The 144,179-nt window shown below is 44.6% G+C and overlaps 3 protein-coding genes across 3 annotated transcripts in view; 2 read left to right on the top strand and 1 right to left on the bottom strand.

The window, feature by feature from the left end:
• The first annotated feature begins 31,199 nt into the window (after positions 1-31,199).
• Positions 31,200-47,035, top strand: GSG1 (germ cell associated 1). Its single transcript, XM_029206153.1, is given in 10 exon segments — positions 31,200-31,247; positions 40,934-41,252; positions 42,407-42,475; positions 42,762-42,932; positions 43,625-43,777; positions 44,652-44,763; positions 46,691-46,799; positions 46,801-46,855; positions 46,858-46,994; positions 46,997-47,035. Coding segments are annotated over 10 exon segments (1,212 nt in total).
• Positions 47,036-47,815: 780 nt separating this feature from the next.
• Positions 47,816-83,735, bottom strand: FAM234B (family with sequence similarity 234 member B). Its single transcript, XM_029204886.1, has 13 exons — positions 83,495-83,735; positions 73,082-73,480; positions 69,513-69,611; positions 65,774-65,962; positions 64,166-64,296; positions 59,343-59,490; positions 58,858-58,999; positions 57,708-57,851; positions 57,454-57,535; positions 54,873-55,028; positions 52,617-52,734; positions 50,891-51,111; positions 47,816-50,309 (listed from the first exon to the last, which is right to left on the bottom strand). The coding sequence occupies exons 1-13, from the start codon at positions 83,529-83,531 to the stop codon at positions 50,304-50,306; spliced, it is 1,872 nt and encodes a 623-aa protein (XP_029060719.1). The 5' UTR covers positions 83,532-83,735; the 3' UTR covers positions 47,816-50,303.
• A 39,781-nt stretch (positions 83,736-123,516) lies between these two features.
• Positions 123,517-144,179, top strand: part of HEBP1 (heme binding protein 1) — a 25,478-nt gene continuing 4,815 nt past the window's right edge. Inside the window, exons 1-3 of the mRNA XM_029206575.1 lie at positions 123,517-123,663; positions 132,647-132,785; positions 134,551-134,731. Of these exons, the coding sequence (XP_029062408.1) occupies positions 123,586-123,663; positions 132,647-132,785; positions 134,551-134,731 (398 nt within the window). The 5' untranslated portion in view covers positions 123,517-123,585. The remainder of the gene's footprint in view (positions 123,664-132,646; positions 132,786-134,550; positions 134,732-144,179) is intronic.

Raw genomic sequence — 144,179 nt, 5'->3', positions numbered from 1 at the left:
GTTCTTCCCTTTCATCACTTTAAGTATATCATGTGACTCCCTTCTGGCTTGTAGAGTTTCTGCTGAGAAATCAGCTGTTAACCTTATGGGAGTTCCCTTGTATGTTATTTGTCATTTTTCCCTTGCTGCTTTCAATAATTTTTATTTGTCTTTAATTTTTGCCAATTTGATTACTATGTGTCTCAGAGTGTTTCCCCTTGGGTTTATCCTGTATGGGACTCTCTGCAGTTCCTGGACTTGGGTGGCTATTTCATTTCCCATTTTAGGGAAGTTTTTGACTATAATCTCTTCAAATATTTTCTCTGATCCTTTCTCTCTCTCTTCTCCTTCTGGGACCCCTATAATGCGAATGTTGTTGCGTTTAATGTTGTCCCAGAGGTCTCTTAGGCTGTCTTCATTTCTTTTCATTCTTTTTTCTTTATTCTGTTCCGCAGCTGTGAATTCCACCATTCTGTCTTCCAGGTCACTTATCCGTTCTTCTGCCTCAGTTATTCTACTATTGATTCCTTCTAGTGTAGTTTTCATTTCAGTTATTGTATTGTTCATCTCTGTTTGTTTGTTCTTTAATTCTTCTAGGTCTTTGTTAAACATTTCTTGCATCTTCTCAATCTTTGCCTCCATTGTTTTTCCGAGGTCCTGGATCATCTTCACTATCATTATTCTGAATTCTTTTTCTGGAAGGTTGCCTATCTCCATTTCATTTAGTTGTTTTTCTGGGGTTTTATCTTGTTCCTTCATCTGGTACATAGCCCTCTGCCTTTTCATCTTGTCTATCTTTCTGTGAATGTGGTTTTTGTTCCACAGCTGCAGGACTGTAGTTCTTCCTGCTTCTGCTGTCTGCCCTCTGTTGTATAAGGCTATCTAAGAGGCTTGTGCAAGTTTTCTGATGGGAGGGACTGGTGGTGGGTATAGCTGACTGTTGCTCTGGTGGGCAGAGCTCAGTAAAACTTTAATCCGCTTGACTGTTGATGGGTGGGGCTGGGTTCCCTCCCTGTTGGTTGTTTGGCCTGAGGCAACCCAACACTGGAGCCTACCTGGGCTCTTTGGTGGGGCTAATGGCAGACTCTGGGAGGGCTCACGCCAAGGAGTACTTCCCAGAACTTCTGCTGCCAGTGTCCTTGTCCCCATGGTGAGCCACAGCCACCCCCCCACCTCTGTAGGAGACACTCCAACACTAGCAAGTAGGCCTGGTTCAGTCTCCCCTGGGGTCACTGCTCCTTCCCCTGGGTCCCGATGCACACACTACTTTGTGTGTGCCCTCCACAAGTGGAGTCTCTGTTTCCCCCAGTCCTGTCAAAGTCCTGCAATCAAATCCCACTATCCTTCAAAGTCTGATTCTTTAGGAATTCCTCCTCCTGTTGCCAAACCCCCAGGTTGGGAAGCCTGATGTGGGGCTCAGAACCATCACTCCAGTGGGTGGAATTCTGTGGTATAAGTGTTCTCCAGTCTGTGGGTCACCCACCCAGCAGTTATGGGATTTGATTTTACTGTGATTGTGCCCCTCCTACCATCTCATTGGGGCTTCTCCTTTGTCTTTGGATGTGGGGTATCTTTTTGGTGAGCTCCAGTGTCTTCCTGTCAATGATTGTCCAGCAGCTAGTTGTGATTCTGGTGTTTTCACAAGAGGGAGTGAGAGCACGTCCTTCTATTCCGCCATCTTGGTTCAGGGTCCCTGATTCACTTTGTTATAAAGCAGAAACTAACACACGATTGTAAAGCAATTATATTCCAATAAAGATATTTTAAAAATATAAAACGGGAGCTTGGGAGAAAGGTAGGGAGAGAAGCTAAAAAGAAGAGGGTCCTCCATAAACAAATGAAAATTTGGGGTCCCTTGTACCCGGTGCTGTCTCTTTACTTTCTCCTTTCTGGAATGTGTCACTGCCTCTCATCACAGAACAAGCTTGTGCCTGGGTCTCCTCACCCCCAGGAGTAGTAGGCTGCCTTAATTGAGCTGAAATGTATAATGTCACAGGCATTGGCAATAATTAAAGGATAAAGCAGACAGCTGTGTCTTCAGAAAAGAATACATATGCATACTGCTCTTAATTTCAAACTAATAACAACGTCATGCTGATATGATTAATGCCTCATTTATTAGGTCCAGTGGGAAATGAACTGTTCTACATAATGGATTCTCCCAGATTCCTGGAGCCTAAAATTTGGGGAATCGAATCATTTAAACATTTTTCATTGGTATGGAACTCTTTCTAAATATATGGTAGCATTCTCTATTTTTCTAAACAGGACTGACCCAGCATAATTTATTTACCCTCCGTAAGGACAGAACCATTTCTGTCGTTACATACCCAGTACCTGGTGGCATACTCAAGCTCCCAATATACATTTGTAGAACAAATAAATAATTATAACCTCCAATACTGAACTTTGATGTCGAAAAGTAATGAAATTTTGTGCCTTGGAATTATAGAGAGCTATTTGCCCTTACCTCAGACTATGTTTCTTGCATTTTTATTTGTGCTTTTATAATTCTTCTTTCTGCTCCCTCATCATAAAGCTGCCAGCTTCTTGCTTCTGTTTCCAAAAGTTCCTCCCTCCCCCATTAATGCACTGATTCTAATCTGCTGTAGAGTAGAATTAAACTTATTATGTTACGCCGGAAATAAAAGGAAATAGTCTCTAAGAGAGTGGATTTTTGATGCCCATGTTGGTCACCCAAAGGCCTTTTTTGCTCCCTTCTGTTTTCTCAGCTGTGTTTCAGAAGGCTGCATCTGCTGGATGAGTGACTCCCAGGTAAGTCAAGCATTACCAGAAGAGCTATGATAGAAACTCATGGTAAATGAGTCTTACATGGGCTAGAACCTCAAACCTTGTCATCCAGGAAAAGAATGCTTCTGATCATAGGATCTGACATCTAAATTAACTGGTTCCTCCACCTTTGTGAACCAAAACCAACAGAAGTCACACCCCAGACAACGAGGGGGGCCCTGATACGCTACATAATTCCTCAAAATTCAGAAGTAAACCAAATCTTCCATTTGCTGGTGCTTTTAGTCTACTAGGCTTTCCCTCCCTGGGTCCTGGAGATTCCAAATTTATTGTGTCATCAGTCCAGCAGGATTGAGCATTTCCGAGAGTTTCCACAGAATTGAGAGAATCTCTACTTTGTGTGAAAACACAAAACGGATGAAAAGCAAATGGGTGAAAATCCTGATTTTGAGTTTACCAAGAAATCATTTAGCTTTCAATAACACATTCTTTCACTCACAAAGAGTTCAATGAAGACAGAAGAGAACTGGTCCACAATAGTGAGGGAGGAAGTGAGATTAGCATCACACTTGTTGTAGATCACAGCCTTGTTGTGCCTCAAATACCATCTTGGTTCCAAAGCAAACTGGTCAAGGCATGAGTTTTCTTCCGCCTCCATGGTCTGGTTTAGGGCCAGAGAATTTCTTGTTATTTGGAGAATGTAAGGGAAGGGCCAGGATGCAGAACTCAAGCTTCTGCCCTGTGTCAGCAGAAGCCCCACCGGGGGACCCTGAGCTGGCTGTCTTAGCGCTTTTGGAGTCCCATTCTCAGTCTATAAAGGGAGTGACGATTGTACCACTCTGCTCCCAGGATGGTGTGAGACTTCGTTAATTGGTGTTTGGAAAAGCTTATATCGTTGCATGAAAGCATTTACAAGTTTTGAGCTCTGTTCTTAGCTGAGTCTCTGTACAGTTGGATTTTCTCGACTATGGTAAATGGGACTTCTATACTTTCCCTCTGGAGAACTAATTCTATAACCCTAAGAGTGTCATGGTGAACAGATGCATTTACAGACCTCTTATGTTTCCCTCGGACTCATTTTTCATCTCATAGATGATCAACACAAACTCCTTAAACTCTAAGAAAAATTCTTCAAAAGATTTTAATTCTAAAGATATGTGGTATAAACTGGATTTTTCTAAATCAAATCGTGGATTGAATGCAGGAGTAAATTTTTGCTTGCTAAAAATTTTTAATTTTGAATCTTTTAGAAATGATTATGTTTTTCAAAGTGAATAGCTACCTTCTGATATTATCTTTTTTTAACAGCTTTATTAAGGTATAAATGACATGCAATAAAGTACACTGTTTAAACTGTACAATTTGAAAAGTTTTAACAAGAATATACGCCCATGAAACCATCACCCCAATCAAGATAGTGAACATACCCATCAACCCCCAAACTTTCCTTGTGCCCTTTTGTAATCCCTCACTGTTTCCCCTTCCCCCATAGTTTGCATTTTCTAGAATTTTATATTAATAGAATCAAAAAGCATGTGCTCTCTTTTGCCTGGATTCTTTCATTCAGTGTAACTATTTTGAAATTTATTCCATGTTGTTGGGTCTACCATAGTTCATTCCTTTTTATTGCTGAATAGTATTCCATTGTATGCATAACACATTTGCTTATCGCTTCACATATTGATGGACGTTTAGGTTGTTTCCACTTTGGGGCTATTGTGAATAAAGCTGTTATGGACATTCATGTACAAGTTGTTGTCTGGATATATCCTTTCACTTCTCTTGCCCAAATACCGAGGTGGAGAATGGCTAGGTCATATGGTACAATATTATCTTCTGAGTAGATCCTAAATAAATAGAGATTGTGTTTGGAGAAAAGCATGATATATGTGAACTCCTACATATAGTTCTCTTGATGCCTGTAAGTATTTATCATGGAACCAAAAACAAAAAAATCATACCTTCTTTTTCTTTCCTTGTATTATGATAATGATAGAAAATATTTGCTTTTGTGTTACACAAGGGAATTTACAAAATGCCTTTGCATATATTATCTTAACATATCCTCTTAACAAATAATTTCTTCTTCTGTTTCTCCAATTCACTCCAACTGATTACTCTCCCTACACAACAGTAACATCTCCAAGACTGAATAAAATATTCTAGATGTGTTCTCAAAAGAACTACATGTTCCTATGACTAAGTCACTTTGCTGTGCACCTGAAACTATCACAACATTTGCTATATTGACATTGATAATCGGCTATACCCCAATACATAATAAAAAGTTTTTTTTAAAAAAAGAGCTACGTGTTCAAATTGCTTTTGCTCCCTTGTTTCTCAAACCCTAGGTCATGCCCCCTTACCAAAGGCTACATTGTCCCCACCTCAAAAGTGAATCAGCAAGATGTAGACCAGATCCCCCATATGCCTGCTCTTGGCTGCTGTCTTCTTTCTCTCTCTCATTTCCACGCCTGTAGAGACTCATCAATCCCTAACGCTGCAGTTTTTATCTTACAAGCTTCATATCTGGACTCTAACTCATTCACAGATATCTCCACTAAGAAGATACAGAAACTGCAATCCCCAAACCCTGAATCATCTTACCATGTTGTTTAAGTTAGAAAATAGTATTATTTGGGAGATGCTCTCAAAAACTAGCCTTGCATGTTCACTCTTTTATGCCAGAAATCATTCTACTCAATTGTTGTAGAAAATTTTAGTGACACCTTTAGAATCATCACTCCAACAATCTCATCCACTCTCTCTCCATCCCCTTCTGCCCTACCTTCTGCTTTCTTGCTGCCGTTTCTCTCTTCACTCTTCCAATTTCTTCTAAGGTTTGGAGAAAACTCAAAGACTATAGGAGAGAATTCTAAAAAGAGTGTTTGGCTTTGGGACAGTTGGTTTCCCCACTGCAAAAGCTATATTATATTCCTCCCTACACAAAAATATAATTTAATGTAGATTTTAAAATTTTTAAATAGAACTACCAAAGCACTGAAAATATGGAATTCAAAAAGTAATATTAGGGGACTTCCCTGGTAGTGCAGTGGTTAAGAATCTGCCTGCCAATGCAGGGGACATGGGTTTGAGCCCTGCTCAGGGCAGATCCCACGTGCTGCAGAGCAGCTGAGCCCGTGGACCACAACTACTGAACCTGCGCTCTAGAGCCTACAAGCCACAACTACTGAGCCCACGTGCCACAACCACTGAAGCCTGCGTGCCGAGAGCCCGTGCTCCGCAACAAAAGAAGCCACCCCAATGAGAAGCCTACGCACCGCAATGAAGAGTAGCCCTCGCTCACCGCAACTAGAGAAAGCTGTGCACAGCCACAAAGACCCAACGCAGCCAAATAAATAAATAAATAAAATTTTTTTTTTTTTAAGTGAAAATATTTCTGCTTAAAAAAACAGGTAGGTCTTCCCTGGTGGCGCAGTAGTTGAGAGTCCGCCTGCTGATGCAGGGGACACGGGTTCGTGTCCCGGTCCTGGAAGATTCCACATGCCGAGGAGCGGCTGGGCCCGTGAGCCATGGCCGCTGAGCCTGCGCATCCGGAGCCTGTGCTCCACAGCGGGAGAGGCCACAGCAGTGAGAGGCCCGCGTACTGCAAAAAAAAAAAAAAAAAAAAGGTAATATTAGATTGGGAGATGTCTTCCTAAGCAAACATAACACTTAGAATGAAAAAAGAAAATTATTGATAGATTGACTACGTAAATTTTCCATTTCTGTATGTGAAAGATATCATAACAAAGTTAAAAATTAAGAGGCAGCTTGGGAGAGAATAATTGCAATATATATATAAGGGGAAAGATTGTTACTCTTTTTTTTTTTAAACAATGAAACAGGCAACACCTTTAATTTACTTTATTTTGGGCTGCGTTGGGTCTTTGTTGCTGCACGTGAGCTTTCTCTAGTTGCAGCGAGCAGGGGCTATGTTTTGTTGCGGTGCATGGGTTTCTCATTGCGGTGGCTTGTCTTGTTGCAGAGCATGGGCTCTAGGCGCTCAGGCTTCGGTAGTTGTGGCACGTGAGCTCAGTAGTTGTGGCCTGTGGGCTCTAAGGCACGTGGGTTTCAGTACCTGTGGTTCATGGGCTTAGTTGCTCTGCGGCATATGGGATCTTCCCAGACCAGGTATTGAACCCGTGTCCCCTGCATTGGCAGGCGGATTCTTAACCACTGCACCACCAGGGAAGTCCCAGATTGCTACTCTTAATATATAAAAAGCTCCCTACATTGTATTGTACCCTTAAGATTTGTGCATTTTACTGTACGTAAATTTTACTTCAAAAAATAGAAAGGACTGTAAATGAATATCAAAGTCTGTTATTGATAAACATCTGGAGTATTTAGTGTATGGATATCAACAACTTAATTTTGAAATGCACAAAAATAAGGTGGCTTGATAAATGAATAAAGGGATGGATAGATGGAAAGATAAGTGATAAAGTAAGTATAGCAAAATGTTAAGTATCAAGTCTAGATGGTGGGTGTGTGGATGTCTACTACACAATTCTTTCAACATGTCTGTATGCTTGAAATTTTTCATAATAAAATGTTGGGGGAAAGTCCTTAAAAAGGAATAAGAAAATACATGCAACTCCTAAGAAGAGTAAACAAGGAAATTTACAGAAATAATTTCTTTGAAATAAAGAAAAACAAACGGACAAATAAAAAAGGATGTTCAATCTCACTTGGAATCACCAACAACTTATAAAGCTTGATAACATGCAACAGAAATACATACACATGGGGAAAAATATATGTTTAAGGACATTTATTGATTTTTTTGTTTAATATAGAAATTGTTTTAAAAAGAAAAGAAAGGGAAAAAAAGAAAAGAAACAAGCTGAACACCCCTCCCTGGGGAAATGTTTAAATTAATGACAATGTGTCCATGGTACAGAACCTTAGGCAGCAGCACAGAAGAGGTAGCTTAGGGTGTACTGACATGAGATCTCCAAGGTCTATTGTTCATCAGAAAAATGAACATCACAGAGAGAATTGTATAAAATGACCATTTACATTAAAAAAAAACAATAGAACTATGAATGTATGAAGATGCACAGAAAAAAAAAATGTCCCCAAAGATGGTCAATCTCTGATTCATCTTAGGAAACAGTGAAATTGGAGGGAGGGGAAAAGACATTAGAAGGACATTTAAGCTTCTACCCTGTAGACTCCCATCTTACCCGGACTTTTTACAACAAGTAAGCAATACTTTGGTAACTTTTTAAATTACCTAAATTGATCCAAGATGCTAGTAATGACTATTATCTAAATATTCCTAAAACACCCTGTGGAAGTTGCAAAATTCGGACAAGAATCCACATATTTTTCCTGCCTAACATCAAAAGCCTGAAGTCTTGCAGACAAAACATCTGGTGATCTTTTAAGAGATTTTTCTTTTCTTTTCCTCTGAATGTCTTAGCATTCATGTCTATTAAGCCAAATGGTCACAAGCCTATAAACCATGTGAAAGTTCTTTCTTCTCCCAATTACTTCGCCCGAGGGTTTAACCCAACCCTGGACACAGAGCCTGATCCCAATAGAAGCTCCGTTGAGAGAAAAGGGTTCTTAAATATAGTGGAACGTATTCTGAGCTAAATGCCAAAGAGTAGATGGGTCAGGGAGGGGGAATTTTACAAAAACACTGCAAGCCAAAGGAAAGAGAGGCAAAGATGATATGTGAGAAGAAACAGAAAGAAGATGGAAGTAGAGAACAGAGAGTGAGGAAAGGGTTTTGATTTTAAAGGTTGAAACATTCTGATCCGTGAAAGAATTCAAGAGGAATTTCACCACCTAGGCTCACATGTGTATTTGCACATATGGCTCCATTCAGGAAACCAGAAGAGACTTTCTGGAGGCAGACAGAATGGTAAATCATTTAAGTGAAGTTTCTAGCTATGCAGATATGCAGACATGGGTAGAGGAGCAGAAGAGCTGAGTTGGGATACACTCTCTGAAAGATTATATGCCCATGACGAACAGGCTCCCTGCCCACGAAGACCCTCAGAGCTTTCCACAAATATTTTGTCATGAGTAGGGAGGACATTCAGCTTCTTGCCCCTCTGTGACTTCTCTGGTGCAGACTAAATGGCTTGCATCTGGAATCCAGCAAAAAAACCTGTGTCCAGGTGAAGAGGTAATGTAACTGGTACCAGAATGCCATTCCCAGAGCTTGTGTCTCATTACCTCTGCTGAAGGAAAAACTCCCCCTGTACTTTTGAGGGAGGCAGGGGTGCCCTGGTCAGTAGTATGTCCTCATGTTAAACCTCAGTTCACTCAACCCACATGTACTGGGGACTTAATTAATGCCAGACACTGCTCTTTGCTGTGGAAACGCAAAAATGAGTGGCACGACCCTCTCCCCAAAAATCTCACAGTCTGCTGAGTAAATATTTACAATACAATGGATGTTTGTAAAAGGTACAGTGCCAGTACAAAGTCAACAGAGATCAACTGCTGGGAAAGGGAAGAGACAAGCCCAGTGTCACAGAAAGTGAGCACTGAGCTGCACTTTTAAAATGAGTAGAAGCTCAAGAGAATGAGAAGATAAGCCAAAGACTGGGAGAAAATATTTGCAGAAGACATATCTGATGAAGGACTGTTATCCAAAATACACAAAGAGCTCTTAAAACTCAAGAATAAGAAAAGAACAACCCGACTAAAAAATGGGCAAAAAATCTTATCTGACACCTCCCAAAGAAGATATACAGATGGCAAATAAGCACGTGAAAAGACACCCCACATCATATGTTGTCAGGGAAATGCAAGTTAAAACAACAATGAGATACCACTACACGCCTATTAGAATGGCTCAAATCAAAAACTGACAACACCAAATGCTTGCAAAGATATGGAGCTAAAAGAACCCTCATTCATTGCTGGTGGGAATTCAAAATGGTACAGCCACCTTGTTTTTTTGTTGTTTTGTTTTGTTACTTGTACTTTGCTTCATTTATTGAGGTTTTTAGCTGTGTTCATGAAAGTCTCTGTGAAACTTGGTGCAAGTATAGCAGAACTGAGGAGAGGGCCATTCTCCTAGCCTGTCACCACTACACCACAGCCCACAGGTAGAGCCACTTTGGATGACCGTTAGGCAGATCCTTATAAACCTAAACATACTTTTACCAAATAATCCAGCAATCACAGTCCTTGGTGTTTACCCAAAGGAGGTGAAAATACATGTCCACCCAGGAACCTGCACACAGTTGTTTACAGCAGCTTTATTCATAATTGCCCAAACCAGGAAACCACCAAGATGTCCTTCAGTAGGTGAATGGAGAAACAAACTGTGGTACATCCAGAAAATGGAATATTACTCAGCACTAAAAAGAAATGAGCCATCAAGCCATGAAAAGACATTGAGGAACTTTTAAATGTATATTAGTAAATGAAAGAAGCCCATCTGAAAATCCTACATACTGTGTGATTCCAACAATATGATATACTGGAAATGGTAAAACTAGAGACGGTAAAAAGATCAGTGGTTGCCTGGGTTTGGTGGAAGAGAAGGATGAATAGGCAAAGCACAGAGGATGTTTTAGGGCTGTGAAACTACACTGTATGATTCTACAGTGGTGGATACATGTCGTTAGACATTTGCCAAAACTCATAGATTGTACAATACCAAGAATGAACCCTAATGTACACTATGGACCTTGGGTGATAATGATATATCAATGTTGGTTCATCAGTTATAATAAATGTACCATTCTGGTGTGGGGCATTGATACCGGAGGAGGCTAGGAAGGGAAAGCACGGAGTATATGGGAACTCTCTATAACTTCCACTCAATTTTGCTGTAAATCTAAAACTGCTCTAAAAACTAAAGTCTATTTAAAAGGAAAAAAATGGGATTTCCTGGTGGTCCAGTGGATAAGACTCCACACTCCCAATGCAGGGGGCCCAAGTTTGATCCCTGGTCGGGGAACTAGATCCCGCATGCTGCAACTAACACCTGGCTCAGCCTAAATGAATAAATATTTTAAAAATAAATAAATAAAAGGGGGCTTCCCTGGTGGCGCAGTGTTTGGGAGTCCGCCTGCCGATGCGGGGGACGCGGGTTCGTGCCCCGGTCCGGGAAGATCCCACATGCCGCGGAGCACCTGGGCCCGTGAGCCATGGCCGCTGAGCCTGCGCGTCCGGAGCCTGTGCTCCGCAACGGGAGAGGCCACAGCAGTGAGAGGCCCGCGTACCGCAAAAAAAAAAAAAAAAAAAAGAATAAATAGATAAATGTCCTGGGATTTCAACAACAACAAAAATGATAATTATATTTGATGAGTTGGGGAAAGGCAGATTATGAATGTAAAGCACTGAGCCTTGAGAATAGTACATTGTAAATTCCCAGTACACGTTGGCTGCTACTACCATCCTCCTCTGCTTCGCCGTCCTCCTCATTATTGACAGCATTCCAGAAAGGGGGAATGTGTTTAAGGCACAGAGACAGAAAACCACACAAAGCTGTTGGGAGTTCACAAACAGTGTCACGTCTCTGGTACACCTGAATGGGGGCAAGAGAAGGAGACCACCCAGGTCTTGCCGAGCCATGATTACCCCCAAAGAACTTGGAGTTTCATCCCGAACCTAAACAGGGATAGTCTTCAGCAAGAGCGTGCATGAGATCAGATCTGCATTTCTGGAAGACTGGCGAGGGGAGCCAGCCCCGGGGCTGCTGCCATGGTCTAAGAGAGGAGAGCAGTGGGAATGGAGGCTGAAGTGGTAGCACCGATAGACTTTTGAGACCGCTTAGACGTTAGAGGTGAGGGAGAAGAAGAGAGAGGCAGCTAGGATGGTCTTGGGTTTCTGGTTTTAGTGAACAAGAATGATGGGGTCAGTAAGGGGAGGCACGGGTTGGGACAGGGCAGTGAGATGGGGGGAAGTGAGCAAAGGGCATAAGAGTTCTCTGCTCTTGAGCACTTCCTGGATGGCCGTGGCCATCATGGCACCACCGATGATGGACAGAGGCAGAATTTAGGAAGCACTGAACATGGTCCTGCCACTCTGCGAGGCTTCTGCCTGCATCATCTCATTTAATCCTTCCACCAACTTTATGAAAGAGATATTGTCATTATCCTTTTTTTTTACAGAGGAGGAAACTGAGGCTTACAAACTTGCCTAAAGTCACACAGTAAGTGGTGGAGCAGAGATCTACACACCTGTCTCCTTGACCGTAAAACCCACATCCCCTAAAGCAAAACACTCCACGGACGCGGTGAATCAACATCACCTCTGGCCCTTTCTCCTCCGTGTGACCTAGAGACACATGGCCTTGTCTTCCTAGCAGAGCCAGTCCCCATCTGGATGCATAGCTAGGAGAGAGAGCTCCCTCCCCTTAGGTGGGGACCCCTGGGCATGGTGCAGCCTACACAGCTGAACATGGGGTCCCTGTGCCCCATTTCCTAAGCACGGTTCCCTTGCTGTCACCCTGGGGCAGGATAGGGCCCATCTGAGGACACCATAAATCCATGAAGACATTTCAGCAGCTATAAGGGTCACGTTTCACTCTGGTTAAATGACACTTCCCAGAGGAGTGCTCCTTTTCTGCACATACTGCTACTTCCCTTGCCTGGGTGGGATGCACTGTCCTGGGAACTACATAAGCCCTGGCGACAAAGTGGGGTTTTTATTAAAAAAAAAAAAAAAAAAAGTAGAACTAGGGGTAAAAATTGGACCAAGAAGAAATAAAAGATGGATGTACATTTGGCACCTTTGTAATGAAAACCTTTGGGACTGTGAAATTTGCTTTCCTCAGCAATGTGGAGCAATGAAAATTGCTACAGTTAATTAATGGCTGTGACTTTTAGCATAGCAGTTTCCAAATGCCAGTCCTTGGGCCAAGTAAGTCCACGATGAAGTGTCACGGCAAGATGAAATGGGAAAAATAAGGGCAATGCAATGTGCTTGTGTAGGTGGAGACGTATACTATGTAGATTACATAAATTTATCCATGTCTGCATAACTTTTCCAATTGCCTTTCTTGGGAAGAACTCTCCTTTCTTCTGAGACTATTATCTTCCAATTTTGAGAGTACTTTTTACACTCCAAGCAGCAACGCCAAGATTCTGGAACAACGATTGCAGTTAGCAAACCTTGTTTAATCATTTAACCAACATTCATTAAACATCTACTGTCTGCCGAGCTCTGGGGATGTCCCGGAAAACAAGATCAACCAACTGCTGCTCTCACAGAGCTCACCCAGCGGAAAAGGAGGGTGCTGGTGATGTCATAAGGAGCAGAAGGAATACTGTGAAGGAGAACACAGGGTGTTACAGGAGCACATGCCGGGCAAACTGGCCTCACTGGAGCTCTGGGAAGGCTTCGCTGAGAAAATGGCACTTAGGCTGAGCCCTGCAGGATGAGTAGGAATTAGCTGGGTGAAGTGACCCTGAGTAGCAGCAAAGGATGAGGTATTTCTGAGGAATGGGGGAAAGTGAGTGAGGCTCAAGTGCTAGGTGACTGGCTATGTCACAGGAGCACTTTACTGGTTTACATGTAGATAGGCTATGGCTAAGAAAGGAAAGTTCCCCTGCACAGGGTAAGCCAGAATCAAACCCATGCACCGTGTCTCCAGAAGATGCTCCCAGCTGCTTGCAGCAAAGTCAGGTTATAAATGTGGGACTGCACACTCTCACGCACTGTTTGATAGGTAATGTGTCCAATGGGTAAGATGCTGTAACTAGTTGGCAAGGCTGGGCAAACAGGTCATTCTTCTGACCGCTCTGTGCTTCATTTTTTCTTGTGTGTAAAATAAGAGGGTTAGACCGTACAAACTACTATATATAAAATAGATAAGCAACAAGGACATACTGTAGAGCACAGGGAATTATACCCATTATCTTGTAATAACCTAAAATGGAGTATAATCCGCAAAAATACTGAATCACTATGCTGTACAGCTGAAACTAACAAAATATTGTAAATCAACTATACTTCAATAAATAAAGTAATTAATTGAATTAAATAAGAGGGTTGGATTAAATAAGCTCTAAGGTCTGCCCTGGGCAAAACATTCCATAATGAGAAATGCAGAATAGCATTTGAAAATTGAGGTCAGGGTGGTAGGTGTTGCATGTGTGTTATCAAAAATCCTCATCACAGCCGCATGAAATAGGTGTTGTTACTACCATTTTACAGATGAGAAACTGTGAGACAGAGAGCAAAAGTTCCAAGGTCATGCTCGAGTACACAGCAGATCCAGGATTCAAACCCAGCTCTGTTTGATTCCCAAATCCATGCTCTCTCCATCAAACCGAGCACACTACCATCAAGTTTTACGATGCTCTATGACTTAGCAGTTGCTGCATCAGTATTCTTCAGCCTGGCATCCAGAGTCTCTTCTGTGCCACTCTTCCCCTTGGCTCTAATCAGACTGGCCTCCGGGCTGGCCCAGTATCGCCATCAACCGGCAGCACTCTGCTCATGCTCTTCATCTTCGATCTCCCCATCACCTTCTCCCTCTCCCACTGGAATGAAATCAAGTCAGCAACTGGACGATGACCCAGAAACAAAACACACTGGACATGGTCGTACAAGCACATGGCAGGAGATGTTACAGGAGAGGATATCTGAAGCCCAACTAGGCCTTCAGAGTAGCCTTAGTAGAAGGAATGACAGCACTAAAGCTCTTGGTAGGCAGGTCACTGTCGGGAGTTCCCGCAACTGCGACAACTGCACCAAGTACAGTGGGGTAGAAGACACACAGATCCACGCATGATGCTGACCCAGAGTGGCCCGGAAAATGGCAGGGGAATCCCTGAATTGGGTCAAGTACCAAGACAGGCACTTCAGCCATGAGAAAAACAAGGCAAGAAACACCACAAGAATGGAGGCCAAGGTTGGGACTTGGCTCCAAAGGGCATAAAAGGAGCCCAATCATTGATGAGTGATGCCTCATATGAGCCAGACAAGCAACAAAATTTCCCAAATTGGATGAGGGCTGGTCCCAGGTGTTGGAGCAAATCTGAGTCTGATATCTTGGACAGGGAACCAGTGAGACCATTTCAAGGATCTTGGCTGCTTTGGTTCTAATCCTACCCCTGAAGCTTACTAGCTGGGTAATCTTGAGACAGTAATGAGAGACAGTTCTCCTTGGGTCTCTCATAAGTTTGCATGTCTTATGAGAGAGGCACTGACTACTCTTTGTTCCAGATTTATCTTTTCAAAGACATTGGTATAATAAACAGCCTTGGAAGACAGAGTCTCCCTTCGGAACAAAAATCAAGGCTTTTGCCCCCCATTATAAAAGATTTGGGTTCCCTAAGCTCAAGATTCCTCTTCTGTGATGAAACCCACTTCGTGTGCAGGTGTCATCTGGTCCACTTAGCATATTTCTCAACAAATTCTATTCCTTCCTTCCACCACCCATCTCAGAGAGGTGGTATAGGGATCATAAAAAGAACTCACTGTAAATGGTAATGTGCTCCATTATTATAATTATTATTAATAATACAAATTCTACAATTTTTTCAAGTCCCAGCTCATGTCTGGATCTCCATGATGACCTTCCCCAGCGCTCCGGGACAGAGGCTAGTCACACAATATATACATATTGTCAAACATTTTTATACTTACTCCTTGAGTGTTATTTTTAACTCCTGGGCTTTATTATTAGTGTTTGAGGGCAGGGACAATATCTCCCACCTCGTTTAGATCAGGCATCTACACTTAGCTTTATGGTAAAGATGCCCAGTAAACACTTGTAAATTGATAAGTCTCATATGTCACCATTCTACATACCTATTACCAGAAGAAGCTTAAGAAAAGTCAATAGGAAGGAATGTTAATTTGTTTTTAATTAGTTTTACTGTCTCTGTGATACAAGTTTTGTAGCCTGGAGAGAGGGCAGGCTGTTAAAAACTGTTTGTGGGATGACAAGCCCATTGAACTTATCTGAAAGGCTGATTTAGCAGTTCATGTGTTATAGGATATTTACATCAAGGATATTATTAAGCACAGACTTAAGTATTTAAATATGCAAAGCAGAATACAATAATTCATATAAGTTCTTTCCAACAACTCATCATGTGGAACAGACCACCTGCCCGCCCACAGGAAACCGTCAGGGTCAAACTTCAGAAGCCACATCTTCACACTGTTCCTGGGATCTCTGAGCCACAAGGCGTGTCACCTATTCAAAAAAGATGTTAATGGAATTAAGTTCTGAGCTATTATGGTCGGCAAGCAATAACTCTTATGAGCAAAAGCAAAGCTAAGGCAATAAGAACCAAAATTAAGCAGATACAACAAATAGTTATCATGCTATTGACATCATTATACATGTTCAGGGTATCCAGTGAGTTTCTTTTCTCCGAGATACTTGTCCTGCAAGATGGGTAGAGGTACCTTGGTCACGGCCTGATCATCTAACAGCCATGCATCTCAGACACATGATTTATGAAGTGCTGAGAATGTTCTCTCAATGAGTTATGCTAAGATGCTAAATTGTTTCTTCAGGGTCACCAGTACAAATCCAAAATGCTATTGCCATTGGGTATGACAGTCCACAAAGTAATATGAGCCTATCATTTCACAAACCTGCAAAGGAAGATTTGCACTCCCCAAAAGTGCCCAAATGTGGAAGTCTATCAGTGTTAGAATCTGACATCATGTCAGCATTTTCATCTCCTGTGAGCAGAGAGAACTGAGAAGGTTCTACAAAGAGAATCCTCCTGTCCCCTTATCTCCTGTGTTCTGGTCTGAAGTGTAGACCATCCGCCATGTTCCCTAACATGGATTTTTCAAAAACACCAGGATTCTCAGGGAATGTTACAACCTGTGAAATCATGTATGTAACGTGTCTGATTCATTATAAGAACTCACCGAATGTTAATTCACTTCTCTCTGTCCTTCTCCCTAAAGAAACCAGAAATTAGGAATAAGAATGTGCCACCAAACCCAAGAGAGCAGTGACAGAGACTACAGATCACTTCATCAAATGCTTCCTCCATCCCACCAGTCACGTGTGGGACAGAGGGCAAGAGGAAACCCAGGCACGTCTGTTGCCACTGGAGATGGGAACACACATCTTTGAAAGTCTGTGCTGTGAAGAGATTCTCCCAGATTAATAGATCCTAATCTTCCCAAGAGGTTCAGGTTATCCCTAGGCAGATGACACACCCTATTGAGAGTGTTCATGTGACCATCAGGAAATGGAATTTTAGCATCTCTTTCTTTCACCAGAGCATGAGGGATTTGCAATGTGATTGAATGCAGCCTTTGACCATTCACGGTTGTGCGTGTGACAACCTCTAAATCACCCACCATGTATGCTGTAGGGAAGCAAAATTTGCCACCCCAAAATATGCCTTTTTGGCCTGAGGATTAATTTAGGCTGATTATTTTTAAGAAACAGAAGACTCAGGAGCTCTGACCTTCCCCATAATTTCCTAAAAGAATTTAGATAGAAGGCCTGTTCCTGGAATAGAGCTGTCACTAGAGGGATCTGCAGAGAGTAAAGGCTAAGTGTAGTGGGGAAGCTCAGCAGGGCCTGGGGATCAGAGTCCACTCTGTATCCCACTGTCTCTGGATGGCCCAGCAAACATTCATTTACCAAACATTCGCTTTACTAACTCCATGTGAATTGCTTTCCTCCCCTTCCAAATCCCAAACCCCTATCCCCAACATTTTCTTTCGTCTTTAGCTGAAGGTAGTATTGAAGGGGAGGGCTTTGGCCAACATTGTGGTGAGTTATCCCATTTTCCTGGGTCTCTTCCATGTATACTTGTTATTAAACTTTTGTTTGATTTTTCTCCTGCTAATCTGTTCCATGTCAATTTCATTCTTGGACCAGCCAGAAGAACCTAGAAGGGTGGAGGAAAACTTCCTCCCCAACAATGCAGTCACTCCCATGCAGGCGGCCAGGCCAACCATGCTGCCCAGAGCTGGGACCAGAACAGACCTCCAGCACCTCCTTGATTAAGGAACTTTGCAGAGTTAATTAAAAATCAGAAACAATGGGACTGATTTCACAAATCAATATATCGTTGTTGTTTTTGCTTATGCCTGAGAGGTGAAATTCTAACCATGGGCAAGTCAAAACACTCTCTACATAAATTAAGTACAATTATGTCTGACTGCAGATACAGAAATATCAAGTATAAATAGCTGTGAGATCTTAAGATGAAAGGTCCAATTCTCTTTGCTGTTTGTGATGTGATTTTGCAGGAATCCCATGTTACTGCCCTTTTCCTCTTTTGGCCTGTTCCTTCCTCTTCTCCCATCAGAGGAAATGGAGCTGGAAGGAGTGCTCAGAGCCTTTGTCTCTGGTTTGCCATAAGGGAAGGAAAAAAAAGAATGGAAAGGAGACTCTGGGTTGAGCTTTGAAATTTAAAGATTACTTAGAATAAGCCCTTAAAGCCCAAACTTCAGATAACGAGCAATTACTACAGATAACGAGCTGTGTCAGAATGACTTCTTGTACCTGCCATACAAATGTCCAGAGTTTTAATGATTGTTTTGGCTTCATTTACTCAAGGGCCTTGGAATTCTTTAACATGAAAGGCCCCAGGAGACAGAAAGGGATTAATGACAGGCTTTCCATGTTATTATCCTCCCACAGAGACACCTGCAATCTGGAAGGCAAACGTGAGTCTCCAGCCTGAAGCACTCAGGTGAGTTGTAGTTTTTGCTGCTTCAGAAAAGTTCTCCAGGAGTGACCAACAGCACCAAGAAAAAAGGGCAGCAGAGAGAGTAACAGCACTTATAACACTAATAGCATGGGGGAGACTTACTTGTCACCAGGGGCTCTCCTCAGCACCTTTAATTCCATCCTGACAACAGCAATATGATTTTACATTTTCCAGATGAGGAAACTGAGGTACAGAGATTAAGTAACTTGCTCGAGTTTAGACATCTTATAAGTGGTACAAGACAGGATTTGAATCTAAGTCTGAGTCTGGAAAGTAAGCCTTGACAGAAAGCCAGCCAAAACTATTTCATCCTGTGCATTTCGTAAAAGGCTTGACCAGCTCAGGTGACCTTGGGCCCCTGTTCCTCCTTCTGCACCTGTGGTCTCATCACTGATGCCTGCCAACCCTTGCCCACCATGTCCAAGAAAGTATGTGGAAAGAAGCTCAGGAAAATAAGAGGGTATCTGCTGAGCATCTGTTCCTCGGGTCTGTCTAAGAAGCTGCTGTGTCAGGCCGGGTTGAGAGATCTAATAGCTACAGGCAGAAGGAGAACTGCTTTTGGCTCCGGGCAGACACTTTCAAATACAGACAAAGTGGAGCTCTTTCAGAAGAGCAGCCCGGAGGGCAAAAGACCCAGAGACTACACCAAATAAGGAATTGCTGAAGGAACTAGAGAGATTTAGCCTGAGGAAGAAAAGACTCAGTAGACGGGAGAACTATCTTCAAACATCAATCTGTTCTTGTGGGAAGAAGGATGAGGTCCTGCCTGATGGCTCAATGGAGAGAATCTACACAAAGGAAAAGACGCTGATTTCAGCTAATGCTCAGAGCTGTCCAGAGACTGCTGCACTGCTGAAACCGAGCAGGACCCTGTGGGGCCCTCCTGGGTACAAAAGACTTTCCATGTCTCAGTTTCTTGTTTGTAGGGGAAAGACTTCAGCCTCCTACCTTCTCTGCATTCCAAAGGGCAAATTCAAGCAGTTACTAATTATGGAAGTAAGGGAGTATGGAAACAAAGGAGAAGCAGTCAAGAAACAATAGTGCAACGATGGGGCAGGATCCAGGCCCTCCTCAAGGGATATGCATAAAAATATCTTTGAGTCCTTCTGCAGGAACTAAGGATCCCGCCCAGGAGGAAGATAGTAACTTCAGGCTGAGCACAAGTGCAAGATCCCTAGAGTACCACCCTGTTACCTCACCACCAACCAATCAGAAGAAAGTCACACACCCTGCAGCCCTCACTCCAAATGTTGCCTATAAAAACTCTGCTCCAAAAACCATTGCAGAGTTCAGGTTTTTTTGAGCACCAGCTGCCCATTCTCCTTGCTTGGCCCTGCAATAAAACTTTCTCTGATCCAAACTCTGACATTTTGGTTTGCTTGGCCTCACCATGCGTCAACACACAAACTTGCATTCAACAACACTGCCTAGTCTTAGTAAAGGTACTTAAGTACAAACTAGAAGACCACTGGCATCCTCGTCAGTAATGCATCCTTCCACTCTCAAATGAGTCCTGGTTTGGGTCTAATTGCTACCAGAAGGGGGATCCCTTCCAGGGCCCAAGAGTGGGGTCTTGTCTAACACTCGGAAGTGAATTATCTGAGGAGACACATGTACTGACAAAGCAAAAGACTTTATTGGGAAGGGGCGCCCAGGGAGAGAGCAGTGGGGTAAGAGAATCCAGGAGAACTGCTCTGCCACGTGGCTCACAGTCTCAGGCTTTATGGTAGTGCGGTTAGTCTTCCTGGTTGTCTCTGGCCAATCATCTTGCCCATGCCCATATTTGGTCCAATTCAAGACCCTTCCTGGTGGTGCACACCTCTCTCAGTCAAGATGGTTTCCAGCGCAAGGGTTTCTGGAAGGTTGGCAGGACATATTATGGGCTGGCGTCTCCTCCCTCCTTTTGGCCCCTCCCGAATTCTCCTGGCTAGTTTCCCAGCAGCAGCATCATGTTCCTTATCAGGACCTCCTGTTGTGAGACAGCTCACGCAAGCAGTTATCATCGCGCCTGGCCAAGGCAGGCAGTTTCAGTCAATGGTTCCCTAACAAAATTACTGGTCACCAGAAGAAGGGAACAGAGCCCTTTGGCTCCCAGATAACTTGGGCAGGTTCCAAAACATTTCCAAGCTGTAATTTTTAAATCTGCATATACAAGATTTTTTGAGATAATAATCCTATGAATGATTTGTACCTACAGGGATTATACTTCGTACCTACTTTTCCAACATTTCCATTGTGGGAATGGAGCCTATTCCTTCACAGGCTTGCTCCACTTTCCTCTTTTTGTGAGTCCGCTGCCAGCAGAGAAAACAGTCCTGGAATGTTGTGCTGAATGGAAACGGCAGGAAAGCACTGTTTGACTTGGAATTCCGTAACATGTGGTAGACAGGGTAGAGGACAGACTGGGCTCTCTGAACAGGGTGTTCTTTAGGGTCTAGGGAACTTGGTGAAAGAACCTAAGTTCAAAACAAATGGGAGGGAAGAGCAGAAGGGATGAGCAGGGACCAGCCTGGTGTCCCGATGTGCCTGGCGGAAAACAACGTTTGGGATATAGTTGCCTTTGCCACACGGCAGCACTGCTTTGTTTTCCTTTGTGCCTTTTATTTTCTTAAGAAAATACATCACAAGCCTAGGGACTAAAATAGTAATATTTAATTATAGTGTATAGGGAGGGAGGAATTAAGAGAAAAAACAAGCAAAAAAGACAGAGTGAAAGACAGACTTATAAGAGACCTCAGTGAAAGAACATCACGTAGGAAGATGAAGTAAATAGATTTGTGTACAGTCTGGGTGCCAGGTCAGTGCTGCCTCAATCAGGGGGCTAGAGCAGAAGCTCGCTCAAGTTTCCTTCTAGTTCATGATACTTTGTTTATTGCAAAGAGGAATTTCAACTCCATGCAGTGTGAGAGAGCAGGGAGCATGTAGCTGGAGCCACCTTGTCCCTTAAATCCCCTCATCTCTTTGAGCCCCCAGGTCCACGTGTGTCCACATGAAACTCTTAGGACAGCGGTTTCCAAGGCCTCTACCGACTCTGAAGTTCAGTGATTCTGTGATTAAATTGTAAAGGAAGTTATAATTGCCCTGGAAATGTCTTTCTCCGGGTAAAGTGAGAAGTGGAGGGAGTAGCAGGAAGGGAATTTGTTCATGAGTGTCTTGGAGTATTTGTAAAAAGGAACAGAGCAGATGAGAAATGTAAGCAGGGAAGCCTCTAGACTTTTCCAGAGGATCAATTACCTCTGTCTACTCACGTCTGATGATTACCAATGCGAGGGGCAAAAGCAATCTCAGATATACCCCTCTCTTCTGGAAATTTCCTCAAAAAATGAGGTGATGGGTAGTAATGGTCACAACCGATAATGTCCCTTCTCCTGAGGGACCTGGGGAGACATAATTGACCTATGGCGCATCAGCCAACGATTTTGTCATTGGCCAGGTCAAGTGTCACACTCCAAGGATGAGGTGTACACGTGGGTCACTCAACCCCAAGAGTTAAAGCAAAGACTCTGGAAGGAGAAGTCTGGAAAAATGTGGAAATACTTATAGAAGACTCTGGAAGCACCAGGAAGCCGGAACAGTGGGGCAATGGTTACCCTCCCACAAAGAAATTCTGTTCTGGGGTCCTCGACTGCACACCAAATACAGCCAGTTGCTGTCTAAATGTCTGCTCGTGGCCGCAGGCAACTCTGGGCAGAACAGTGACTGGTCAGTGCTGACAAATGAGTGCTGGAGCTGGGGGAACAGATTCATGCACACCTCCTGCTTCTGGAGAGCCAGGTTTGGGCCCTGGTGGCTTTGGAGAAATTGACAGCACAGTCTGTGAGCTGGAGGATGAGGGCCACTAAGGGGGCACAGCCCCTGAAGCGCTCTGGACAGCAGCCTCTCCTGGAAGCCAGTGGAGTGAGTACTCAGTGCTTCAGATGTAGCTGACTGTCATCTCTGGGCAAGAAGCCACCAAAAGGTGCCCGTGGGGGGGGTGACATCATAATAGTACCTGTGTGTACCCAATCCCGTGTATCAGTGTGCATAGCTTTTACGTATGCCTTCTCATCGGTGCTTAGGACAACCCCGTGAAGCAAATAGAACTGATATTATCACCCCATTTTACCTTCTTTTATATTTTTTAAAATTAATTTTTATTGGAGTATTGTGGCTTTACAATGTTGTGTTGGTTTCTACTGTACAGCAAAGTGAATCAGCTATACGTATACATATATCCCCTCTTTTTTTGGATTTCCTTTCCATTTAGGTCACCACAGAGCACTGAGTAGAGTTCCCTGCGCTATACAGTAACTTCTCAACTCCTGTTTTAAAAATGAGAAAATTGAGGCTCAAAGTGACCTAATGACACACTCCAGCTCCCACAGCTAGGAAGTATCAGAGCCTAGACTTTGGTGTCTAAATTAATGTAAGCCACCACTTCAAAAGAGAAAGAAAGGAGCCATAACCAGCCCTCTGGGCTTTGCTTCAGAATTTACTTTCATTCATACCGCTGTGGATGTAAGCCCCAGGGAGAAAAGCATGTGCGCGCTCCTGAATAAGAGGCTCCCAATCCTGGCAAATCATTAGCATCTCCCCTGCTACATGTCCCCTACACGCAATGCCCCAGAATCACACTGGGTGGAAATGTGAACCATTCCTGCCATGCCCCAACACCGATTAGTACTTAATGTATTGAACACCCACGCCGTCCTCACCAGGGCCCACCCAGCTCAATGGCCACCGAGAAAATGCTGTCTTTATTCTCAAGGAATTTACAGTCTTAGGAAGTAGAAGATGCATATCGAGTTACACATGGAGCAAAAGGCTTCACAAAATGCCGGGATTAGTAGAAATACCTGAAGTCGAAATATAGGTGGACAATGTCTCAACTGGGGAAAAATCATTAGGGCTTGGTCGTACTTCTATGTCTAAAGCTAATTGCCCGAACAAGCATATTTGCCTTTGCTCACTGTCATTAATAAATAAAAATGCATTTGCATATTTCACAGGCATGCTTCGATTTTGCGAGCCTTGTACCAACTACTACTGCTACTGTCAGTAAGATGATGCACAGTTCCTTTTAACCTTTTAAATCCCTTGTATGCCAATTATGACTCAATATAATCAGAGCTTCTATGAATGAGATGTTTACTCTATGCCTGGCACTATTAAATACTTTGTACTTGTTATCTCGTTTAATTTCCTCTAAGACCCTGTGAAGTAGCTGCTACTATCTCCACAGTTCAGACACAGAAACTAGACTAGATTTTGAACTTTGAACTAGACTAGTTCAGAGTTCTCTAAGCGGAAAAAGTAGATTAGAACCAAGATGTGTCTAAATCCAAAGTTCTTAAGAAGTTCACATTTCCTCATTTTAGCTTTACGACATCCTCATGAAATAAGTAGGAAAGATTTTATTAACCCCATTCTAGAGATGAGGAAACAGATTTCTTCAAAGTTTCAATGACTTAACCTAAGAGTTTTGGCACTAACCCTGCAATTCCATTCTACCTACCATCCATCCCGGCATCTTTATATAGTGCCAGCAACTACTTACGTCAAGAGGGAAAGCCAGAATATTATAATTGGCTTGGAGACTGAAGTAACAGCTGCATTTTTTAACCATGCATTTTTTTAAACTGTTCTTTGCCACATGGGTAATATCACCTCCAAATGTTCAAATTCTACCCGTTACCCAGTAGAGAATGCAGATGGTTTAGAATCTTCACAGCCAAGATAGAAATGACCTACATTCAAGAAAACTCCTGTCCTGGACTCTCTCAAAGTCACACGATACCAGAGACAGTTGGAAACCTAAGCAGACTTAGTTATGTTGGAATCACTGATGACTTCACCAACTCCAAATTCCACCGGAATTCCTGTCTGCAAGCCCTGTCAATTCTGTTTGCCTCCATGGAGATTCACCTTCTCTGAACTTCTGCCATATTTGCTAATCACCCCAGTAAGTTGGGCAAAATGTGTGTCCAGGCCGTGCTTGCATAGAACTCCCCTTAGATCTGCCAATCCTACCACAACTTATCAGAAAGTCATGAATCACCATCTGTAAAGTCACATCCTCAAGGTCATCCTCATCAGTAAAATAATATTAATAAACCTACCTGGTTGCATTATGGGCATTAAATGAGACAATGAACCAAATTAATGATGAGGAGTTTAAGTGCATTAAATTTTATTAAGGGGAGTATGACTAATAAGTACATGCAATTGGATTTCTTTTTAAATTCTGAATTAGGTCCTTTCTCAGTCAAATAATGATTTAAGAAAGAAAAAGACAAGAGGTAGGATTATTCATATAGTCAATTTGGATCACCTTGTGCCTGTGATATCTGGATGGATCAGAGAGAGATGGCAAGGTTGGGAACCACCTACCTTTCCGTATTAGAGGAAGGAAAGGCTTGCATGATGAGGTTGTATTTCGCAGACCTTTACTCTCAGTATCCCTACATATTCTATTTTTCTATGTTGTAAATTAAAAGCAATAAGGCTCAGGGAGGACACACCTTCCTGAAAGAATATGTAATGGGCTGGAGGGTGAGGACAGAAGTTGAAGAAAGTTCAGTTTCTACCACTGTGTTAGTTTCCTAAGACTCCTCTAACAAATTAACACAAAGCTTGAGAGCCTAAAACAGCAGAAATTTACTTTCCCAGATTTCTGGAGGCCACGAGTCTGAAGGTTGTTTCACTAGGCCAAAATCAGGATGTCAGGGGCCCACGCTCCTTCTGGAGCCTCAGGGGAGAATCCTCCCCTGCCTCTTCCAACTCCTGGTGTGACTGCCAGCATTCCTTGGCTTGTGGGACATCACTCCAGTCTCTGCATCCATGGTCACATTGTCTCCTCTTCTCTTTGTGTCTAATCTCCCTCTACTCCCTCTTATAAGGATACATGTGATTGCATTTAGGGCCCCCCTGATGATCCAAGGTCATCTCCCTATCTCAAGGTCCTTAACTTCATCATACCTGAAAAGTCCTTTTTTAGCATATTAGGTGACATTCACAGGTTCCAGAGATTAGGATATCTAATATCCTCTTTTGCGGGGAGGAGTGCATTTTGAGGATATCACAACCACTTTATCTGCTCAACACCGCCCCCAGCACTGTTTACACCACTTTCGCCAGATCTTGGAGCTGCTGCTGACGAGGACTCTCCTTGACTTGAAGAGGTTTTTCTCCAGACCACCACACAAAAGTCTCAGATACTACGACAAGCTGGGTTCACTCAATCCATTTCAAGTCTGCAAATGATAACTGAGCAAGTGCACTGTGGGGACTTCAGAGATGAGTAAGGTTTGTTCTTTGCCCCTAGGAATGAACCAGGTGAACTAGAAGAAACTGCGGTTCCACTTTCCTTTATGAACGATAACATGATAAACGCGAGATGGATAAGAACGAAGACCAGGAGCCACACGGGGACAAAAGTCCTGGTCCCGGAAGGATTTCATGCCAGCTCTGGATGTGTTCACAACTATTCTGTAAGCATAGCTGAGAACTGTTTAGGAGTCTCTAGACACTTTTAGTATTTTTTGGAGGGGTGAGGGCAGGGGACAGAAGTAATTTAAAATTCATGGGAAAATTGCAGTACAAATAATACAAAGAACTGTTATCCTTCCCCCAATTTATCTATTGTTACAACTTTACCTCATTTGCTGTATCATTTGTGCCCTCTCCCATTCTCTCTCTCACAGATAGATAAATTTTTCTGAACCTTCTGATAATAAATTGCTCACATCAGGGCCCATTGCTCCTAAACACGTTACTGTTTATTTAGTAAGAATAGGGATATTTTCTCACACAATCGTAATGCAATTATCAACTTTAGTAAACAGTTAGCACTAATACAATACTTTTATTTAGTCAATTGGTATAAATTGACTCAATAAAATCCTTTATCTTTAGTTTTCTTCCTCCCTCAGTACAGAATCCAGCCTAGGATCAGGTATTTCATTCAGTTGTCATGTGCCTTTTTTTTTTTAACATCTTTATTAGAGTATAACTGCTTTACAATGGTGTGTTAGTTTCTGCTTTACGATAAAGTGAATCAGCTATACATATACATATACCCCCATATCTCCTCCCTCTTGCATCTCCCTCATACCCTCCGTATCCCACCCCTCCAGGTAGTCACAAAGCACCGAGCTGATCACCCTGTGCTATGCGGCTGCTTCCCACTAGCTATCTATTTTACATTTGGTAGTATATATAAGTCCGTGCCACTCTCTCACTTCGTCCCAGCTTACCCTTCCCCCTCCCAGTGTCCTCAAGTCCATTCTCTACGTCTGCGTCTTTATTCCTGTCCTGCCCCTAGGTTCTTCATAACCACTTTTTTTTTTTTAGATTCCATATATATGTGTTATCATACGGTATTTGTTTTTCTCTTTCTGACTTACTTCACTCTGTATGACAGACTCTAGGTCCATCCACCTCACTACAAATAATTCGATTTCGTTTCTTTTTATGGCTGAGTAATGTTCCACTGTATATCTGTGCCCCATCTTCTTTATCTATTCATCTGTCGATAGACACTTAGGCTGCTTCCATGTCCTGGCTATTGTAAATAGTGCTGCAATGTCATGTGTCTTTAATTCCTTTAATCTGAAATATTTCCCTAGCTTTTCTTTGATTTTTGTGACATTGACATTTTTTAGGAACACAGTCCAACTTTTTAAAATAGAATGTTATATATTTATTTATCTATCTGCCTACCTATTTATTAGTAGGGACTTATTAATTCCTACTTTTTTCAATGGTTTATTATTCAATGCTATACTTAATTATTTTGGGTCTCAAACTGTACCAGATTTAACCAGTAGAAATCCCTTCAAGGTGGTTCCTGTGTCCTTGTGAATGCCCCTCATCATTTTTTTTTCATGCATTTCTTTACTTTCTGGTCAAATGTTCCAAGCTCATCATGTACCTACCTTGTCCTAGCTCCGGAACTGGCCATTTCTTTGAGGAGCTCTTGGAATTAGAGGCCAAGATTTGAGTTGTAGGTGCTCATTGCTACTGGGGTGTCTCTGATTCTAGGCCCCTTCAGTAGACAAAGCTAGAAAAAATATGCATGTGTTTATATACATACATACAAACATAATACCATATACATATTATATATACGTACACATGCACAATACATATACATGTATACATATTTATGTGCACATGTGCATATGTATACATACATATGCATATGTGTGTATTGTATATGTATACATACATATGCATATGTGTGTATGTATGTATACATGAAATCATGAGTTCACATTGATGCCTCTAATTCCAATCCAGCCCCACAGGGTTCCTTCTTGCCTTCCCCATTCCACATTTTGATATCCATTTCCCATATGGGACTTCTCACTCCCAACAGCATTAACACATTTCTTCATTTGCCCAATGCCACAGTACATTTAAAATAGTTTCCAAATTTCTTGACACATCTTACCATGAGATGAATAAGATTATATACTAAGAAGAGTTCGGGAGTTGATTACAATTCTCCTCCACTCAACCTCAGCCAAGACAGAAGATAAATAGTCAAACAACGTGTTCCTGAGTTACTTAGATTTGTTCTTTCTTTTGTGCGGTTGAAATACAATTGGATCCATTCGTCTCAGTGTGTTTTGTTTTAGGCTTTTCTTTCCCTTCCCATCTTGTTTTAATTTTATTTTTGAATATGTGGAAGATTAACATGCTTCCAAAAGTCAAACTATACAAAAAGTATTATTCACGTAGAAGTGTCACTCCCTCCTGAATCACTTCCATCCCCTCCCTCTGGTAAGTAATCAAGTTTATTGCTTTCTGATTTATCTTTCCTGTGTTTCTTTTGGTAACAATAAGATATATGTATGTTTCATTTCCGTTCCCTTTTTACACAAAAGATGGCATACTATATATCCTCTTCTGTGCTTTCCATTTTTTCAGCTAGTATTTCCTGAAAATCATTTGATACTAGTTCAGAGAAAACTCCCTTACTTTGTTTTTTGGGTTTTCTTCATACGGCTGCACAGTACCCCACTGCATGTATATACCATATTTTATTCAACGCATCTCCTATGCCTGGAGATATAGGTAGTTTCCAATATTTTACAATGACAAAAAATGCCGCCGTGAATAACTTTGTGCATATATATTTTCATACTGTGGGAGGTGCACCTTCAGGGTAAATTCCTAGAAGTTGGATTTCTGTGGTCAAGGGATAAAGCACATGCAATTTTGTTAAATACTGTCAAATTCTCCTCCACAGGGGTGGTATCATTTTGGATTCCTGCCAGCCATGAATGAAAGGACCTGTTTCCTCACAGCCTCATCAACAGAGTATACTGTCAAGCTTTATAGTTTTGCCAATCTGACAGGTAAGAAATGATTTCTTTATAGTTTTAACTTGCATGGCTCTTAAATGAAGTTGAACATCTTTTCATATGTTTAGGACCATTTATATTTCTCTTTTTGTGAACCATCTATTTCTGAATTTTGCGCTTTTCTATAGGAATTTTGGCCCTTTTCCCCCCTTAATTTTTAAAATTACTCTCTATATTAGGGATATTAGTCTTTTATCTGTCATACGTGTTACAAATATTTTCTCCCAGTTTGTTTTGTTTGTTTGGTTTTTTAGTGTAGTCAAACTTATCAATCTTTTCTTATCTAGTATCTGGATTTTCAGATCATTAGGAAGCCTTTATTTACACCCAAGTTGTAGAGGAATTTACCCATGCTTTCTTCTGGTACTTGTATAATTTCATTTTTGCATTCAGATCTCTAGTTCATTTCGAGTTTGTTCTTATATAGGGTACAAAAATGAATCCAATTTATATTTTTCTAAATGGCTATCAGTTTGTGCCAACACCATTTGTTAAAAGATCATCTTTGCCCCAGTGATTATAGATATCACCCTTGTCAGATACTGGATGTCTACTTGTAGCTGTGTTTATTTCTGGACTTTCTCTTCTATTCCACTGGTCTGTTTGTCTAGCCATGCACCGGTAAATACCATATTGTTTTAGTTACAGAGGCTTAGCATCCTTTAATATGTTAGGGCTAATGCCCCCTCAGAGCTCCTTCTTTCCAGTGTTTTCCTAGCTAGTCTTGGGCATTTGTTTTTTCACAGGAACTTTAATATCAATCTGTCTCTTTTTAACTACTCATTGGTATTCATATTAGGGTTCCATTACATTTATAAATTAACTTAGGGAGAACTGACATCTTGATCAAATTGAGACATTCTGAGAACGAGGCATGTTATTCCTTTTGTTCAAGTTATTGGTACTTTGAGATCTGATGTTCTCTCTTGGACATTTACTTAGGTATCTTAGCTCATTAAATCAAATAATATTTATTGAGCAGCTATTACGCCCTTAACGCTATATTAAGCACAATAAAAGTAAAGAAGTAGGTCTGTCCTCCAGCAGTTTAGAATCTCATGAGAGAGACAGGCTAACACACCTGAAGCATAGCAAGCAGCTCAAAAGCTCACGGAAAGAAGCTCCCCACAGTGTGCAGCTGGACCATCCATGCTATGCAAGCTCAAAGGAGAGGGAGAGAAACGAGGGCTAGAATAACAAGGCAAGACTTTTGGCTGAATTGAGGCTGGAATCGTGTGCCCTGAAGGTCATGTAGGATTTACGTGGGGTGACAAGGAAGAAAAAGGAGTCCCAGTGAGGAGCACCCAAGTAAAAGCTCAGAGGTGGACTGAGCGTGACACTTCACAGGGCAGAAAGTCCCCAGCCAGACCCTTGGCTGGAAAACTCTCTTCAAGCCTCAGAGTTACGTCTCAGTGTTAACAGCCCCCAAATCCTCATTATGTACTTATTAAAATAATATTAGTGAACATCTACTAGTTTCCAGATACTAGTCCTTTAGAGTGCTAATTTCTGTACATCACTATCTTTTCTGGGAATGGTCTAGAGCTGAGCTGTCCAGTAGCCCTGTTAAGCCACATGCAGATACGCAGTCCTCAGAGTCCTCGGCGGAGTGCAACTGAGGCACTGGATTTCTAATTTTATTTCATTTTAATTTAAATTTTAAAAATGGAAGCAGGATTGCCCTGGCGGTCCAGTGGTTAAGACTCCGAGCTTCCAGTGCAGGGGGGATGGGTTCAATCCTTGGTCGGGGAACTAAATCTTGCATGCCGCAAGGTGCGGCCAAAAATAGTAAATAAATAAATATAAATAAATAAATAAAAATGGAAACAGTGTAAATTATTTTTCCATTGAACCCAACTTTGTCGTTTGGGGGAGGGCTGCATTTGACTTTGACGACAGCACCGCATAAGATATCATTGTTGTATTGCAGGGTGTGTGTCCATTTTACTTTTTTTAATGTGGCTACTAGAAAATTTTTAGTTATGTCATATCTCATTTCTCTTTGTCAGCACTGGTCTAGGGTCTTACAGCCCCATGTGGTCTGGTCACTTTCACGTGGGAGCCATCCCCAACCTTCAGAATCTGATCGTTTACTAAGATGCCCAGGTGATTCTTATGCATAGTAATCAAAGCACTGATCCAGGTGACAGAGAAGACACCCAGGCCTCTGATAGGTAACCCCAGAGTGGCCCCAGTCCTTCTGAGAGTGGGGGGATGAGGCAGAGGGAGCAGCAGGGACACCCCTGCTGCCACTGTGATGTCACAGAGGCAGCCTCCTCTGTGTGCTGCCAGGAGGCTGCCAGGACACATGGGTGTCCTGGCCGCAGGATATCCTCTTCATCATCTCCAGCCCACCTCACACCACCTGACCCCTCTGCTGGCAAGAGGGGCCTTGATTCATCTTCAACTCCATACTCATCCCATGCAACCGATTAAAACAGAGCAGAAGAAACACTGAAACCCCTTTGCCTCAGAACTTCAAAAGTGAATGAGCAATTCCTCTCAGCTGACTCAAAATGTTTGTCTCACCCAGAAGGTAGGTACCTCGAATTCTGAAATCTCAGGACTATCTCATGTATAGTACTCTTAATGTTGGATTGGTAATATTGGTAATTATACAAATTCATCAATTTATTTCACACGCTCAGGGTAAGGAGCTTGAGAACACGTGGTAGGATTATCCGAAATGCAGTAAAAATTTGTTACTCAAGCCCAGTTTTTATTGATAAACCTGGTGATGTCCCTACCTTGGCCTCTTGTCTTCTCATCATCTTCTATTAAAACTTCCATTTCTTCCTCCTTTGACTCTTATCATACTTTCCCTCTCTGCTCCCAGGGCAGCTTAGCGTCTTCTAGCTCTTCTTTTTTCCTCTCCATCTGTATGATTCCTGTTACAAAATCTGGTCCCCAGTAGAAGGCCCAACGACCATGGCAGCGATAAAGATGTGCATCACTCTAGTGAACAGAAAGAGACGATGAGGCACCGCATGGTCCCACTGAAAGCCAGCTCTGATTGGAAATCTGCTGGAACTAAGGAGGACAGCATGACCTCAGGTTCTTTCTGGTCTCAAAGAACCTGCAGAGATGCTTCCAGACCCAGAAAGACACTCACAGCCAGCAAAGATGTCTTGGCTTGTTTAGGGTAGAATCCACATCTGGAAGGGACTTGCCTCCCATTTTGAGAAAGTTGGGAACTACCAAATTGCAGCTCTCAGGGTTACTAAAAAAAAAAAAGGCAACGTTCATTCTCCTATATCCTGCCTTTCTCAGGAAAGAAAAATGAAGCTTACAATTAGCCAGAGAAATAAAACACACAGAGCAATGTGGTGTGCTGTTCAAGGTCTGGAATTTAGGGATCTCAGAAGAAAGGATAGGACTGGTTCTAGGAAAGAGACCCTTCTGGGGCCGCGGGGAAGAGCTCATGGTGGGCTCAGTCCGCTTGCCTGGTTCAGAAGCTCCCTAAGTGAATAGATCACAAATAAGAGAACCCTCAGAAGTGGATAGGCATAGGACAGGAAAGCCAGCCACAGTGAAAAAACATTTTGTTGGTTTATGAGGAGAGATACAGAGGAAATATGGGAGAGTCTGTTTATCGGTATAAATCCGCGAAGTTTAAAGTACGCAATCCATCGCCTCATTCTGTGTGCGTTCTCATAACTGGGCCTCAATCTGGGCGATGGTTAAGGTGACTGGGCCTCCCCTTTGCTGCAGGGCGGCCAGGCCATGGCTCAGGACGTTTCCAATATTTACGGGCGGTGTGGCCTTGAGCAAGTCAGACTCTGGGAATCTGACTCGCGTCTAGAACGGAGCAGCCGCCTCTCCTTCGGGCTGGTTGTGAAGATTAAACGTCTGTGGAGGGACTGGTAAGCCGTCCAGGACACGGACGGGGTCCTTCCTCTTCCTTTCCACGTTCACTCCACCGCTTTTGATCTTCACAGCAGAACCGTGAAGGTCAAACTCTTTCTAATTCGCCTCTGAGAAAACAGTCGCTCGGGGAGATTAGAGAACTTGGCCAAAATCTTTAGCCCCGTCCTGGGGTCGTGGGTGGAGCAGTGACTAGAACTCTGATCTGCTGAGGGCTCGTGGCCCCGAAGTTCAGCCTCTTGGACCCACGAAATGAGGCAAAGGCACGGCCTTCCTGCTTAACTGGAGCCGGGAGAGTAAGTTCAGGGGAAGGGCAGGGGGCGGGGAAAGCCTTGACTCTGGATTCCACGGCACCCGGCTCCTCCCGACCCTCGGCCCACCAGACTGCGTTCGGAATTCAGGGGATGGGCAGGGTCTCCGCACTCCCTCCGCCCGCCCCGCCTGGGAGGGACCCCGGGACGCCGCTCCCGTCCCCGCAGGAAGATGGAGAGCCCGAAGGGCCCTGGCGGGGCGCCCCACCCGCTCGGGACCTTCCGGGGCTCGGCCGCTGGGCGGAGCCTAGCCAAACAATTCAAAGCACGCGCCCGCGCGTCGCCATGGCAACGCGCGCCCGCTGCTAGGCGACCGGGAGGCGTAGTAAACCTTGGGCTGGGGTGTTACTCTGGGAGGGAGGGGGCTCCGGGGTGGCGGCGGTGACTAGCCTACGCTCGGGCCTCGCGGCTGCCAGGGGGACAAAGAGAGGGCAGGAGAGAAAGGGACGAGGGAGGCGCACGCGGGATGGAAACGGGGCAGCCCAGTGCTGTCAGCCCGGGGCCGCGCCCTAAGCACCCCTCGAGAGGCCTCTCGCGTTAGACCCCCGCCCCACCCGTCGGTCCCCGAGACCCACCCCCCCACCACCACCCTCACCCCCGCCCCAAGCAGGCCACGAGGGCTCTGTCACCCCAGCGTGAACGATTGCCCCACAGGATGTGCAGATGGGCTGCCCCCCTGATTCACTCCAGCTGCTTGCGGCATGGAAGAACGGCGGCTTCCTCTCCTGGAAATGACTGCATTAGCAAAAGCCCTCAAACAATTCCATTAAAAAGCGGAAAGGGAAAAGACACAGAGAGGAGAGGCCCCCAGATGCTTTTCTTTGGGCCTTCCCACTGCACAGAAGTAGGTGTTCCCAAAACTCCGGGACCCATGTTAGGAAGACAGGAGTCGTTTTTTATTCTGTGAGCCCCTAGGGTCATGTGGACATAAAGCATGGTTACATGAGAATTAACCTGACGCTAGGAAATCCCAGAGCTCAGTGTCCTAGAGTGGTGTTAGTATTTTGGATACTCGGCATGGGCATTTTAGTGGCATCAGTCTTCCCTTTAGGGCTGGGAGGCAGATATCAAAAATGTCCTGTGTGAACCGTCTTTATCTTCGTTAATAAATGAGTCACATGTCAGGCATTGAAGTAAAAATTGTAATTTAGAGCTTCGAAAGCTCGGACGGTTCAAGACATGTCAGCCGAAAGGGCTCCAATCAGTGGGGAATCACCGAGCTTGGGAAAGGACATAACATTTCCAATCTGTCACTGGCTTGTGAGCAATCTGATTGTACCCTGGTGTCTGTGAACTGAAGGTAATACTGGTTCATGAGGTCACTGCTGTTTTCTGGGCTTGGCTGGTCAAACAGCAGGAGTGTTTCCACAGGTGGGAGGAAATGTATTGGCAGAGGGTCTGTGTGATGAAACGCTGGGTGCATCTGTATAGAAAGGCATAGGGTGTTTCTGTGGACCTGTGGACACTGCTCTTCTGTATGTGAAGCAGGAGGATTCGTGTTTCCTCTACAATAGAAGGCTGTTTGAACACTTTTCTTCATTATCTTATCTTCACCCATAGTCTTCCTAATTGTATTCTAATTGTATTCATGAGCCTGGTTTCCATTTCACACTTCATTCATTCATTCCATCCATTTGTGGCTGTTAGGGCTAGGCTCTGAGGATCAACAATGAGCAAAGCATAGTTGCTACTGTATCTAGAAACTTAGCCAAGTGGGCAGAACAGCCAAGTAAACCATATGATGAGTTACATGAGAGAGGCACACAGTAGAACACGCGCAGGAGCAGAGAATAGGGTGGTGTAGATCAGAGCCAGTGACAACCGAGAAACATTTACTTACTCTCCATTCCAGCCTTTTGTCTACTGAGTAACAGAAAGGAGTTAGTTAACAGGAACTGGGTCAGAAATCTGGCACCTGGGAGAAGGACAGAGATACTACTATCTGTCCCAAACAAACCTCTCTTGGGACAAAATGCCAGAATGGATATATTAAAAAAAAATGGGGATCCTGTAGCCCCAGGCTTGGACCTGAGGGAAGTGGTATGCTATACAATCTTCCACTGCTCAGCATCTCAGCATTCTTACGCATTGTTTTAATCACTTGTAATCTTCAGCGTAGTCACAAAGCAAACTGAATTCCTGTTTACAAAGTAAATGTGGGTGTCCCAAGACCAGTTTCTCTTCATTCATACCTAGTAAATGTGGTTTTCCACAGTGCAGGGCGTGGTAACTTAAGAACTTAGCAAGACTAGGTTAGTCCCAGCCCTTGGCTTTGTGATGTCATAAATGTTCAGTTGCACATACATCCCTGTGAGGTCAATCCTGAGATGGTAAAAGTCCAGCACACAAAAGTTCAATATTTTTTTTTTTGTTTTGTTTTTTGTTTTTTTGCGGTACGCGGGCCTCTCACTGTTGTGGCCTCTCCCGTTGCGGAGCACAGGCTCCGGACACGCAGGCTCAGCGGCCATGGCTCACGGGCCCAGCCGCCCCGCGGCATGTGGGATCTTCCCGGACCGGGGCACGAATCCGTGTCCTCTGCATCGGCCGGCGGACTCTCAACCACTGCGCCACCAGGGAAGCCCTTCAATATTGTTTTGAGATGTGGAATCTTCTCGTCTGTCTTGAATCATGAGCTTCTGAGCCTAACCAAATTATATTTATGTGGCATTGACTAGTGATTACTTTTTCTGTTCTAAGAGAAGAAAGAGAAGAAAAAAAATATATTAACATGCCCAAATTACAATGAAAGGAAGTGAGTAGGATGCTGGGCTCTGATTTTTGTGGCCAGGCAGAGAAATTCATGTTTTGTCAAAAAGAGGAAATTAGACCTCGTGGCCCAGGGTCCTTGGGGAGGGAAGGGGGGTGGTCTCAGCACTGAGCACAGCTAGGAGGCAGCCAGCCAAGCACACACACTAAATGCACAGCCTCCTAAGGGGTAGATTCAGGCTTTGGGAAGGGCTAAAATAATTCGAGAGGCCCTCTTTAAGAAAAAGAACACAAAATGACAAGTACAAATTAGGTAACAGCATCTTGGAAGGGGCCTGAGTAAGTGGGGGACCACAAAGCTGAAGTTGCATCAGCTACACTCTCGAAATCCACCTCTAGACCTCCTCATGTGACCCACCTGAGACTCTGCCACTCCCATCCCCTTTTCCCTGGAGAAGGCACACTTCGGGCTATTAAGACACAGAGGGCACGGTTTATGAGCAGAGGCAATAAAAACCCAAAGAGCACTGTGCCAAACGGTGACTCAAGCGGGATATGAGAAGTGTCTCCAAGTATTTGAAGGGTGGAAGCAGAGCGAAGGGAAAAGAATTGCTCACTGTTCTGGGGTGGAAAGGGAATGAGGATACGATTAAGTAGAGAAAAATGTGAGCAAAACTCATCAGGAAACATTGGCTAACTGTGTTTTCTGTTACTGCGGAGCTGTATTTCCCATGGGAAGTATATGAGGACCTATTGAGTTACTGAAAACTAAAACTGGCCACCAGAAAAATGTGCCACAGCACACAGTCTTACAAGATGTCCTCAAGGGAGCAGCTGGATGGCCCCAGAGTTCGTTCTGAGCTCTGAATTCCAGAAGGCTGACGTACGGCTTCTATAGATTCGTGTGTGGGGAGGCCAAGGGAAGAACAAAGAGCAAGAGCCCCAGCCTGCCCAGCGGGCAGCCACCTCCACCCAGCTTTGCCAACTGGGTGGGGGGGAAGGTTGTGTCCGAAGAGGGAAAATATGGGGAGACAGCGCCACCCAGCGTTGAGATGAAAACTGCAGCCTACAGATCAACAGCCAATTCAGGGGTAAAAAGTGACCACAGGCATCCCTGCTCCCTTCCCCCAAAGGAGAGGGAGTTCTGTCACCGTGCAGAAAGGGCCATTTAGGTGATACAGACATCACGCCTGGACAGAAGTACATGTGTAAAACGTGCTGTTAAGAGTAGAGAACATACCCGGTGACAGACTCATTTGGCTGGAGTGTGGACCAATTCAAATGCCCCGAGGGAAGCCTGCCTTTGATTCCCTAAACCAGCTGCACAAACATAGGATGGGAAGACCATGACTTGGTTGGTGGCAAATCTGGATGAGGTGGCAGAAGGGCAGGGCAGGGTAGAGAGGCTTTCATTAAACGTCAACCCAAAGTGAATCAAAGAGGTGTGATTTTATGGTACATTAATCCCCTGGCTATATAGTTTTCAGTCTGTTCAGCTTTTTACTTGTTTTTTGGTCAGAGGGGCGGCTCCCAAGGTCCTCACATGCAGAACCGGAAACCAGGAGTCCATCCCTGGTTGGGTACCAAAATCCTTCTAAAATTACAGCTTCCTGGGCCTCACCCCAGAACCACGACGGCCGCTCAGCATGGAGCCCAGGAATCTGCATATCTTCCAAAGTTGCAAAGATGTTCTGATGCTCAGAATTGAGACCTACTGCTCTTGAACAAGCAGCAGACTTTGAAGACTTTACAATCAAGGCAAACAATCAGAATGGAATATAGAAAACGTCATGGGAGGGGTAGAGTGTGACATGGACAAAGAAAAGGGAACTGTTCTTAGGAAGCAACATTTTCAAAGAATGAGTGACTTTTATTAATCTTGATGAGAAGCAGATCACCAGGTAAAAGAGAAGACATTCCAAGAAGAAAGAGTATCTTTGTTTTTATTTTTTTAAGTTTTAGAAATCATTTTTTAAAAGCTAAAAAATTTTATCCCTTTGCCCAAAGATTGGGAGAGAAATGATAGATAGCTGTAGCATTGCTGACCCTGGGATTTATTTCTCTCCAACCCTCCTCCAACTGCATCCTCACCCCCAACCCTACCTAACACTCTGACGGTCTCAGGATGTTGTAATAATCCTTACTAATATCGCTAACTGGACAGTGGAGACCACCCACGACACCAGAAAGCCTTTTCATACCCATGGCTCCATGAGGCCCTGACACTGCAGGTCATAGAGCTTATTAAAGGGATGGAAAACCCAACACAAGGGAATGGGAGCTTTTGTAGTAATGGTGACTCTGGAATATTTTGTCTGCCATAAAATCAAGACCAGTCCATTCACACTAGTTACCTAGGGAATGGCAGTGAGATGGAAACTCAGTGATCAGGTACTCTTTAAAGAAATTTCCCTCTGCACATGCAGAGGTCCAGGTCCTTGCTTCTTATGCTGAATCCCAGATCCCCACTGGCAAGCTCTCCTGTGTAATCTCCCAGAACAGCTGGGTCATGATTGCATTGGCAATTATTAAATGCCCAAGTTCCCTGCAAGCAGCATTTAATCAGGAGGTACTCCAAAAACTATGAGATAGAGGGGAGGGGTGTGGGAGGGGGAGGGAGGAGGGTGGAAAGGGAGTTTTCCTTCTTTCAACACTAAACCAAAGGGATTTGGAGCACAGATGACACCTGCAGTCCTTCTGGACAAACCACAAGATGCTGACCATGGCCAAGGTAACCAGCTTCCCTCTCTTATTACTCAGAACATAGATTCCATAGCTGTTTTGCACCTGATTCTTTTAAGAGATGTGCCAGTCTCATCAATTTGCTCTCCGTACTAGCCTAAGTTAAATCTGAGTGTTTTCTGTTAACCTATGTCAGTGGAAGAATTACTGACATTTTCACATCTATGTACTTCCTAGTAGATCTGAGCAGGGAAGCCACACTCTGTCCCTTTTCTAGAGACTAAAGAGTCCCCTTGGCTTGGGGCTTATCAGTACATGCAAAGACAGAACTTGTCTTCTAGCTGCTACTTCTCCATGATCCCCTTAAGGAAACCGTCGCCAAATTAGATTGTTCTTCCAATTCAAAAAGTATCTGGATCCTAGTGAGAAAAGGCATATTTTGGGGGGAGGAATAAAATATGTGATGAAGGGCATGGCACTGTGGGTGTTGAAGACAATTCTTGAAAAGCCTTTTGAATGGATTCTCATTCGATGATCAAGATAATTCTTAAATGAGGCTCCTTGGTGGACGCTCCTGGAAACAACCTCTTTGGGCTTCATTCTAAGCTCTTCTTCATCCTCTGTATCTCAATTTCTTCATTTGGTTGTCAGCTTAGTGCTGCTACAGAGTGGTTGTACTGTGGCGAGGGGTTCATTATTCTTATTTCGGAACAACCTGAAGAGTAACTTACAAATATATGTGATCTGAAATGGATTGAGGGTAGAATTAACATCTGATGTGATGTGATAGTAGATAAATCTCCAAGCCGTAAGTGATTGAAAATAAAGTTGTCAAAAATGTAGACTTGCATAAACCCTTAGTTCTACCTTTATGCTGGATGATTGAGGAAGATGTCTCACCTTGAAGTCTATTTCCTAGTCAAGCAATGGATACAAAAAAAGAAAGAATAACTAACTCATAGTAACAGAACAATGACAAAAACCAATAGGATTTTCATAACTAAAAACAAGAATAAAACGTTCTTTTGCAGGAAGAAAGGGGCCTCATAATGACTCCCATATCTGGAGTCTTGGGACTTATTGATGATCTTATAAGATCATCCCCCTTCCAGATGCCATGGCTTTTGAGTCCTCAGCAGGGTCACCCAGAAAATTCTTGATGGAGTTAATTTGTTGAGTGCTTTAAAAAAATCATATTAGCAAATTGCTTTTCAGAAGCTGTTTCATCATACGTTTTGCTTACTGGCTTTTTATATACATGAGAATCTGGTATATTTCTTATTGCTATTAAAAAAAAAAGAAAACCTGCACTTTGTGGTATGCACGGTTTTAGTGCCTGGAAATTCTGAAGAACAAACTGTTATGCTTCTAAGAGAAAGTTCCCTGTTTAATGTAGAAAATGTTAAGCTGGAGACGATGAGAGGAGATGGGCCTGTTTCATTCAGCTATGGTTTTATTTACATCTCTTAAGCTAAGCAGATTTGGGTCTGATTAATCCTGATATGAGCGATCGCCTAGAAAGCTCAAGATGGTTTACTTTAAGAAGTGTCTGTCAGCAACTAAGTATGGGCTTCTTCTCCATTCAGTATGTATTAATATAACAGTACAAACTGCTTCGTAATGCAAACGTCTCAAAATCTGAGACCTGTCAGATTTCTTTCTTTTTCTAAATCAGCTTAAATCTGGCTCCAAGCCACCACTCCCCAACACTGAAATATCTAATAGTGGATTTTTTCAGCTCGCCCTTCTCTTCTCTTAGGCTAAAAATGACGAGGTCAGGGCCTCCAGCCAGAGCTACCCGGGCCACAGTCATTCTGCAGCCATGCACTGGGTTACCCCCGGGAGTCAGGCACTGCGGCTGCATCAGGCTGTGGGGCCGCCCCTGCACGTTCCTTGTCCCCACCCACCAAGGGCACCCTCCCGTGTCTCCAAGGTCACAGCACTCGGCGTCCAGCCTCCATGGGTACCACGCAGCCACCTGGCATTTGAGATTCTGTCATCTCGGGGGCAGTGGATGGAAGCTGGACCCATATCGCCACCCCTCTGAGAACCCATAGCTTCCTCTCCTCTCCAAAGGTTGCAGCATCCCCACATCCCAGTTGGTCCACTGCCCTCTTATCCTCAAGGGCCCAGTGCCTCTATCTGCTCCCCCAGGGAGGATCCACTTTAACATTCGTTGATAGGATATATGCCCCTTTACTCCTCTCAGAGGAATCTAATGCAGGGAGGAAGACATCCAAAACTTACGTTGTCACAATAACAAATACCTCCACAAGTCAGTGCTGCTACCTTTCAAGGAAGACAAAGCCGAAAATTACCGGCAGGGGCATTTGGAGAGCTCCCAATTCTTTTTCTCAACCAGATCTATACTAGCTCAGTGGCTTAGTCTCATTATTATCGGATGCTTATTCAGATTATCCCCAATAAGCGTTTTAATATAATAAGGTCCGGCTTAAATAAACATCATCACTACGGTGCCTACTCTGGGCCACTCCTGGAGCCCGAGCTTCCTCACGGCTACTTGGAGAAAACTCCCAGTGGCTCGTTGTGCCCATCTTGTTGGAGGAAAGTGGCTCGAGCTTAGGGAGCTGCAGGGGAGGGCACTGATCTCCGAGGAGGCTCTGAAATCAGGCTCCGCTCTTGTGTTTGTCTGTTACAGATGGAGCTCCCGAAGGCCTTGTCTGACCAATGGACATGCCTATCTGCCTTCCTCAACATGCTATCACGCAGCCTTTCCACCGCATCCCTGCTCAGCAACTACTGGTTTGTGGGCATACAGAAGGTGCCCAAGCCCCTGTGCGGGAAAGGTCTGCCAGCCAAGTGCTTTGATGTGCCGGTGCCCTTGGATGGGAGCAGCACAAATGTATCATCTCTGGAGGTGGTGCAGTACAGCTGGGAGACTGGGGATGACCGCTTCACCTTCCATGCCTTCGGGAGTGGCATGTGGCTCTCCTATGAGGAAATCGTGGAAGACCCAGGTGGCCCCTCACCCCACCCACCTGATATCTTTTCCCCACCAGGGATCTCACGCAGGCAAAGAATCAGTGGGATTCTTTGTACAGCCCTCACTCACCCCTGCCGGGCCCCACCTCCGCCTCGGGGTCTCCCCACTCTGCATTTTGTCCCTTCCCCATCAGACTCCCTCGTAATAAGGTCCAAAGTCCAACCATCTGGCGTTTCACCTCCAGTCTCGCTGGTTTCAAATAGCATTACCCTTAAAGGGTTTCATGCAGACTTTTTTTTTTTTAATTGGGGTAGAGTGGTTTTACAATGTTGTGTTAGTTTCTACCGTACAGCAAAGTGAAGTAGAGTTCCCTGTGCTCATGCAGACTTTTAACATTATGAGAATTTCCATCCCAGCGAGCTAGAGTTGCCTAGACAAAACGAGGAGAATATCATAGAAAGAGCCGGGGCTCTGCCCAGCTGTGACCTTATAGGAAGAACTTCATTCCTACAGGCCTTGATTTTCTCATTTGTGAGATGCAGGGATCAGTGTAGATCGCCTTTAAATAAGACCCCAAAAGGGTGTTGGTTACTGCTAAAATTGAAAAGGTAGGGGAGGCCTTCCCTGGTGGCGCAGTGGTTGAGAGTCTGCCTGCCGATGCAGGGGACACGGGTTCGTGCCCCGGTCCGGGAGGGTCCCACATGCCGCGGAGCGGCTGGGCCCGTGAGCCATGGCTGCCGAGCCTCCGCATCTGGAGCCTGTGCTCCGCAGCGGGAGAGGCCACAACAGTGAGAGGCCCGTGTACCGCAAAAAAAAAAAAAAAGAAAGAAAAGAAAAGGTAGGGGAACTGAAGCCCAGAGAAAATAACTAGATTGTGGAAGTTGGACCCAGACAGACCCTCCCATGTCTCACGCCGCTGGGTCTCACACTCGCAAAGCAGGCGCTGTGCCAGCCCGTTAGGTAAGGGTCGTCCTCGGGTGGGGAGCAGTGGGGTTGAGGACATCCCCTCCTCCCTGCTCAAAGCATGCAAAGATTCCCCTGGTCATGAAGCTTTTCTAAAGCCCAGAACTGTGTACAATTTGCAATCTGCTGCTTCTCCCGATTTAGGCTAAGGGGAAGAGGAGATGGGACAGGATTATAATTCGTGTGTATTTACATTTATACTTGAGTTATTATTGTGCCACTTAGCACTGCTCCAACTCCACTCCCGGAAACAGTTTAAAGCCCTGCAGCCCAGTGGTACAGCAGGAGCAAAAGGTGCTGGTGAACCAATGCTGGGGACATTCCCCGGGGTGACTCAGGGAAGTGTACTCTCCATTATCAGGACTTGAGAGAGAAATTAATCTTGGATGACTCTGGCCCACTTTGTTCATCCATCCATGCATCCTTCCCTGCTTCCAAAGAGACATTTATTGCCTGCCTACCACCTGCGGGGCAGGCCTGTGTAGGACCAAATGGAGCAGTACCTGGGATGGGACTGGGGAAAAGTCTGCATCCCTCATCCAAGGCAGCACCTCATCGCCTTGTACCTTGTCTGTTTCAGGAGAGAGGTGCCGAAGTTTGCTTGAACTCACACCACCAACCAAGAGAGGTGAGAAAGGATTACTGGAATTTGCCACGTTGCAAGACCCATGTCACCCCTCTCTCCGATTTGGAGGGAAGCGGTTGATGGAGAAGGCTTTCATCCCCCACCTTCCCTTGGGGCTTGGGGCAAGTATGTAGCTTTGATAACAAACTTAGTTGCCATTGAGTTGGGCCTCTGAGTATCTAAACTGTACTGTGATCTCTTGCTTTTCTCTTCTTCTGAGCCTCACAGGGTGACACAGACTCCTGCTAGGCTGACCCTCATTCATATGCAGGAATGCAAAAAAGGAACAGCAGGGACAAATAAAGTCCACAAATAGAAATCCACCAACAGCTCTAACCTACTCCAGTTGCCAAGTAACGATGTAGAAAGCTTGGGTTTTTCCCCCCCTCCCCCCCCCCGATAATTTTATCGTAACATAGAAAGAAGGGAGTCAAAGAGGGCAAGGCGGGGGTCGGGATGGGGGGAGGAAGAAGGGAAACAAAATGGATTGCTCCAACATTAAACTTTAAAACAAAGGAGAAACAAAAATGATAACTAGCAAAGTCATATCCCTGCAAGATTTGGTGAAACTTGGATGATTTCTTCTCAAACCTCCCTAAGAGTCTTTACAGGCAATCAGGTGTACTTGGCTATGTACTGGGTACTGAGCAGAGTGAGAACAAAGAGCCCCAGGCTAAGGGCTGTCCCAGCTGCTTTCAGCTCTGTCTCCTCCTCTGGTGCAACGAGGCTCTGCACTTCTCATGGGCAGCATTTGTTCACCGCCGGTTCAGTTAGTTAACTGTCAGGGTGAGGGTTCTTCTTCCTCTGGTTTCTGACAGAGATCCTACGGCTATCACTGGGAGTCCGATTCGCCTACCTCGGACTTGAACTCATCGGCTTCCTCCTCCTACTGATGGACTTGCTATTCACGGGGAACCGCGGCCGTGGCCTCAAGCTGAGCACCTTCACCGCCATCTTCTCCGTCTTGTCAGGTGAGCATCTCCAGAGCTGGAGAGGAGGGTGGATGTCCTCTGCTGCCTTTGAAGCACTAGCCGGAAGGCTGGAGTATCTGTCCCAAGGGAAGAAGGAGCCCCAAGGCGGTCTAAAGAATGGAGCCAGGAGATAACAGCACAGGCGTCTTTAATTTTAAATTGAAATAACACGCGAAATGTTACCTTTTGCTAAATGTTGTCCTTTGCTAAATGATTTCTCTCTAGGTTCTTTTTATTTGCAAGTTTTCTCATTATGTACAATACATTTTGGTTAATTTTTTTTTTTTTTTTTTGCGGTACGCGGGCCTCCCACTGTTGTGGCCTCTCCCGTTGCGGAGCACAGGCTCCGGACGCGCAGGCTCAGCGGCCATGGCTCAAGGGCCCAGCCGCTCCGCGGCATGTGGGATCTTCCCGGACCGGGGCACGAACCCGTGTCCCCTGCATCGGCAGGCGGACTCCCAACCACTGCGCCACCAGGGAAGCCCCTGGTTTACTTTTGAGTCGTGACATCCACACAGCTTTTCCACACTCTGTTGGATAAAGTGAGAGATGCGTGTAGACAAAGGACAGGGCCCATACTGGGGGTACAGGTGGGAAAGAAGTAAAGGGAGCAGCAGCCTGTGTGCAGCCTCGACTCAGAAATGTTCCCACAGCTTGAAACCAAACATCTGCGGAAGCGATTGCAAACACGCCTTCAAGGAGAAGCCCCCGCTGCAGAGTAGTCCCCCTGGAGCGTGGTGGCATCGGGGTAATGGAACGCCTCGACACAGGTTGTACCTGATGCCAGATGAGGAGGTTGCTCCCAACCTGTATTCCCTGTACATGGCAATGCCAGCCTGTCTCTAAGGGAACTGCCTTCCTGTTTCCTCTGTAGGCCTTCTGGGGATGGTGGGCCATATGATGTAGTCACAAGTCTTCCAAGCAACGGCCGACTTGGGTCCAGAACACTGGAGGCCCCATGCTTGGAATTATGGCTGGGCCTCTTAGTAGATGCTCCTTCACCTTTCTCTTATTCCCTGGTCCATCTTAAGTAGATGCTTGCTCTGCGTCCTTCTGCCTTCTCTTCATCCCTCATCCCAGATGTCCATTAGTCACTCAGAGGGCTGGACCAGCAGGCCACGCCCATTCTCCCCCCCCCCCCACCTTCTGAGGAGGTACAGAGTGGATTCCTCGGGCTTATTTTTTCTGCTGATAAAGCTGTAACAAGTGCTTCTTCACCCGATATGTATGACGCCCTTGGGAAATGAGACTAATTTTGCATGGCTTACGGAAATGATGCTCTCTGTTTTATATATTTTATGATTCAAGGTATTGGGAGACAGAGAAATGAAGAATTAGCCTTGCAATCTGGATCGGAGTCCATTCCTGTGAATGGCTCACTCTTCTCCTGGGACGAAGAGTGGCTTCTCCTGCTTCCATTCTTATTCCATCGAACTGTGTTAGAAATGAAACTTCCCCTACCAGTCTCTCTCTAACCCTTAAAGAACTAAGGGCTCAGTTAGTTTAGATTTCTCTTTAAAAGAGGGAAGCAGCAACCATGATGAAACACACACATTCAAGGGAAACACCCCCTTTGTTTGGGTTCCTCACCTTCTCCCTTGAGGAACGCTCTCCATTCACTGCACAGGTGCCGACTTGGACCTACATGAACCGTCTGGGCTGAGTGCTAAGCGCTTAACAGTGCTGGAAAGGCAGTCCGTGCTGAAGAGGCGTATGGAAGCCTGTATGTGTCCGTCACAGGATCTCCTCCCCTTTTCTCATGGTGTAATATGTGCTGTTGGATTCAGGGGCCTTTGATCTCTCCATCAGCCACCCGATCAGTTTAGCTCATTTTCCAGACTCACCGTTTCTCATCTTTTGTCCATTTTCAAGCCATTCTGGGCATTTCAACTGCAGATCTCAGACTTCGAAACTCCCACCAGAAGCGCCCTCAGCCTGAGTCTAGTCCGTCAGAGGCAGCGGAGAGAAACAGCAGTAGCAGCGCGTAGCCTCTAAGCATCACTTGGCCTCGTGAAACACCCACACACACAGCCTACACCACTCCTGGTGTCCCGCGCTTCCCATGGTCATGGAAGACTTAGGGGTTTGACTTCCGCAGTTTTTAGGAATGTGTTTGATACAGTTCCCTGGTGTCTTTTTCTCTTTGTTGGATCCATCCAGCTTCTCTTCATCTCCAGCATCTCTTCCGTCCTTTACAAACTCCCGTAAGCCAAGAACCACACCGTTTCCATAGTAGGCAAATTCCACTACAGCGGCCTAGAATAATACCTCTAGATGTGTAGTCAGTGTTTCCTGAATGCCTCTCAGAGGCTCAACTTTGTGGACCCTAAGACAGCTAGGTGCGAAACCAAGGAAGATGGAAGAGGTATCTGGCAGGAAGTATGTGTGTCAGGGAAAGGAGGGATGTAGTGCCTCGGGCTGTGTCCACTGTGTCCAGCTGAGCTACAGCTCTATGGAAGCTTGGAGATTATACAAGGGTAACTGTAGCTTGGGAAACAACTGTCCAAAAAATTGTATGGCAGGGCGGGAGTGAGTGAGTGTGTGTGTGTGTGTGTGTGTGTGTGTGTGTATGCACAAACATGAAAAATACGCCACCAGGTATAAAAGAACACAGCACCAATCAGTGCAGTGAAAATGGATCCGTTAAACTCCTAGCCTGACTTTAACACTATACGAGTCATTGTCTTTTACTAGGAAACATTCAGAACCTACCCTAAGACAGACCAAATTCAGTCCTCTTGCCCACAGCTCTTTACCTGCAACGTGGTGGAAGGCAACACCACGAGATCCTTAAATCCCTAAGGCGGCATCGGCCCAGCTGACTAGTGGGAAGGGATCCCGGTATTTTTCTTTCAAACCCGTAAGGAAGTCAGAGTCTTACAATCCAGTTTTTTTTTGTATATTTGTCCCTAGCACGGCCTGGGTTTCCTTCACCTGCTGCATGGCGTCAGCTGTCACCACCTTCAACGCATAGACCCGGCTGGTGCTGGAGTTCAAGTGCAAGCACAGTAAGAGCTTCAGAGGAGCCCCCGAGCTGCCTACTGCATCACCACCTATGTTTCCTCCAGGACCTGGCGTGCACAGCCCACCCGAGGGGCCTTTGACCAGCCACCCCCAGTACCACCATCAGACCGTCCGCTCCGTCTCCGGAGGAGTGGACTTCTCCTCAGAGCTACACACAAGGAATTTCAACACGGGACCAGCTGGGAGCCTCAGGAAGAGGCGGCCGGGTCATCTGTAGAGGAAGAACAGTGTTAGAAGTTAGTGGGTTTGGAGAGCAGGCTGAGCCCTACCTTACGTGTTGCTTTGTTATCAACATGTGCTTAACCCAAAGTCTGCTTCTTGAGCGTGATTCTCAGAGGTTAAGAACAAGGGTATTTAAAGTCCAAGTCCAGGGGGCATGTGCCCGGTGCCCTCGCTCCCTTTTCTGTCACAGCTTGGTCTCACTCCAATCTCCCACCCCCGCCCCCCGTGTCACTCATTCAGAAGTCCCTTCTCGCCTTTCTGACTGTTGGTTATATGCCAGGTTCTGGGAGATAAAAAGAGGAGTAAAATATAGTTCCTGCCCTCTAGAGGCCGACCAACTTGGCCATCTGTCCTGGATTTGGAAGAATGGAGGTGGGTAGTTGGTGGTGGCTCAGCTTTCCGTGGTGCACTTGACTTTTCCTGGAAGCCACACACTGGAAGGCTCTCCTAGGAGGTCTGACCCGTAGAACGGGCATCCTCTGCACTGCCTACCGCGGTGTCCTGCATCCCCGCGACAGGGAACATGTCACATCACGTTAATTACACATTATCCTCAGAGCCATCAGGAGACTAGGACACACGAGAAGGCTCCTGCAGCCTGCGGGGACAGGCCACCCCCAGAACGGCCCACTGAGGCCATGCGGACAGGATGGCAGCCCCCCAGCAACCAGGCTGCAGTCTACACTCCCCTCTGAGCCCCACCTTGCATCCATCCACTCGCCCTTTCTCTTTTCCGTCAGGGAAAACCCGCCATCCTTGATGGCTGAGAAGAATGAGAACAGCACACACGTATGCTCCTACACACAGTGTTTATTTGTTCTGTAACGATTCACATCTTAAACAGTGCTTCCTGACAACGTACCAGCCGGCTCTTCTCTAACACAAGCAGTAAGGGCGGCCATTCACAGTCGAGGTGGGGGTAACCACACTAGAAGGGGGAGCAGAGCCCCTCTGGGGGTGGGAGGATGTCGTCTAGGGTAGAGGGCTTGCACGGGAAGGAAAGAGGAGAGACTGGGAGAAGGAACACCCCGGCATTCACTGAAGCCAATCCTCTTTCTAAGTAGCGCTTGATTGGCTCTGCTGGCAACCCCGAAAGAGAAGAGCACTTCCTATCTTTGACGTCTGGCTGGGGGGTTGCCTGCGAGGAGAAGGAAGTTTAGGGACACATTGGACGAGACCAGCACCCACACCGATCAGGTGAAGCTTCCTCGATCTTCAGCCGCCATTTACTCCCCCTGTACCGGCTGCAGGAGGAAGAAGAAACCTAGAGCTTGTGTCCTGTGTTTAGCAAGAGAGATTCAAACTGATCAGAGACCAAACAATCTATGTGAAGTTAGTCTGCAAACACACCACAAAGAATTTAGGGCCGCTGTTTTCCCTAGCTGGTGCTTAGGTGTTTCTGGGACTCGCCCAGCATAAATATAGTCTCCTGCCCCCAACAGTCCTCCCAAACCAGATCCTCCGTAAACAACTTTGCGTTTGACTCCTGCCTAAAGTGGCTGGCAGCCCTGAAAGCCTCCACGTGGTAGAGAACGAGGTGGCCCAGCCCAGGCCGCCACTCAGGCTTCAGGTATTCGGTTGACTATGAATCAGGCCTTAGGCTTCTCTGCTAGACTGAACTAGATCCTACGCCCTTCTGCCCAGGCAGATTCAAACCCTAGAAGTGAATCTGGAAATCAATCCCAGACTCTTGGGTGTGTCCTAATTGTTCTCCCAAGTTCACAAGAAGCTGGACCCACACGTGCCTTCCAAAGTGTTGAAACCAAATTTGCTTTCAGGGACTTCAGGCGGGAAGGGGGCAGAAACCTGGCGAGGCCGGTCTACAGGCCAGGCAACATGCCTGCTTACAGCTCCGGCTACCAACCTTCGGTTACGTCACAACGCCTACCAGTGGGCAACTCAGACATACCCCTTTAAATCTGGCATCCCGATTTTCTGGAATCTCTTTAGTAACACAAGCTAAAAAGACAAGGGCTCAAGTAAAGAGAGAACCCGAGCGCACTCAGGGATGACCTATCAAAATTGTTTGAGAAGAACAGCGGTTCTCTCCCAGCTAACGTGGGATTGTCTGCTATATAAACAATGACCTAGAAGTTTAGGGGAGAACCTGATAAAGTAACATATTCATACAGAAGAAGGAAGAAATAAGCTCTGGAGATAATTCTAAAGAACTTCTCCATTTATAAAAAGCTATAGTATTTACACAGACATATTCTCAAAATACTCTGCTTCAAAGGCTCTACAAGGAAGGGAGGGTACAGGGCAGAATGGTTGCATGCTGGACTCGAGGAGCCAAAGTCCAGAAACAGCTTCACTCTCATGCAAGCAAAGCAAAAATATCCCTGAATAAAAAGCAAAATGAGAGGCAGAAAGGAGGACGCCCACTAGGAGAAGATGCTGAGAAAGCAGGGCGGAGATAAAGGGGACGAGGCTGCCAGCCTCAGGCATTCCTGACTTGAGTTTTCCTCTAAGCTGTGGACGGTGCACACCTGAGCACGTCCGAAGTGACCACGGTAAAACGCTCGTGACTGGAGGAACTACCCGAACCACGTCCATAACCTATGGACCTTGTCAGAGGTGGGGTGTTTAAACTTCTCCTGTTCCCCTTCTGATAGGAACAGGGTTATTGTTATGGTCACTGAATACAGAGCAAAGGAACATGTGAGGAGAGAGGAGACAGGAGCCACAAAACAAGGAAGAGATGAGGATTCCGGGTGGCTCGCGCCATCCCCGTGTCAGTCTTTCTCTCTACTGTAGCCGAGGTACAGGTAGGGGGAGACGAAGGGGAGAAATGCTGAGGGGCCCTCCAAGTCAGAGGTAGGCTATCTGGGAGTCTCAAGAGGCCCAAACCAACCAGATGTGTTTCGGACGGATGAGAACCTGGGTCCCTGGAGCTTAGGACATACTTATCTAGAGAAGGTTTCATCACCACACCAACAGATACACACTCAGGGCGTAACGCACAACAAAATGTTCCAGGGAAGGACTTCACTGGAATTTCCCAGCAAGGGTTCATAAATTAGACACACAAAAAATAACACAAGATTCACATTTCCAAACTATCCACACAGAACACCTAGAAGGGGTTAATTAGGGGGTTGGAAGGGCAGCACCCCAGCCAAACGGATCGTGCTGTTATCCAAGACCTCCAAGTGCCTTCCAAAGTGTTTGGCAACATTCACGCAGATGTGGCGGAGTGGGTGACAGAAGTCGTCCTCTCCAGCTGGAGAGAGACGGTACCATTCAGTTCGCTTCTTCTGAAACTGAAGACTCCAGCAGCCTAGATCTAGGGAGAAGAGTGCAAGCATCAATGACTTTAATTTTTTTCACGGGAGAGACATGGAGGGACCCTAAATGTCAGAACATCCCTCTATTTTCCTGTCCTTTTGTCTAGCCCCAGTGGTTTGTAAGCGTCCCTCCAGAAAGGCCCAGAGACTTTACCTTTTTCCATGATATGTTCTTCAACACTGAACTAGACCGTAGTATTTTCAGAGGGGTGGGAGGGAGCGCTGCATTTTGAGTAAGAGAATTCTTCATGGTATGTAACTGTCAGAAGCCCTGCACAATGCTGGCACAATGAGCCCTTACCCGGAAAAGGCCAGGGGTAACAGTAAAAGCCAGGAGCCCTCACCTCCAAATGTCTCCTAAGAGAGACGGTACCATTTCCAGCTCAAAACAGCTGAGCAGTAGTTCATGGTCATGAAGTACCCTTACAAAATAACACTGGTTGAAAATAACTGTTTCCTGATACCCGGCTACTCAAGAAGGCTCCCACTCCCCAAATCTTCTAAAGAGCAGACTCGGGGTTGGTATGATGTGTCTTCAACCCTCAGTAGTAACCAGCCATTTCTTTCACAAGCTCTTCACCTGGTAGGGAGAGTCAACGAACTTTATCCTAGAGAGGAATCTTCGCAGCTCCCCGCGGCCAATTTTGGGGGCCGTCTCCTTTAGCTGGACCACTTGGCCCTCCATCATTGCCCACCGCAGACTAAGCTTGCTGACCACCAGGGGTGCGGGATGCCCTTCAGAGCTTGGCCCTGTTGTCCTGGTAACATAAAAGGCATCTTTCCAGAGGTCGTTGATCCCAACTGAGGAAAGACAAAAACAAGAGCAGTTAACAAGGACACAAGACTTCAGCTAACAGGAGAGTGGTTTGGTTCGGCAACTGGATTCATTCACTCATTTCCTCCTTTGCTAATTCACAGAGGAAGTTTACTGAGCACCTAATCAACGCAAGGCACTGACTAGACGATGGGTGCCCAGAGGTGCAAAGCAGCAAATTCTCAGCCTCTGTACCTGTGCTTCTCCGAAGCTACTTCTAAGAAAGCCCCAGATCAGGAAGGGAGAGGAATGGCCAACTGTGGCGACAATTTGGTAGAAAAGTGAGTACAACAAACTAGAAATTCTGAGAATTCCTAGACTGTCGGTAGCTGGTGGCATAAGCTATGTACATAGCCAGTGTTTATTTTGCCTCATCTATAAACCAGGTATTGTAATAAAAATGGTCTTGATTCTTAACTACCATTACGTAACGTTCACTGAATAACAATTTATGCTACTACTGAAAAGGAGGTCATTTAGATCCAGTCACAGGATTTTGCAAACTCACACCTCCCCACCGCAGCCCTGCTGCGCACAGAGCCAGTGGGCAGGGGTACTTGCAAGTTCCAGATGAGCTGTTCTTCCCAGTGCAGCCCAGTGGGCCCAGAGTCACAGCAGCAACCTCACCTTCAAGGCAAACGAGTTTGTAAGGAGACAGCAAGTCTCTGAATGGCAAGGGAATACGGAAAAGAAGTAAAGAAAGGAACCATGGCCGGCCTGGCCGGCCCCAGCAGGACTGCAGACTCCCAGAGGCCAGTGTGGGACGGGACCCTCCGAGGAAGGGACCATCAGACGATCCCAGACCAGCTGCGGTGGCCGACTTTCCAGGGCTTTGCATTACAGGTCTCTAACATGTGATCCCAGTTTTGCTCTGTGATATTATTTAGATGCATATATAAAGTAGAACACTTCCAAATGTTAAGGGCGGTTATGAGTGGTCAGATTACAGGTGATTTTTCTTTTTCCCTTTTTCTCCTGGTGCCAGTTTCTATGCGATGGTCATGTGGACTTTAGTCCAAAGAAAGTCTCTACTGAGCCTAAACGAATGCCTTGAGGAAACGTCCTGCCTCTGCTTTATCCTTTGCAGTGAATTCCAGGTCCTAAGCTTCTACAAGGTGGAGAAACTAGTCTGATTTGTATTCCCGGCACCGGGCACGGCGCCTGGTGTATGGCTCATGCTCAGTAAACACCTGCTGAAACATTAGCTCCGTGGACCCCTGGGGACGGGCTAACACTGCCCCGCAGCTTCCAGTATGTTTGGAGGCTGCGGGCCCTCACCCCGTGAGCCGGGTGCTGGGAGGGCGCACTCGGGCGACGGCCCCGGGGAACCAGGGCCACCAGGGGAAATGCACGGGAGCAGCTCGGCGCACTCGTCCTGTCATCTGCAGGCACACACCCTCCCCTTGGTGGGACGATGGCATCACCCTCACCACGGCCAGCACATCCGCTCCCCTCCTCTGTGTACACAGACCCCACCGTCCCTGGGACTTACCCTCTGAAGCCGTCACGGTGCCGGTGGCATTGGCCAGATCCAGAAGAATGGAGGGGAAGGCTGGATGCAGGAGGTACAGGTGGTGAAGGCTGGGTGGCTCGGTTCCTAGGACGACATCCTGACAACAAGCACCAGTGAGAGCAAAGGTCAGTCCACACACCGGCGTACGATGTCACTCAGATGAAAGGGTGGTGGAGACGGTGGTGATTACTCATCCCCTGCGATCCCAACTATGAGGGTGTGTTTGAGAGAAACTCCCACATACGAGAGACATGTCATTTCCAAGAGCTGAAAACACTGATTAAACACTAACTTCTTCAAACCACTAGAGCTAGAAAACACTTTCTCGCTTATAAGAAAAAGAAAGGAAGAAAGGAAATGGGCATGCCCCAGGACAGAAACTGATGGGGGCCCTCGCAGTCTGGTGCCAACGGAGTATTAGGAAGAGGTTCTTCCCTGACAGCAGGCAGGGGGGCTTCGTGGAGGCAAAATCTGCATATTAAAAATATATATATTGAGCCAAAGACATTTGCTTCCACTGGATATTGAAGCCAATCACAAGAGTCAGGCTAAAAAAAAAAAAAAATCACAAAAATCTTATCTGTTCCTGAAATAAACAGGAATGGACCAAACAGAACTCACTAATCGTAATATAAAAATTCCAAGGCCTGAGTGTCAATCTCCTGACCCCCGACAGCAGAAAAAAAATGCACATCAGGGACTTCCCTGGTGGCGCAGTGGTTGAGAGTCCGCCTGCCCGTGCAGGGGACATGGGTTCGAGCCCTGGTCCGGGAAGATCCCACATGCCGCGGAGCAACTAAGCCCATGTGCCACAACTACTGAGCCTGCGCTCTAGAGCCCGTGAGTCACAACTACTGAGCCCACGAGCCACAGCTACTGAAGCCCGCGCACCTAGAGCCCGTGCTCCGCAACAAGAGAAGCCACCACTCGACACAACTGAAGTGAGTATCAGCCCTGCTTCCACACTGTCAGCAGGGGAGGGGACACGTGTGTGGGAAGCTCGCGGTGCCCTCCCACCACTGTCACAGAGCAGGAGAGGGCTTTCCCACACACCTCAGTATCCCAGCACCGGCTCAGCTAACATGACAAGAAAATAGCCCAACTCCCTCCTCACTGCCTATGGCATGGTGCCCAAACTCCTTAGCGCGAAAACCAAGGTCTTATGCCTTTCAACCCCAATCTGCCTTCCTTGGCCTCCTACGATTATATGCCTATACACCCCACGCTCTAAGAACATCTGTGAAACAAATACATGCTTCACTTGACTTTACCTGACCTTGGTCAATCTTATTTCCCCCTTAGACGTCTTCCTCGTGAGCCCATTTCCACACATTAAAACACTTCTTGTCTGGAGGTCCCCAACTTGATGCCACCTTGTTCAAGAAAAGCTCCCTAATCGCCCCCAACAAAATGACTACCCCCCTCCCTTTGTGCTTCCATCTAAACTTCCTATGTGCACCTCTATTACAGCATTGGTAATATGCCTTTGTATTGTGGTCATTTATAGACACTTACATTTGAGAGTCACCTGATCCGAGCCCCTCATTTTATTAAAGGAGGAAACCGGGAAGTTAAATGTTAGGTAGATTGCCCACATTCACATGTCAGGGAACTGCAGAGTTAGGACAACCATTTATGGAAATCTGATCCGAAAGCCAGGGACCATATTAGCATCTTCATTAACGGATAAAGAGCATGAGACTCAAAAAAGTTAAGTCCTAGAGCACAGGGCTAAGGAACACAGGACTCTCCCTCTGTCAGGCTACCCGATCGCCAGGGACCATCCGTCTTCTCCTGCAGAGGGCAGCACTGTTCCTAGTTTACCCCGAGGTCCCTGGCACACAGTAGGTGCTGGTCAGCTGTGTTTAACTGGACTAAATCAGGGTGAGTCTTACTCAAAATCCCCAGGCACCTTGTAGAGGTGGCCCCGTGCCTCCTCAACCCCGTTAAAGTGCTGCAGGACAGCATTTAAGACATTCTCAAACCTGCCTTCCGTGTATTGGAGCTTCTCTCCCGTGATCCCCCAGGTGAACCCTCACCTTCAGCCCAGCGTCCCCCCGCCCCTGCTTTGCCACCCTGCGGCCCCGCCCACTTCCGAAATCTCAGCTTATTCACCTCAAAGCCCAGCCTCAGCCCCCATGAAACCCTCCCTGCCCACTGCAGACCAGGCATGGCAGCCCTGAGAGCTGCTGCCATCTGACAAAGTGACAGAGGGACCCTCCCAGGCTCACTCACAGGATTGGGCGATGCAGCTGACAGCCCTTCAGCCCAGAAGAGGAAGACAGACTTCTGGTCCACAGCGGCTGCTGAGGTGGCCGGAGCTTCTTCCATGTGACACGGAATGCTGTAACTCCAAGCGACCATGCCAGAGTCCCCATCCACCACGATCACCTGCAAAAGAGAAGACGGTGAGCACAGGCCATCCTCAGAGAGACAGCGGAAAACACACGGGCACCCAAACAAAAACCCACGGACGTGCAAATACCACATACATTAACAGGCGGAGCTTACCAGATGCAAACAACGGGGTGCTCAGAGAGCGCTAAATAGGCCCAGGACCCTAGATAGAGTCTAAAGGACTGCAGCCTTCCCAGGTGAGAAGGGACATTGTAAGTCATCTCGGCCTCCTCGCGTCCTCAGATGAGGGGATGGAGGCTCGGGGACAGGAAGTGACACTGATTATTCTGCGTTCGGGACAGTCCTGGACGGAGCAGCCATCCCACCGTGGAGGGGCTGAAACCCGACCCTCATCCCTTCCCTCCAGCGATGCAGCTGCCACGATTACGATTACGGGGAACGTGATTCGGCGACAGCTCTGTCCTGTCCCCTGGGCTAAAAGCTTTACAAGTTTGACTCTGTCGTGTGCATCCTGGCAGGTGCAGCTCAGCCCAAAGGGAGTCTCAAATTTAAAAGAGCATAGTCTGAATAGGCACAAAAACATAAAATTAAGAGAAAAATTCACTCCTTAGTTGCATCTCTCAAGGGATAATTAAGGGGATTAGATTTATAATCCCCAGCAACACCTGTATCTCCTGTCACCCCAAATACCTCACACCGCACAGTTCTAGAACAAAACAGCCTCTCCTTTGCCAAAATCCCCAAGAAACTCCCCCCATCACCTCCAGCCCCAGCATCTCCACGGCCTCTCTCCTCAGTGTCTCTGCCCTGCACCTCCTGACAGTCCCTTCCCTGTGCCCCCAGTGTCCTGGGCTTGCCGTTCTCTGCCCAGGATCAGACTCTGCTTCGCCGAGAGCAAGCAGAGGGCAAGCAGGCTAGCAGTCCAAGATTCCCTTCATTAGTCTCGGGGAGAAAAGAAGTCTAGAGACACTGCACTAAAACACTTTAGCCAGTGACACATATTATTCCATTTAACCGTCACGACAACCCTATGAAGGCAAGTGGTCTTATTACTCCCGTTTCACAGATGCAGAAACTACAGCTGGGTGAGACTGTGTCATCTGCCCACGGTCACCAATTAGTAGTGGAGTCAGGGACTAAAACCCAAGCCTGAACCCTCAGCATCTCAGCTCTAAACCAACCCATATGTACCCTTCCTCCTTCATCCTGCTGGGAAAGCCAACGGACATTTCAGTCTCTACCTGAATCATCTTTGAAACACACTCAGACACTGCTTCCTTCCTGTCTAGCACTGCCTGAAGACTCTCCCCGAAGTGGTCCTTGTGTCCTCGGATCTGTCCCCTACTCATGACTAAATAACACTAGGCTCTACGTCTCATCTGAATTCCGCGGCCTGGCTTTCAGGCCCTCCAGCAGCTGAGCGCGTCCTGACCACTCTGTTAGGAAGGCCCCTCTGCCCAGCCTCCTATATCCATCCAGCAAACCTCTTCTCTGCTCTCGTGACTCCGCACATCTAACGCCCAAATGACGGGAAGCATCTCTCGACACCCTTCCCTCCATCTGCTCCCCACGTCCCTGTGGCATCGTGCGAACTTCCGTTCCAGCACTCACCACGACGTCCGAGGTACAGGCACCCCGGTGACTGAACCACACGAGGCAGTGGCTTGTTCTCATTGATGCTGTGTCTCCACAGCCATCGTCTGCGCACCTGGCACAGAACCTGGCATACATGAGAGGCAATGATTAAGTGTTTGCTGAAGTCACTCTCAGGGAACAGGGTACAATCGTATATAAATCCATATTTCATGCTGAAGATAAACCAAAACGCTCAGTCGATTATATAAAAAAAGAAATTTTAAAAACTCGAATTCTGCCTGTAATGTTAAAGGAATGAAAACTGTCTATCCAGTCATCAAATCCTCACAATGTACAACCTGACGTAAAATCAGAATGACCTATGTGTGTCCTTGGAACACACCCTACCGTCTATCTCAGGGGGCTGGAGCCCCTGCCCCTGCCTGCCTACCCACCCTCCTCCAGAAACGCAGTTCAGCTGCAAGGCTCTGCTCACCTTCCCCGCCTTTATGAAGTCCTCCGTAACAGCCTAGACACCCCGGCTTGCCCACCTTCTGTGGAATCTAGGAGTACGTGTACTGAAGTAGTACATTTATTTATACCTGCCTTTCCCCATCAAGAGACTTCAGAAGGCTCCTGTACACTGAGAATCCAGAATGAACTCCTGCACAGGAAGGAGGGCAGCTAAAAAAGCTTCTGATGCTGTAGAGTTTAGCAATGCACTGTGACTTTTCATTTCATCCATTCTGCTAGACTTGGAGCTCTTTGAAGGAAGAGACCATACTTTAGGTTCTCTTTATCTCTCACGATGCCTAGCGCAGGGCTGGACACCAAGTTTATACTGGATATATGTTTTGACTGATCTTGAGTCCCCAGGTTTTACCTTTTTCAGCCCAACTCCATTCGGTATCTGCAGAAGGAAGTCTAACGTCTCGTCATCCGTGAAATACCCAGGAGTAGGCTGGCTGCAAGTGACAACGACGTGAGTGACCAGAAGTGAAGGAGAAAAAGAGGAGAACCTCACTCCTTCCCGCCCCCTTCCCTTGCACTAGCCCCAGATATCGAGCAATCATTCTGGGTGATTTTGCAACGTGGGCAAGTGGAACAAAAAGCAGACGTGAGGAGCACACTGCCAACCTGCGCAGGCCTTGGAGGCTCAAGGTCCAGGAAGGTGTGAGGTTTTGCCCCTGGAGCAGAACAAGGCCTCGGCTGGTTGTGATCAGGAGGTTGCTGCTGTTGGAACCCGGCACCTTCACCGTCTGGAGGAGCTCCACCCCATCGCTGAGTTAAACAAGACCCCGACAGTTAGTCTCAGGCTTGGATGAGATTCCTGCCCTGCTTACTTGGGCTTTTCCTCTTGGCGTACATGTTTGTATAGACCCTTGCGTTTGTCTTCCACCAGTGTCTTGTCAGGCAGGGCGCTCTGCCATTCCAGTTGAATCTCCTTTTCTTGGTTTCTGTAGAAACCAAGGAGCCCTAGAAAATTCAGGCAGGTTCAGAAGGAACTGACAGGAGAAGTGCATCTCACACTGGATGCTCTGGGAAAGATAACAGAGCTGAGGACAGTGGCAGGGAAGGGGCCGGAGGTCGGGACAGGATGCTTGAAACTGTCATTAAGCTCGGACAGCTGCTCACGCTGTACACTGCATCCAATTACTTCTCCCTCTGTACAACCGGGACCACTCTATGTAACATCTGTCAAATGCACTGACACAATGTGATACTGCCTGAGAAAATGCTAGAAAATGATTTGAAGCTTCTGGGAGGAAAAGAACAAAGACAATTATTACCCAGGCCTGGGGTGAAATGAGTAAAATCCACGGCAGATAACAAACAACATGCTTTTAGTTAAGAAATAAACAAGAAAAAAAATAAGATTTCACGGATGCTGCCCTTGCTTCTGCCAAAGTGATTCTTCAACTAAGAGAAAAATACGGGCGAAGAGTAAGGCCGATCCTTCAGCAGTTTTACAAGCAGTTGTGCTAAACAAATCTATCTCCCTGCCTGCGGTTCCCCAGTCTCACCCTGCCCTGCTCTGACTGCCACGCCAAACAAATATCCTTCTTTGCCGCCCAGGTGCGAAGTGATCACACGCCATGGTCACCCACACGTAGACGTCAACGCTTCATGTCACCAAGAGAAGAGCCCTTGTAACTCCCCTTAACCAGGTCAGAAGGTGGTATATGAAGGCCAGCACTGTTTCCCCCGCAAACGTCTGCCCACGTGTTCACCAGCCCAACCAGACAATGACTCGGTTTCACTGTGACGGGGCCAGACAGCTGCCCACCTGTAAATGTCAATGAGCTCAGACAGGTTGATGGATCTCCGCCTCTCCCACTCGGGCTCGTCTATCTGCAGGGAAGGTGGTAAGCTGTCTCGATTTTGGGCCTGAACAAAAATGTCCCGCAGGGCGACAGCCTGGATATTTCCTAGCAGCACAGAAGAACCAATACGGAGAAGGTGAACTTTACAGCATTTTCCCAGGGTGAGGATGGGAGTGAGAGACCCAGAGCCTGGGCAGGTGGATGGGTCCAACACAGCCTGCCCGGCCCAGCAGGGAACGAGTGGGGAAGTGCTTAATTGGACGCTGGGCAGAGCTTCTCATTGGAGAAGAGTGAATGCCCCGCCGCAGGGGGCCCAGGCAGAGGAGGTGACAGAGGGCTGGTGTCAGTGACTCCAGGCTTTCTGACTCCAGGCTTTCTCTACATCACATAAGGAGGGCCTCACCATACACCCATGGGGACAGTAGCAAAAATGAGCCTTGCTTCTTACCAAAGCCAAACAGGATGTAGGCAGCCCCGTTGGTGGTGATGTAAACCTGAGGGCCGATCAGGTTCCCCACTCCGATGATGTTGTACTTCACGGGTCGGCCCACGGGATTCCCCGTCCGGCCAGACACCAGCAGGAAGCACAGATCTGGCTGACGAAGTGAAAGACGGGTGTTGAATCCATAGACGCCTTATCGTTTCCGAATCAAATCGTTTCTCTAGATAGTCATTGCTTCCTCATTAGCTAAGAGGTCAGAAACACCTCCCAAAGTTGGAAAACCCAAAGCCAAGCCCACTTCGTTCTATTTCCCTGGAAGTTAGAAAGTGGGGCAAATGCCCCGTTCCCTTGTTAGATGGTAGCTCGGGCAAGTTCTCCAAAGCAGAGCTGTTGCCTCAGGTCTCCTGAGGCAAAGAACTCTAGCCTAGAGCTAAACAGAGTACAGCCGACCCCCGGTCTCTACCCCCATACCCAGAAATCCCCAGTAACATTTGGTCCCAGGAGAATCAGCGCAGGCACTGTGCTCCCGTCATGACATACACATCTGGCCTGGCCACCATCAACCTCACTATCAAGCAGAGATCCGCAAACCTTTTCTGTGAAGTGCCAGACAGTACATATGTGACGTTTTGCCAGCCAGATGGTCTCCATAGCAGCTACTCTACTCTGTCACTCTAGCGTGAGAGCAGCCATAGATAATACATGAATGACTGCGTGACTGCGTCCCAATAAAACTTTATGAAAACAAACTGCAGGCCATAGTTGGCCAACCCCTGCGCTAGAGGATTTTCTTTTGGGAATAGAGTCACTGGTTGGGAAGTATAAGGACTACATCGGTATCTTGACTTCAGTAAAGCTGTTGACAGAGTTTATCATCATGAATTCTTATGGACAAGATAAAGAAATGTGGTTCTCAGTGTACCCCGAGAAAGGGCCAATGCCAACCCAGAGGGAGGTTTCAGTGGAATGGCACAGCACCCAGCTATTATCTCATTCCTGTTAATCATTCTTATCAAAGACCTGAATGAACAGAATTCAAGTTTATCACAAAGCTGAGAGCGATAGGTAATATGCTGTTTGACAGACTCAGAATTCCAAAAAGTCTTAGACTGGAAGATGGATCAAAATCTGGAAGAAAAGATTAGGCCATTAATTAAGACGTGGGTATTTTATGGTAATAAGACTTATCGTGGTGATCATTTTGAAAGGTACAGAAATATCAAATCAGTAAGCTGTTCACCAGGAACTAACACAGTGCTGTAGGTCAGTTATACTTCAAAAACAAATAAACTCATAGAAAAAGAGATCAGATTTGTGGTTCCTAGAGGGAAGGATGGTAGGAGGGAGGATTGGATGAAGGCTGTCAAAAGGTACAAACTTCCACTTATAAGATAAATAAGTACTAGGGATATAATGCACAACATGAGAAACATAATTAACACTGCTGTACATTATATACAAAAGTTAAGAGAGTCAATCCTAACAGTTCTCATCACAAGGAAAAATTTTTTTCTATTTCTTTAATTTTGTATCAATACGAGATGATGGATGTTCACTAAACTTACTGCGGTCACCACTTCACGATGCACGTAAGTCAGATCATTGTGCTGTACACCTTAAACTTATACAGTGCTGTATGCCAATTATAGCTCAATAAAACTGGAAGGAAAAAAATGAAAGAAGTAGGGAAAAAAGACGTGGGTATTTTAACAGGTTATAAACAAAAACTGATTCTTAGAAAGGCTATCACAGCCTTTGGCTGCATTTATAGATAAACAGAGTCTATATCAAAAGAAGCAACAATTTCCTTATGTTGATATAACTGGTTATATTACAAATAGAATACTGTTTTCATTTATGGGTACCATATTATAAAAGAGGTACGGACGAAGTGTAGTGAAAAAAGAAAGAAATCGAGAAAGAGAGGGGTCTGGATCATTTGCATGAGGCACAGTGTGAGAAATTGGGACTGTTTAGCCTTGAGAATAGCAGGCTTTAGAGGGACCAGGCTTCCAGCAAAAGGGCTTTCATGTAGAAAGAGGATTAGATTCAGAGTATTCTATGGAGCTGAAGCCGGCACCATGAATGGAAGCTATGAGAAAGCAGATTTCTCACCAATAAGAATTTTCTAGAGTGGGCCGGGAACAAAATGGACTGTCTCACAAATTAGCACTATTGTCATCAGCCTGAGGACTCAGAGGGAATGGGTGCCAATGTATTTGGAACAGTGTATCAGCGACTGTAGCACAGTGTGAGAGGGTTAACTTCATGGCCTCTAAGGTTCCTTCCCACTGACATGCTAGCCCAGATCTGTTCTCTAACCCCAACCATGTCCAGGTGTCCCAAGCCCGCCTCACTCCAGCCCCAGATCTAAGAATGCCGCCCCTCTATATCATAGACGTAATACGTCTCATTCCTCCTTCCACATTTGCAGCTCAGAGCAAACACGTTCCTCAGGTTCTTTTTTGCTGGTATAGAGGTCAGAAAAGTCAGTATGAAGATGAAGCTACTGCTCTGAACCCACCACTTCTCCAAGATTTTTCTAGTCTTGCCTATCACTTTCCAGGCAGAATGGAGACTAGTCCATACCCCTCCCTCCACCACCATATCCCCTCCCTCCACCACCAAAAAAGGCACAGAGTAGAAGCAGGTGAGAAGCCATTCCTGTAACAGAGCCCCCTTGCTAGGGAGGGTCCCTCAGTCAGACCTGAACTGTCATCCCGTCCACCACCGCTGGCTAGAAGACAGATGTGATGTCAAGGCCAAGATTTTTAAACTTGTTCAGGACACACAAACCTGTTCACTGTCTTGCTATGCTTCTGCTAACAACCATAATTCCTTTAGAAAGAAACTCCCCTATTTGTAGTGAGGTGGATGGACCTAGAGTCTGTCATACAGAGTGAAGTAAGTCAGAAAGAGAAAAACAAATACCGTATGCTAACACATATATATGGAATTTAAGAAAAAAAGGTTCTGAAGAACATAGGGGCAGGACAGGAATAAAGACACAGATGTAGAGAATGGACTTGAGGACACGGGGAGGGGGAAGGGTAAGCTGGGATGAAGTGAGAGAGTGGCATGGACATATATACACTACCAAATGTAAAACAGATAGCTAGTGGGAAGCAGCCACATAGCACAGGGAGATCAGCTCAGTGCTTTGTGACCACCTAGAGGGGTGGGATAGGGAGGGTGGGAGGGAGACGCAAGAGGGAGGAGATATGGGGATATATGTATATGTATAGCTGATTCACTTTGTATAAAGCAGAAACTAACACACCATTGTAAAGCAATTATACTCCAATAAAGATTAAAAAAAATAACCCATATGGGAAAAGAATCTGAAAAAGAATGGATATAATATATATGTATAACTGAATCACTCTGCTGTACACCTGAAACTAACACAACATTGGAAACAAACTATACTCCAATATAAAATAAAAATTAAATTAAAGAAAAAAGAAACTCCCCATACTTTCCACTTTGGGACCTTCTGAGAATCACTCCCTGATGGATGTAATCATTAAAATGTTCCCTACTCCCAGGTCTCTTTATTCACAGTGACTGGAATGAAAAAAGATTATGTGAAGAATTCCTGACATTTTGGTTCAGTCTACTTTGAGACCAGTTGAAGAAAAACAAACAGAAAGGACCCCTAAAAGCGACTAGCCTTCGGAATTGTCCCTCACCGTCTATTTTCTTTTCTCTCACCTCACAAATGTAAAGTCTCGTCTGAGGCACTAGAGCAGGGCTCCTGAAACTTGTGACTGGTGGAGCTCTCTGAGTTAGTTTATGGTGCTCTTGACAGAAAACCATACAGTACTGATAGGTTTAATTCCATTCTAAATAATTTTACTTGCAGATTCTGTAACTCCACTCCGTATATACATTACAAAAATCACAACCAGGTCTAGTAAAATTAAAATAAGCCATCAAATGAGGCACAATGATCGGTAGCCACATTTTCCCACAAATATTCCAGGCTGATTGTCGTCCACGAGCCTTTCCTGGCAGACTCACACTAGACAGTCTGAGAAAAAGTCTAAGAGAAAGTTTGACAGAAGCTCTGAGAAAAGCTTCAGGAATAAAAACTTAAAATTGAGATAATTCTGTCCATTAATACATTCTTTCCTGTGATTTACGGGGAAAAAAAAAAAACAAAACTACTATTATTTTATCTGTGCAGAGAATAACTAGTTCCAGGTCACTGGGGTTCCAGCAAAGCATAACTGAGAAGCATAATTTAGGGACCACTGGACCAGAACCACAACCTGCAACAGCTTGAACGACTCTTTCTTTGGGCGCTGCTGTTGCTACTTGTTTGACTTACAATTTTTTTCTCTATATATCTTATGAGCTTTCTATCCGTCTGTCTCATTGTTTTATAGTTGCAATAAAAGTTAAATATATATAGTCAAACCGACAATGTGTACGCTGGGTGGAAAACAGGCACCACTCTGGGCATTTCATATATGTTAGTTCTAATTTTCATAACCATCCTGCAAGTAGGATAACATCCCCGCTTTACATACGAAATAACCAGGGCTGGGATGGGCTCTGTGGTTTGCCCAAGGCCACAGGGCAGTAGAGCAGGAATTCAAACATAGACCTATCTGGCTCCCAAGCTCTGCCACACCGGTCAATGGAACCTGGAAAATGGGTTCATAATGGTAATTTACTCACTTAATCTCACAAAGAGAATTTATTTAAACCTAAGCCCTTGTAATGAGAAGGTTTCAAGCAGCGTTTCTAATAACGATACTAGGAAATGACCAAAGTTGACACTTTCCCTGTAAGAAACAAGGACCACCTAACACGGAGCGTACCTGCAATTCCCCAATGACCAGAACTGCGAGATCTCTAATGCCATCTTCATCCAGGTCTGGCAGCACCACGCCTGGGGCAGCCAGGGTACCGTTGGGTAAGTAGTGTGGGTCTAAAGTCCAAATGGCTTTCCCTGGGGAAAGATAAATACACTCATCACAATTAGGGATTTCTGCCTCTGCCAAAGGCAGGTGCAATGCTCCCAGGCCAGAAATGAGACTCAACGGGCTGAATGACAGACAGCAAGTCCTACACACTTTTTCCTTTCATTTTTATCTTACCGGGGAGAAATGGAGCAGGGAGTATGAACTGAAATCCTCAAGTATCTGGCTAACAAGCCCACGTAATAACTTCACACCTGGATTTTTTAGGTAACGTGGACATGCTGAAGACTCTCTAAGAAAGAAGAGCCCACTTGTCTGGGATGGAGGAATTGATCTGTTAGAGATGATTCCAACTCCTAAGGAACCATCCAGGGGCAGCCAAACAGAAGCCCAACTCGCTCCTTCTACCATGTGTTCATATAAGTAGAGAAATCATAAAAGGTTTTCAAGATGAATTCAGTGCTAGAGTTAACTCACACGGAAATTCTTTTCACTCAGAAGAACCCCACTCCCAAACTCCAACCTTTACAACTAGGAAGGAGGCTATTTAACTCAGCTTCACTCAGGTCGAAGGTTAATGGGCACACTGGAAGTATAAGGCTCTGTAAGGAGCCTTCATTATATGATTCTCTTCCATTCCTTTTGTCACATATGTCTGAATGTGATAAAAAGATAAAAGAGGCCAAATCAACATGCCTCCACAGACCTTAGCTTCTTCAGTGGCATATTTTTTAGTGGTTAATGCCCAAGTTCACATATGAACCCTTGTATGTCAAATATTGAAAACAAAGAGAAAAAGCTCCATGGTCTTCTATACAAAGAACAGAGAAGGGAGATTACTTACAAACTGAAAGCCTAGGGATAGGTTCTGTTTGGATAACTGAGTTTAGCCCCATCCTATCACCAAGCAGGTTGAACCATGGATCTATTACTCACTCTGCTCAAACCCTTTCTCCTTATTTCCCTTAATTTCCCTTAATTTCCTTGCAGAGCAGGAAATCAGACCTCCCACTGGGAGAGTGGAACGGTCCCTTCCCTACCAGACTGTTCTAACCTGAGATTAGGCCTCCCAGGAACAGGGATCTCTCGTGGTCAGTGATCTTTTTTTTTTTTTTTTAATTTATTTATTTAATTTATTTATTTTTGGCTGTGTTGGGTCTTTGTTGCTGCGCGCGGGCTTTTCTCTAGTTGCAGCGAGCGGGGCTACTCTTCGTTGCAATGCGCGGGCTTCTCATTGCGGTGGCTTCTCTTGTTGCGGAACACGGGCTCCAGGCGCGCAGGCTTCAGTAGTTGTGGCACGCGGACTCGGTAGCTGTGGCACACGGACTCAGTAGTTGTGGCTCGCGGGCTCTAGAGCACAGGCTCACTAGTTGTGGCGCACGGGCTTAGCTGCTCCGCGGCACGTGGGATCTTCCCGGGCCAGGCAAGAACCCGTGTCCCCTACAGTGGCAGGCGGATTCTCAACCACTGTGCCACCAGAGAAGCCCCGCAGTCAGTGATGTTTACCTGATGTCGCGTTGAATGCACTGAGCATCTTGTGTGTCCCCGTCACAAGGCAGACGGTTTCGGCCACTCTCCCTGGCATTAGATCCAGACAGGTAATATCTCGGGCCTCCTCGGGGAGGGGACTAGACCAGAGCGTACTGCCATTCATCCCCGAAAGGCACACGAGGACAGCAGGTGGCCTTGAGACACCTAAAAGCACACAAGAGACAAGAAAGGGCAGGAGGCAGAGGAGATAAGAGGGAGAGATGAGCGGGGGGCTAGAAAACCAAAAGGAAATAGAAGTAAGGCAGCAGCTCAGACCTGTGCGCTCAGCTCCCTCCTGTATTTCTGGCAACAAGGTCTGCAAACAGAGTACCTGTCACATCTGTTCAACACATCTCTCATGTAAGACGACATCCTGCAGGCAACCCGTGTGCACCTCTACTCTCCCAACACACTTGTTGACGTGTCTGTCACCTTAGCCCCCACTAAACAGGGATATCCTTAAGGCTAAAGCCCGTCACGTTCATTTCTGCACCCTCAGTACTTTGCAAAGCGCCGAGCATATCTAGCAGCCAAGTGCTTTCTGAATAAAAGGAGCAACATCAAGAATATGGAAAAGGAGGGGTTGCAAACAAACAAAAAAACAGGAAGCAAAGCTAGGCTCAGAAAATTGACACTGATCTAGAATATGTATAGAGCAGGAAGCAAAGTACCTGAATTCTAATCATCGCTAGCAAATGCTCCCTGAGAGCAGAAAACAATCTCTAAAAAATAAACCTGGGGAATAAAAAAGGTTATGAAGAACCTAAGGGCAAGACGGGAATAAAGACACAGACCTACTAGAGAATGGACTTGAGGATATGGGGAGGGGGAAGGGTAAGCTGTGACACCGTGAGAGAGTGGCATGGACATATATACACTACCAAACGTAAGGTAGATAGCTAGTGGGAAGCAGCCGCATAGCACAGGGAGATCAGCTCGGTGCTTTGTGACCACCTAGAGGGTGGGATAGGGAGGGTGGGAGGGAGACGCAAGAGGGAAGAGATATGGGAACATATGTATATGTATAACTGATTCACTTTGTTATAAAGCAGAACTAACACACCATTGTAAAGCAATTATGCTCCAATAAAGATGTTAAATAAATAAATAAATAAATAAAATAAACCTGGGGACTTCCCTGGCGGTCCAGAGGTTAAGACTCCATACTTCCAATGCAGCGGGCATGGGTTCGATCCCTAGTCAGGGAATTAAGATCCCACAAGCCGAGTGGCACAGCCAAAAAGTGAAACAAACAAACAAAAAACCCTGAAGGTTATACTTAGCAAAGATCAGGAGGTCCTCCTGGTCTAGAGTTCCAGCGAATCAGCTGATCTGGCCCCAGTCAAGAAAGAATACTTGGGCAACTATTATACCTAGCTGGCAAAGGATTCGAGCAGCTCACCTCTTTAACAAACAACCCTTTATGCCACTCAATTAACCTATCAGAATAATAACTTTCTCTCGTGCCAGTTTCACATCCACTTTCAGGATGGGGATACGGCCCACCTCACACACTTCCACTTTTCACTTCTAGCAACAGCTAATAAGGATAAGGGCATGTTAGGGCTTCATTGTACCTATTCCTCAGAACTGCTAATTAAACATACAACCTAAAAACAAGTGACAAACTGGTTTGCCCTTTCAGACCTTGTTGCCAGAAGCAGCGGTTTACATGACAAATCTCAGCGATGTATGTTACCCCCCGGACTTCCCAGGGATGCTCTGATTAACAGACTGTGCTGTCCTCCCTCCTTCATGACCCTATCGACTCCACATCAATTGCGTGACTTGTCTTTTTCCCGGTGGTGATGGGTCATCCCTTTCCCTTCACACCACGACTCCATGACGCAGAGACCACGCTCCTCTTGTTTAGCTCAAAAGAACCAGTGCAGCTCTATGTAAGGTGCACAGCAGGTTGTTGGATGAATGAACAAATGAACAAACAAATAAGAAACACAATCCTCCTCATGTTCAGTGGCACAGATCTTTGAACCCACTGGCTGGGGCTATGGGCACAGCAATTTGACATAAGGGTCAAGGGCAGGAACTCCAGAGTCTACCGGCTATACCGTTTGGATCCCAGCTCTACCACTACCAGCTGTGAGACTGATCAAGTTCCTTCACCTCACTATCCCTTAGTTTCCCCAACTGCAAAAGGGGATAATAATATTAGTCCACATTATAGGTACACTGAGGGATAAATTCGTTCATAATATGTTATGTACTTACAACAGTGCATAGCACATACAAAGTACCATGTGTTAGTTAGTGCTATTACTGCTTTTATAATCTATAACCAAATCAGGCTGGTCCATAGTGCGTCCCAACTCATGGCCTTGCCATCATGAGTCCTGATATGTAGCAAACCACGTAAAATACCAAATGACTGAAAAAAATCTCTGAAAGTGGAAGGGGGAAATTTTTACTTCAAAGGCTAATAAGTCATAGGCATAAGTAAGGTTCAATCATATAAAAGTCAATTTCTAGGCTGGAGGTTCTTCCCATAAACAAAGCTATGCCCAAATTGCTCCTGCATATTGCGCAAGCCCCGGAAAGGTATTTCTAATAACGTCAGGGAGGCATGCAGCCTAGAATCCTCTATAACATACCTAAATGTTTATTCCAAGGCCTGAATGATTAAAAAACAGTTGGTAGGCCATCCTCAGCCTCAAACCAGAGTTCCTGTATCAGTTTACAGACTTCAGTTCAAATGCACTTAAATGGAGGCTGCAGGACAAACCAAAAGCCCCCATGTACCTATAATGAAAAAGCAACTTTTTTTTTTTTTTTTTTTGTTGCAGTTGACTTGTGTCGGCTGGGGTCCCAAAAAAGCCCAGCTCACTCAATTAGGGTAAGTTGTGGAGGTTTAATAAAGAGACTGTTTACAAAGATGTGGTCGAGGTGTAGGGAAACCACAAGAGATAGTACAGCCCCTCAGAACTTTTGCCATGCCCAGGCCCAAAGAGACAGGGGGAGGAAGGATTTGCTGGAATCGAGAAAAAGGAAGTCCTGTAAGAGGACCACCTTGAGAGACGCTGTGACCTCTGATCAAGGATATAGCCAGCCTGAGGTGGCCCGGGCAGAGGGGAGCCAGGGGAATAAATACCTGCTGGTCACTCTCTTCCTCTCCTCTAGCTTCTGGCCTGTGCTCCCCAATGGCCAAACCCAGTGGAAGTCTGCAGGCCTGGGACCTGACGTAACGCGTACGGGTCAGCCTCCCATCCCGCGGGGAGCAGGATGGAGAGCAGAGATGGAAAAGCAAACAGACGGGGTCAAAGGAAAACACCCAGCCAAGAGGTATGTGTATAAAGATACGTTAGAACGTGAGCAAAAGCTTTCTGCCAGGGAGGGGAAGGTAGATAGAGTCTATGTTTATCATCATCTAAGAGGCCAGGGAGAATCGACTCAGAGAAAACTCAAGCAACCTAAGTGCTGGCGCTGTTCAGGGCAGGCGTGCGGCCAAGGAACCTCCTCCCTGGGTCTCAGGTTGGTCCCTGGACCGGGGCGCCCTCCAGCTCTCATGCTCTGTGATTCCCTGAACCAGGCGTTATGTACATGCAGGAGTCTCCCGACGAGGCCCATCACGTGTGCCGGATCCCCCAGGGCTTTCTCCTCACTGCAGCCCGCTCAGGAGGCAGCCCCAGCGCATCCTCTGAGCTCACACCCTCCGCTCAACCAGCTTCTCCCGCCGAGGCCTCCGAAGACACCCTCTTACCAGCGGTGCTCCCATTCCCTGATGTCACGAAGGAGAGAAGCACGTCACGCAGTCCGTCTCCGTTCACGTCTGCCAGGTCCAGTGGAGACAGGTCCCCACCTGATGGACACATGAGAAACACAGGGTCCGCAGCAAGTTAGACAGACCAGCTCCCTGCTCCAGGCTGGAAAGGGAATGCTCCGTAAAAACCAGGCAGACTTCTGGGTCCTAGATAAGATACACAGACCCACTTCTGCCTGTGCCTCTCGCCAAGGACAGCTAGAATCCCTGGGCATTAAACATAAAACAAACATGAGAAGACTCTGGAAGGCAGAGAGAAGGCAGACCGGCTGGGGATGGCGAGACCCAAGGAAGGACAAGCTGGTGGCTCCCCTGGGTTTTCTTTGGCCTCATATCCCAGACAGGGTGCTGCAGAAGCTGGCGACCCAGAAATGCCAACAGGGACACACAGAAGGCCCCAGAAGAGCTGGTCCCCAGCCAAAGGACAGGAAAGGCACGGCCTAGCAAGACAGAAAAATTTTCCACAAGAACTGCTCTACTTCAACCAAACGCCACAGACAAAACTGTGGTCCCAGCCAGCCCCATAGCAAAGGCCAAGAGGAAACCCTTGCCGGGCTGTAACAAGGTCCCTCTCACCCCACCAGGGTCAGGTCAGAGAAGGCCGGGTGGGGAGGCTGGGCTCCCATCCCCACCTAGCAGCACTCAGGCCTCCATACACGAGGGAAGCCTACGGTTCTATCCCCACCAAGCATTAACGGGGCAGCCGCCCAGCCCTGGTGTCAGCAGAGGCCTGATGGGAGCCTGCACCTCCATCTCCACCCGGCAGTGACAAGGTAGGTAGTGTCATGCCCCCCCACACACACCTCCAAACAGTGTGGAGTCAGAGGATGCTTTCCAAATTCGGAGAGAACTCACACATGGCTAGTGGAAGTGTAAACTGGTACAACCACTACGGAAGATAATTTAAGAGAAACTCCTAGGGCTGGACATGCACATATCCTGTAACCCAGCCATTTCACCCCCAGGTTTACGCCCTAGAGAAATCCTTACACACTCCAACAGGAAACATGCACAAGAATCTTCTTTGTGGCATTACTTATTTTTTAAAAAACAGAAGTCACCTAAATGCTCATCGACAATAAAGTGGATCGATAAATCATAGGACATTCGTACCATGGAAAATTAGTGGTGAAAATAAACTCCAGTGACAGTACATTGATACGGATAAACCTCAAACATATTATTTAAATACGCTGAACAAAAAAGCAAGTCACAGACAACTACATGATTATATCAATATTTATATGAAATTCAAAAACAGGCAAAATTAAAGAATATATCATTTAGAGATGCATATCTATGTGGTAAAACTTTAAACACAAGTAAAGGAATAACGACACAAAACTCAGGAGAGGAGAACCCTCTGGCAGGGAGAGGGGGATACGGTCAGGAGCAACACATGGGGAATTGCAAAGATCTTTACAAGGTCCTATTTCTTAAACTCGGTGGTAGATACACCAAGAATTCATTACTAGTCTTTACGCTGTATATAAATATTACAAGAGCTAACTTAGAAAAAACAAAAAAGGAAGGAAGAGAGGGAGAGACATTCTATGTGTAGGAACATATCGTAAGACATATCCACCTAGTTTTGCCTTAAGAGAAAGTAAAGATGAGAACGAAGAACTCATCAGAAGCTAATTCAGCTGGGATCAGAGAAGGGTCAGAGAGAAAATGTTTCTAGATCAAGATGATGCAGGGGTGTGGGCATACCGTAGGGAAGGGAAAAGTTTTCCTCTGCCTTCTTAAGGTTTCTAGCTGAGACTGACATAAGACAGATGAACAAGGGGAAAGCACTCATATTTTATTTAATAAAATTGTGCATGTGCATGGGAGTTCCCACAGTTAAATGAAGACCCAAAGACGTGGCTAAGCCGCAGTGTTTATATTCCGCACAGCACAAAGGGTGGCGACTGGAAAAGTAACTAAAATATATGAGGGAACTACAGGAAGATGAGGGTTATTCTAACAAGGTCTGTTTGTACAAATGTCTCTCTGCCTCAACCCCCTGTCTCTGGTGATAAGAGTGTTCTTTCCTCCTGGAATAGGGAGGGCATCTTTCACCTGGGAGTTTCATCTCCTGCTTTTGGGAAGAATCGAAGGTCAGAGTGGCCCGCTTGCACCTGCTATTGGTCAAATGCCTTTAACTCAAAATAGTCAATACACCAAAGCGCCACGGTGGGCTGGTGTGTTCTGAGCCCCTTCAGCCTGGTGCAGTTTTCGAGGGACAGGACTGTTCGGCACCAACAGTTAGATGGGATCCCCAATCTTGACCCAGGGCAAGCTGTTTTAAAGAAACCTGCTCCACAACCTACATGTCCATCAACAGACGAATGGATAAGGAAGATACGGTACACATATACAGTGGAATACTACTCAGCCATAAAAAAGAAAGAAAATTTGCCATTTGCAGCAACATGGATGGATTTGGAGGGTGTTATCCTAAGTGAACTAACTCAGACAGAGAAAGACAAATACCGTACATCACTTATATGCGGAATCTCAAAAATACAACATACTACTGAATATAACAAGAAGCAGACTCACAGATACAGAGAACAAACTAGTGGTTACCAGTGGGGAGAGGGAAGGAGGAGGGGCAATGCAGGGGTAGGGGATTACAAAAAAGGGATTTACAAGAAATCATGTGTGTGAAACTTTTGAAAATTGGAAAGTACGGTAAAATTTAAAGACTTTCATTCAGTAAAAAAAATAATAATAAAAAATAAAGAAACCTGCTCCAAAATGAGACAAAATTCCTTGGGTAGCACCATCCCAACCATTAGGAGCAAGAAAGAAAAGTTGCAGCAAGGAAGCAACTCTCTTTTCCTTGAAAAGAAATTATTTGATAAACAACAAGGTCCCACTGTCTAGCACAGGGACCTATATTCAATATTCTGTAACAAATCTTTTCCATAGTGGAAAAGAATATGAAAAAGAAGATGTGTACAAAACTGAATCACTTTGCTGTACACCAGAAACTAACACAACACTGTAAGTCAACTATACGTCGATAAAAAAGAAAAAGAAAAAGAAAATTAAGAAAAAGAAATTATTTGAAAATTCAATTTAGATCAGGCTTCTACAATCAACAAAACCCCAAGGGCCCTACAGGAGCTGTGGCCTCTGGCCTGGCCAGGATGGGAGCTTCACTTTTCTCTGTAAACCGCCCTTCCCACAGCTTTGCTCTCCCCTGATGCAGGCTCGGCTGCACAGCAGGACTCAGCAAACCAGGGTTCTCTCCTCCCTGCGTCTAATTAAGACCTTCCCCAGAGACACACAGCGCAGCGATCCTCCCAAGTTTTTGAAGCCATACAGATCCATCTTTCTGTCTCATTTCAAATCCTAACCTCCTAACCACCTCCACACACAGGGGGAGAAATGCTAGATGACACATTCTAGAAATGCTAGAAGACTTGGAGGAAATTTTCAACGTAATCAGAAGCTTGCCGGAATGACAGGCGATCATGAAGTTTTGCAGACTTAGAGCTAAACATCCCGCAGCTCACCTCCCTGGGGGCCCAAGTGGCGGCTCCACATGCTGTGCAGGTCGCGGGGGGGACAGGGGATCAGGAAGGCACACACGAGCACCAGGACCATGGAGATGACCAGCATCAGCAGGAAGACGGATGTGCGCACGTAGGACGCGATGGAGGAGGCCGCCTTCTGCTCCAGGGCCCCCAGGGGCTCCAAGGGGTACCCCTCCGTGGTGACCTCCGAGAGACGGGGCTTCCCAGCCCCAGTGACCTCAGCATCCGAGTCGGGCTCTGGTGCTTCTCCCAGCGGACTCTTCCCGTTCTTGACCCCTCCGTTCTTCTGCTGCAGGTTAAGCACGAGATCATCTTCACTCTCGTCGCTGTCGGCCTGTGTGAGGGGGTCATACTCCCCCAGGTCCGGGCTCTTCTTCCCTGAAAAGACAGAAAGCCAGACGGTCAAGGAGAACCTGGAAGGAGGGACCTTCGGCAAACACGCAGCAACAGTAAACACCTAGGAGAACACACAGAACAGAACGGAACAAATCTACGTTGACAAGCCTGAACCTTGGAGCCGTCTATAAAATAGATTCCAGCGAAAAGGGGGAAAGATTGGGGGAAAAAAAGAAAATCAGTGCTCTAGAATTATTGCTTTCATGAGCTTAAGAACATTGGAAAAGAAACAGAGAAAGTGGCAAATTTCAAATACATTTTAGCTGTTTTTTTTTTTTTAAAAAGCCCTCTCTTAATTTGTGTGACTCTGACGAAAAAGACCATAGCTCTTCTATGAAACCTTCCATACACCTGATGTGCATACTTCCTTTGATTATCTTAGATTGGTGAAGTTCCGATCTTTCCTGCGACTCCTCTAAACTATATTTTTTAACATTTTTTAAAAATTTATTTATTTTTGGCTGCATTGGGTCTTTGTTTCTGTGAGCGGGCTTTCTCTAGTTGCAGCGAGCAGGGGCTACTCTTTGTTGTGGTGCGCGGGCTTCTAATTGCGGTGGCTTCTCTTGTTGCGGACAACAGGTTCTAAGCATGCGGGCTTCAGTAGTTGTGGCACGTAGGCTCAGTAGCTGTGGCTCACGGGCTCTAGAGGGCAGATTCAGTAGTTGTGGCACATGGGCTTAGTTGCTCTGTGGCATGTGGGATCTTCCCGGACCAGAGTTCCAACCCATGCCCCCTGCATTGGCTGGCGGACTCCCGACCACTGCGCCACCAGGAAGTCCCTCTTTAAAGTCTTTATTGAATTTGTTACAAAATTGTTTCTGTTTTATGTTTCGGTTTTTTGACCCCCAGGCATGTGGGATCTTAGCTCCCTGACCAGGGATTGAATCCACACCCCCTGCATTGGAAAGCAAAGTCTTAACCACTGGGCCGCCAGGTAATTCCCTCCACTAAACCTTTAGAACAGCTGCTCTCTGCACAGTTGGCCCGCTCCTCACAGGCCAATATGTGTGACTTCCCAGCTGTTGCTATGGAAACCACGCAGAAAGTCAAATGCTGAAAGTCATCTGGAGACGTCTTACCAAAAACTTACTTTTGAGAACCTCCCTGCAAGTCTATCGCCCTTTCAGTACATGTTTCAGTAAACAGTGGTTACCTGAAAACTGCTATTCTGAGCCTGCATGCCGAGATGGGTGGGATCCAGACGGGACAAGGAGGTGAAGGACTTGTCTTGAGGCTGGTTTACACAACAAGCACCCTGGCTTGACTGAGACCATATCTTTGCAGGGGTGGCCAGAGGCAGACATTACGGGGGGCTTAAGCCCGCCTCTTCGTGAGCCACCCCTGGCCCTTGCAGCCAGCGACTGGATGAGTTTATGCCTTTATTTTAGGCTATAGCCAAATAAAAACCAAGAAAAAGTTGCTGGTTTTGGAAATTACCTGGTAAGCTATCACTAATGTAAACTCTATGGTTAAATCCTTTGTTAAGAAGACATATAAAAAAGAAAATACAACCTGGATATTTAAAAGGGGAAAAGGAAGAATTTCTCATGTTCTCTGCCTCTGGTAACTGGGATCTTGGTGATGTCACTTCATTTTGTCCAATAAATACTGAGTTTGATTTTTTAAGGTATTAAATTATAAGAAAATTAAGCAATTATTAGAAATTTCATGCAAAATAGTACTCCAGGATATGCCACAGAGTCAGTGCAGCTGACTCCCATAATTTTTATATTTTCTCTATGAACCAAATGGCTTTATTAATTAGGGCCCATCATTCCCTAACCATCCCAGATAACTTTATTTATAATAGTTTGCAAACAGAACCATAGGTTGTTGTAATATTAACTCTAATACTTTTTTAAGTTTTTTTTTTTTTTTGCTAAAAAAAAATACACCTGACAGAATGTTTTAAATGTGCTGCCTGCATATGGTGGAGTATTATTCAGCCTTCAAAAGTAAGGCAATTCTGACACTTGCTACATACAACACTGATGAGTCTTGAGGTCATTATGTTACGTGAAATACGTCAGTCACCAAAACACAAATACTGTATGATTCTACTTATATGTAGTCACATTCACAGAAACAGGAAGTAGAATGGTGGTTTCCAGCACCTGGAGGGAGAGGTCCATGGTGGGGTTGTTGTTTAGTGGGTATAGAATTTCAGCTTTGCAAGACGAAAACGTTCTGGAGCTTGGTTGTACAACAATGTGAGTATTCTTAACCAGACCGTGCACTTAAAAATGGTTAAGATGCTAAATTTTATTATGTGTATTTTACCACAATTTTTAAAATTTCAAGTTAAAAAAAAGAATACACTTGACAAAGAGGAAAACATATACAGCAGCCCCAAATCTCAGGGTTCTTAGAGACTTTGAAGGTCACATAATCCACCTCCACCCGTATTCCAAATATGTACCTCCTTCCCAACGCCCACCAGGCAGTCACTCAGCATACACCTCAGCGGAAGCCTTATCAGGGAACTCACTACCCTCCCATCTAGAAAGCAGCGCCTTACTCTGATTCAGGAATCTACGTCTGGGCATTTGCCAACTACCTGTCTTAGTTTTAATTTCTGGGACCCCTCTTCCCCATGCATAATACTTGAAGATACCAATCATAAGAAACGTAAGATACAGTATTTACAAGCTCAAGTCCTTACAATAAGCAACCTTAAGTCAAATCTTCGCTCCATCTCTCATTAACTGTGTGACCTCAATTAACTTTCTTCACTTTAGTAACCTCAGTTTCCTTATTTGTGAAATGGGATAATTATCGTTCCTACCTCATATGACTGTTATGAGAATTAAATAAGATAACACATGCATGGTTCTCAGTGCTGCCTCAGGGTCACACTCAGTAAATTTCAGCTTCTGTTATTATGGTTGGCATTCTATCTCCCCACTGCCTGACCCAATCTCCTCAGCCCCGGTTAAATACCTCTACCTCTTCAACCCATTACTTGAAGACGCATTGTTTCAGATGCTCCACAACATCCTGGTCACTCTCCTCTGAACACAAAGTGATATGTCTGTGCTCTTTAAAGGATGGTTCCCAGACGTGAATAGAGTCCCCAGGGTGCAGTGTGACCAGGGCAGAGAAGAGCAGAACGGTGTCCTCCCTAGTCAGAGAGGACACTACAGTTCAATTCCTGTAACCTAGGATCAGGCCAGCTTCCTTGGTAGCCCCATCACACAACTGATTCAACTAAAGCTCCCACGCACTTTCTACACACACTCAAGCTGTCCTGTAATTGCACAATTTTTAGTGAAAAATGTAGCATCGACCCTTACTGAATTCAGTCTTGCTAGTCACTTTCCACCCTGCAACAAACACAGCCTAAAACAGCACCTTTGCCAAAGTGAAATCATGAATGAAATACTGGCAAACAAAACGGTTTAAAGGAAATGCACTTTTATTATATGATATACTATCACAGGCAGGAAGAAAGCTCGACTGCACACGCTGCAGAAATCTGTAAATTCTTTAATAAATCTATAAAAATAAATTGCAAGCATTCTTTTTGTTTTCTTTTTTTTAACATCTTTATTGGAGTATAATTGCTTTACAATGGTGTGTTAGCTTCTGCTGTATAACAAAGTGAATCAGCTATACATATACATATGTTCCCATATCTCTTCCCTCTTGTGTCTCCCTCCCCCCCACCCTCCCTATCCCACCCCTCTAGGTGGTCACAAAGCACCGAGCTGATCTCCCTGTGCTATGCGGCTGCTTCCCACTAGCTATCTATTTTACGCTTGGTACTGTATATATGTCCATGCCTCTCTCTCACTTTGTCATTCTTTGAAAACAAGCCGCTGTTGAACTGATCCCTCTAACAAAATTATGTGCTTCTAGTTAATGATGGCAAAGGAAGGCCTTTCTGTCTGTCTCTTCCTAAAACCAGGGGGCGGGGGGATAAAAAGAAATAAAATTGGGGGGGTGGGGGGAGGGAAACAGCCACATTCCCAAACTAGAATTTACGGAAAACCGTTGCCAAAGGCAGTGAAACTTGTATCCAACTGAGGAAGTACAGTAAGAACAGGGACATACATTTCAAGTCTCCAGCAATGAGCAGAGTTCACAGAATTAATAATGGTGATGACGTGGATGTCAACTGGAAATGTACTGAGAGCTACAATGCCAGGCACTGGTCCAAGCATTTACAGGGATTAACTCATTTAATCCCCACAACAACTCTAAGAGGTAGGTATTATTATTATTTGCAGTTTCATCAAAAAGATGAAAATAGAGAGAGAGGTAAGTTGCCTAAGATCACAGAATTAACAAGAAAAGCCGGGATTCAACCTCAGGCAATTTGATGAGAGTCCACAGTCCTAACCAATCAGTTATGCTGCCTCCCTTGTTCCACGGATATAAAGCCAAACCAAATAATCTCTTGCTCAGAAAGACAAAGTCTGGGGTCCCAGAAGCACCACAGAGTCAAAGGCGAGGTTAAGACTGAAGGAGAAAAAGCACAAGCTTCTCTCCTTATAAGAAGCAGGCTGGCAGCACGGCAGGTTAGAACAAGCGCTGGAGTACCGTCAGTTCTCGAGAGGAGGATGTTTTGGACAGTGTGGGTCCAACAGGGAGACCGAAAGCAGACGGTAATTCAAAGAGGACAGTTTCATATAAAGAACTATTAGACAGTGATAGGAGAGTAAATGTAAATATGGGAAGAGAAATCCAAAAGGTATCCTAGGATGGGGAGACTGTATCCCAGGAAGGACAAACTTGGTATTTAAAGGGTCCGGATCCACTTTCACAGATCAGGCAACAAAACTGAATGTGCAGGCCAGGGGCAATAAATTGATAACTGGCACAAGAAGCGAAGAGAAGTAAACACTAGCCAGCACTCTAAGGCCCTGTGACAAACGCCAGCCGGGAGAGAAACACCTGCAAAGGAAGAGCACTGATGGGAAAGGGATCTGAGTTGACAGCCTAAATTAGGTTCCAGCCTCCAGCTGCCCCAGCTCACTCAGCTCCTGCCCACGGGTCAGCCAATAGCTGGCTTTAAAGCAGCCACCCATTTAGATATGAAGAGGAATCAGAGAGGAGCCATCATTAGTACCTGGTCCATAAGCTACTGCAAAGTTCTACAAATACCTAAGAAAGAAGTTACAACAAAACCTAGCGGACGAAACCGGCTACAGAACGAATGCTGGACAAATTATACCACGAAACGGAAGAGATAATGAACCTACACTTCCCCCAGGGATCCGAGAAATTCAAGAAATAGTCTTCTCTGAAATAAGGGCTCATAAGAAAAATATAGTATTTCTAAGAAGAAATGACAATGCAATAGAGAAGATGAAAAGTAAACAAGGAGAGCTCAGGAAAACGATGGAAGAAAATAAAGCAATTTTAGGGACTTCCCTAGTGGTCCAGTAAGTAAGACTCCATGCTCCCAATGCAGGGGGCCCGGGTTCAATCCCTGGTCGGGGAACTCTATCCCACGTGCATGGCGCAGCAAAGTCCTGTGTGCCTCAACTAAGACCTGGTAGAGCATAAATAAATAAATTAATTTTTAAAAAAACAATTTTAGAAAGGATATCCTTACTGGGATCAGCAAAAAGAACCGACATGGCTAAAAACAGCGTCAGAGACTTAAAGGATAGACTGTGAAAATCAAGCAGGATGAAATGGAAATGACAACAGTGGCTGGCAGTTTTGAGCACTTACTATGCTCTCTTCCAAACCCTTTTACTGTCTTAGCTCAGTAAATCTTCATAGCAACTCTTAAAGGTAGACACATTATTATCTCCATTTTAAAGATGAGGAAACCGAGGTTTGGAAGTTTAAGTACCTGGCCCATAGTTAAATAGCAAGTAAGTGATAGTACAAGGATTCAAACCCAGGCAGTCTGGCCTGAAGCCTGGACTAACTATCTCTGTGCTTCCCATGGGAAAGATCAAAGCTTTTAAAAGGACTAGAGAGAAAGGGATAGATATAAAGAACAAAAGTGATCCAATATATGCATAACTAAAGGAGAGAACAGAAAAGAAAATGGAACCAAAAATGACATTTAAGGGCTTCCCTGGTGGCGCAGTGGTTGAGAGTCCGCCTGCCGATGCAGGGGACACAGGTTTGTGCCCCGGTCCGGGAGATCCCACATGCCGCGGAGCGGCTGGGCCCGTGAGCCATGGCCGCTGAGCCTGCGCGTCCGGAGCCTGTGCTCCGCAACGGGAGAGGCCACACAGTGAGAGGCCCGCATACCGCAAAATAAATAAATAAATAAATAAAAGAATAATCCATATTGAAACATATCCTAGTAAAGGCACTGAACTTCAAGGACAAAGAAGGAATCCCATGAGCAGGCAGGCCAAGGGGAAAAGAATCAAGTCACTAATGATGGGACAAAAATCAGGCTGCCTTCTCCACAGTAACGTACGTTTCTAAACGGCAGTGCAGCAAAATAGAAGAATCCTCAGAGAAAGAAGAGGGGCCGCGAAGTCCAAGAACTGAGCCCCACACAACACCTCTGAAGCGCAGAGGCACGCATGCAAGACCGCAGAGGCTTTCTTTAAGGGATCGCAGCAGGTTGCCACGTGTTCGTGCCCAAATTATAGAGGAAGATACATACTGACTTTAACACTATTAATATATATGTTTCCAGAAAGTGCAAAGACAAGCCCCAGCTTAATTATTACAGACTGCAAGTTTTAATTAGAGAAGTCCTAAGTAAATATTTTTTTTCTGTCTATTCACAGAAAAAGAGGTAGACAGTACACTGACTTGCCTAAAATTATACTCAGTCTGAGGAGCAGACACCAAATCCTTGCTTCAACTTTCCCACCCTCTTGTCTGCTGATTTCAGCTACCACTCACACTTTTAGTCAATGAAAGGTTTTCAAAGAATAAAGAGGGGACACTGATTTCAGAATAAATCAACATAAATGAGCTTTCCATGGCTGTCACTTTTCCTTATAGGAAGACTGGGGTTACTAGGTAAACAGCATTCCCAAAACGGGACAGAGGAAAACATCGGTAGGAAAGACACGCAACTGTACCACCCCCAAGTGTTTTCAGGAAAACATACTATAATACATACTATTCTATGACATGCACTACACTTTACACAGACTATCCTATACACTCTACTGCAACTAAAGGTAAATCATTCGCATCATGAACTAGTTTATCCAGGGGCACATAACCTCTCCAAGTTACATATAATGAAACAAACCATTACAATAACATTATGCTCTTATATTCCCTTCAGTGTTTGACCTTTAAACTTTTTTTTTTTTTTTTTTTTTTGCGGTACGCGGGCCTCTCACTGTTGTGGCCTCTCCCGTTGCGGAGCACAGGCTCCGGACGCGCAGGCTCAGCGGCCACGGCTCACGGGCCCAGCCGCTCCGCGGCATGTGGGATCTTCCCGGACCGGGGCACGAACCCGCATCCCCTGCATCGGCAGGCGGACTCTCAACCACTGCGCCACCAGGGAAGCCCTGACCTTTAAACTTTTAAATGGACTAAAGATATATATTCTTAAGAGATAAGTTGCCCCACCCCCTGCTTTATGACAGTCACACTGCCCTTCTGTTATTAATTAACCTCATTCTATGCCTGTGGACCAAACATCTTTCCATCTTGAGCTTGGTGAAAGGGTACGAGACTGAAATACATCCCCAGCAACTGTTCTTTCTTCACCAGGTTGATGGACATCTGTCATATGCATATTACATCAGGTCTTCCTCAAGGTAACACATTTGTAAAGATCATGGTGCTAATGATGAAGATAAGAATGGTTAATTAACACTTACTGAATACTTAACACATGTCAAAGGTCAACAGACTTCTTGAGGACATCCATCTCTTTTACTACGTCAGATAACCCTCCTGTGTGGCATACAGTGTATGTTCCACAATAACATTATTATTATGTACGAAGAAACTAAAGCTTAAAGAGAATAAGTAACTAATCTGATAAAGAGTGGATTTAACCCAAGTCTGTCGCATGCTCTTCACCACCATTCTACTCTGCGTCCCTACACGTAAAAATAGTGAGGATGTCACTGTGGTGATCATTTTGCAACATCTACAAATATCAAATCATGAGGTTGTATACCTGAAACTAGTATAATGTTATAGGTCAATGATACTCAATTTAAAAAAAAAAATAGCGAGAATGTTAACTAAGGTAACATGATACAGTAGCCCAAACAGGACAGTAGCTTCACAGATCCAATTACAGGGTATCCAAAATGAGCTCTAAGAAAGCAACTTCTACCTAAAAATTGTATTTGGGGTGGAGGGGAGAAAAGGGCAGGAGGGAGAAAAGCAAAAGCACAAGCAAAAAACAAAAAACCCACGTCACATAAAAGAACATATGGCCTTTGTACCTGGGCCTAAAAGTATCAAACGCTCCTGAGCGCTGAGGGCCCTGCTGCCACCCAAACACAGGCCCAACAACCAGACTGTGCTTCCCTTCCCTGTCGGCTGACCAAGTTACTGCAACTGAATACTCCAGGAGTAATAATACCAAAGCCTCCACATGCAAAAGAGCTCAAGAGTTTCGAAAGCAAGATTCTCAGCCTTTGAGAATGACAATTACCTATGCAGAAAGGGAAGCAGGGGGGCAAGGAATCTAAAAGAAAACAAGAAATAAAGCTAAAGATGTCTGACACCCCATTACCCCTTGGGAGGATATCATCCTACACTAAGGATACATAAGGCTACTGTCTTCAAAGTCAATGCTGCAGGCAGAGGGACATGTCCCCCATTTCATTCCAATGTTACATACACATTCCAAGAGAGATATTATCAGTGTTCCTTCCGATGTTCTAATGAGCACATGCGGGAAAAAAAAAAAAAGGTGTCTGAGGTCATGAAATCTGGGAACAGAAATGAAAATTCATAGCCAACCCAGTGTCATCCGTGGCACAATGTAGCAGACTGGAAACTCCTTGAGAAACAGGACCCAGTAATCCCCCTGAAGCCTTATGCTGGATGTCCGCCAGACACCCAACTAGCACTTTCTACCCAAGCGGGCAAAACAACTGTTTTTCCCACTAACACCTTAAGTTACCAACAAACAAATGTTTATAGCTTAATATTTAAAACTTATTTAGGTTAAACCATAAATTTTTCTAAAGCCTTAACGTCTAAAATTTATTTGGGCAGAATAAATATGCTTTTATTAAAATAGCACGTTTCTAGTAGCACAGTCCCATGCTGGAGGTTTAAGAGGAAAAACAAAAAACTTGGAGCTGCTGCCCAAAGTACTGAATTAGCTCTGGAAGTTGACATCACCACGAGTGCCTCCTGAAAGAATATTCCATCCATTATCTGCAACTTGCAGGTGCCAAATGATTTCCCTCATAAATGCTCAGGCTCCAGAGCCAGAGGCCGAACAAGTGGAACCAAAAGCCCAGGATCTAGAGTCAGAAGACCCCCCCCCCATGTTCAAGTCCAAGCTTTTCCAATACTGCTTGTGCGACCCTGGACAGGTCAATTTGCCAAATAACGCATTTTTTAGGAGGGGAAATGCCTGTCCCACCTACCTCAAGGCAGCATCAATGTTGTCATTAAGTGGAGAGGCTGCTCCAAGGGGTCACTCGCCATCCTGCCTCTCCCTGACCCCGCCCAGGTCCAGCCCAAGACGGAAGGAGTTGGAGACCCTGCGGTACCTCCTTCGCGTAGCTCGGGAAAGGATGCTAACCTCACCGCCCTCCCCTGGGGACAGTGGCGACGCGCGCCCTGACATTCGCCGCCGCCGCAGCGCCGAGCCACCATCCACACGCGCCTCCCGCGTCCCTCCCTCCGTGTTTCCCAGGCTTGCCCAGCGCCGACCCCCAACCCGCCGAACGCCTCATTTGCCCCCTGGTGGCGCGTGGACCCCAGCCCGCGGGGGCTGCACCGCCTCGCCTCCCCGCGCCAGCAGCTGCGCCCGGGTTGGGGCCAGACCCCGATCGGCTTCGCCCCCGGAGTCTCGCCTCCCCATCTCCCCAGGCCCGGCGGGGGCGGGGTGGTCGCGGGGCTGCGGTTTCTTACCCGGGAGCTTGAGCGCCCTGGACAGTACGGTCGCCATGGCGGAGGCCCGCTGCGCGTGCGCGCTCTCACGTCCTGCCGGGAAGTGTAGTTCGCAGTCGGGGTGCGCGGGATCAGGACCTGGAAAGGTGGGAGCCGGAGCACGAGGCAGGGCCGGGAGGAGGGGCCGGGCTGCGGCATCCGCGCCCACGTGAGCACTCCTCCCGCTCTACTCCGCCCCCTCGAGGACAGACCCCTTACTGGGCAGGTCATTTCACCACTCGGAGCCTCACTCTCCTCCTCAGTGAAATGGGGCAATAATACACCGCATAGGCTTGCAGTGAGCGTGGAGTGAGACAATAGATAGTAAAGGAGGGCCGGGTTGTGAAATGCGTGTAGGCTTTGGAGTCGGACGGGATTTGAATCCTGCCTGCATCCATCACTCGCTGGGCCATCTTGGGCAAGTCACTCGGTATGGCTAAGCTTCAGCTTCATTTTTTAAGTGGAGACGTACCACCTACTTCATGAGCGTATTGTGAGGATGCAATTATATAATCTGTTTAAAACACGCAGCACACAGTAGGCACCTAGTAAATGTGTTTCTCTATGTTTCTTAGGTAAAAGTCGAGGTTTCCTGGAGCTCTAAGCCTCATCTCTGGTTACCAGTTCTTTCCAGGTAATCCACACAGCACCCTACCCCGCAGCTTCTAGCTTGAAGGGTCTAAGGAAGCAAGAACAGACCTGCTTCTTCCCCACAGGCACCAGGAGATCGGCATTTTACTCCAGGAATGCTGAAGATATTATTCATCTTAGAACTGAAACGGACCTTAGAGGCTCCTTGTTTTACTAAAGAGAAAACTGAGATCTATAAAGGTGATGTGACTTCTCAGTGTCAAACAAAAATTCTAAGATACCTGTCACTTGGACCGCTTCATTCCCGTGAGAAACTGTCCTAGGACAGTGCCGCGGTTACAGTCCCAGAGATTCTAACAGCAACCCTCACCACCCTTTTCCCCATGCAAAAATGTCACTCACTCCGACTGAGCCGCAGATTTCTGGAGCCAGGCCACATGAGTTCAAATGGACTCCACCATTTCCTAGCTGCCAGATCTAGGGCTAGTTGCTTAATCTCTCTCTGCCTCGATTTCCTCATCTGCAAATTGGGGATGAAATAGTTCCTATTCCACAGAAGTAGTCTCGAGAATTAAATGGACACATGCAAAGCACTTAGAACAGTGTGTGGCACCTCGTGTTTTATAAGTGTTAGCACTTCTTTTTATTAACAATTTATTATTTTTGACAATTTAATAACTTAATAATAAATTTAATAACACTTTAATGGGTTAGTAATTTATTTGTTTATTCTTTCTGCATACAATACCTGAAACTTCTACTGTTTGGCACTTCTCTGGAGGTATGATTAAAAAAACATTTTACATCTATGAGGGTCATCTAAGAGAAGCACCATTACAGGTCACAATAAACCAGTAGAGGCTTGCCTGAAATCAGATTAGCTAACTGGAACACATTCTTGAGATATGAAGCCTGAGAAAAATAACCTTTAAGGTGAGTAGGATCTGTTTTTGCTGTAGACTAGGAACTTGGGTTTCTAGGAGAGGGTGCAGGTGGACTGAAACAGCAAGGTTACGCAGGAGAGAAGGAAAGAAAAATCTGTCCACTTTTCTTAGGGAAAGTCCCTTCTTATGTGACGAAAGTAAAATAAAATTGTACAAAGTCTGATTAAAACTTTGTTGCAAACTGTATCGTCACCCAAAGCACCCGTGTGGGTACACACACGTGTGCACATAAACATGTGTAAGGGTATATGCATCCCCTAGATGTGACATCTCTAGCCCCTTTTTATGCCTAATCTTTGTGGCCTCTCCCCTTGCGGAGCACAGGCTCCAGACGCGCAGGCTCAGCGGCCATGGCTCACGGGCCCAGCCGCTCCGCAGCATGTGGGATCTTCCCGGACCGGGGCACGAACCCGTGTCCCCTGCATCGGCAGGTGAACTCTCAACCACTGTACCACCAGGGAAGCCCCATGCCTAATCTTTATGGCATTTCCTCTCCCCCCCACCCCAATCATCACCCCAGTTTTGCCCAAATGATTTTCAGGGGGAAGCAGATGCCAGGAATCCCTCCCTCTGGCTCCCTGACGTTTCCTCCTCTTTGACACTGTGGCCCCCTCCGGAAATCTCTCCCATCCCCTCCACATTTTTTTTTTCCATTTTAACACCGGGACCACAGCTTAAAACAGTGATTCTCACATTTATTGTCCTTTTCTTCAATTAAAGGAAAAAATTCAAAGCGGCCACCAAACAAATCAGAATCCTAGCCTTTAACCTAAAGAAAAGCTGTCACATCCTCTCTAGCTGACTGAGTGCCTCGCTGCACAGACACCCGCTGAGGACGCCCAGGCTTCCTGACTTCCCAACTTGGCTTACCTCCCAGAGGAGTGAAACAAGGGTGGGCTGGGGAGACAAGCCTGTGGACAGCCTACCCTGCCTGACCACTGTGCCTGCCATGAAGAGAAGAAACTCTGTATCTGAAGATCACAGCTAAAGCCAGAAGAGGCTCTTCTCCCTACAAGGATCTGCAGTGGGATTGTTCTTCCCTAACCTTCCAAGGTTCGTGGTGGGAAGCCATATTTACTGGTTCTTATAACCTTTGTGATGCCCCAAGTATTGCTCAAAAATCTCCAAATGTCCTACATGGGCTCATAAGCAAATCTGATCATCTGGTACTTCCCATTCCCTAGACACCGTGGCCTCTTCTGCTGGTCCTGCCCTCCCACTAGCTTTTGCCACTTCCTCTTGGAACAAGTACCAGTGTGTGCACAACAGCTGCCACCCCTCCCTCCCAGCGCTGCCATAACAAGCCTCATGGGCATTTCTGCCTCCTTTCAAAAACCGTTACTTCTTCCTGTATCTCCCACCAGTCACTGCCACTTCATATCTGAGTGCTGGTGAAATGTCAGAGCTGTTCAGTGCAGTGACAACTGGGGAAGACTGTCTCTTTCTTCTTTTGATGTTATACTTGATTAGAAAAATAAATGCTGTGCTGCCTATTCTTCAAGGTCAAATGCAGTATTTTCATGAAACAGTGCTATTTATTTTTACCCAGTGAGTCAACCGGGGCAAGGTTATTGCTGTTATCAACAACCTCAAAAGTTCAGTGGTTTTAAAGAATAAGAGTTCATTTCTGCTCATGTCACGGTCAGGGTGAGGGCAGGGACAGGCAGCCCTGAGACTCTCTATTCCTCCAGTTCATTCAGGGGCCCAGCTCCTTCTGCCTGGCGCTTCTTCATCCCAGGGCCTTCAACTCCCCCACTGCATCTCCTGATCATGCAGGAAGTTTTATGGGCCAGGCTGGAGGTGGTATATGTGACTTCTACCCACACTTATCTGGCCAGAACTTAGACACAAAATATGTGTGCCAGGGAGGTACGGGCCCAGGAAGAAAAGGAAACAGTTTGGTGAGCATCAAGCCAGTCTCTGCTACACTAGTCACCCCACATATTTATAGGATACAGACCTAAGTTCTTGGTGAAGGGGAGGGGCTTCAGGCTCTGCTCTACTTGGAACTGCCCTTCTCTTCTAGGGACCAAAGCTCTCTTCCTGAGCTGAGCTTGTTGTCCTGAGTTAGGACTTGCCATGCGTCTAAAGTTAAGCTCTCCCGGGAGGCTCCTCAGCCCCTCCAAGGGTGGCCGTTCCTGTATCAGTCAGCAGGGCCTGGACAAGTCTGAACTCACTGGTAGACCCACCTCAGGCTCAGAGCAGTACCCTCTGCTACAGGGGTGCCAAAGAGATTGAATCAAGGAGCAATACGTATGAGATCAAAAAGCAAAATGAAAATACTGTAGCAAATAGCAATGACAGCAGGGAGATGGAGAAAAGCAAGAGAGGAGCTCAGCAAAGAGTTGGGGGTGAGATGCAAATGTCAAGGATCCTGAGACATCAGCCTTGCACTTGGATCAGGAAGTTCGAAAAGGGCAGGTACAAGTGGCATATTCACGTCTCATCACAGAGAACCTGACTCTACCACCAGGAGTTGCACGGCTTATCACAAAGACAAACAGGTTTATGTTCCCAGAGCATCCCCTAATAAAACACAAGGGCTCATCCAGATTAGACTCATACAGACTCCCAGTCTATAAAACTTGCTAGACTAGTCTAGCCTAGACTATAAAACATCCTCTGGGCCCTGAGATTGAAACAAATGCTGCTTAACAAGTCTCTGGCTGGAATGTATATTTAAGAATGAATGAAGAGATATGGGAACATATGTATATGTATAACTGATTCACTTTGTTAGAAAGCAGAAATTAACACACCATTGTAAAGCAATTATACTCCAATAAAGATGTTTAAAAAAAAATGAATGAATGACAGTGTAATTAAGGACAGACTCACCCAGGCCACTGTAGCCCTCCTTCCTCTAGGCCCTCATCATAGTTTGTTCCTCTGTGTTCCATTTACTGAGCACTTATCACCTACAGAGAAGACACTGTTTTGGACCCTTGCCAAACTTGATCCAAAACCCAGCCCTTCACCAGCTTCCAAAATACAATCCAGTGGACCAAGCATATTGTGACTTGTGTAGTTTTCCTGAAGATTCGAGGGGGAGAGAGAAGGGGTCACAGGGCGCATAGCATTTCACCAAAAAAACCCGTGAGGCGCGTCTCTTCTCCCAGGCCTCTGCTTCCACTCCACCACTATGTCTTCCTCCACGAGGACCCTCTTGGGTCTGTCCCACTTTCAGGCTTTCCCCCCTTCTCTTTCCTGCCTCCTGCTGCCTTTCGCCTCCACAGGAGGCTGGAATCTCACCCCCATCCTACAGTGGGCAAAATCTGTTCATGGAAGCTGTCACTTCATACAAGGGAATTCTCACACAATGTTGGTTTATACTCACAAGTATCCTACAAGGTGGGTATTACCACCCGATTCTAACAATGAGGATATGTGAGCATGGATGGAATAAGCCACTTGCCCAAAGGCACAGGGTTGCTAAGCACTTGAAGGAGGATTTGAATGCAGGCTTGTTTAATCATAAGAAAGAACACGGCACATGTGCTACAATCTGGGCTTTCTTCATCCGTGGCACATGTCAATCACACACCCTGCACCGTGAGCCTACACACAGCTTTAGAATCCTTAACCCAGCTTTCCCGGGAGCCACTATCTATCAATTTGATTCAGCCTAAAATTTTAAAACTATTTGTAATCCCTGCTTCACTTATAGCATACTAACCAGACTAAAAACCCCTTCAAGACAGACTTCCCTGGTGGCGCAGTGGTTAAGAATGCGCCTGCCAATGCAGGGGACACAGGGTCAAGGCCTGGTCAGGGAAGAGCCCACATGCACCGTAGCAACTAAGCCTGTGTGCCACAACAGGAAAAGCCACCACAATGAGAAGCCCGCGCACCGCAAGGAAGAGTAACCTGCGCTCGCTGCAACTAGAGAAAGCCCGAACACAGCAACACAGCCCCCCAAAATAAATAAATAAATTTATTTTTTTAAAAAGACGGTACGTGATTCATGATAGGTGTTCAATGTTTGAGTGTGGCTGATATTTGGCCAACATTTGTTCTAATTGGTTGGGAGTCCTAGCTGATTAGTCAGACATGTTCTGATCGGCCAGGACATGTGCTGATTTGTTAATATTTGGATTACACCCCTGGTTGAGTCCTTTTCTTTTTTTTAGGCTTTTTTTTTAAAAGTTATTTTTATTTATTTTTGGCTGTGTTGGGTCTTCGTTGCTGCAGGCGGGCTTTCTCTAGTTGCGGCGAGCGGGGGCTACTCTTCGTTGCGGTGCGCGGGCCTCTCACTGCGGTGGCTCCTCTTGCTGCGGAGCACGGGCTCTAGGTGCGCGGGCTTCAGTAGTTGTGGCTCATGGGCTTAGTTGCTCCACGGCACGTGGGATCTTCCCGGACCAGGGCTCGAACCTGTGCCCCCTGCATTGGCAGGCGGATTCTTAACCACTGCACTACCAGGGAAGCCCTGGTTGAGTCTTTTTGGTTCTGCACTTCTAGTTCACTGGTTACGTCCTAAGTAATGTTCTGAAAGTCAGTAAATTAGGGTACTGCTGATTGTGTAACCGACATACTATTAGAACACCTGATTTTTCTGCCCTTCTTAGAGAACTTACCATAGGCAGCTGTGTGTTGTAATGATTTGAATATATGTTTACCACATTAAAACTCCCACACTAAATGCTGAGTTCTTTAAGAATAGAAGTGAAGGAGTTCCCTGGTGGTCCAGTGGTTAGGACTCCAGACTTTCACTGCTGTGGACCTGGGTTCAATCCCTGGTTGGGAACTAAGATCCCACAAGCCACGCTGGCATGGCCAAAAAAAAAGTGAGATTTTTGTATCTTTTTTAGCCCTATCTGATGCAAAGCACATTGCCCCAGACGTTTGTTGGATAAACTGGAATTCATAAATGAATGACTATCACATTATGAGAGAAGAATAAAATCATTTAGAAAAAAAAATTTTTTTAAACAGGTGGGAGGCCTTTTTATAATTAATAAGACTTTCCTTTTCTAAGGTCACATTCCTTGCTTCCTGTAATCCAAATGTTCTCAAGTTCTTTCACTGCGCCTCTTCATACCAGTGCCATGGTCCAAGCACCCAGACTACTTGACCTCAGGAAACCCAGTCCCTCTGAATGTTTATCCCCCAGGAATGCTTATACACGCCACACATGCCTCCTGGTTGCCCTCCAGTTAGGTGGACTCAGCTTCTCTGATAATTTCCTCTGGTCATCTCATCTCTGCGTCTCCATGGGCATCATAATACAGAATAAGCAACACTGACACTTGATATCAAGGGCCCTGGGGTCCACCGGTTATATCCTTCTCAAGGGCTGTCCCTGGCCAGTTGTTTCCACAGAGCTGCGTATAAAATAGTGAACAAACCCAATAAGATTCTCGCCTTCAAAGACCTTGCAATCTAGTGGGCGAGACAGACATGAAGCAAGTTACGAATAGCGTAGTATTACGAATGGCGATAAGTACTATGACTGAGAGGAAGCCAGCACCATGAGAGACAATTACAGGGAGAACATAGCTTAGGCCGGGGGCAGAGGGGGCGAGGAGATGGCTCTCTGAGAACCTGAGGCCCGGAGAATGGGCAGAAGTTGGCTGTGTGAAGACCCGGGTCAGAAAAGAGCTTGGTTCTGTGGCGGAAACCAGCAGCCCTGGAGGACAGCTGTGCAGAGAGCTGGTGGTGAGAAGCAAGAGGTAACAGCAGCCAGATCACGCAAGCGACCTCCAGGCCTTGACCTAGAAAGACTTTGATCAAAAAGGGATATGATCTAGTTGGCTGCTATGTGGAGAATAAACTGGAAGAAACCAAAAGTGGAGCTGGGGAGACCAGCTACAAGAAAGAGGTCATGGTGGATTCAGTTACTCATGCTTTGTCTCTCGAACACAGCGTATGCACAAATTCTGACTTTCCACCTGCTTTCCTGTTCTGGCAAAAAAGAAAATATGGGTGCTGTTTATCTTCCTCTTATCACACAACCTGTTGAAGCTTACAGAACTCACATTCCTTCTCCTGTGAGCCCGGCTGTAGATGGGACAGTTACCTACCCCCAGTCTGACGCATACCTGCCGCTCCAACAGCCAGGTTCCCTGCAGCCACAGATGGCTCTTATCCCTTGGACCTAATAACACACAGACACTGAGGCTCCCTGGACCTCGCTGCCCTGAGGGATGCCCCCGGCTAGGTGGAACTATCGCCTTAGATGACAGCCCAACACACAACGTATGGAAATCTGTCACAAAAGGAAGGTGAATGGCCATCCTATGAGATATACTATATAAAAAGTTCTCCCTAACATACAATCGTGTTAAATACTAGCCATTATCCACATTCCTGTACAATTAACGCTTTCCGTCTTCCTTATTTGAAGCACATTATAATAATGTAACTTTTGAATAACCTAAAAATTATTTCTCAAATATTTGACCTAAAAATTATTTCATACTTTTCATCCTCTAATTATTTCTTAAATGTTTTTATTATAATATTGCCTCTAAAATAAACTAACAAAACCTGATCACCAGGTACTTCTGGCCATCCTTCTAGGTTTGGCAGCAAGCTTGGTTCATCAGCCTGGGGTTTAATATAACACAGTACTTGGTGTGATGCTTAGTTCATCACTAGGATGTTATCTGAGGTTCTGAGAGGCGCAGTGGCAGAGCCGAGAGGATGTATGTAGCCACAGACTGGTCAGAGGTTGTGAGACAAATAAATCTACTCGACATTTGCCTCCACAAGTATTTTCATTCATTCTTTTTTCTTTTACTTTGTTTTCCTTCCAAGTGTTTGTCCTTAAAGAACTAAAGGCTCTGAGAAAATTTCCAGAAACTGTATATATAAAGCTGCCTTTTATTTATCCAGTTCTTCAGATCTCATTCATTTCTTTTACTTCTTCCTTCTCATAAATTTTATTTGAGTCATCAAAACCTGTAAATTTTATTCTTTCATCTAAGTAATTACTTTTCTTTTTTTTGCAGTACGCGGGCCTCTCACCACTGTGGCCTCTCCCGTTGCGGAGCACAGGCTCCGGATGCGCAGGCTCAGCGGCCATGGCTCACGGGCGCAGCCGCTCCGCAGCATGTGGGATCTTCCCGGACCGGGGCACGAACCCGTGTCCCCTGCATCGGCAGGCGGACTCTCAACCACTGTGCCACCAGGGAAGCCCAGTAATTACTTTTTTTAAATTCCTTTACCCCAGTCTTAAAGACCACAGGTGGGCACTTAGAGATGAGATTTTGCATAAAGCTGTTTCCTCCTTCCCAACACAACTGTCTCGTTTTATTTCTTTCTCTGAGTTAATCTTAGAAACATGAGTTTTGTTCTTCACTTGGAAGATTTTGCATGAGGCTAATCTTTCCTCCACTTCCCCAGTCTTAAAAGCCAGCACTGGTCTGATTTGAGGAGATGTTTTGTAATGGGTTTCTATATTTTCCCCCATCACTTTTTGAGGGAACACTTATTTCCCAGTCCCATATTTCCACATGGAGGCATTTCTGCTACAGCACCATGGAAGAAGTGAGTTTTCTGATTGGTGACATCAGAAGAAGGAAGGAGGGCATGTTAGCATAGCTGCTTCCTCTTTGGGACTCATTCATTCATTAATTCATTCATTTACTTTTTAAATTATTCATTCAACAAATATTTGAGTGACTGCTACTTTCTGGGCTCTATTCTAGATGCTGGGATGTAAGATCAAACAAAATAGTGGAGCCAGGTCGGGGAGAAGATAGATAAATAAATAAAATATATAGTGTATCAGGTGGTGATAAATGTCATGGAGAAAAATAGAATAGGGAAGGGGGAATGAAGTGTGAAATTTGCTGGCAATGGGGGAGGGGATTCCCATTTTATTTTTATCTATTTTTTTAAAATTATTTATTTATTCATTTATATTTGGCTGTGTTGGGTCTTCGTTTCTGTGCGAGGGCTTTCTCTAGTTGCGGTGAGTGGGGGCCACTCTTCATTGCGGTGCGCGGGCCTCTCACTGTCGTGGACTCTCTTGTTGCGGAGCACAGGCTCCAGACGCGCAGGCTCAGGAGTTGTGGCTCACGGGCCCAGTTGCTCCGCGGCATGTGGGATCCTCCCAGTCCAGGGCTCGAACCCGTGTCCCCTGCATTAGCAGGCGGATTCTCAACAACTGCGCCACCAGGGAAGCCCCCAATTTTAAATTTGATGTCTAGAGAAGGCCTCAGTAAGAGGGTGACCCTTCCACACAGATTTATGGAGGTGGCATGAATAGCAAATGAAAAGCCTCTGAGGCAGAAGCATGCCTGGACTGTTTGAAGACCAACAAGAATGTGGCTGGAAAGGATGGTTCTAGGGGGAAATTAACAAAAGATGAGCTCAGATATGGCCAGAGCAGAAACAGGTTATGTAGACTTTGCAGGTATAAGCAAAAACCTTGGCTTTTAGTCTATGTGAAATAGGGAGCTATTTAAAGTTTGGGGACACAGAAGTGTTGATTTTAAAAGACTTAGATTTTATCACTTATATGTGGAATCTAAAAAAAATGGAACAAATGAACCTATTTACAAAACAGAAATTGAGTCACAGATAGAAAACGAACTTATGGTTACCAAAGGGGACAGAGGCAGGGGGAGGGATAAATTGGGAGATTGGGATTGACATACACACACTACTATATATAAAATAGATAACTAATAATGACCTACTGTATAGCACAGGGAACTCTACTCAATACTCTGTAATGGCCTATATGGGAATAGAATCTTAAAAAGAGTGGATCTATGTATACGTATAACTGACCCACTTTGCTGTACAGCAGAAACTAACACAACACTGTAAATCAACTATACTCCAATAAAAGTTAATTAATTAATTAATTAACAAACAAGTAAGTAAGACTTAGATTTTAAAGGGATCCCTTTAGATCAGGATGGTAGTGGTGATGAATAGCTTTTGGCCACTGCAATAATCCAGCCAAGAACTGATGGTGGCTCAGACAAGGGTGGTGGCTTTGGAGGAGGGGGGAAGTGGTAAGATTCTTAATTTATTTTGCAGTTAGACCCCATGGGAATTGCTGATGACTTGAATGTGAGAGAAAGAGGAACCAAGGAGGCTTTTCGGCTTTGGCCTGAGCACTTGGAAAACTGGAAAAGGGGAGTTGGAGGAGAAGCAGGCTAGAAAGGGAGGTCAGGGTTTCGGGTTGGGATGTGCTAAAGTGGACATCCAATCAGACGTGCAAGTGGAAGTGGGAACCAGGCAGCTGGATATAAGAACCTGCAGTTCAGGGAGAAGTCCTAGGGGAAGATGTGAATTTGGGAGGCATTAGCATATAGTCCATATTTGAATGAGGTCACTAGAAGAGTGAGTGTGAAAAAGGAGAGGAGGGGAGGGGAGGGGAGGGGAGGGGAGAGTGAGCCGTGAAGCATTTCAGCATTCACAGTTCACAGAGAAGAGGGAGAACCAGCAGGAAACCAGCAGGAGTAGCCAGTGAGATCAAAGAATGACCCGGGGAATTTGGTGTCCGGGAAACCAAGAGAAAAAAGTGTTTGGGGATGAGGGGTGCGGTATTTAATCAATTGTTTAAATGCTACGGAGAGGTGGAGGAAGGAAAGACTAGGAGTGATCTGCATGCTTTCAGGGCGTGCATTTCGGTCCACTCTGCTGCGGCATAACGAGCCTGCAGTTCTGCTGTGCCAGACTGAGTAAGCCTCTGATTCAAAGAGAGAAGCTGCAAGCCCTTTTGGTCACAAATCTAAGCCACGTTTTTCAGTCTAGCTTTCGATAGTGAAGCTGATCTTTTTATCTTCATCTGCGTATCTCTTTGGTCTACTCTCCCTTCAATCGGAGCTATGCAGGGAAGATGGGTATTAATTTATTGGCCCCCGAAAGCTTCAACGATCTCAAATATTCTTTTTGTGTATCTCTGCTTGATAGATGTGAAGTTTTGTTTTGTTATATATAGTAGGTTTCCCCAATATTATTTTCTCTTCTTCCTGCCCTGTTTTAGAAAGATTCTCCCCCAAGCTACTTTCTTCTCTAGTCTGGCTTTTAACACCCACCATAGGAGGTATAGCTACCTCAGTGTGAAGCCAGGGACCCTAAACCAGCCCCATAGTGATTCTTTCTTCTCCTGGGAAGCAGATGGGATTCACAGACCTAATAATTCCTAATTATTGTTCTTAAACAAGGTACAACAGGATTCATAAACCTCTTCCCAGAAGCCAGGCTGAACGTCTGACACAAGCGTCAGAATTTTTTTACAACTGCACCATTAAAAGCCTCTCTTTATGGAAAAACCATGTGTGTATGTTTTCATGTTTCTAAGAGGATAGGAATAAACTTGCCCCTTGGTGACCCAAATGAAGTAGAGAATATGGATACCTCCATGAACCCACAGGATCTGCTCTGAGCAGAGTAACACATGGAGTGAAAAACAATCTAAGTCCTTGGAAATGTCACCAGGTCACGCCTGCAGACGCTCAGTTGCCCTCTCTCGTTCATGTCCTGATGGACGAAGACACTGAATCTGGGCAGAGGGCCACGGGGAGCTTTAAGGAAGACAACCTCAGGCAGAGAACAGGAGCCACAAAGCTCACAAAGATGATGAGAAATCCTCTGATGGCCTCTGGCTCTTGGGGTCTGAAATTTCCATCTCAAGATCAAAAGCATCAAGGTACAGTCCAGCTGAGAAAGGGCACTTGTCCTAATTTGGGAAGAGGCTAAAAATAAAACCAAGGAGGAGTTTTTGGAGAGATGATATGGCATGGGGTTACTCGTCCATGACATTAGACATATTTCTTCTTCATTCTCTCTTTCTCCTTGGAGTTACAGACCTTGGGCGTTTCTGTCTTTGTAGTTTTTGCCTTATCAATAGCTATAAAGACTATTAGTAGTATTCTTAGGGAGATTTACAGGAAGCTGTTTTCTTATTACCATCACATACACTTCATTTTCATTCTACCACCCTCAGAGGTAAGATATGATTCTTTTATACTTTCTCATTCCTGTGAAAAATGTTTATTTTTATGTTTCTCTTTAATACCTTGGCCTTAAAGTTGTGAAACTCTGTTGTCTTATTCCAGAGATTTTTATTTACACAAAACTACTCTCTCCTTCACTAACAAAATCTTTTAAGACAAGTAGATTTCTGATAGAGGACATTTCACACAATATTAACTTGTTCTTTCAGAAGACAAATCTCTTTCTTCCTCAGCCTTCAATACATAATGATCGAGTTCTCTTATTGAGAAAATCTGTGTACGTCTTTTCTCTTTTACCTTGAAACTAGGGCTAGAAATATTAGATGCTGAAGAATTTCATTTCATTACCTTTGGCTTTATATTATGTAATTCTTTCCCAGTGGAGTGACAATGTAATTTCCAATCTGTCTTCCATTACATCATTATCCAAGTTTTAAAATATTAATCTCATTGATGACACACCATCTCTTCCAGTTTCTAGTACATGGTAAACTAGATATTTGTAAGTATTAATTTAAAGGAAAAAATTTGGCAAAAAAATTTAAACTGGAATGATAAATAAAAATCTTCTTTAATCTTTATAACACTCAATATATTTGCCTCAGATGCTGTTCATCGACCAAATTTATTTATTTTTTATTTATTTACTTATTTATTTTTTGGCCGCACTTCACGGCTTGTGGGATCTTAGGACCAGGGATCCAGCCCAGGTCCTCAGCAGTGAAAGCACGGAGTCCTAACCACTGGACCGCCAGGGAATTCCCCATCTACCAACTTTAACTTCATGCCTTCTACGCAAATCCAGAATGGCAATTTCAAAGGAAAGAACAGTACAGCCTTCACATGGGGGCAAAGGGGGCTTCTGCTGGGAGCCTTATGCCTCAGGGCTCCCCAGGCTTTGAAGTGTCTTTGTATGGAAATGCTCTAAATCTCCTCCAGCATGTGGGCCATTCAGGGCGAGCTGCCTGTGCCAGCTCCGGTTTCTGTCCTTAGGGGAGCTCTCTGACCCTGCCTCCACCCACATGTCCACGAATTCTGCCATTCATTTTAAATCAAACTCTTTATATTGCTGAAGCCCTGCTAGAAATACTTCCCGAGGTCATCCCTCTGCCCCCATCCGCCAACAGTCTCTCCATGGCAACAGAGCCATCCTGTGTCACTCCCACCCCCGTGTCCAGTGTCTGCCTGGCTGAAGGGGATTTGAGAGTGTGTGTTTGTTTCTTTTAATAGCTCTGGATCTCAATGTTGGACAGGATCTCAGAGCTCTGCAAATCTAATCCCCGCTGAGTAGGAATGGCTTCTGTAATCCTCCGTCACGTCACCCCTGCTTGGACATCAGCTCCCCAGAGCTCGTGGTACGCAGCCGAAATCCACTGCTGGGTGATGTGACTGCTGCCTATGCCCACCAGCCCGCAAAGCTAATTTTCCCTCCCAAAGCCGCAACAAACAAGGCCTAATCCCTGTTCCATATGGCGACCCTTAAGAGGCCTGAAATACTGAAGCATGTTTGCTTGAAGTTATTTCCTCCTTTCTATCAAAAATATTTTCTCTCCCCCCTCCTTTCTCTTTCTCTTAAGCACATGAAGTTTTGTCTCCCAACGCAAGAGGTTTTCTTTGACGTTAATTTCTCCTTCAGTAGTCAACACTCACATTCCTTAGGGAGAAGGTTTTTTTATGAATTAATTCCTCCTTCCCCTCAGAAATGTTTTCTCTCACTGCTTGGGCTTTAAATCTTTAAAGACATTAGACATTAGACATGTATTCTAAAAGCTGAAAATGCCCAGTGAAGGGCAAGAATTTATTTAGCGAAGAGAATGTACCTGGAGCTACTGCTACCTATGACATCACAGAACTCTCTCCTTGTTTCTTTTTCTGAGTTAACCATAAAGACCTGAGGTTTTGTTCTCATGTCTAAGAATGAAGCTCTTTTTCTTCTTTACAAGACCAACCTTAAATAAGAGAAAGCACCTTAGAGAAAGGGTTTTTACATGAAGTTTTTCTGCCTAGTCCACATAAATTCTTTTTACAAATTATTTTTTTAACCTTACAAATTCTTTTTAACCTTACAAATTCTTTTTTTAACCTTAATTTTAATCCTGCATCTCTGTTTTCTTATCTGAAAAATTGTTGAATATAGTTTCTTCCACTCCCCAGTCTTAAAGATCAGGGATGCAAGAGTCTACTTGCTTCCGTTACAAAAGTATTCCTTGCGCCACCAGGGAAGTCCCACTACTTCAGTTTATATTTACAATGTTTTAATTTAAAAGAATAAAAGAAGCTATAATTCATTTCAATTGGATTTTTGTGTATATCATTTCAACGAAATAAAAATATAATTTATTAATATGTGTACAAAATTAATTTTAGCTACTCAAAATAATGACATAGATCTAAATGTACTAATATGAGAACATGCCCATCATAAATTTCAGAAATAAATCTATAGTGCTCTACTGTGTGTATGTGTGTGTGCGTGTAAAAATGATTAATGTATATAAAAGGTGCGATGGGCTGGATATTTGTGTCCCCCTGAAATTCATATGTTGAAACATAATCCCCAATGTGATGTTATTTGGAGGTGAGGACTTGAAAGGTCTTAGTGCCCTTATAAAAGAGCCCTACAGAGCTCCCTTGCCTCTTTGCTACATGAGGACATGGCAAGTAAACGGACTTCTATGAACCAGGAAGTGGGCCCTCACCAGACACCAAATCTGCTGGCGCCTTGATCTTGGACTTCCCAGCCTCCAGAACTGTGAGAAATAAATTTCTGTTGTTTATAAGCTACCCAATCTATGGTATTTTTGTTAGAACAGCCTAAATGGACTAAGACAGGAAAGATAAACACAAAACTGTCAAGAATGATTATCTATGGGAGGTGTGTTGCATTGTATCCATGAAAGGAGAGAAGTGTTATAAGAGAACTTTCACTTTTGACTCCATATTCACTTGTATAAGTGGATAATAAGCATATATTTCTTCTAAAAAATGTTAAAGTTGCCACCAGAACAGAAATAGAAAAGAAAAAAGAAAATATACTGAGAACCTAGAATCAATCAAGAGAAATTATATAAAATGTAGATGTTAATTTCCATTGAAATTATTTTCTAATAACTATTTACATTTTATTAACCTCAAATTATGTCATCTAGTTTCATTTCATAATCTATGTCTTGTTATTTTAATGGTGATCATATTTAAGGTTGATTGTAACTTTTCTATGAAATAGTCAGTGATGAACTTTGACATCTTTCCCATGCATACTATAGATCAGGGAAATACTTCTTAAGGAGACATTACACATTTACCATAGTAGAACTTCAGAGTTCTTATAACATTTCTTCATAAAGAGTCAATTTTTTATATTTTCACTCAGTTTGCAGTTCCTAGCTTTGTTGAATCCTTGTTTTCCTGAACCTGGCTCTAATCAGGTTCAATCTCTTTGGGATGTTTTCACAGGCTATTTGAAAAGGGATGATAAACTAGAGTTCCCCCATATTTTTTCTTCTTAAAAAAAATAAATATTCTTTTCCCTTGCTTAATTTTAAAACTCAAATAGAATTTCTGGTTCCTGCAAAGATGGTGAACTGGCACAGATGGCTGGCTCTCTTCCCCAGAGTCAAACAAGGAAAAGCTTCAAGAGAACATGAATTCCAGGAACTAATGACATCGACAGTAAGAAACCTCTGGGGAGGTAGAAGCAGTGCACCTGAAAGGGAATTCTATTTTTCCTTTAGACTATACCTTACAAGGAAGGTACACATTGCTGTATTTTGAAGTTATTGAATTAATTCTTTTCTGTATAGTTAAGCTATCAACTTGATATATTTGATTTTTTTGTTTTCAATTTTCAGGATTAATATTTTCCTATCTTGATTTAATTTTGTTTTATAATTGCATAAACCATTTATGTGGTTTATCTACCTGAAAGGGGTGGGGGCATATGGGTTGGCTAGAGCCTGGGGCAGAAGACTGGCTGGGAGAAATACATTAGTGAAAACAAGTTGACGTTCCCTCCTGCCTCTTCCATACTCTGTTTTGAGGCAATGACTGCCTTCTTGTCCATCAGGGAAATCAGTGAAATAGGGGTCCGGGGGGTAAAATCAGGCAACCAAAATCTCAGCTAGAGTTAGGAGTTAACAAACACAGGGGTGACGTGACCAGCCTGGAGCATTTACTCCTCCACCCCTTCACCATAATCCCTGGCTATTAACTTCCAAATTATATGTCCAGCCTGGACCTTGCCCTTGAACTCCAGACTTGTCTATCCAGAACAGTCTACTCATAACTCTCCTTGGATGTCTAATAGGCATCTCAAACAAAATGTGTCCTCAACCAAACTCTTGATATTCCCCCCAAAACCTCTTCTTTTTGCTGTCTTCCCCATTACAGTAAGTGATAATTCTATTCTTCTAGATACTGATTCCAAATCTCTTGGTGCTGTCCTCCATTTATAACTGGATAAATTCATACAATGGAGAACTATGCAGCTGTGGGGAAAAAAATAAGATTCCTATGTACCACTACGGAGTGATTCCATGATGCATATAGCTAAGTGAAAAAAGCAAGGTGCAGGATAGTGTATAGCAGTGTGTGAACCTTTACCTAAAAAGGGAGGCAAAATGAGAAAATGCATATATTTTCAAAAATGGAAGAATAAATTAAAATGAAATGGGAAATGACTACTTTTAGGAGGAAGGAAGAAGCAGGTTTGAGGAAACAGGGTTAGAAGATAAACTTCTCTGAATATACTTTGCTTTATAGCTTTTAACTTGAAGATAAACTTCTCTGAATATACTTTGCTTTATAGCTTTTAACTTAGAAACCATGTAAATGGTTTATGTAATTATAAAACAAAAATAAATCAAGATAGGAAAATATTAATCCTGAAAATTGAAAACAAAAAAACCCAAATATATCAAGTTGATGGCTTAACTATACAGAGAAGAATTAATTCAATAACTTCAAAACACAGCAATGTGTACCTTCCTTGTAAGGTATAGTCTAAAGGAAAAATAGAATTGCAAAGTAATCTTAAATTGTATTCAGGAGTCATATGGCTAATAACAAAAGTATGAAACTGTTAAACACACATATATATAATAGGATAAAACAAGTAATCCGTTAATGATGTTTGAAACTATTATATATACACATAGAATAAACTAAGGCAAATTAAGTAATTATGCTAATGAGTAAGCATAAAGAGACACAAATATAAAGTCAAAGAAGTTAGGTTTTGAAAATGTGATATTTTATTTGAATTGGAAATACGAGTATTAACTTAGAATACAAGAATAAATGTTTCTAGCTCTGCCCAAGGAAACGACCTAGAAGCAATGACCAGCCCAATGAGGACCCCTAGTGCCCAGACTGTATTCTCTAAATAACATTTCCCGTGAAAAGGAACCAGGGCTCCTTGGGAAAATGGATGAATTCCTGTCAGAAGCAGGAATGAGCCTGGAATACCTAGTCATACTAGAAAACAAGGAAGCGATTAAAGTTCACTGGGGTCATGTAAAAAAGTCCACGGGAACCAGTTTGAAGGAGCTCCCAATGGTCAAAACTGAAACAATTTGCAGGGGCTCCCAATAGCCAAAGATGGAACATTATCGATAAGAATAATGATCGTAGTAGAGTGAAACATATAAAATATGTTAAAATCCACAAGTTTATAATGATACTTTTTAAAAAACCTCATTGATCACCTTTAGAGGATACAAAAGAACCAAATAATTTTTCTAAAAACTGGAAATGCAAGAGAATTTATACCCCACGAAGCAAGCTTCCTACAAGGACAGGAGTCAGTGTAAATACCCCTTTCTTCTCTTTCAAGCAACATTTCTTCACGGGCACTCTACATGACTTCCCAGGGTGTCCCTAGCAGGATGAACTTTTAGTTCCCCACAGCGGGATCAACTCAGTGAGGTGCTCTCAGGTTATCTTTTCCTCCTTTCCTGCTTCAGTCTCCCTTCTTCTGCTCCTTGGAGGATCATTTCCCAAAACAATGACCATCATGCAAGTCCTTGTCGCAGGCTCTGCCTTTTTGAAGAACCTAGCGTTCTTCAAAAGTTGTTCCCTCAGAAGGAGATTCTGGAACTGGGTCACTGATAGGTCAAACATCAGTAATGACTCCACTACTGGTGATAAGTAAGAAAGACTATGGCTTTGGCTGACTTTTGTTCGTGGCCTTAAAGGCCTTGAAGAAAAAAAATTAAAAAAGATGGGCTCAGGTTAACCAGACAACTCTAGACATACTGTGAAAGTGAGAAAGCCTCCATGGTAGTGTTTAAAGAGGTTCTTACCCTTTTTCACAGGGGCCTGAAAATCAAGTCCAGGGTTTAACTGCTAGGCTAGCAGAGCTCAAAGAATACTGAACAACAGTCTAAACAGGTCTCACATCAAGTTCAAGGATCCGATATCCTGATGCTGAGAATCAGAGACCTACCATGGGGATATCTGGGTGCATGAGCCGAACCACCTTGAACCCCGATACCTCTTAATCTTCCAGGTTGGCAAAAGCAGCTTCCTCCTCCCTTGCTAAAGGAGAACAGCCTCCATTAAAATGGAGACTCCCAAAAAACCACACCTGAGGCAAGTAGTTCACAAAATGATGCTTGTTCTCTTCTAGATCTGGCTCCATCTTCCCTACCTGCCTTCAAACCCATGACTAGGGGCAGGTCCGAGTGGAACCCAAGTGGGGAATTACTCCTCTGGAAGCATGCTGTATACGCACTCTGTGAATATGAATACCTGGCCAGCATATAGCAACAGGAGCTGGGGCATGTATGAAAATGGAACTCAAGGGTGTTCGACAGACAGGGAAAGATAAAAGGCAGGATAAGGGAGCAATTGTTGACATGGGAGCACTGTTTCATGACCTGGGGCTTACCGTCCTGACAAGGGCACCTGAATCCGTCCTCAAATGCTGTTGGGATGACTCCTTCAAGCTTGAACACAGTGTTGGTTGGCCACGAGATAGAAATGCTAGAACTGCCTTGACAGAGTGTGGAGGAAGGTTCAGGAAAGCAGAAATGTTAGAATGATTGCTATACGACTCGGAGAACCTGATACCTAACTAGGTCCCCCAGGAAGGCCCAGAGGGCACTCCCATCACAAGAGCAACAAGAGATGACACTGGTCATGGGGCGCCAGCATCTTCGAGAAGTCCAGCAGTAAGCGGCCCCGGTACGACACCACTGATTGCAGGAGATTCTGCCACGGAGTCAAACTCTCTATTATCAAACGGGGTGACAGGATTCCAGACCTACGACACCACTGATTGCAGGAGATTCTGCCATGGAGTCAAACTCTCTATTATCAAACGGGGTGACTACAGACCAAGCTTGGGATGATAGTCAAGGTCCCCTGACCTACCAGGACCTGTGGCAATGGCTAATAGACCAGGGTGTTACTAGGAACAAAACAGATGGACAACAGATTAGAATATGACTTGGTTTATGTAACCACACAAAAATTGAAAGCTAATGAGAAAAAGGTTGATATCAGTCACTACAATGGTTACTTACACTCTCATTTATCAGTTCTAGGACAGTTCTGAGACCTAGAGCCTACTGACTGAAAAGGATGCCTAATCCCCTTGATAAAAGTCCTTGCAGTGCCACATCAAATACATACATAACCATTTCCCTATTCCTTCCCCAAAGTAATATGCAGCCATTCTCTAGACACACTAGGGAAAGGGGAATACCCATACCTACTGGATACACAGTCTGGACTGACAGTGATGCCACGGGACCTAACATGCCATCATAGTTCCCAAGTGAGAGTGAAGCTTATGAAAGCGAGGAGAGAAACAGTGTCTTAGCCCAAGATCATCTCACGGTGGGTACAATGTGTGCATGAATGTTGTCAGGTCCCTGAGTGCATCCCTGGGATGGATATACTTAGAAACAGGAAAACCCCTCATATTTATTCCTTGACTTGTTCAGTAAGAGTCATTATGGTAGAAATGGCCAAGTGAAAGCCTCTGAAATGACCTGTTTCCTCTTCCAGCCATGATAGTATATCAGAAAGAATACCACATACTGGGAAGAATTACAGAACTTAGTACCACCTTCAAAGTATTAAAGAAAGCAGAGACGGTGGTCCCCATCACGTCCCAGTTTAATTTACCTTTCTAATCCTGAAAAAAGAAAAGGAAAAAAGATTGACAGCTGCTGGTTCACTACCATAAACTGATATAAACTTAAGCAAGGGGTAGTCCCAATCACAGGTGCTATACCAGATGTGATACCTTTACTGAAACAGAACAACATAGCTCCTGTCACTTGGTATACACGACTGACCTGGCAAGCGCATTCGTTTCAATTCCTAGCAATAAAGAGGACCAAAAGCTTTTTTTTTTTATGTGGGATGGACAGCAGTACTCATTCACTGTTTTGTCCCAGGGGTATGCTCACTCTCCCAGCCTCTGGCATCTTTCATCATGGAGCTGCATTTTTTCCTACACCCAAAACACAAAGAAGTCAAAGGAAAAGGTCCATCAGAAGGTGAAGGAGATACAGGCTTCTGCTCCAGGCCAACAAGGTAAACCAGCAGATCAGGGATAACACATCTGAGTTGCAGTAGCAGCTGACGCCCTACACTGACCCTGAGAGCATTAAAAATGGCTGCTTCTTTCCCTCCACCTTTCAGAAACTTGCACAAGTTTCTTTTGTCACCAACCCCAACCTGGAACCACACAGAGAAAGAAATTCTAAGAAATGCAGTTCTAGCTAGGTTCAAACACCCCACCAACATTCTTGAGTTCCATGTAAATTATGAACAATAGTCCTCAAGTTTTATTGTGCAAAAGTATCATAAGGCATTCTGATTGTCTACTGCTACAGACTAAACTTCCCCCAAATTAGTGACATAAAACGACAGCCATTTTATTATTCTCAGGGCTTCTATGGATCAAGAATTCAGAGCACAGTGAGGATAACTTGTCTCTACTTCACAATGTCTGGGTCGCTCAGTTGAAAAGCCTTATAGGTGGGGATGTCGCAAATGGCTGGAGGCTGGAATAAGCTGGAGGCTTCTTCACCAACATGTCTGGTACCTGGGCTGGGATGACTCAAAGGCTGAGCTCGGGCTTCCCTGGTGGCGCAGTGGTTGAGAGTCCGCCTGCTGATGCAAGGGACACGGGTTCGTGCCCCGGTCCGGGAAGATCCCACATGCCGCGGAGCGGCTGGGCCCGTGAGCCATGGCCGCTGAGCCTGCGCGTCCGGAGCCTGTGCTCCGCAACGGGAGAGGCCGCAACAGTGAGAGGCCCGCGTACCGCAAAAAAAAAAACAAAAAAACAAAAAAAAATACATATATATATATATATATATATATATATATATATGCTGTAGGTTTAAAGAAGAATCCCTTGGACTGGGCATATTCCCCCACCCTCCTCCTCTTCATCACCATCACCATCATCATCATCTCAGTCCATAAGGAGGTAAGAAAAGAGACAATTTACATTGTGAACTGATTTCATCTGGTTAGAAAGGAGTGGAGGGGGAGACCAAATGAATTCCCACATATATCTCCCAATTGTTTTTTTAAATATCCCTAACTTGATACATATTCTTACCCCTCTCTCTCACTGACATTCCATGAACAGCTGATCCAGTAAAAACTCAATCCATTCCAAAAAATTTTTTCAATCAATCAACTTTTGATTTCACTGACCGGTACTTCCGACTCTCTCTCTCTGATGTTGCATTTAAAATCTTCAAAATCCCCCAAAATAGCATTCAGCCTTCCTGTATCCAGAGACAGGGGCCCAGAGACAAAAAAGATCAGGCCCTAGGCTGTTTTCAGGTGGCACAGTGGCAGACATTCCTACGCAAGTCTTTGTCAGTTTTTAACTGAAATGTCTTTAAGCTCTCCATCCTGAAATTTTTTTCTGTGGCATCTATGACAGAAATGCATTCATCTCGCATATATACAACTGCATGGGGGTGAGAAGGTGTGGGAAATCCATTCAAAATTGAGTAATCGAATTGGAACTAGGATAGCAGCTGTACAGAGACACAGCAAGGAAAAAATTGGAGGAGAGGAACAGAAAAAAGAGGGAGTCAAAAACAACAGAAAAATATTTCTATAGACCAGATGAAAATTTAGACCAAACGTTTTGTCATGAATTATAATCAAGTTAAGATGAAGTAATTGGGGTGTAATCCAATATGACTGCCTCCGTATAAAAAGGGGAAATTTGGACCAGAGACAGACACATACAAAGGGAAGATGAGGTGAAAACACAGGGAGAAAGCCATCTACCTGCCAAAGGATGTCTGAGACCACCAGAAGCTAGAAGAAAGCCCTTTCCCTCCCAACCCTCAGTAGGAACCAGCCCTGCCAACACCTTGATCTTCAACTTCTCTCCTCCAGAGCTATGAGACAATAAGCCTCTGCTGTTTAAGTCACCCAGTTTGTGGTACTTTGTTACAGCAGCCCTAGCACACTAATTCAAGAAGGGAGGTGGAAGAACCAATATACTAAATTTACCATTGATAACTGCAGGGAATTAACTGGCATTATCTCAAGAAATACAGGTGAAACGGTGTGTTACAAAGTAAACCACTTGTATAAAAATACAAATACTTGAGTGTTAACACAAGAAACCCACACATAAAAACAAAGATGCTATCTATGAATCGTGAAAACAGAAAATACACTTAAAAATTTATGACAAAGCAAGAACAAACATTAACCTTGAATTAATGTGAAATGACTAAATTCACCTTTTGAAAGAAAAGGTTTTCAGATTGGATCACAGAAAAAAATTCTGCTATGCATAAGGACACACCTAAAAGAGATTATCCTAGTGTCTATTGCTTTGTCTATTTGAAAATGAATCTTGAGTTGCTAAGTAGGAGCTAAGCCAAGAAAAAGATGACCTGGCCCATATTACCATTGAATATGCAACATCATTTGTCACAAATTCACTTAGAAACTTCTCTGGTGCTGATCATATGTTTATGAATGCATCTCTGTATATATGAAGAGCGTGAGTTCAGTTATAAAGTGCATTAATATAGCCAGAGGTAGGATTCTTTGTCCATAGTTCAAATATGTGTGCTCAAAATTCAGGAAAGTTAAAAATAAGAATATGACAGGGACTTCCCTGGTGGCGCAGAGGTTAAGAATCCACCTGCCAATGCAAGAGACACGGGTTCGAGCCCTGGTCCAGGAAGATCCCACATGCCGCGGAGCAACTAAGCCCGTGTGCCACAACTACTGAGCCTGCGCTCTAGAGCCCGCGAGCCACAACTACTGAGCCCGTGTGCCACAACTACTGAAGCCCGCGCGCCTAGAGCCCATGCTCCGCAACAAGAGAAGCCACCGCAATGAGAAGCCCGCGCACCGCAACGAAGAGTAGCCCCCGCTCACCGCAACTAAAGAAAGCCTGCGCGCAGCAACAAAGACCCAACACAGCCAAAAATAATTAATTAATTAATTAATTATTTTTTTAAAAAAGAATATGGCAATAGCATATCAGAAAAATCCAACTGAAAAGAAAGTTGAGGCTATGATCTTAATATAAAAATTGATTTCAGAACAAAACAATATTAAGATTTTTTAAAGCACTTTATAATGATAAAGGATGTAACTCACAGTAAAGATATAACAATTACCAGTGTCTATGCACCAAATCACATTGCACAGTCATCAAACAAACCTGTAGGTGATATAAGAATAGGCAGAAACACAATAGCAGTGGGAATTTTTAACCTTTTTCCACCCATGAAAGAACAAGTAGATCATTTTTTTCTCCCACTCCTTTACCTCTAAAACTCCCCCAGAGTTGCATAATTACCATAACGTAAGGACAGCACCTGCACTACACAGGAAATGGTTTAGTGTTACTGGAAGGTATATTTAGACAGGTCAAAATGTATATTATAAACTCTAGGGCAACCATTAAAATTTTTTAAGAAGTATAATTGATAGACTAAGAGAGTAGATAAAAAATGGAATAACATAAAATGCTCAATTAAAACTAGAGAAGGCAGGAAGTTCCCTGGTGGCCTAGTGGTCAGGATTCCGGGCTTTCACTGCTGTGGCCCAGGTTCATTCCCTGGTCGGGGAACTGAGATCCCGCAAGCCACGCAGCATGGCCAAAAAAAAAAGATGTCAAAACTAGAGAAGGCAGGAAAAGAAACATCTAGCAACAAATAGAAAACAGTTACAAACCTAGTGGATATTCAAGCAAATATATCTATAAATACACCAATTAAAAGATAGAGACTGTCAGAGTGGATAAGAAAAACAAGACCAACTATATATTGTCTACAGGACAAGAAACCCACTTTAATTATAAAGACACAGGTAGATTAAAAGTAAAGGGATGGGGCTTCCCTGGTGGCGCAGTGGTTGAGAGTCCGCCTGCCGATGCAGGGGACACGGGTTCGTGCCCTGGTTCAGGAAGATCCCACATGCCACGGAGCGGCTGGGCCCGTGAGCCATGGCCGCTGAGCCTGCGCGTCCGGAGCCCGTGCTCCGCAGCGGGAGAGGCCACAACAGTGAGAGGCCCGCGTACCGCAAAAAAAAAAAAAAAAAAAAGTAAAGGGATGGAGAAAGATATATTTATATAGATAATGCTAACATTAACCAAAAGAATGCTAGAAGAGTTTATTAATTTCAGACAAACAGATTTCAGAACAAGGAAAATTTTCAGCAATAAAGAGGGGTACTGCATAATGATCAAGGGATCAATTCTCCAAGAAGATATACCAATCATAAAGCTGTTCAACTCCAAGCTGAATAGAGAAACAGACAAATTGCCTATTATAGTCAGAGACTTCAGCATCTTCCTGTGAGCAATTGGTAGATCAAGCAGGCAGAATAGTAGTAAGGAGACAGTTGACCTGAGCAGCACTGTCGATCACTTGATCTAATTAACATTATAGATCATTTGCCTTCAAAACGGCAGGAGCAGACATTCTTCTCAAGCCCACACAGAACATTCACCTCAAAAGAACATGTTCTGGGCCCTAAGACACATCTTAGCAAATTTAAAAGACTAAAAATCACACAAAAGAATTTCTCAGATCACAGTGGAATTAAACTAGCAATTAACAATAGGAAGATAGCTGAAAAATCCCCCAGATACTTGGAAATTAAACACACTTCTAAATAACACATGAGTCATAGAAGAAGTCTCAAGAGAAATTTTTAAATATTTTGAACTAAATGAAAATAAAAATGCAACTTATCAAAATTTAAGAGATGCAACAAGAACAGTGCTTATAGGGAAATGGAACGCCCATGTTGGAAAAGCAGAAAGCTCTAAAACCTATAAGCTGAACTTCCATCTTAGGAAACTAGGGAAAGAAGAGCAAAATTTGATCCTAAGACAGAAAGAACAAAAGAAATAATACTGAACACAGGAACTCAATAAAGGGAATCAACAAAACCAAAGACCGGTTCTTTTGAAAGATTAGTAAAATTGATAATCCTCTAGCCAACCTACGGAAAAAAGACACAAATTACCAATACCAGAAATGAAAGAAAAAGATACACACACCCCAATGTGCACTGCAGCACTATTTACAATAGCCAGGACATGGAAGTAACCTAAATGTCCATCGACAGAGGAATGGATAAAGAAGATGTGGCACATATATACAATGGAATATTACTCAGCCATAAAAAAAATGAAATAATGCCTTTTGCAGGAACATGGATGGACCTAGAGATTGTCATACTGAGTGAAGTAAGTCAGAGAGAGAAGGGCAAATATCATGTGATACCACTTATATGTGGAATCTAAAAAAAATGGTACATACTTATTGGTATGGTACATACCATATAAGTAATGGTACATACTTACTTATTTACAAAACAGAAATAGTTACAGATGTAGAAAATAATCTTATGGTTACCGGGGGGGAAACGGGGGAGGGATAAATTGGGGGATTGGGATTGACATATACACACTACTATATATAAAATAACCAACAGGGACCTACTATATAGCACAAGGAACTCTACTCAGTACTCTGTAATGACCTACATGGGAAAAGAATCTCAAAAAGAGTGGACAGATGTATATGTATAACTAAATCACTTTGCTGTACACTACACAATATTGTAAATAAATTATACTTCAATAAATTTTTTTTTTTTTTTGCGGTACGCGGGCCTCTCACTGTTGTGGCCTCTCCCGTTGCGGAGCACAGGCTCCGGACGCACAGGCTCAGTGGCCATGGCTCACGGGCCCAGCCGCTCCGCGGCTTGTGGGATCCTCCCAGACCGGGGCACGAACCCGTGTCCCCTGCATCGGCAGGCGGACTCTCAACAACTGCACCACCAGGGAAGCCCCAATAAAAATTTTTTAAAAAAAGAAATGAAAGAGAGCTCATCACTATTGATTCCATAGACATTAAAAGGATAATAAAGGAAGACTATGAACAACTGTGTGCCAACAAATTTGATAATTTAGGTGAAATGGACCAATGCCTTGAAAGACACAGACTACCAAAGCTCACACAAGAAAAAATAAATAACCTGAATAGTCCTATCTCAAAGAAATTGAATCAATAATTAGTAGCCTTCCAAAAAATAAATCACAAGGCCCAGATGGCTTCATTGGTGAATTCAACAACCTATATGGAAGATAATTTAGCAAGATCTATCAAAATTTTAAATGTACCTATCCTTTAGCCCAGGAAATTTTTATTTATATAAACTTGTAAACAAGGGAAATGATATATGTAGTAGGTTATTCATTACAGCATTGTTCTTACTATCAAAAGATTGAAAACACTGTAAATGTCCATTGATTGACTACTTGTTCAGTAAGGTATGGCACATCCACACATGAGAATCTATACAGCTGCAGAAAAAATGAGGACAGTTCTCATATACCAATATGGAATAATTTCTAAGATATATAGGCACACAGAAAGAAAACAATGTACAGAAACCATGAGTATAGTAGGCTACCATCTGTGTAATAGGGAGAGGGGAGAAAAACATATGCATGTATTTTCTTGTCTGTGTACAAAAAAATCTTTGGAAAAATATATATGAAACTAACATAACAAGACATACCTCTGAGAAAGGGAAATGGGTGGTTGGAAAACAGAGGCTAGACAGAAATTCTTTACTACACATCCTTCAGTATGTTTTTAATTTTTGAAATATATGTTTTACTCCAAAAATATATGGAATTTTAAAAGTTAGTTTCCCTGTTGTCCCCTCCCAGAGATTCTGATTTGGGGCCAAGGAATCTGCATTATTAACAGGTTTCCCGAGTGATACAGGAGATGCAAGGAGCACACCATAAGTAACATAAATCCACCTCACAGGTCCACATATAAAATTATTATAAAAGTGGAAGCACAAGGAAATGAGGATGAAGAGAACCAAAGATGACATCCAGGCTCTGGTCCCTCAGAATGGGGAAATTATAACCTTGTCCTCAATAGGATAAGATGGAAGGGGAATTTTCCAAAATAAAGGACAATCCATCCAGGCAGATGTAAATGAGAACTAGATCCTTTCTCCACTCTGACTGCAATTTTAATATAGACTGTGTCATCAGAAAGAAATAGCTGATGTGACAATTAAGTTACAGACATGTCAATAGAGCTCCTCTCTTTGGATTCCTCTTTTTCTCCAAAATTACTGATGATGATCAACCTTTAAGATTCAAATAAGAATTGTGCACTTTTTCCTTCTCCCTTCTAAAAAATGTACTTGGCGTAGGATGGAGTGGTAGACACTGGCACGCACACACCACACACACACACACACACACACACGAATCTCTCCAATAACCATGTTCATGGTGCTAACTTTCCTCCTAGCATCCTGCTTCTCCCACACCATCCCATCCTGTCCCGCTTTCATTCGTTCAACGAGCATATACCGAGAACTTATGTTTCTGGCGCTATTCTAGTTACCAGGGACAGAGTCCTGATCAAGGTCCCTCCTCCCATGATGTGTACATTCTAGTGGAAGGGGGCAAACAAAAGAAAACAGCATAGAAATAAATTATATATTTTCAGGTAGTAATAAGTGCTCTGGGGGAGACGGAACACTTTAGGTTGGGTAGTCAAGGAAAGTCTCTCTGAAGAGGTGACCTGAGACCTGAATGACGAGGAGCTAACCGCGTGAATTTCTGGGGGAAGAACATTCCAAGCAGAGGAAGAGTGAGTGCAAAAGCTCTGATCTCGAGCATGCTTACGTTCCTGAGGAGTGCAAAGATCAGTACGGGTGGAGTACAGTAAACTAGGAGGAGGATACTAAAATATTAGATAAAAAAAGGCGGCTGCGTGTGTATATACGTACTATAACTCACCTCTACACCATTGCATCGTAGGTTACATGTATCATGGCCTCTTACCCCTTAATACTTCTGTGTGTATTTCCTAAGAACAAGGATATTCTCTTACACAACCACAATACAGTAATCAATATGAGGAACTTTAACATTGATACGTTTCTCTAATCCACAGTCCTTATTCCAAGGTAAACAACTATTCCACTAGGCTCTTTATAGCATTTTTTCTGGTCCAAGGTCCAGTCCAAAATCACAGACAGCATTTAGTCGTCACGTCTCCTTGCCCCTGAATCAATTCCTCAGCCTTCACTTGTTTTTTAAGATATTGGCATTTTAAAAGAATACAGGTCAGTAATTTCATAGAATTTGCTTTTTTTACCTTATCTCAGATTGGATTTATTAAATTTCTTTTTACATATACATCTATCCACTCTATTTTAGATTCTTTTCCCATATAGGCCATTACAGAGTATTAAATAGAGTTCCCTGAGCTGTACAGCAGGTCCTTATTAGTTATCTATTTTATATACAGTAATGTGTATATGTCAATCCCAATCTCCCAATTTATCCCTCCCCCTGCCCCTTTCCCCCTTGGTAACCATAAGTTTGTTTTCTATTGATACAACTGTAACTGTTTGTTTTGTAAGTAAGCTCATTGCTTCTATGTGGGTTTTTCTGATGTCTTTACAGTTAGATTCAGGTTACAAATCTATGGCTGGAAAGCCCCATGGGTGATTTTGTGTTCTCAGAGCATCCATCCAGAGGCACGCTATCCCTTGTTGGTAATGTTAATTGTGATTATTTGGGGGAAGGTATTGTTGGTTTCTCCACTGCATTGTTACTCTTTGTGGAATGATACCTTGAGAGCATGTAGATATCTTACTCCTCATCAAGGGAACCCTTTAAACATAAACACATTAATTTATACCCAGCAAAAGAGACAATAACTCCTGGGTTCCATTTTCTGGGTTATTTGGAAAAATGTTCAAACTTTTTGTTCAAATCAGGGTCCAAAGACAGTATTTACAATGCATTTGGTTGCCATGTCTTGTGTCTCTTTCAGTCTATGACGAGGGAACATAAATCCTCACCAATTCTTACAAGCATGAAATTCCGTGATCAAGAAGCTTCCTGGACGCATATGCAGGGTGGTGATTCTACTCCAGCACCTGGCACATCGAGCTCACCGACTTTTCTCGAATTGCTGGGTCCTCACTTCCAACCATGTACGCACATCGTCTCCCTCTGCAGCAGCTCGTGGCTGTGCTGTGTTCTGTCCAGACTCAGAAATGTCACCCCTGAGGGAGGACTAGAACTTGGGCAGACTTCCAGAACACGAGTCAGCCAAAGTCCTGGGCTGAGCCTGCTCACAGCACGAAGTGTCCAGGCCACTGACTCAGGGGGCAAAGATGTAACATGGAGGGGGAGTGGCAGGGAGGAAGCAGCCTTCTCGGTCATGACCTCAGGGCTGAGCTACTCCCGACAAAGTGCCCCTTGCTATGACTGCTGGTGTGGAGAAGAGACTGAATGCTGGCTGAAATCTGACTGTAAAATATTTAAATACCATTATCAGGAAAGGTACATACTGAAAGACTCACTACAAACACTGCAAACGTGTGTGTGTGTGTGTGTGTGTGTGTGTGAGTGTGTGTGTGTTACCTTAGAGGCTCAAATGCCCTCCTGGTGCAGACTGTTATGTTGGGGAAAACTGCTCAAATGGGCAACTTAGATTAGCAAACATGAAGCAGAAACCGTGGTGGGAAACGACAGTGTTTGAGGATCTGCGACTCCCAGGAACCAGAGGTCAGAGCACTGAGAAAATGCATGGTCGGTGTGTGAGCCGAGGCTGGCTCTGCAGACCATCTCTTTTCGGAGGGAAAAATGTCCATTTAGACTGTACTGTAGCTAAAAACTAATGGCTATTTGGGGGAGATCTATTTGTCCTTATTTGAACAATTGCAACCCAGAGGTGAATATGTGAGGCAAAGAAGAATTCAGGAGAGGGAGACGGACAGACAGCATCGGCACCCACTGCTGAGGAAGGGCTGTAAAGATCACCCACCACTGCTGTCCCACCTGCTGGATTTTTAAAGTTCTTCATTCTTCCAGGTGCTCAGGTCAAACACCTTGGAGTCACCCGCAACACCTCACAGCCCATTTCGCCAGCAAATATCCTATTAGCTGTTCCATCCAGAGCAAAGCCACTCCTCACCATCCCCACAGACCCCACCCTTGTCTGAGCATCAGTGTCTCTCACTGCATCACCCAAGGGCCGGCTTCCTGGTTTCTCTGCTTCTGCCCTTGCCCCTACCGCCTAGGGGGTAACGGAGGCCCTTTTAAACCCTCCAGTGGTTTCCTATCTTGCTCAGAATAAAGCCAAAGTCCTTATGAATGACCTATGTGAAAAAAAAAAAAAAAAAAAAAAACACGAAGCGAACAAACCAAAACCCACAGAAAGCTGCAAATAAGAAAAGCGTTTATCTGGGGTCTTAAGAATTGCAATTCAGGAGACACAGATTAGGGTAAAACTGAAAGAGTGTTCCAGGGAAGAGATGAGGCGGGGGCCTATTAATCCACAAAGCTATAGCCTGACATAAAAAAAGAAATATTTGTCCTAAGGGGTAGGCTGCCACGCGCTGTTTTAGGGTACGGGTCTAATAAGCAGGTAGACTGTCACAAGTTACTTTAGGGTAAGGGCCTGATAGGTATCTTGAGCTTCTGGAACATTTTGCAGATGTTCTGGATGCCTGCATGGGGACAATAAGTGGTCAAAAGGCCAGATTCCATCCAGGCTGACATGCGTAAGTCATACTTCCTCTATGGCCTCCTGGCTCCATTTTAGAGGAGAGCTCTCTTAGCAATACCGACTCCAAGTTTATTTTCCTTTCACACCCACAAGGTCCTACAAGATCCGCCCTGCACCCCATCTGTATTAGCCAGGGCTCTCTGGAGAAATGAACCTACATGAGATACATAGATACATACAGATCTTCCTTGACTTACGATGTGCCAGGCACCGTTCCAAGGGCTTTACAAGTATCCATCCTCGTAACAAGCCTATGAGGAAGATATTATCATTATCCTCATTTACAGATGACAACACTGAGGCACAGAGAAGGCAAGCAACTTGCCCAAGGACTCCCAATTCATAAGCAGTAGAACTGGGGCTTGGCTCCCGGGCAGCTAGGCTCCAGGGTCCAGGCTTAGCCATCCTTGCTACTACCTTCTCCCTCTCTGTCACGTCAACCACACCAGCCTCCCCACTTTCCTCAACATACCAGTATCCTCCCGCCACAAGACCGTGCACATGCACTTCTCACTGACTTGAAAACTTCTCCCCCAGCTATCTCCTTGATTATGCCCTCATTTCTTCAGGTCTGGGTTCAGATGTCACCTCTCCACCTAAAGCGGCATATGCTGGCACACCTGTGTCTCTACCCACACCTCCTGACCTATTATATATTTATTAGTGCACTTATGTACTGCCTGTCTCCTGCACTGAAATGTAAACTCCAAGAAAGCAAGGATTTTTGTCTGTTTTGCTCATTGCTACAGTTTATAACCCCAGAGCCTACCTGAGAACATAGCAGGTATTAAATAAACGTGTCTACAGATGGCCAACAAGCACATGAAAAGGTGCTTAATACTGCGAATTATTAGAGAAATGCAAATCAAAACTACAATGAGGTACCACCTCACAGCGGTCAGAATGGCCATCATCAAAAAGTCTACAAATAATAAACGCTGGAGAAGGTGTGGAGAAAAGGGAGCCCTCTTAAACGCTGCTGGTGGGAATGTAAATTAGTGCAGCCACTATGGAGAACAGTATGAAGGTTCCTTAAAAAACTAAAAATAGAGCTACTATATGATCCAGCAATCCCACTCCTGGGCATATACCCAGAAAAGATGAAAACTCTAACTTGAAAAGATACATACACCCCAATGTTTATAGCAGCACTATTTACAATAGCCAAGACATGGAAGCAACCTAAGTTGCTTCCAATAGATGAACAGATAAAGAAGATGTGGTATATATACACAATGGAATACTACTCAGCCATTAAAAAAATGAAATAATGCCACCTGCAGCAACATGGATGGACCCAGAGCTTATCATACTAAGTGAAGTAAGTCAGACAGAGAAAGACAAATACCATATGATTTAACTTATATGTAGAATCTAAAAAAAATGATACAAATGAACTAATTCCCAAAACAGAAACAGACTCACAGACATAGAAAACAAACTTATGGTACTAAAGGGTAAGGTTGGGGGAGGCATAAATCAAGAGTTTGGTACACACTATATATAAAATAGTGTGTACCAAACACTATTTTATAGTGTCATAAAAGCAGATACACACACTATATATAAAATAGATAAACAACAAGGACCTATTGTATAACACAAGGAACTATAGTCAATATCTTGTAATAACCTATAATGGAAAAGAATCTAAAAATGAATAGACATATACATATGTATAACATTTTGTTGTACACCTGAAACTAATACATCGTAAATCCACTATACTTCAATTTTAAAAATAAACAAGCAAACAAACATGTGAAATGAATTTAAGACTAAACAAACCAGACCTGAAGAAGCATTGAAAATTAAAGGAGATGACTTTCATCTTGTAATTTGGAAGGAAAGATGAAAGGAGGTGATTCCCTGGAGAATGGATGTCTGTGGTACTGATCACACACTGTTCTCTAAGAGGAGACAGAGGTGAGACCAGCACTACTGTGATGGGCAGGGAGGCGGTGTCTCCTGAAGGCTGCAACATGTCCATAATCAACGCCAGGTACAAAGCCCGTGCTGGATAAGCAATGCTGACCAACCGGGAAGGTAGGCTTCGTGCAGATGGAGGACAGAGGGTAATGAGGCGGGAACTCCCTCCCTGGGTTTCACACTCTTGGACCGGCGCTCTCCAAGAGGCCTGGTGGCACCAGAAGACACTCTCTGCTAATGTGAGGCAGGAATACCAATTATTTAGCCATGTAAAATGTAAACATCTTAGAGGGATGGATCCCCATCACCTTGACAATAAATTCTGGCCTTCTTAGTATTAGGACAACCATATTCTGATGCCTTACTGCCAATTATTGTTGGATTAGCCTATGCCTTGCTAATATGGAAAGAACAGCCAGTACCTGTTCTGTCCTCCTACCCATTCCATCATCATCATAACCTATTTCACAGAGAAAATGAAAGGCTTCCAACATGAGCTCCCAAAACCTCCCACTTCCAACCTACAAAAGTCTGTACACTTATGCACATCTGTGCCTCTTTCCCTCCTTTTTTTAAAATTAATTTTTATTGGAGTATAGTTGATTTACAATGTTGTGTTAGTTTCAGGTGTACAGCAAAGTGATTTAGTCATACATATACATCTATCCACTCTTTTTAGACTCTTTTCCCATACAGGCCATTACAGAGTATTGAGTAGAGTTCCCTGTGCTATACAGTAGGTCCTTATTAGATTCCACATGTAAGTGACATCATACGATATTTATCTTCCTCTATCTCACTTACTTCACTCAGTATGACAATCTCTAGGTCCATCCATGTTGCTGAAAATGGCATTATTTTGTTCTTTTTTTATGGCTGAGTAACATTCCGTTGTATATATGTGCCATATCTTCTCTATCCACTCCTCTGTTGATGGACATTTAGGTTGCTTCCATGTCTTGGCTATTGTAAATAGTGCTGCAATGAACATTGGGGTGCATGTATCTTTTTGAATTATGGTTTTTTCTGTGTATATGCCCAGGAGTGGGATTGCAGGGTCATATGGAGCTCTATTTTTAGTTTTTTAAGGAACCACTATACTGTTCTCCATGGCGGCTGTACCAACAGGGTTCCCTTTTATCCACACCCTCTCCAGCATTTCTTGTTCGTAGATTGTTTGATGATGGCCATTCTGACTGGTGTGAGGTGATACCTCACTGTAGTTTTGACTTGCATTTCTCTACTAATTAGTGATGTTGAGCATCTTTTCATGTGCTTTTTAGCCATCTGTATGTCTTCTTTTTATAATGAAAGCTATATCCAACCTCCCATGTTCTGATTCACATTTGTTTTTAATTTCTCAGGAATATCACTCAGTCAACCATCTTGTCCTTGAATCTTTAACATCTTCCTTCTTCCTAGCTCCTTCCTTTCAAAATTAAAGCTTGGGCTTCCCTGGTGGCGCAGTGGTTGAGGGTCCGCCTACCGATGCAGGGGACACAGGTTCGTGCCCCGGTCCGGGAAGATCCCACATTCCGCGGAGCGGCTGGGCCCGTAAGCCATGGTCGCTGAGCCTGCGCGTCCGGAGCCTGTGCTCCGCAATGGGAGAGGCCACAACAGTGAGAGGCCCGCGTATCGCAAAAAAAAAAAAAAAAGAAAATTAAAGCTTGCATCAGTATTTCCCAAGTTAAAAAATTTTTTTTAAAGTATCTTGGCCCTACCTCTTCATTGAGCTGCTTTGTGTTTCCCTCCTCCTTTTAACAGCCAAACTGTGTTGAGTCCACTTCTTTACCATCCTGGGGTCTGGGGTCTGCATCCACCAGCCTGCACTGTGACTGTTCTGGCCAAGGTCAGAGGCATTCTCATTGCTACATCCAATAACCACTTCCCAGTCCTTTTCTCACTTGAGTTCTTGGCAGCATTTGACACTGTCCATCACTCCTCCTTGGAACATCCTCTTCTCTTGACTTGGCTCAGTGGCTCCCTGGATTTCCCCCTCCTTGTGTCACCACTTTTCCTCCTCCTCCTTAGTGCAATTGTGCCCCGCTGCCTGTCCCCTTGAATGCTGACATCCCTCAGTGCCCCGTCCTAGGCTCTGTTTTCCTATTCTACATACTCTACCTGGGCAATTTCATCACTTCCGAGGTGCCCGGGACTAGCCAAAGATGCTGAGGACTTTCATATCGATTTCTCCAACCTACATCTCTCCCTTGGGACACCACAGTCCTGAGCCTAATTCTCAGCCTCAGCTCTTGAGGCTCAGAAACTTGGTTTACCAGCACACTCAGTGCGGCAGCACATTTTCTCTTGGGGAAAACTAAGTTATAATTGTCACATAGTAAAGACGCCAAAGGTTAGGGTCTACTTTCATTGCATTGATGTTACTGGTGGTGTTGTTAGCATATTCATTGTGAATTTTTTTGTTTGTTTTTTGGGTTTTTTTTTTATTATAGTTGCTTTACACTGCTGTGTCAGTTTCTTCTGTACAGTAAAGTGAATCAGCCACACTTATACATATATCCCCTCTTTTTTGGATTTCCTTCCCATCTAGGTCACCACAGAGCACCGAATAGAGTTCCTTGTGCTATACAGTAGGTTCTCATTAGTTATGTATTTTATACATAGTAGTGTATATATGTCAATCCCAATCTCCCAATTCATCCCACCCATCATGAATAAAAATTGGCAACTAAAATGTCAATTTTTTAATGTGTGAGTGATTTTTAAAACAGTAAATTAAAGCCCATTCTGAAAGGGGGGAAACCAAAAGGGAAACGGCGCATCAGGCCTGATCGCAATAACAGACAAAAATGGAAGAATAAGGTTTCATTCCCCGTCTTATTTAGGGGGAAAGACCGTATAAAACGGCACCACCTCAGTAGATAGCCTTTTTTGAGTTTCAACTCAAAGGAAGAATAAAGGTAAAAATCAAGGTCAACGAGATGTAACCCCAAAGTGGTTGAATCTTCTCTGCTCATTTTATCTCCTCTTAAGGCCAGTCTCAACTTGGCCCCATACAACCCCACTGCCTTGAGAAAGTATGTCAGTTTGATGAACATTTCCCACAGAGACAGAGGAGGCAATTGTCTTGTGTATCAGAAAGGAAAGCTTCCCTGTCCAGTCACTTGCCTCAAAATCTTCCTCTCTCCTGAGCCACTGAATTCCCTCTCTCTCCTTACGACATTCACCCCTGAGCATCTCTTCCCATAGGAAGATCATCACGGTCTTGCTTTCTTCCCCTTGTAAAATTTTCGTAGACAACTAACATGCATGCAGCTTTATGGACAGAGTTCTGCTTTATTCTGCTTTACACATAAATATTACGACTTCTGTGACTTCACTCTCGGGCTAGGTAAGCTCTGCTTCTGAAAGTTCCTCCCCTCAAGCTCCATATTTGGAGTGGGTTCTGTTGCAGACATCAACCCTGGTCTTTTTTTTTTTTTTTTTTTTTTTAAGGTTCTCTGTAGTCATCTATTTTATACACAGTAGTGTATATATGTCAATCCCAATCTCCCAATTCATCCCATCCCTCCCTTCCCCCTTTGGTAACCGTAAGTTTGTTCTCTACATCTGTGACTCTATTTCTGCTTTGCAAATAAGTCCACCTGCACCATTTTTCTAGATTTCACATATAAGCGATGTTATACGATATTTGTTTTTCTCTTTCTGACTCATTTCACCCTGTATGACAATCTCTAGGTCCATCCACATCTCTGCAAATGGCACTATTTCGTTCAACCCTGATCTTTTGAACTAATCTCTTTCCCTGGGTATCATTTCCAAGGAAACAAATACAAGAGTTGCAGCAACTGCTCTGATTAACTGTAAAGTCCTCTGGTGTCGTTTTTCCCACCGTTTTCAGCACTTGGTGATTTGAAAGTTGGAGTTCAACTTCCTGCCCTGACAGCCCTAGGCAGTGAGAGAAGCGTTGAGTAAAAGCACAGGCTTGTTACTAGCTGCCTGCTCTTAGGTAGGTAACCTACCCTCTCTAAGCCCCAATTCCCTAATCTGCAATGTTGGGGAAATAATAGCGCCTTCCTCCTAGGGTTACTGTGAAGGTTAAATGTCATCAAGCAAATAGAGCACTTATGATGCTTACCAGCTCATACCCAGCCCTCAGTAAGTACAAGTTATTATTATTTCTCTCCTACCAAATTCTGCTTCATCGTAATAATATTTTTATTAAAACTATTGCAAAAATACATACATCTGTCTACAGATACATACATACGTGTGCCTACAGCACACACGCACGTGCGCGCGCACACACACACACACACTGAACATTATTCAATCATAGCACCTAATAAATTGCAAAGGAAAGTGTCTCATACCACATCAAAGTCTTTAGATAAAGGAAAATACCTAATAATCTGTGCTTTAAAATGCTGCATTTATGCCATGCTCTTGAAGTAGCTGGGTTCAGTTCTTGGTAGCAGAACCAACCCAACCAGGGGAGGGAGAGAGTCTAGCCCTTAACACTGTACACAGTGCTTTTAAGTGCCTGACAGGCTCTTTTAATCCACTCTGCAGTACTGTGAGGTGACCTTATTACCCCAACTTTGCAGGTGTAGAAACTGAGGCCTGTAATCTTCTGACCATATGTCCTCTGATTTCCAAATGCTTTTGCTACGTGACGCCAGGGAGAATTAGGCCCCATTTCATTGTACCTAGTTTAGTAACTAAAATAGATGATTAGCTCTAATATCAAGAACAGTTTTGTTAATCATTCAACAGTTGTTAAGCAATACCTGGGTGTGGTAAGAGAGGAAAAGGCTAAAGAAAAATAGATATTTGCCCTTTTAAGAGCTTCATCTGTAATAAAGGGACATACCTATGAGCAGCAAAAATACTCAGGGACTCTTACAAAGCAACATAGTTTCCCATGAATTGTAAGCTGCATGCTACTTCATATTTTAATATCTCTGGATGCTGTAAAATCAATTGAACATCACAGTTTACTTGTTAGCAGTTGTTTGCTATCTTAATAGCACATAAAATAACATGCCTCTTATAATCAATAGCCTCTTATATAAGAGTCAAGAAAATATAAAATAATTAAATGGCCATTTCTTTAACAGCAATCAACAAATATTTGCCAAAAAGTAAATCGTTTTATCCGTAGGTAATAAAGTTAATATCTGTTACCACAAAACTGGAGGTCATCAGTATCACCATTATTGATTCCTACTGTCTGGCTCAGGTTCAAGGTCTTCTTTCCCAAGAGGCAGGCACAGCAAGAGGCTCCTCAGCGTTGGGTCAGAGCAGCCTGCACAAATTAGGCTAACAATTAGTTTAACAAATTCAGATGACAGTGTAACCAGTGGGGAAATGTGCAAAAAGAACCCTCATGTGGACAGAACATTTGAATAAACAAAATGGTACAATGAGTTCAGACAGAAAGAGCACATTGCTCCTGGAAACACAGTGAAAGTTGTATTTTCAGAGAAGTCGAATTTCAAGGGGTGACTTAGAAGGGGAGGACGTGCTGATGGAGGCGGCAGCGTGGTGCAGTGGCAGAATTCAAAGCGTGTATGGAGATCTGTAAAAGTCTGGGTGACAGGGGTGCCACAAAAGCATGATGGACAGTGAACCACAGTCACAGATTCAAATCCTGACCAAACCTCACACTGGTTTTTGACCTTGGGAAAGTCACTTTATTCTTTTAAAGTCACTTTACTGGGAAAGTCATAATTATGTTGAGTTTCGGTTCCTCCTTTGTAAAATGACTATAAAATACTTACTTTTGTGCTGTGAGGAGGAGAGGGAATATTTGTAAAGTATTTGGCAGGGAGAGCAGACAATAAATGGTAATAAAATTGGTTAGAAGGTTTTGAACAGAAGAAGTGAATGAGCAAAGCTATGATTTGGGAGATTAACGTAGAATCTGTGATTAAAACGGGCTGGAGAAAGTGCTAAGTAGAAAACTAGTTAAGATGCTTTTTCAATCGTCTGGATGAGAGGTGGCGGGGCGGAGGGCAAAATAGGACATCTGTCGGTGGAGATGCAGCAGCCAGGGGTCCCTAAGGGCGGCGGCTACAAAGCCTGTGAACCTGATATAACACCTGCCTGGGGACAGGGCCTGAGGGTGGAGGCCCGGCAAAGCACGCGAGGAATCCGAAAGTTCTGCGGTTTAGCGCCCAGGTACCTGAGAGAGGACACGGCGGGGGACAGTCTGGGAGGGTTGGCAGAGGGGTGTTCACCACCGCTGCCTAAATCCCACACCGGGGCGCATCTGTTTCAGGCCGCCAAGGAAGAGGTCAGAGTCAGTACGGGAGGCAGGGCAAGCAGAGGTCGACCGGCTTTCCCACCGATCCCCGACCCCGGCGGGCGGCCGCGAGGACGCAGAGCGCGACCCCTGCTCCGCCCCTCCCGCCGAGTCCCACCTCCCTGAGGGCGTTCCGAGGGGCGGAGCCCGATGCGCCCCGCCCACCCACCCCGCGCTCGCCTCGCCCATTCGACACGCTACACCCTCCCCGATCGCCACGCCCATCCGTCACGCCCCGCCCTCCCCCCACCCACTCCGGGTAGACCAGCTGACGCCAGCCGCAGCGGCCACCCAGCTTCTACCCGTGCATCCAGAGCGCCGCGGCGACACCATGTTGGGCATGATCAAGAATTCGCTGTTTGGGAGCGTAGAGACTTGGCCTTGGCAGATCCTGAGCAAAGGGGGCAAGGTAGGCCCACAGGGCTGCCGGGGACCGAAAGGGCGGCCGCGCCCACCGCACCCTGTTCGCGGCTGGAGCGTGGACAGGTGGGGCAGAAACGTGCCCGGGATTGTGCGTTCTGGCGTCTGCCGTGGCCACGGCCCTCCGATGCCCAGCGCTTGGACTGGGAAGGAGGGGAGTAGGAGGTCGGGTGCAGCGGGGCGGAGGGCTCTGCTGGGAGGAGGGGAGACAGTGAGGCAGGTTGGGTTTGACGGGAGAATCCCAGCTTACCGAGATGGACTGCGCCTCTTGAGTGCATTCGTCCATTTAAACATTCCAAACTTTATGAATATTTGTTCGCTGAGAGGCCTTCGGTTGCAGGAAAGACTGGAAAAGTGCTTGTCCTTGAGAAACTCCCAAACTGTCCTTGGTGGAGAACTGAATATAAAAGAACAAGATCTGCTCTGCGAAGGAGGTAACTGTTCAAGTCCGGGAGCGCAGGCGAAGGAGCAGTCCGTTCAGCCAACGGGTGATAGTGGGGCCTGCGCAGAGAAGGTGCCGTCAGCTAGGCCTCCGGGATGTGCAGGAATGCACAGAAACAAGAAGAGCCCGTGCAAAGGCCCAGAGCTGTCAAATGGCTTGTTGGCCTATGGGAGTTGGAGTCCTAGAATACAGGATGAGTGAGGAGGGCATCATTGCAGTTTTCCCCCAAATTAACATTAGTGCTCACCCAGGCAAATTGGACTGCCCCCTGAAAACAAATCTGCCACTAGATGATAATCTCCTGTGGACAGGTACTTTGCGCACCTCGAGGCTGTATACTCAGCTCCCTGCCCAGTGCTTCGTCTGTTAAAGGACCGTGTTGTCTGGGGGGCCAAAGTCAGGTACCCATTACATTGATCATCACACAAAAGCCCTCAACTAGAGTCTGGACTCTTCAAGCAGCTATAGCCAGAGACCTGTTACTTCATCTGTCTATATCTGTTTCCTTAGCCTTACGTAGAATAAGCACTTTAGCCCTGATCAAAGGTGACCTATTCAGGTGCCTACAAGCAGCCAGGCACATAATGAAAATGAGTGACAAACTATAAGGCAGCGTGCGAACTGAGGCAAGTTGGAGACAGAGAACTCAAGTCCGCATCTGCAAAGGGTAATTCCAGGCAGTTGTCATGCAGTGATGTGAACCAGGGTTGCTGGGTTTTTAAGGAAAACCAGCAATCCAGACTCTTCATGTGAAATCTCTAAATTTAAAATTTATTCATTCAACAAATAACTGTTGAGTGGGCCAGGTACTCTTATAGGCAACGGGGATAAAGCAGTGGACAAAACTGGCAAAAATCCCCGTCCTCATGGAACTCCTCTTTTAGTGACTAGTGAGCAAGTAAGTCAAATATTTCATGTATCAGGTGGTGATCAGTGCTGTGATCAAAAAATAAAGCAGGGGGGCTTCCCTGGTGGCGCAGTGGTTGAGAGTCCGCTTGCCGATGCAGGGGACACGGGTTCGTGCCCCAGTCCGGGAAGATCCCATATGCCGCGGAGCAGCTGGGCCCTTGAGCCATGGCCGCTGAGCCTGCGCGTCCGGATCCTGTGCTCCGCAACGGGAGAGGCCACAATGGTGAGAGGCCCGCGTACCGCAAAAATAAATAAATAAATAAAAATTTTAAAAATTAAAAAATAAAATAAAGCAGGGAAGGGGAAGAGGGACTAGAGAGTGTTAGGGGTGAGGCTACGGTTTTAAGTAGGACAACTGTGTCAGGTTTTTGTGGGTTTTTTTGTGGTACACAGGCCTCTCACTGCTGTGGCCTCTCCCGTTGCGGAGCACAGGCTCCGGACGCGCAGGCTCAGCGGCCATGGCTCACAGGCCCAGCCGCTCCGCGGCATGTGGGATTCTCCCGGACCGGGGCACGAACCCGTGTCCCCTGCATCGGCAGGCGGACCCTCAACCACTGCGCCACCAGGGAAGCCCTGTGTCAGTTTTAACTGTTACAAATGTTTGTAAACCCTGCGGGTCAGATAGGCAGTAGGATCTGTCTGTGGTGGGATGTCGCCTGTGTGCATACCAGTCTGTGGACTCGGCCCGATGATCTCCAGGGTCCTCGTTGGCCTTGACACTTGAGGAATCCACGTGTTACCCACAGCTTGCAGAGAACTTTCCTTTCCGTAGTAGAATTGGACTCACTTTGTCTTTGGCGTTAACAATTATTTGCAGTGCAGGCTGAGGGTCTGGGCTCCCAGTGGGAGGCACTAGAGGGAGATAGGAGGGCTGGAAGAAGGGAGAGGCCAGGGTATTTCTCCCTCGCCTCCTCCTCCCTGTCAGGTCTCTGGAAGCAGGAGCTTCTCTGGGGCTCCAGTTCTTGCTAGCCAGGCCACCATGGTTTTGGTTCTCACCAAGTGATCCAGGTATCTGAACTCAGGTAAAAGATCACCCTCCCTCTACCTCTGTAGGGCGCTTACTAACCTCAGGGTTGCTTCACTGTCCCTGTTGGGCATCTCAGCTCTTTTATGATCTGTGAAATCAGTTCTCTGAATCAAGGTGCCTCTGTTCAGAATACTCCAGTCATTTGGTTTTCTGTTCGCCCCTTATAGTACAGTGTCACCTGCCACTGATTTGGTGTCTCCAGGGATAAATGCAACTCCCTGATCAGCATCTCCCCTCAACATTTGATAAGAATATGGAGCCATACAGGATATTGTTACCAGGCTGAAGCAGATCATTTAACCTGAATGAACCTCAGTTCCTACAACTGTAGAAAGGGTATCAAAATATCTTCCCCATCCACTCCCAGAGTTGCTAGAAATATTAAATTGTTTAAGAAACACGAAAATGATTGGTAAACTAATACACCCTACAAATGTAGTAATATCATTATGTTGGAACTCATTTCAGCTCCACTCTTACTAGCCTCGTGGTCACAGCTCACTTAACCTCTCTGATGCTAATCATGAGAGAAAATAATAATCCATGTCTTATAACATTGTTTTGAAATTTAAAGGAGAAAACCAATTATAAATTGTTCAACAAAATACCTAGCACTTGATTGTTAACTTGCCCTTAGTTTTCCAGGTAATTTGGGTTAAGTTACTTAACCTCTCAACCACTCTGAACCCTGAAATTCCTCAGCTGTAAGATGAGAATGACAGTGCCTTATGTGACAATTAATTAAACAGTCGAAGATTCTTGTAATCTTTTTTTTAAAAAATATACAAATTCAGGGTGTTGTTATTGTGAAGAGAGCCTCTTTCTGAAATGATCTCTCTCTTCCTGGAAAGAGTCTGGGTCAGAAACCATTGTTCACTTTCCTGGGTGAATGAATATATTACACAGGGTGCCCCACGTAGCTCAAAGTCAGACTCAACCAGATGTTCAGGGCTGATTCCAGGCACCTGGTGGGGAGGCCCAGGCTGCTGCAGACCTTATCAGGTCCTTCTGCATTTCTTGGGGAGGGAGAAAGATGCACAGCTCTCTGTGTGGGGTTGGGTGGGTCTTGTGGGTACTGAGAGCAGGACTGATATTAGTAATGGACATCTTTATGGGATTTGTTTCCAGCCTGTGCACATTGATTAGGACCCCACTGCCTGGCTTGGAATCCTTACCCCACCTCTTGCCACTGTATCTTGGGCACGTTACTTAACCTCTTGTTTTCATCCGAAAATGAAGATAAAAACACTTACTTCTTCACAGGGTTGTTTAAAATAATACGTGACACATAGAAAGTACTCAGGTTGATCATTATTATAATAATTATTGTTGTTTTCTTATAGTGAGAAAGCTGGCTTCCAAAATCAGCATGTATACCAACCACAGCAGGTGGCAAGAGAAAAAAAAAAACACCCTTGCAGAGGACCTTGCGAGGCATTCTTGCAACATCTCTGTCTGGGACTTGAACTTGACCAGGGTTCCAACTGAATGTTGAAAACTTCTATTTGTGGCCACTGGCTGAAATCCTCATCTAGTTACTGACGTGGGAGCACAAGCTAGCTGAATGTGGGGTGAGGGAAGGCCATTATGCCATTATTTTGTTACACGTAACAAGGAAATGCACTCAAGATGTTAAATTTGAAGAATCACATGTGCTAACAGTGTTAACTTAGGTGCTTTGTTTTCTGCAGAAATAGAACTCTATTTAAATTCAGCTCCCTGGAAAATCAGAATAGTTGGATAATATCCATCTCTCAAAGCTAAATTTTCATAGTGATGCAGTGGTTCAAATGAGAAGTTACAGACATAGATGCTGTGAAAACAGGCAGTACCTGTTGGAGAACCACCTTCAGACAATGTGGCGCAACCTTCCTCCAGGATGGATATATATAGTTAGGCTAGGTTCTCATCTCTCCAGCCAGCTATGGCTACCATATTCCTTTTCATAGTAAAGCCAGGCTTCACTCCACGGCCTCCTTTCCCACAAATCCTTATAGAGGGCCTACTATATATATGTGTAAGACGTGGTCTTAGATGCTGGGAGATACAGCGGTACACAATACAGACAGTCCATGACCCCATGGGGCTTACGATTGCAGTTGGAGATTAAACACACTATTATTCCATTACAATTTCCATTGTAATTATATTCCACTATAATTCCATTGTAATTATAATTACAATATACTATGTTGTGAAAATACAAGGGCCTATAAAAATATCATGGGGAACCTGTTTTAAACCGGGATCCTCTCTGAGGAAGTGACTTTTAGGTTGCGACCTGTTGGGTGAGTGGGGATTCACTGGGCAGAGACAGGAAAGGAATCCCCCAGGCAGAGGAAGAGGCAGGTACGGAGGCCCTGAGGCAGGAATGACCGTGGCATTGAAGCAAATAGCAGAAGGCCAGTGAGGAGGTGCTCTGGGTATGGCCGGCAAAGTAGGAAGAAGCTCAGTGGTGCCTGGACCATCACAGATAAGTTAAGAACTTGGTGAACGACAGCGTTTAGGCGGGGGATTAATTAACGTGATTAATTTATATAGAATGCTCTGTGTATGCTCCCTGGGCAATGCAGCCTCGTTCACAGCTTTGGTTGCCCTTCATGCTGATGCATCCTAACTGAGCCAGGCCCCTGCTGAGTCCAGACCCATGTGTCCAACTGTACAATGGACAGTTTGCTCATCTGTAACAGGAGACAGATAAACCAGTGGATTTGTAAGCGCCCCTCCAGCTCTAGCGTCACCTGTCTTTGAAGTTCATGGGAAGGCAAGATCATTCAGGAAGAAGAGGTAGAGTTAAGCTCAGCCTTAAAGGATGGTAGACTTATCATGGGGGCTGGGCTCCCCGAATCAAACTGGATTCCTTTCTCTGCAGCCGTTCCTTTCTGGCCGTGGACTTTTGTGCCTCGGGGAACAAGCTGAGAACATGCTCACTCAAGACTCAGACACACCTGCAAAGCCCTATATTTAGATTACAAAAGTAGGGTGAACTAATTTGGGGTAGATGAAATGGACTTGCTGTCAGATCACCATCATTGGACTAATGGTTCCAAAATCCAACTCCCTGTGAGAGCCTTCAGATGTTCGGAAATCTGGGTCCTGCCAGAGTCTCTGGCCTCCTTTCTGGCCATGCCCTGCTGGACCGTTCTTGCTCCAGTGGCAGTGAATTACTTATATTTTTCACCGTCATCATAAAGTTCTTCAGCTCTTTGCTTTTACCTCTAGGGCGCCCGCTACCTGAAACTGCCCTCCCTAAACTATCAGAGCATTTACTACATCATATAATAATTATGTAATGCTTCTCACCATCCAACGAGACTGCCCGTATCATATTAATCTCCAAATCTGTAGCACTTGGCAGAGGTTTTCAGTAGATGTTTATTCGATGAATCAATGCATCGGTGACTGAATGTCCAGTTGGATGATCTGTAAGCACCTCAAATTCAGCTTGGCCTACCCAAACTAGTAAACAGACACCCATGTCCCCCAGACTAACCTAGGCGGTCCTCTCCCATGCTCCTACACTGCCCTGGAGCGCCTCTCCCCTTAAACATATTATCAGGTTATAACCTGTTTTCCTGGCTACTTCTATTAGACCATGCCTCCTGATGTCAGGGACCATGTCTTTCATCTCTTTAGTTGTTGGTTGAATGAATAAAGGAAGGAAAGAAAACAAAGGAGAGAGCCAGCCAGCTCTTTCTCCCGTGAGAACTGGTCATTGGTTTCTTCATTTGTAAGAGAAGAAGCTGCATTGAATGACTTTTGATGGCCCTGTTCTGAGTGTGACACGAACCTACAAATGTCTGTCATAAATAACTACCTCAGTAGCTACAGAAAGAGGTTAAAAAAAATACCCAATTCATCCCCCGTGGAGCATAGAGCCTTGTGGCAAGCATTAGACCAGAGTTTGGGGATTTGAATTCTGGTTCCAGCTTCACCACTCAGCAGCTGTGTGGTCTTGGGCAACTCAGTCTCTCTGGTTCTTCATTTCCTCTTTGGTAAAATTAGCTTGATTGCATGAACCTTGAAACCTCTTTCAGGCTGAAATCCTGTGACTCACAGAGTGACATTTCTGGAATTTAAAACATTTTAAGTGGCAAAGACTCAGTGGGACCACCAAAGAAGGCTGGGTCTGGTCTCTGCTATGACAGAAGGAGCCAGAAAGAGCAAAATACCCCGAGTTTACGTAACACAATTTGCTACTGAAGGCTCTTTGGAAGTGTCAGACTCACTAAGGGGAGGGCCTCATAGCAGTCCTCAGAATTAGTAGGCACAGTGCCCCAAAGTCGAGGCCAATTTGTGGCCTCTCGATTCTTGGTCTGGTGCAATTTCCCCTGCCCCATGTGGAGGGAAGTATATGAAATTGGCACTCAGGGTTTATGTTCAGATTTCCCTGACCCTTTCTCACTGCTCGCCTTCAATTTTGCATTACAAAAACAATAGGTGTTTTTGCATTCTAGGTATAAGATTATAATATTAAGTGTACTTTTTCAGACTGTATAGGCCACTCACAGTCCTACCCTCCTCTAGAGATTCATTATATCCCCTTGGAAGTTGAATCTTTGGTCTAAGATGTTGTAGGAAGGCCTGTTTGACCAGCCCAGGGCAGCCAGGTCCTCTATCATGTGTCTATTTTTTACAATCATTAGTAAGAGAGGCACCTCCTTAACCAATAAATAAATATCTTTTGAGCATCTAACATGTAAAGCTCTGGGATATAGTTTCTGTCCACAAAGACCTAGCAGATTTTTCAAACTGTACTGGTTTTCCATTACCAGATAGTAAAATTAATATAGATCAAGGTTTTTTTTTCTTTTAGTGGACTAGACTAAAATTCACTTGAGTAGAGCAGAATAGAAATAAACAGGATAGAAAGAAAAGGCATGTCGCTATGGAGAACAGTATGGAGGTTCCTTTAAAAACTAAAGATAGAGCCTCTATGTGATCCTGAAATCCTACTGCTGGGCATATATCCAGAAAAAAACATAATTCGAAAAGATACACGCACCCCAATGTTCACTGCAGCACTATTTACAATAGCCAGGACATGGAAACAACCTAAATATCCATCGACAGTTGAATGGATAAATGAGGTGTAGTGTATATACACAATGGAACATTACTCAGCCATAAAAAAGAATGAAACAATGCCATTTGCAGCAACGTGAATGGACCTAGAGATTATCATACTAAGTGAAGTAAGTCAGACAAAGACATACATCATATGATATCACTTATATGTGGAATCTTTAAAAAAAATGATACAAATGAACTTATATACGAAACAGAAATAGATCCATGGGCATGGAAAACAAACATGATTACCAAAGGGTAAGGTGGGGGGAGGGATAAATTAGGAGTTTGGGATTAACATATACACACTACTATATGTATTAAATAGATAACCAACAAGGACCTACTGTATAGCACAGGGAACTATATCCAATATTTTGTAATATCTTATAAGGGAACAGAATCTGAAAAAGAATATATATATATATATATATATCTGAATCACTTTGTTGTACTAACACAACATTGTAAATCAACTATACTTCAATTAAAAAAAAAAAAGAAAAGACATGTATCATAATGCATCCGGTCCATAAAGGTAAAGTGTTATTTTGTGAAACTTTGCTTCAAACCTGTATGTTCATGATAGGGTGTGGTGTAAAAATGTATTTCTTGTTATGGATTGTGTTTTTTTTTTTAAAGTTTGAAAGCGCTGCCTTACAGTATGTTCAGGAATACAAAATTTTTTCATATGAGACATCAAATGGTGAAGAAGAGGAAGAGGGGTGAAAGAGAGCTGTGTGGGTCTATAGGGAAAGGGTAATGACCTTAGGACAGAGACTCAACACAGAGAGGGGATCACTGCCAAGGAGGAAGGGTTTGGGGGGCAAGTGACAGTGCAGCTGGTCATTGAGGGGCAGATTGGGAAGAGGAATTGCATCTGGGAGTACAGTGTGAAAAGAAGTACTCTGATTCTTCTTGAATCGCAGCCCTTCTACTAGATTGAGGCTAATCTTGGGGCCATAGAGTTTTGTGGGATGGTTGCTGTATTTCTTTGTTTCCTCCTTCACAATTTTCTCTTCTCTTTTCCTGGGTCTCCTGTTATTCAGAGGTTGGACCTCTTGGCTTGATCCTTTGATTTTCTTTTCTATTTTCTACTTCTTTGCCTTTTTACTTGACTTTCTAGAATATTTCCTTCAATTTTCTCTTCCAGCCTTTCCACTGAATTTTTCCTGTCTGTTATCTTTTTAATTTCCCAGAGCTCTTTGATCTCAGAACGGTCTATTTTTATAGCATTCTGGGGATGTTCTCGGTGGTTTGGGTTGTAATATCTTCTATTATTTCTCTGTGAATATTGATTATATGAAGTTTTTTCTGCTGTCTCTACATCTGTAAGAAATCTCAGAATCTGTTTGTCAGGGCCCTTCATACTCTGGCCTGTCTCTTCCCTGTCACCATAGTTGGGCTCGTTATGGAAGGTTCCTTAGCAGTGTGTGCCTCTGGTAACTGGACTTTCACTGTTTCTAGAGTCGTCACAGGTTGCTACTTTATATCTCTTAAGTGCTGCATATTCTCTGCCTCTAGGGAGAGGTCTCCTATGAGGAGAGGGCCTGTGAAGGTGGGAAGTTTGCCACAGTGGAAGTGACTGATAAGCCTGTGGATGAGGCTCTACGGGAAGCAATGCCCAAAGTCATGAAGTATGTGGGAGGCACCAATGACAAGGGTGAGTATCCCTGAAGGACTGGCTCTGGTCTCATAGGCCAGGGCTGCATAGTCTCACGTCCTCGATGGAAAACACAGGGAGGGACCACAAGGCCCCTGTCACTCCCTGTTTCAGTGACACACGATCTTGCTGTGCTCCGTGGGCAGGGAGGCCCTGGGGAGACCCACTGACTTCGTGCCAGTCTCCCCCGACTTTGTGGGATCCCCACTCAGTAGCACTGAGTTCATGCTTCTCTTCCAGGGGTGGAGACACAATGCTGATTGTTCGTTTCTTTGCTTGTTTCTTTGTTATTTTTTAACCCTCCAGTGCTTATCATGTCTTTGGATTGGTGCAAATGCCCAATTGGTAAGGTGTGCCCACGATAAGCCAGGCCACAGAACAAGGCCAGCTTCTGACATGAGACCTCTGCCCCCACGCTGGAAATCTGCAGAGTCAGCCCCCTGGTAGCTCAGATTGTGTGGGGATACCGCGGATCAGTGAGTGATCCCCGAGGGTCCCCGGCTCTGTTCTGGCAAATAAAGAGCCCGAGAATTCTTAGGCTGCTCCCCTCTTAAAGTCGTGGCAGTCCAGGGGAATTCCCTGACGGCCCAGTGGTTAGGACTCAGCGCTCTCACTGCCGGGGGCCCAGGTTCGATCCCTGGTCGGGGAACTAAGATCCTACAAGCCGTGTGGCATGGCCTAAAAATAATAAACAAACAAACAAATAAAGAAAGAAAAAGACTTGGCAGTCTATGCTGGCTGCCTCCCCGTTTTTAAAATGAGAGGCCTGAAGTTTCAGTGTGCCTATTAGCATGTAAACCATATTTAAATACGAATTTAACTCTTTAGGTCTCTAATTTGTCCTGCACTTTGGAATCAGTGCAAACCCAAAATGGGTCAGAACACAAGGTGAAAAAAAGAGACAACGTGTTGAATTTTTAGGATATATCTCAAGTTGATAATTGAGAAAGTTAGAAACTAGTATCAACCTTAGTAACATTTACTAGGACCAAAGTAATCAGGCTTTGGACATAAGATGACCAGTAGGAGGTCAAGAAGAAATCTTTTCCTGCTTAGCACTGTCATAACATTTTCTTTAGAAGAAAATATGTGTAAAAATTATAAACTCATTAAAAAATTTTGAAAATAACAAAACAGCACCACTAATCCATCTTTTCTTATATAATCATTGTCGTCTTCAAATGTATTTTTTAGGGCTTTTTAATAGGTTTTTAAAATGGAATCATAGTGTTTGTGCAATACATCCTGCTTCTGTCACATATTTCATAATTATTTTACACTGTAGCTAAATAGTCCTAAGCCTAACTATTAATAGATAAATCAAATTGCATCGTGTGCCTATCACTTACTTAGACATATTCCTATGTTGAACATTTATATGAATCCCAATTTTTCACAATTATAAATTCTGCTGCAAGGAAAATCCTATTACCTATAGCCTTTTCCGTATCTTGGATTATTTCATGAAAATCAACAATTAGATAGGAAGTAATTAGATACTGATATATTTACAGTCTTAAATATATATTACCAAATAATTTTTTCCAGACGAGTTGAATCACTATGCTCTTACCTCCAATATATACAAACAAGAGGCATTTTGTCTGTGTCTGATGATATGTTTTAATGCCTGAAATACTTATTATGAATTTCAAGAACAACAAATATTGTCTTGGAAGAAGAATGAGACCAGCAGATGGTCCATGGGCCTGAGCAGGTTCTGTCTCTAACACCCACATCCATCTGTGGGGTTTTGTGTTTTCAGGAATCGGGATGGGGATGACAGTTCCTATTTCCTTTGCCGTATTCCCCAGTGCCGATGGGTCCCTACAGAAGAAATTAAAAGTCTGGTTCCGGATTCCAAATGAGTTTCAAAGCGACCCACCAGCTCCCAGCGATGACAGCATTAAGATCGAAGACAGGGAAGGCATCACTGTCTATTCCACGTAAGGAAACTGTTCTTTAGGCATAGGGTAGCACTTGATTCATCTGCGGTGAGCATTTGCATTTTCTTTCTCCAGTTTTGAGATGGAATTGACATATAATATTGCATTAGTTTAAAATACAACATAATGCTTTGATGTATGTTTATCTTATGAAATGATTACCACCATTTAGTTAACATCGTTCATTAAACAAAGTTACACATTTTTTTCCTGAGATGAGAAATTTTTCTTTTTTACAAATTTATTTATTTATTTGGCTGCATTAGGTCTTCATTGCTGCACGCGGGCTTCCTCTAGTTGCGATGAGCAGGGGCTACTCTTCGTTGCGATGTGCGGGCTTCTCATTGCGGTGGCTTCTCTTGTTGCGGAGCATGGGCTCTAGAGCACAGGCTCAGTAGTTGTGGCGCACGGGCTTAGTTGCTCCCCGGCATGTGGGATCTTCCCGGACCAGGGCTCGAACCCGTGTCCCCTGCATTGGCAGGTGGATTCTTAACCATTGCGCTACCAGGGAAGTCCCATGAGAAATTTTAAGATCCACTCTCTTAGTAACTTTCAAATATACGATACAATGTACAATATTGTTAACCGTGGTCACTGCTGTACATTACATCCCCAGAACTAATTTATCTTATAGCTGGATGTTTCTACCTTTTGACCACCTTTAGCTAGATCTCCCACTCTCCACCTCCCCACCCTCCGGCAATCACCAATCTGTTCTCTGTATCTGTGAGTTCAGTTGTTGTTTTTTTTAGTTCCACATATGAGTGAGATTATACAGTATTTCCCTTTCTCTGACTTATTTCATTTAGCATGATGCTTTCACAGTCCAGCCATGTTGCTGCAAATGGCAAGATTTCCTTCTTTTTATGGCTAAATGATATTCCATTGTATGTATGTACCACATCTTCTTTATCCATTCATCTGTCTATGGACGCTTACATCATTTCTACACCTTGGCTATGGTAGATAAAGCTGCAGTGAACGTAGGGGTGCTGATACCTCTTCAAGCTAGTGATTTCATTTCCTTCAGATATATACTCATAAGTGGAATTGCTAGAGCATATGGTAGTTCTATTTTTAATTTTGTGAGGAACTTCCATACTGTTTTCCATAGTGGCTGCACCAATATACATTCCCACCAGCAGTGCATAAGGATTCCGTTTTCTCCTCATCCTTGCCAGTACTTGTCACTTCTTGTCTTTTTCATAATAGCCATTCTAACAAGTGTGAGGTGACATCTCATGTGGCTTCGATTTTCATTTCCCTGGTGATTAGTGATGTTGAGCACCTTTTCATGTACCTCTTGGCCATCTGTATATCTTTTTTGGAAAAATGTCTATTCAGATCCTCTGCCCACTTTTTAATCTGATTGTTTGGGGTTTTTTTACTCTCGAGTTATATTAGTTTTTTTATGTATTTTGGATATTAACCCATTACATATATACGATTTGCAAATAATTTCTCCCATTTAATATGTTGCCTTTTTATTTTGTGGATGGTTTATTTTTTCTGTGCAGATGGTTTTTAGCTTGATGTAGTCCCACTTGTTTATTTTTGCTTCTGTTGCCTGTGTTTTCAGAGTCAAATACAAAAAAAAAATCATTGCCAAGACCGATGTCAGGGAGGTTACCCTCTATGGTTTCTTCTAGGAATTTTACAGTTTCAGGTCTTATGTTCAAGTCTTTCATCCATTTTGAGTTGATTTTTGTGTATGGTGTAAGAGAGTAGTCCAGTTTCAATCTTTTGCATGTGGCTGTCCAGTTTTCCCAACACCATCTATTGAAGAGACTGTCCTTTCCCTATGGTACATTCTTGGCTTCTTTGTTGTAAATTAGTTGACCGTGTATGCCTGGGTTTATTTCTGGACTCTCTGATCTGTTCCATTGAGCTTTGTATCTGTTTTTATGCCAATACCATACTCTTTTGATTATGATAGCTTTGTAATATAGTTTGAAATCAGGAAATGTGATGCCTTCAGCTTTGTTCTTCTTTCTCCAGATTTCTTTGGCTATTCAGGGTCTTTTGTGGTTCCATACAAAGTTTAACATTGTTTTTCTATTTCTGTAAAAAATTCCATTGAAATTTTAATAAGGATTGCATTAAATCTGTAGATTGCTTTGGGTAATATGAAGATTTGAACAATATTAATTCTTCTAATCCATGAGCATGGAATATCTTTCCATTTATTTGTGTCTTCTCCAGATTTTCCATTAATGTCTTAATAGTTTTCGGTGTAAAGATCTTTCACCTCCTTGGTTAAATTTATTCCTAGGTATTTTGTTCTTTCTGATGCAATTTTAAATGGGATTATTTCTTCCTTTTTTTTTTTTTTTCCTTTTTTTGCGGCACGCGGGCCTCTCACTGTTGTGGCCTCTCCCGTTGCGGACGCGCAGGCTCAGCGGCCATGGCCCATGGGCCCAGCCACTCCGCGGCATGTGGGATCTTCCCGGACCAGGGCACGAACCCATGTCCCCTGCATCGGCAGGCGGACTCTCAACCACTGCGCCACCAGGGAAGCCCGGGATTATTTCTTAATTTCTCTTTCTAAATTCATATTATTGATGAATTAAGAAATACTGAGTACTGACTTTCTTCTTGAATTTCTTCAGCCTACAGCACACAAACATTTGCACTGTATCTAAGTAAATGCCTTTGCCAGTTGCCAAACTGATTTGGATATAGAGAATATCCCCTCAGCTTAAGCTGAACATCTACATTAGCCACAGCAGGGTTCTGGGAGATTCAGAGAATATCTAAGTCAATCTGTAGTTTGGGGTCATGAATATCTGGGGAGCATAAAGGGCTAGAGATACTTCGTTTTTACCCCACACTCCCCTTGAATGCCAGAAGGGCAGGGAGCGTTTGCCAGAGCCGGACTGCTACCGCCTTAGTTATTCATGGTCCGTGGGCCTTTCAGCAGAGCACATGTGCCTCCTATTATTCTAGTTCTGTTTCCAGGGCTTTACTTGGGGTCCAGTTCCCTTGATTTTAGAGAATAGCAGGTGCAAGTGGTTGCATGATTTTATTCTTTAGGCCTCAACCTCCCTTCAGAAGCCAGGTCTCTCCTAGATAATCAGTGACTCCCCAGTTGTTAAAATCCTCCTGTGTGACAGGAGCCTCCACCTCTTCTGCTCCAGCCCTCATTCAGACTTTCCAGCCTTCACTGCAGAGGCTGCAGAGAAAGCAAACTCTATTTAAAGAATACCTAGACTATCTTTACCCAGGGCTGGGACTAGGGTGAGGAAGCGGGCGCACCTGTTGTGCAAAATTTAAGGAGACACTCAGTCTCACGGTTGTCCAAGTGTGTACAGGGTTGGAGCTGAGAGTACCTCCTTAAATCTTGAGCCCCAGGCATCTCAGCTGTCTCATCCTAGTTCCCACTCTATCCTCTCCATCCTCTTTCCTGCGTCTTGGGAGGCAGCCTGGTGTAACACGATCAACAAGTATGTTTTAGTTTGAATCCTGGATGATGCTTGGGGAGTTACTCAGCCTCTAAAAGACTTGGTTTTCCCATCTTGTAAGTGCTGATAATATAATCTACCTCATAGTATTATTGTTAGAGACTATCTTTCAGTATTTACTGAGATGCTATTTATAAATTGCTTAATGTTTATGACCTGTAGTAGGTTTCAGTAATTCTTTCTCTTTGCCCCTTCTTATTCAATAAGAAATGAGGTTGACATGATTAAATCAGGTCACATAAGACTTCAAGCAGAACGGACTAGTTTCTAATCAATTTCTTTTTCCAAACCCAGGATAATAACTTGGTCCCATTTTTTTCTTTTGCCTTTTAACTTTTTAGTAGGGAAATCTTCAAAGTTATAGAAAGATAGAATAAGAAAATGAAACCCTACGTACCCATCACTCATCTTAAATGATAATTAACTCAAGGCCAATTTTGTGTCATGTGTATCCTCACAATTTCAACCTGGTCCCGACCCTAAATTATTTTTAGGCAAATTCCAGGCATTATATTATTTCATTCATAAATATTTTATTGTGACTACTGAAGACTTTTTAAAGATAGAAAAATAATATCTTATTATTCCTAAAATTTTAACAATTCATTACTGTTATAATAATTTTAAATATCCAGTGTTCAGTTTTCTCCTACTAGCTCATAATTTGTTCCTACAGTTTGTTTGAATCTGGCTCCAAATAAGATGCATCCATTGCAATTGGTTGGTACATCTTTTAAGCTTTTATTTATCTGTTGATTTTCTCACCACCACACGTTTTCATTTTTCCTTGCCGTTTATGGATCATTTATCCTAGTGTTTCCCACAGTCTGAATTTTGCTGGTTTCCTTACTGTGGCATTTTAACATGTTTCTCTGTCCCTGTACTGCCTGAAATTAGTAGTCAGAACTAGAGGCATAATCAGATTCAAGTTTGAGTTTGGGGCAAGGATATTTCAAAGATGGTGTTGTGTATCTCCATCAGGGGCTCATGCTTGCCTCTGTTTTTGTGATATTAGTGACCTTAGATCACCATTTCCCAGATGCCGTGTTTCCTTAGAGTTTGTCAAATGATAATATTCTCTGTTTTTCCTTCTTCATTTATTAGCCAGAGTACTTTGGTAAAGAGAAACTTCCCTTCATCCACTATTTGGTTTCCCTGAGATAGAGTTGCAGAAAAAAGGCCAGATACCTTCTCTTTAGCTTGATGCCTTCTCTTTATCAGTTTTCAGAATAATGATTTCATTTCTTAACATCCTCCAAAGGGGAGGCAGTGTTGATCTCTGGTTTTTGAGTACCAATATAAACATATGAATTCAAACATAATTGATGTGTTTCAGTTCTTTGCGGTTATTATTCTCACCGATGCTCAAACTGTCCCATCTTTGGCCAGTGGGAACCTCTTCAAGTTGCTTTCTTGGTCCTTTTGACACGACCCTGGTAATCTTCAGTAACTTCCTTGGTTTCTGGTAGGACAGGATATTTCAAGTGCATCCTGACATTTCTTGCTCTAGAGCTGGAATTAGCCATTTCTCCAAGGAACCCTGGTTCCTTATAGTGCAAAAGGGAATCTCTTTAAAAGCTACTATTCAAGCCAGGTCTGTCGAAGTTTCCTTTACCGCAACCTAAACAGAGAGGAGAGTGACAAAGACGGCATCTAGCCTGGCTCAATGAATTTTTTTTAACCTGTTAGCATCTGCTCCTAAATTAGCATCTGTTCATTCCTCAACTAGCCACTAGGTGTCACTGCACAGTCAAGTGTGCGTTTAAAAGTACCTTCCTGTGGAAGGCAGAGTTGATGACATAATAGAAGGCACAAGTACTGTTTCAAATACACAGTGCATCCTTAACTCAGTCTTCCTTTTTTATGACCTTGTGAAGGGATGTCCAAAGTACTTTACCAAAGTACTCCGGATAATAATTTAAACAGTATTACCAATACTGTTTAAATGAATAGAAGGCTATGAAAAATTAACGTGATCAGAGTTTTTTCAGTATTCACAAGAGGCAACAGAGTTGTCCTCACACTTCGATGAGTGGCCTCATTCCAGACCACTGTCCTCCCTCTGTGCTCTATAAAGGCCACTTAGGTTAGAGCTCAGCCTCCTCAGTGCAATTCAACAGAGACCAACAGCAGGAGAGGTTCGATGGTGTTAACAGGACTTTCATGATCTTAATGAAATGTCTGGGTATAAAGGAAAGAGTTGGAAACAAGGAGTTCATTGTCGGGGTGACCTGTGCTCCAAGCTCAGCTCTACCGCTTAATGGCCAGAGAACCTTTGGCATCTCACCGAGCCTCTGTGTGACTCAGTGTCCTTATCCGTGAGATGGGGGTAAGAGTAGCGCCCCAGGGCTTCCCTGGTGGCGCAGTGGTTGAGAGTCCGCCTGCCGATGCAGGGGACACGGGTTCGTGCCCCGGTCCGGGAAGATCCCACATGCCGTGGAGCGGCTGGGCCCGTAATCCATGGCCGCTGAGCCTGCGCTTCCGGAGCCTGTGCTCCGCAAGGGGAGAGGCCACAACAGTGGGAGGACCGCAAAACAAACAAACAAACAAAAGTTGGTGAATAAGGGGAATTCCCTGGCAATCCAGTGATTGGGACTCTGCGCTTTCACTGCCGAGGGCGCGGGTTCAATCCCTCATCTGGGAGCTAAGATTCCCTGAGCCACGTGGCCAAAAGAAGTAAAAATAAAATAAAACAAAACAAAAAGGGGGATTTGAGGGCTCTTTAAAAATATTTTTTTAATTAAAAACAGAAAAGTTGGTGAATAAGTAAATGAATGAAAGTCTTGGACCTTGCCTCCTGCTCTCCTCCCTCAAGATCTCGGCCCCTCCCGATAGCTGCAGCTGCCACCCTTCCATCAGTAACTCTCCTACCTGACCTCCATCCAGCTCCCTTAAACGTCTTACCATTCCTCAGACTCAATGTGAAGACAAAGGCGAGGCCATTTACGCATTCATTCATTCAGAAAAATCACATCTTCATCATTCACTTACTCTGTGCCAGGAAGCGTTTTAGGTGCTGAAAATATAGCAGGGAACGAGCAAAGCGTCTGCCCCTTGAGGTGGGAGAAACACTGTAGTGGGGAAAACAGACAAAAAGCAAGTGCCTCGAGATATTTCAGGACAGCGTCGTTCCAGAGATAAGAAGTGGTATCTGAACTGAAATTATAGGGAAGCCTCTTTCTACTCAAAAATAAATACATTCGGGGGCTTCCCTGGTGGCGCAGTGGTTGAGAATCTGCCTGCTAATGCAGGGGACACGGGTTCGAGCCCTGGTCTGGGAGGATCCCACATGCCGCGGAGCAACTAGGCCCGTGAGCCACAACTACTGAGCCTGCGCGTCTGGAGCCCGTGCTCCGCAACAAGAGAGGCCGCGATAGTGAGAGGCCCGCGCACCGCGATGAAGAGTGGTCCCCGCTTGCCACAACTAGAGAAAGCCCTCGCACAGAAACGAAGACCCAACACAGCAAAAATTAATTAATAAACTCCTACCCCCAACATCTAAAAAAAATTAAAATAAATAAATACATTCGGGACTTCCCTGGCAGTCCAGTGGTTAAGACTCCACACTTCCCATGCAGGGGGCTCAGGTTTGATCCCTGGTCGGGGAACTAAGATCCCACATGCCATGCGGCACAACCAAAACGAAAAGTAGAATAAAATAAATACATAAATACATAATTCCGGCATAATCTGCCTCAGAGTAAAATGGACTGATAATGAGGCGCTGAAGCCCTAGCCCTGGAGGAATTCTGATACCACCTGAACGGATGTGCGACAATTCTGCACGCAACGTTTGTCCCAAGTGGCAAGTTTGGCTGCATTTGACAAACGTTTATTGGGTACCTCTGCTACTTAAGCCCCTTCCCCTCTGAGCGCCCCGCCAGTGATAAGATTCTGTAACTAAAACCTAATCCATCACCGTTCACTCCCCCAACAGCTGCTCAGTTGTCCCTTTAGTCTAGTACTTGGAAGGGGCTTCAGTCACTATTTCCAGGTGGGTGAACCCAGATCAACAAGGTAGTGCTGCTGCCTTTTATCCCAAGCTCCCTGGGTAGCATCGCCGTGTAAACCTCCTCGGGCGGCTCCCAAATCAGCATGTCCGAATGGAACTCACATTCCTTCCCACATCTGACCCCCAGTGTTCTGTCTTCCCAGAGGCCCCTCCATCCTACGCATCCCGTTCACATCCATCCTGACTCCTTCGTCTTCAACTTCAGTGTTGGCCAAGTCCTGGTCACCTCCTGGCTGTGCCTTCCCCTCGATCCGCACGGCCACGGCCCTCATCACCTCTTGCCTGAACCGTTGCCGAGGCCTCCTTAGCGTTTCTCGTCCCTCCAGCTCTGGCTCTGCTGAGAGGTCCTTTTGTCTCCGCCAGCCCTAAAGCACAGGACCAACCGCACTACTTCCCCCTGCTGTTGGGCTCTGCCCGAGGCACATCTGAGGTTAGGGACCAAGGCCAAGCTAGTAATAAAATAAGAAGGGAGATGGGTGGACTTTGGGTTGGGTCCCCAAATGTTTGGCCGGGCAGTGAAGCCTAGTAAAATGCCTTGTTGTGGTGTGTACTGTCGTCCACAACACAGCCCCACTCCAGGGGTCCGCCTAGCCTCAGAGCATCCCACCCACACCTCCCAAGCCCTGCCTCAAACACACACACATACGATATCCACTCCCAGACCTTCACTCACTCGCCCAGCTCCTCTCAGCCCTTCCCCAGCCTCTGCTCATTGGAAGCTCTGTGAGGGCAGGAATTTTTGTCATGTTGTTCATTGCCGCCATCAGAAGAGATGCTCAAGAGATAGATAGCAGCTTGATATCACGTCCGTAGCATCCTCCCCTTCATGTTCTAAGTCAGAACCAATCCGTCCCTGTTCCCTGCCCCCAGAGCGTTCTGTGTGTACCTCCGTTCTGGTGTTTTCTCCTGCCCTGCCTAATCTTTATGTGTGTCTCTGTCCTGGCCACTACAGTGAGACCTCGCCCGGGTAGACAGTCTTCCCCGTCGTCTTTACGGCTCTATGCTCTCGAGAGCGTGTGCTTCCCGCTTGAGCGATGCTCAACTCGATAAGCCTGGTTCAATCTGACTGAATGAAATGCCACACGGCGTTAAGCTTCTTTCCTGTTGATGTGGAATTATCAGCTCTTCGGCTTATGCTTCTTCTCAGCACAGGGCCATGTGCGTGGCAGACTCTCCACAGATCTGTGCTGACCTGTTGATTGTGAAGGTTCTAGGCCACGTCGGATGGTCAGGCTCAGAGTCATTCCATCTCTCCTCTTCCTCGCTGCCTGCCTGCTCCAAGCACTCCCTGAAAGATAACACGTTCTGATTTTTCGGACCTCGGACCAAAGTCTCCGTCTGTTAACCCGCCTCAGTGACACCTGCATCATCCGCCCCCACCCCAACTCTTCCAGACCTGTTTAGACAGTTCCTTTTTTTTTTTTCATGTTTATTGGAGTATAATTGCTTTACAGTGGTTAGTTTCTGCTTTATAACAAAGTGAATCAGTTATACATACACGTATGTTCCCGTATCTCCTTCCTCTTGCGTCTCCCTCCCACCCTCCCTATCCCACCCCTCTAGGTGGTCACAAAGCACCGAGCTGATCTCCCTGTGCTATGCGGCTGTTTCCCACTAGCTATCTACCTTACGTTTGGTAGTGTATATATGTCCGTGCCACTCTCTCACTTTGTCCCAGCTTACCCTTCCCCCTCCCCATATCCTCAAGTCCATTCTCTAGTAGGTCTGTGTCTTTATTCCTATCTTACCCCTAGGTTCTTCATGACATAGACAGTTCCTTTTGTATTTCTGGAATCCAGGGCATGTGTGTCCTTCTTCGGTCCCCATGGTAACCAAATTCTTGGGAATACTGAGCTCTGACTACAGAGCCCTGGTGGTGAGCGGCTTTGAAGAGGGAGACTTAGACACTGGTTAACAGGCTCGCAGAAATGATGTACAGACGTCCTGTTTCTTTCCTTTAAGAAGCTCAGAGCAC

The sequence above is a fragment of the Monodon monoceros genome, unplaced genomic scaffold (genome assembly GCF_005190385.1).
Source record: "Monodon monoceros isolate NGI ecotype Baffin Bay Population unplaced genomic scaffold, NGI_Narwhal_1 Super_Scaffold_6, whole genome shotgun sequence".
Lineage (NCBI taxonomy): Eukaryota > Metazoa > Chordata > Mammalia > Artiodactyla > Monodontidae > Monodon > Monodon monoceros.
Note: the sequence above shows the minus strand (reverse complement) of the source record. Positions and strands in the feature narration are given on the sequence as shown.

What these genes read in the sequence shown, in the direction of transcription:
- FAM234B (XM_029204886.1), bottom strand. Translation starts at nt 83,531, where the DNA reads ATGGCGACCGTACTGTCCAGGGCGCTCAAGCTCCCGG. An exon ending in AGCCTCCAAGGCCTGCGCAG is followed by an intron (nt 57,536 to 57,707) that starts GTTGGCAGTGTG and finishes TGTCACTTGCAG; the next exon opens with CCAGCCTACTCCTGGGTATT. An exon ending in CAGCTGCATCGCCCAATCCT is followed by an intron (nt 52,735 to 54,872) that starts GTGAGTGAGCCT and finishes GCTTGTTGTCAG; the next exon opens with GATGTCGTCCTAGGAACCGA.